Source organism: Xiphophorus hellerii, chromosome 23 (assembly GCF_003331165.1).
Source record: "Xiphophorus hellerii strain 12219 chromosome 23, Xiphophorus_hellerii-4.1, whole genome shotgun sequence".
Lineage (NCBI taxonomy): Eukaryota > Metazoa > Chordata > Actinopteri > Cyprinodontiformes > Poeciliidae > Xiphophorus > Xiphophorus hellerii.
This window is the reverse complement of record NC_045694.1, coordinates 31,854,114-31,976,009: the sequence shown is the minus strand read 5'-3', so window position 1 is coordinate 31,976,009 and position 121,896 is coordinate 31,854,114. Positions and strand designations below refer to the sequence as shown.

The window sequence follows — 121,896 nt, the reverse complement described above, 5'->3', positions numbered from 1 at the left end:
AAAAGAAATTGGCTTTTTGGCATGTGATTTTAATTGCACAATTAACACATAAATGTCCTCCTCTGCAAAATTGTCAAACCCAAAAGCTTCAGCTGCCCTTTATAATGTAAGTTCAGACACTGGTCTGATAGACATTTAAATCCTAAAGTAAAGGACTATACATTTTATCCACATCCCCAAACCCTTCTGCAGATTAGATTTTTTTTTTCTCTCCAAGTAATTTTTGCATTTTGTTTGGAGCTGTAACACAGAGCTTATTGTTTTATCGGACCATACACCAGGATTTTTAGGTGTAAATTCATTATTTTGTGTGTGTCAATGTGCTATTTACTCTGCTGTCCTTTTGTAATTTGTTTACATAAAGTTCTGAAAATCAATAAAATGAAATTGAAAAAAAGAAAATTAACAAAACTGCTGGTGAGTGATATGATTTTAGAACAGAATTGAATTACTACATACTGTATGTGGTACTTCGGCTTCGCATTGGATAAAATTATTCTGACAGTTAAGGACTGCAAAGAAGACTTATAAAATAACAATAATTAAACAAACTGTGTTTTGACATACGACTTTACTGTTAACAGAATTATCTGCCAGTGCAGTAAGAGGAATTTACTTAGAATTTTGTAAAAATAAAAACAAATACAAAATAGAAATAAAAATGGAGTAACACTTGCAGTTTTGTGCTCCTAGAAATGTCACATCATTGGTAAATGTTTAAAATTCTATCTTTCATAATGAAACTAAAAAACTACATTTTGATACACTTTTTCTTCTTATGGAGTTATTTGTTATAATGAGGATAAAAAAGGGCAGATATACTTCAAGCACACTGCAAATCTTATAAATGAATACAATTTTAAATTTGGAAGAAATCATTTTCAAAACTCAAAAAGTGGGAAGATAGCACTAATGGGATGAGCCTTTATTACAACTGTGGCTTGCTTTATTACCAGATATACTTAAAATTGGGACATATAAGTGGAAAGATCAATATGGAATATTTGAGAAAATGTCAAAAGTCTAAAAAGGTTTTAGTAGATAAAATCCTAAACATGATGTGTCAAAATAAAATTCTTAATTCACATCTGTTTAACAAATACAGAGACTCTTATTTGCAATGTGTCTTTAAGTAAAATAAACTGGTTTTCTTTTAAAAGAAGAAAACACAGAGGGAGATATTATACAGATAAAACTTAAAATTTAAAACATTTAATATTCTGTATTGAACCTTGGACTGCTGATTTGGAAAACTTCCGAAACACCTCAAAATATCTTTCGTCTTTCAACAATTATCCTATAAATAATAACATAGACTCTGGTGATTCCAAATTGATCATCTGACCATATTTATGAAAAGGAATATGTCCTCATGCCATGCCAAATTCTATACAAAAAATTGGCTACTGGATTTGACAAAGGAATTGGAATTAAAATTCTGGTATTTCCGGAAACTTGTTTGGAAAATGGAGAAACAAAATGATAAAGGGAGTCATAAAAATCAAAGACCTGAGTCCACCACCAGAAGACCAGATGGATGTAAGACACACAATGTTATAACTAACTATTTGTGTGCAGGTGGCCTGGGAGGTGTCTGAGAAACGGTTTGGTATCCACCAACCTGGACCAACTGGGCCTGAGTTCTCCCCTAGAATACCAACTTCTTAGCACTGTCGATAGAGATTATGATTTCAATCTAGTAGTTTTGGGTCACATCAACACACCTCACCAGGTTGATTGTCATGGATAAACGATTCTGTGTTTTTCCTCTATCTCTTTTAGATGCTTGTACACATGTGTGGTTAAGGAAATGACTTCATAAGAGAATGCCCTCCTTATGGCATAGCTTTGAAGAGGCCTAGAAAATGAATCAGAAACTGTTGTTTGGGGACATTTTCTGAGTTTTCCATAAGTAAGCATGGCGATGTACCAGAGCTGTAACAGTAAACTATTTCTCTGTTGTCCTAAAACAATGCTATCGCTTATTTGGGTTTAATAAACTAGACTGATGATTTTAACCCAGTTTTCATGTTTATTCAAGACGATTCCTCCCCAAAAAAGAGTCCAGGGCAACAAAAAGGAAAACTCTCCTGTTACAGGAACTAACATTCAGAAAAACCCAGCTCAGTCCCAGGAGTACTTTCTAAATGAAAAAAAAACAACAACAAAAAAATAATAAATAGCAGTCGTTTAGTGAATCATGAAAGGTAAAAAAGTGAATGGCAGTTGTGTTTCTCTACTAGTTTCTCTACTACTGGAAAAACTACTGTTTTTCATTCTTTCATTCTTCCTTAGTGTATAAATTTAAAATAAAAAAAAACAGCAGAGAAAGATTGCACATGTATATGTATAAAAGGGTAAATACCACATTTGATTAGTTTTCAAAATAATATAAAGTGACCTTTATCAGATGCTTGGATGGTGAAATAAATGTGAAAAGGTTAAAAGATAGCTGCTAGTAAATATTAAACTAGCACAGGTTTGGAATGCTAACCTAGAGCGATGCAGAGTTAGAGGTGACTACTTAAAATCTTGTAGGAACTCATTCCATTAGCTTGCTTTTTATTTCCACCGTACATTTTCTCTTGGAATGAGAGCCAGGTGGCTGAAACATGAAAACTGTCACTCTAAAATAAATACATACAAAAGTCACAGTGCTGATTGGTGTTTTCCTTCTTTTTAACGATGGTGTCAGTTTTTAGTACTACACATATAAAGTATCAGTCTACGTGTTAAAATAACCAGAATCACAATAAGCATCATTTGTCAGGTGGGTTTTTAAATCACTGCCTGGTTAAAGTGTTCGCCGCAAGGGGTCGCATGCGTTCCGCGAATAAGAGTGTCTGCTTGCCTCTCTGTGCTGCTGCTGTGTGGCTGGTTGAGAAATAATAACGTCAAGACTGCTGGGTGTAATTATAGAGCACAGCCTTGAGAGCAGCACATGAATGGCGAATGATTCACTGCATGCATATCACAACATTTGCATGCATTAACCCGGATCGCCCAGCATATCCTTGGGCTCACAAAGGCCCTGCCACCGTGTCAACAAGTGCTGAACTCACTCTGATCACACTCTGCTCCATTAGTAGTGTCAGGAGGAGGGCCTCAATTTGTCAGCTTATCACTTGATTTCTGTAAATGTTAACTTCAGCTTCAAGATGTCTATTTTTTATGCGTCTTAAGGGAAACATTCCGAGGTAAAGAGAGACAGAGAAGCAGTGAGTGAGAGGCTGGCCAAACGGACTCTGACAGGCAGGCCCAGAGACCAATCAGGAGAGAGCCTTCAGTGTAAATTCCAGCCGCGGGGACGCGGGGGGAGGCGCGATGCGGAGGAAAAAGCAAATAGTTGAGTGAACAGCATCAGTACAGAGTGAAGAGGACTACATAGAGGCAGCGAGGCATCATCAGCAGAGACCGAGTAAAAACAGTGTGATTCGGTTTTTCTGTCTGGGTCCATGGATGTGAAGAGGGCACACTCCTGTCTGCTCCGTGGATTACAGGCTGAGTGAGGATGCGCACAGCTTTGCTAGAAGCTTCAGGACGCCTATGAACAACCAGACAGTGGAGCTCCGAAATAACTGAGTTTATACAGCATTAGAACTTCTCCAAAAGACCCAAATGTCTCTTTTTTAAAGGGACTGCATATTCCAGACGCCTTCCTTATTTTTGGACTTTGACGCACTGTGGAGAGTTTTACTTGCTGGCTGAAGTGGCCGGAGAATGTTGAGATTTTTTGTCTTCATCAGAAGACAGTGAGATTAATGCTTTTTGCTGATGTATTTATTTCTTTTTTACCCAAGTGCACTTGCTTTTCCGGTCATGATTGTGGTTTTGATAGCGCTGTGTTTTACGGATGGAGCGCTCTCTCAGATCCGCTACTCTGTCCCGGAGGAGGCAGAGCATGGCACGCTGGTGGGGAACATCGCTGAAGACCTGGGGCTGGACCTTACCAAACTGGCCTCCCGGCGATTCCAGGTAGTGCCTAGTTCCAGAACGCCATATCTGGAAGTGAACCTCGAGAACGGCGTCCTGTTCGTTAACGAGAAAATCGATAGGGAGCAAATCTGCAAGCAGAGTGCCAGCTGCCAGCTCAACATGGAGGTGTTCTTGGAGAACCCACTGGAGCTGTTCAGAGTCGAAATTGAAGTGGTGGACATTAACGACAACCCACCGAGCTTCCCGGAGACAGACATCACGGTGGAAATCTCAGAGAGCGCAACCCCTGGCACCCGGTTCCCTTTGGAGAGTGCGTTCGACCCGGACGTGGGCTCCAACGCGTTGCGCACATATGATATCACAACCAACAATTACTTTTACCTGGACGTGCAGACCCAAACCGACGGAAATAAATTTGCAGAACTTGTCCTGGAGAAGCCTCTGGACAGGGAGCAGCAGGCAGCGCACAGGTACGTGCTCACTGCGGTGGACGGCGGACAGCCTCCTCGGACTGGCACCGCGCTGCTGGTAGTCAAAGTGTTGGACTCTAACGATAATGTGCCCGTGTTTGAGCAGCCCGTCTACACGGTGAGTCTCTCGGAGAACGTACCGGTGGGCACGCTGGTCATCCAGCTGAACGCCACCGACCTAGATGAGGGACTGAACGGGGAAATAGTTTACTCCTTCAGCAACCACATCTCCAGTCGCGTTAAGGAGCTGTTCGGCATAGACCCGCGGACCGGACGCATCGAAGTCCGTGGGGAGGTGGATTTCGAAGAGAGCAGCCTCTATCAGATCTTTGTCCAGGCTAAGGACCTCGGGCCAAACGCCGTGCCCGCGCATTGTAAAGTGTTGGTCAAAGTGGCGGACTTGAACGACAACGCACCGGAAATCACCTTCAGCACTGTCAAGGAGTCGGTGAGTGAAAAAGCCGCTCCCGGTACCGTCATTGCCCTGTTAAGTGTGACGGACCGTGACGCAGAGGAGAACGGACAGATCCACGTGGAAATCCTGGGTGATGTACCGTTCAAATTAAAGTCCTCTTTCAGGAATTACTTCACCATAGTGACTGATGGGCTCCTGAACCGGGAGCAGGCAGACTCCTACTCCGTGACCGTGGTGGCGCGGGATAAAGGAACTCCTTCGCTGGCTTCTAGTAAGTCCATCCGCGTCCAGGTGTCAGATGAAAACGACAATGCGCCCACTTTCACTCAATCCGTTTATGATGTGTATGTGACAGAGAACAACGTACCAGGAGCGTACATCCACGCTGTAACGGCCCTGGACCCTGATATAGGGCAGAACGCTCTCATTACTTACTCCATCTTAGAGTGTGACATTCAGGGCATGTCAGTTAAAACCTATGTGTCTATCAACGAGGAGACAGGATACCTTTACGCACTCAGGTCTTTTGATTATGAGCAGCTAAAAGATTTCACCTTTATGGTCAGGGCCAAGGACTCCGGTGCCCCTGAGCTTTCCTCTAATGCAACTGTCAAAGTCATAATTGTTGATCAGAATGATAATGCGCCCCTGGTACTTGCGCCCCTGGGGAAAAATGGGACTGCGAAGGAGCCCCTTCCTCGCTCCGCTGAGCCAGGCTACCTGGTGACTCGTGTTGTGGCCATGGATGCAGATGATGGTGAGAATGCCCGCCTGTCCTACAGCATTCAGAGGGGTAACGACAACGGGATGTTTAGGATGGACTGGAGGACTGGTGAACTCAGGACCGCAAGGCGGGTGTCAGCTAAGCGAGACCCCCACCAGCAGTATGACCTGGTGATTGAGGTGAGAGACCATGGCCAGCCTCCATTGTCCTCCAGTGCCAGCATACTGGTGATGCTGGTAGACAGCATGGCTGAAGGCCGGGGTGTGGGAGACAAAGTGGGCACCAGCAAGGCCAAAGATGGTGCTTTGGACCTCACCCTCATCCTAATCATTGCCCTCGGTTCTGTGTCCTTCATCTTCCTCCTTGTGATGATTGTGCTGGCCGTGCGCTGCCAGAAGGACAAAAAGCTCAACATTTATACCTGCCTAACTAGTGACTGCTGTCTTGGATGCAGCTCCTGCTGCTCACGGCAGGGTAGATCCCGCAAGAAAAAGCTCAGCAAGGCGGACATCATGCTTGTGCAAAGCACTGTCAATGTCAGCGGGCCTGGAACGGCTCAAGTCCCTGTGGAGGAGTCTGGGAGCTTCGGCTCCCACCATCAAAACCAGAACTATTGCTATCAGGTATGTCTGACTCCAGAGTCTGCCAAAACTGACCTCATGTTCCTAAAGCCGTGTAGTCCATCTAGGAGCACAGACACCGATCACAACCCGTGTGGTGCCATAGGGTCAGGGTACACAGACCAGCAGCCTGACATCATATCAAACGGCAGCATTTTATCAAACGAGGTAAGAGTCCCTCTCATTCCTATGACTGAATTTCCCCTTCCATTAAGAGAGCATTAACATGCTGAAAACCCGTTGCAGAAACTGGACTTCTTGTTTTCGGATGTGATTCTTTATATTAATCACATGCAGGAACCAGTAACTTGCTGGAGTTACAGTTTGTTGATAAGGCGTAATACAGCAGTACATCATAGGATGGTGTCTTCTGGCAGATTTTAGGGCAAGACAGAAAAACAGTGTTTGTCTGTTGCAGGGGAGGTCTGCACCGAACATTTAATGTGTGCTTGTTTTTTACTCCTCATCTTTAAAACTATATTGTCCGTGCATGGGGGCCTCTTACATACACAAAACATACAGCTCTGCAGAAAACTCTGAGGCCACTGCAAGCCGTCCCTAATCAGTACCTCTACACACCTGATCCCAGTAATGATGTGAAAGACTGAAAATCAGGGTTATTCCACCAAGCATTATTTTATGAACACTTCCAAAGTTAGAACGTTAGTGCTATGTGATATAAAAATGAATTTGAATGTGTTTGTGTTATTTCAGGTCTGAAAGTGCAGCATTTTTATTATTGTTAATTTGTCCTTTGTAGACAAAAAAGTTCATAATGTTTATTTGGAGTTTGGGAGAAATGTCTGTAAAATAAAACAAGTTCATTTTATTCAAACATAGAGCTATAAGTAAAATAAAATCAAAGAAACAACATAATTTTGCTATTGCCTCCTATGTTTTCAGCTGTATTTGCTCAGAGGCTGCTAACTGCATATAGAGCTGCGTGTGTGTGACACACATAACACACATGCTACTCTGCTACTTTGATGTAGAGTAGCATTTGCATTATGCTAATATATCGGAATGTTGTTGAGTGGCAGCCTTGTTCTACGCTGAAGCATAGAGTCCGAACCGTGCACACACTCCACATCATATGTAAGAGAAAAGCTCTAGTTTTTACTGCCCTGATCAGTGTGACACAGTGTGTGTTGTATTGTTGCTCCTTTTTTGCCTTTTTAAAACTTTTCTATATTTTTGGAGAGCTGGTTATTCCTATTTTTGATTGCTGCATTTTTCTTTAACTGTGTTACATGTAATGCTTGAGCAACAGACTGAACGCCATTCCTTCTTGTTTCAGACCAAACACCAGCGAACCGAACTCAGCTACCTGGTGGAGAGGCCGAGGCGTGTCAACAGGTAAATACAGAAAGGGCTTCCCGCTGCAGCCTGGTGCTGCTCAGGCCTTTTTCCACACCTGTTTCACCTACTAAATGCCTCATCATCATGAGACTGTACCAGAAAAGTCAGTGTTTAGATTTTGATTTGATGTTCTTTGATTTTAGCTCAGCATTCCAGGAGGCAGATCTGGTCAGCTCTAAAGACAGTGGCCACGGAGATAGCGAGCAAGGAGACAGTGACCACGATGCCACAAATCGAGGACATTCCTCTGGTAAGATCAGTGTGCCTCACCTTTTTCTTCAGCCATTTTATTTGAATGTTTTGTGCTGGAAGTTAAAGGAGCAAATGAGTTGCTCTCAGGTTTGAGTAAGACAGAGTAGGGTTTGCTGATTTGCATGTGGTTGCTATGCAGTGTGTCTCCAGAAGCAGACTGCTGCCTGCCCCTCCAGCCTGAAACTGAGCGAGGCTTGTCAAATTAAAACTTGTTTTAATTACATCTGCAATTATGTCAGAGTCAAAATCATCTGAGATGATTTACTGTTTCTGTCAGTCAGTGTTTAAGAATCAAGTTATGTTAATTCTTTTCTAAAGTCTTATAAAAGTTTCTTAGAAGAGCTTGGCTTTCAGCTATATGAATAGCACTTGTACTTATGTATTTTGTCACATGATGATAAAATGTGAGTGGGTACTCTGTTGTTTGTAAATATATAGTAGCTTGCTCCTGGTGAGCGCGCTCAGTTCGTCTTGTGACTACTTGACAAGATGTGACGGGCTTTTTAATGAGGCTGCGCTCACACCAAAGAACTGGGAAGCCGACCAAATAGGTTGTGCCTGTGGTGAACAAAACAGGCAATTCATTTGTTCATAAGATGAATTAATGAATTCCTTCATGCTGTTACTGTCCAAAAACAGTCCTTTGCCACTTTCCTTTTTTCGGCTCCCTTCCTTGACTGCTTGGCTTTTTTCTTTTTTCCGAAATGAACCTACCAGAGCTCATATAATACAGGCCCACTGAGTTTCATATGCCAGTGTCGTGTGTTTATTCAGAGCTGAGCTCTCGATAGTTGGACCTTCTGTGGACAGAGCTCCACAGCAGGGATCCTAGCAGTAGGCCTCAGTAAACAGAACTAAAATGTTATGCTAAGCTGGACAAATTTCCTCAAATAATATTATAGAATACAAGAGAAGGAATAGAACAGAAATCTCTCACTCATCACACTGAAGAAATTTAGGTGTACCTACAGCAAGGTGAAAGGCAAATAAAATTTTAATTTGAAGTGATGAAAGAAAACTGAAGTGTGTAATTACGGTTTAATGTGGTCAGCCCAATTAGTTTGTTCATTTACCAACTAGTTTTTATTTTGTTTGTTTACCTTGGTCATTATATTTATTGAATATTCTCATGGAACATTAGATCTTATGGAAATATGTAGAACAGAAAAAGTTAAAGGTCAAAAACTTCTTAAAAGCACGCACACACACATGCATGCGTGCACACACATGCTCACCCCTACAGACCGCACACGCACGCACGCATGCACACACACACACACCCCCACCCACACGCACACACACACACACACCCGCACACCCCCACACACACACAAAGAAAGAAAGAAAGAAAGTCAAAGTGCAATAAATCTTCTAAATTGAAGAAGATTAGACTATAGGGTTGTAAAATCCAAGAGGAAAAATAAACATGACATAACTGAACATTGAAATTCATATAATTTTTGTATTTTTGATCACTATCAGTCTTTTGATCAGACAGCTGCTCTTTGTCTCAGACAAGTGTATTAATGATAAATGTAGTGTATAAACTTTTACCTATCTATTGTTAGAGCAGGCTATGTCAGACTTCATGGCCCTTTAGCTTGAGTGTAATGTCAGTAAATGTGTATTTCTTCAACCATTAGTTTCTGCAGCAGATATAATTACAAAGCACCAGGACCTTTTTATTTATTAGAGAAACGGAGAGTTCACTGGCAGACCTTATTGTTCATTCTCTTCCACTTTCAGGAACAAGCATTTCATGTTGTACGCTGATGTCTTGGACTGTCAGGGAAGCAAAAAGGGCCCAGTGTTTTGCGTCAGAGCTGGCAGCTAGTGGAATCATTTTAAACAGGTTATTTTCTGTGGATTATGTCATATACATACATTGTACAAAATACTGTGCAAATATTATAACATAAAAAGTCTGTACAGTTGTCATAAATAGCATTCTCCAATCCAATAGCTGTGCATAAAAAACAAACTATTTAAAATTTAAATAAAAACATGCAGAAAAACAGATGTTAAAAACCAGCCGACTGACATTCTGACAGCATTAGACTGAAATGATTAAATACGTCTGAATTTGAATTTACATGTTTGTCTTGTTATTTGCAATTTGGTGCTATAAAAAACTGATCTGAACTAAATAGGTTTCCACAGAATACATATTGTTGTTGTCCATTATATGCCACGCTAACTGAATCTCTTTATCTTTTGGACATATGGATTCCTTTAGATTTTTACTCACTAAATAAAGAACTGAATCATTCTTGAGAAAAAAAATGAAACTCAAAGTCATACATTCTGGCAAATAGAACCTCCTCTTTGATTTGTTTGAAGTGGATATGGGGCTTGTTACCTTTATGAACATTTCATTTCTTCTGCAGTCTTTTTATTTTTTGTTGATGTGGCTTCTTTTATGCCTTTGGTCCTCTGACTGCGTGTTTTATGCGGTTAATATTTTTTGCTGCCTCAGGCAGTCTGTTGTGTTGCTCCCTAACCAATCATTACTCAGTTTTGTCTCACTGAAGAGGCAGTTAAGGAGTCCTAATGAGTCCAGAAGACACCTGTAACACACACAGAAACATCATGAACTTTGGTTTTGATGCCCCATAGCACTTTGGGTCACAGTGCTGCTGCTCAGATCAGAGCAGGTATTTTCTCAGGCTGCACCTTGCACAGTCACAGCACATTAAAATCATGGTATCAATGAGGTGATATTCTACAACTTGTGCTATTACTGACCGCAAAGACTGGATATGGCTAGAGTCCAGCCACATAATTTCCGTAAAAAAGTTCATAGTAATCTACTTTTGATCATACAGGTTAATCTTTTTCTGTACATTCCACATAATAATTTGGAACTTTGTCACTGGCAAGAATAGAGAAGTAGAGGAACATGTAACATAATGCATACAAAACAGAAAATATCCAGTGGAGATATTTATTGACCAGAAACAGGCATTTGATGCTATAGATTATAAATTGCTAATATATAAAATGGAAAGTGAGAGAGGTAACATATATATTTGGTAAAAGTTATCTTGATAGTAGAAAACAATATGTACAAACACGTCAACCTAAATATTAATGTTTTATATTATTCTTGTGGTGTTCCAAGACTCAGTGCTGGGTCCCAGTTTATTTATTTTGTATATTAACGATAGATGTAGCATGACAAATATATTGAAATTTGTTGTATTTGCAGATGATACAACTATTTTGTGTTCTGTAAATATGCAATATAAAACAGTTTTTGAAGGTTGTTATAAAGGAAATTGATAGACTTAAATTTTAGTTTGATAGTACTAAATTATCTTTAAATCTTGCCATCTTAGTAACCAAACTTATCTTTAAGAAGAAGTGCTGCAAACCACTCTTAAAAGTATGTGTATATCAGTTTGCAAAATAATTTTGCAAGCTTAGATGATGAAATAAAGCAAAGTCTAAAAATTGCACAATTCCTGATTCCTGAAATGTTATTTCTAAGCTATGTGTATATGTGTAGTAAACTCCTATCTACAGGTGATGGAGTATATATATCTATATATATATCTATATCTATATATATCTATATATATTTGGACACACCTTCTAATTCAATGGGTTTTCTTTATTTTCATGACTATTTATAAGGCAAGAAATCCCACTTATTAACCTGACAGGGCACACCTATGAAGTGAAAACCATTTCAGGTGACTACCTCTTGAAGCTCATCAAGAAAATGCAGAGTGTGTGCAAAGCAGTAATCACAGCAAAAGGTTGCTACTTTGAAGAAACTAGAATATAAGGGGTATTTTCAGTTGTTTTACACTTTTTTGTTTAGTGCATATTTCCACATGTGTTATTCATAGTTTTGATGCCTTCAGTGTGAATCTACAATGTCAATAGTCATGAAAATAAAGGAAACTCATTGAATTAAAAGGTGTGTCCAAACTTTTGGTCTGTACTGTATATATATATATATATAATTTTAACCACACTTGTTAAGCCCAGTGGTTGGGGCTCCGAAGTGGTCCAATAACCTTTTTGTACTAAAAGATGTTAAGTTGAGAGGAAATGTAAAATATTGCTGGGTAATTATGTTACTGGAAGACATTGCCAACAATAGTTAAACACACAACCATGGCTTTAAAAATAACAAAAAAAATACTATTAAAATAAATATGCAATTTTTCTACTGCTGTTAAATCCAAATTAAGTAATCGGCCAGTTGATCTTTAAGACAGGATGTAATGTTGATCACATTCAGAGCCAAACCAAGGCATAAATGAACTTAGCAGCTGCTTAAGGCCCACAGGCCCTTAGGGGCCCAATAAATGCTAACATTTTAACCAACTGCAGATATAGAATTTGAACATTTGTTTTTTGAGAATGTCAGTGCTATAAAACATAATAGTTTCAGCATAGATAAATTAAAAGATTTGAAATTGCTTAACATTTAAATTAAAGACTTTAAGGAGCTGGTGAATGCCCTGTGGTGGACTGGCAGCCTGTTCAGCGTGACCCCGCCTCTCACCTGTTGACCACTGGAGGTAAGAACCAGCAACCCTGCTGACCCCACTAGGGATAAGAGTTTAAGATAATAGATGGGTAGAAGGATGGATTTAGCTGGCATGTTTACTAGGTGCAAAGAACAATCTTCATAGTTAGATTGCTTTGTAACCATAGCTAAAATCTGATACTATGAGTTGTTTTTAATCTATGTGTTTGAGCTTGTTTTTTTTACATATATATCTCAGCAAATTACAATGATAACTGATTGCTTTTAAACTCAGCCAATTAAATCAGAGCCCCTTTCCCAGATTTCACCAAGTCTATAGTGAAACATTATAGTGGTGCTGATGTTCTTAGCAAGAATAGGGCCCCTAAGTCAAATTCTGCTCAAGGTTCATACAAGCTTGTCTGGCGCAGCATGATGAGCTAGACCCGCTGCACTGTGCATCTCTCTGCTGGAAACAGAGGGACAAATGCGGAGATTTAATTTATGTCACGCTAATAGGGACCAAGCTGTTCCATTTTGTGTCTATTGAGTTTATAATCAGGGCCACAGAGACTGTTTTTTTGGATAGTCTGGGCATTAGGGGATGAATTTCTCTGGTGGCTGCGCGCAGCAACTCTGCCTGACTGGAGCCATAGTTGATGTGGTGCAGTTTGATGCATTGTGGCACAGCAAAAAACAAAAACAGAAAACAGCGTGCTGACTGTGAGAACTACAGCTCCGCCATCGGCTGAATCCCTGTTCCACTAATGCACTGTCCCACCGAGGAACACACACATACATTTTATCAGCTCAGTGGCTGGGCCAGCATTTGTGAAATGTAAACACACACACCACACATAATTCTTTGTTCACAAAGATGTGAACAAAGTATGCACAATCTGCACCTCTGAAAGCACGACTTTTGCTTTTATATTTATAAGAGCAAGCAGTTTAGTGGCTTTTAAACTTGGCTCCTTTCTTACTGAAGCATTTTCCAGAGGAACATGATTCCTTACATGTGGTTGATATAAATGCAGCTAAAGCTTCTCTAAAAGAACATATGCCAAATCATCTTGTTTGAGTGAAAGATGGAGCTTGCGCTCCGTGACAAGGTGAACTGGAGAAATGCAGCGGCAGCGCTCTAGGCGGCCAACACTCAGAGGCTTCAGGGATGTGATTGGTGCGCTCCCGGCTGTGTGCTCTGTTCAATGCATCAACTATAAACCCGTCTTTAAATAGTGATTCTGCTCTGTTGGAGAAATGCTCAGCGCAGGAGCGCAAACTGACGCATGCAGTTTGGGGTCACCGGTATATACAAAAATATTTTAAACAATTTAATAAAAAAAATAAATAAAAACAAGCAAGGCTTAGTCCGGTGAGGGGGCAAGTCAAGCCTGGGGCCTGCCAGGCTTATAATACACTCGGAGAAACGCTGTAGTTGAGATCTACAATCTGTTTTCTGAGAGGGACCTGGTAAGATTGCAGATCTTAACAGATATCAACATTTACATGTACATCTCTGGAAAAAATTAAGAGACCACTTAAAATGATCATTTTCTCTGATTTTACTTTTTATAGATATATGTTTGAGTAAAATGAACATTGTTCTTTTTTTCTATGAACTACTGACAACATGTCTCCGAAGTACCAAGCAAAAATTTTGTATTTATTTGCATAAAATGAGAAATGGTTAAAATAATGAAAAAGAAGCAGCGCATTCAGACCTCAAAGAAAACAAGTTCATATTAATTTCAACAATACTAATGTTTTTCACTCAGGAAGAATTCAGGAATCAATATTTGGTGGAATAACCATGAGGACATATATATATATATACAGTACAGACCAAAGGTTTGGACACACCTTTTAATTCAATGAGTTTCCTTTATTTTCATGACTATTGACATTGTAGATTCACACTGAAGGCATCAAAACTATGAATAACACATGTGGAAATATGCACTAAACAAAAAAGTGTAAAGCAACTGAAAATAGCCCTTATATTCTAGTTTCTTCAAAGTAGCAACCTTTTGCTGTGATTACTGCTTTGCACACACTCTGCATTTTCTTGATGAGCTTCAAGAGGTAGTCACCTGAAATGGTTTTCACTTCATAGGTGTGCCCTGTCAGGTTAATAAGTGGGATTTCTTGCCTTATAAATAGTCATGAAAATAAAGAAAACCCATTGAATTAGAAGGTGTGTCCAAACTTTTGGTCTGTACTGTATGTATATATATATATATATATATATATATATATATATATATATATATATATATATATATATATATATATATATGTGTGTGTGTGTGTGTGTGTGTGTGTTGGCGTGGGCGTGTATGGGGGTGTGCGTGTGTGTGTGTGTGCGTGTGCAGAGGCATATTTTTTAATTCCCATGATTCAATATGATCCACGGTGTAAGTAGAATACTAATTAACAGTATACACACACCTGTTTTGTGATTTGAGGTGAATTCAAGACATAAACCTAAATGGAGTTAATGCATTTAGTTACAAGTTATTTAGTCATTAATATTCCGTGTTCTTTATTGATTGATGTCAGACTAATTTCATGTACTTGTCTATAAAAATCCCTTATAAATGAAGCACTCATCTGCTGACACTGCTGGTTTTTGAAAATGACGCCTGGGCTGAGTTCATTCCTTACATAAATCTCACCTCATTTACTGCTCTTCCCACCTTAAGACGCCCCCCAGGGACCTGCTTCCCCTCCTGCAACATGTTTTAAAGAACATTTTATTAATATAGCCAGTGTGACATACTTGGAGTAGATTGAGTTGCGGTCCTTATCCACTTTTCAATCCCTCCTCTAGCCTCTCTGCTTCTTTCTCTCCCTGCTGCATGATGAATTCCTTATTATGCCTGTGGTTCATATTATCACTGCAGTAACAGCTCAGTGATCAGTAATTTATTTTTCAGACCTCTGCATAGCAATTACCAAATGAAGGTTATTATCAGAACTCTGTGTTTGCCCTGTGTGAGTTCCTTGCAGAATACCAAGCTGAGATGAGGTGTTCTGACACTGGAAAGGAACCCGTTTCCCCCGTACCTCTCAAAACCCTCTCCTTTAAGGGTAGTTTAGTGTGGGTGTTTGGGCAGCAGATTGTAGCTGTACAGTATAGCTGCATTGCTTTGTTGCTCCTTGCTGGCTGACAGTGTTTTAGAGAGAAGTTGAGGGAACATCTAGTCTTGCTAAAACTAGCAAGACTTGGTCTGGCTTTGTGGCTTGATTTCTTTCTCAGTGTGTCTCAGATCTTGCTCAGTCCATGTACCACTGACTCTCCTGATTCCTTTCTGAAATGGAAATCAATCTTAATGTAACATTTCTCTGTTAATCTTTTTTTGCTTACATTTTTGAATGCAGCCCGTCTGTTGGCTGCCATGTATGCAATGTATCTGCCATGTATGGAGGTGTGTTTGATGGTGACATGGTACTGTATTTATGCCATGTGGGTTAATATTTAATATGAAACCCTCTCGTTAGGAGACAGGAAACTTTTCCAAGCTGTTAGCGACAGCAAGCCAAATTAATCCGCTTTGTAACAAAGCAAATTCCCCCATTGCTGACCCCTACAGACACACACACACTCGCACATGCACGCCCACCCCCACCCGCACACACACACACCATACATACACACACATTGGTTACTAAGATGGCAACAGTCTTACAGTCTTAGACTAATCACAGTCTGTATTCAAAGGGATTAGAGGCAGATAGCCCTAGCTGGACAGTGCAGATTTTAGCCCTTAGACACACATACACAACAAGAGGATTAAGGTTTTAAAAAACATGCATTTGCTGAATAGAGCCCTTACAACCATAAAAAAAAACAAAAACATATGGAGCTGAGAAAAAATAATGGGTTGAAAGCTTACATTGGGGCGGAGTAGCTGCACTGTACTCTAATGTTTCTGCTAACTGCGTTCTTCTTTTGTTCCTGACAAAAGGTAATTTTCACCAAGAATTCAGGGAGTAAAAAGCCTCACATATAATTACTTGACATGAAAGAGCCAAAATCAGGTTTCCAGTTCTCCCTATACCCAGCTTTTCACACAGCACAAAAGGCTTGAAGAATGGGTGAGAAGGCCCAGTGGCCGGGCAGGTTGGTAATCCAACACTGCTTGGTTTCTCGTTGAATTTAAAGGTTGAAGAGAGGGAGGTTTTCTTCAATAATGCCTGGAGCATCAGCTAACCTGAGGATAACCTGAGGTGATAGTTGAGTTCTGCTCGCTATACAAAGTCCCAGCAAAACCTAGATAATACCAGAAGTGATAGCGCTATAATCTGCAATCTGCAATCATGTCTGCTCTTATAGTTGCCTCACTTTGTTTTTAAAGAATCCAATCTTGGTTAGAATTACGTTACAATCGTTTGAGTTACTTTAAATGACCAGGGACCTCATGTGTCTACTAATGGTGCCTTTAAACAATTTATTAATATTATTTTTATTATAATTATCTTCTTCTTATTATTATTAGTAGCAAAGTTGGAAACAAAATTCAAGCAGGGGCCATTGGCTTGGTTATCTGGACATAAGATGATTTAAGTAACTAAAGCAAAATTTAGCTCCAAGATATAAAGCAAACTTCGTTTGGATAAAGATGAAGGTGATGTAACTTCAATCTGTGCAGCACCACAAGATAGGATAGATGAATGGATGAATGGATCGGTAGGTTGTTTCATTAGAACATTAGTTTGGGAAACAGTAATATGAAAATTCAGTCCTCAGGTAAATTTAAATTCTGACAGCCAGTTTATCTGAAATTAGGCCCGTAGGCTCCTGTTAATTCCAAACTCAATGTCAGGCAATGTAAAGCTTTTTTTTCGATGCTGACAATCCTTTTGGATAAAAAAAAAAAACTGTTCTGTATCTCACTAACATATTGCTTTAATTTAATGTTTATAAAGGTTAAGTTTTTAAAGTTTTTTTTCTTCCAACACAAAGAATTTGCACTGCTGTGCTGAACTAAATGGACGCTCCTTATGTGGCTGTTATGCATAAAACCACTGCATTGGTCTGTTAAGTGAAATGTCTAGAAAGACTCAAATGACAATCTAAAAAGATGAACATAGAATTTTATATGTGGGATATTTTACCACAATCAATGGCTTGTTCTCCGTGTCTGCATATCAGCTGAGTTTTTTCTAATCATTGTGTGGGAAGTTTTGACCGTAACTTTTCTGAGATACAAACCTCTGACATGAGGAATCAAGCACAGCAAAAGAGATCAATTATGGTTACACATAGTATGCCTGTGTTTCATCTCTCTATTATATCCTAGTCTTATGTAACTTTACACTCTTTTGTCCTCCTTTCCGTGCTTCAATCTGCAGGTGCTGATCTGTTTTCTAACTGCACAGAAGAGTGCAAGGCCCTGGGGCACTCTGATCGCTGCTGGATGCCCAGCTTTGTGCCCTCTGATGGGCGCCAGGGTCTAGACTACCGCAGCAACCTCCATGTTCCCGGCATGGACTCAGTCCCAGATACAGAGGTATTTGAAAGCCAGGAGCAAATGACAGATAGGTCATTCTCCACATTTGGTAAAGCGACGCCTGTCCGTCACCAACACCTTCTCCATCCCCTAAATCACCACCACTTTCTCCAAAACCATCAACTCAGCCCCCACCAAGGCTCACTAGAGCGGGAAATGTTGGAAGTATTTCTGCCTAGCTCCAGAGCTCCTTATTATGCAGCTTATTTAAGTAAGTATTCTGTTTTAAAAAAGAGCCATTCTCTGATCTTACAATCAAAGGAAAAAGCTCAAATTGAGTTTTAGACTGATTATAGAAATTCATTTCAGATCTGCACCCTGTCCTCTGAGTGTTCAGCTAACTCTTGCTTTTTTCTCAAGCATTTGCTCTACGTTTGACTGTGATGACCAACTATTTATGTTCTTTGTAATGCAATCATGCAAATGATTGCTGCTGAGTGTGTAGATGCACACTCACTGTTGAAAATGTCTGTTTTTTTGCGATATAAAAATAATTTCCAACATTTCCCCTCTTTAATGTGACTGGTCTCACTTGCAGTTCAAATAAAAAACAATTAAATCTTTTAGAAGAGAAAATTAAGAAAAGGATCTGCAGCAATTTGCTTGAAAAATTGTGCAGTTTCATAATCCAATGCAGTATTTCAACACTACTTGATACCACTTTAGCATTCAGTCTTCTTGGGTTTATATGAGCCAGAAATTATAGAAAATCTCACAGAACAGCAGTAAAGGTCAGCTATACAAGTAGGATTTTCTTGACAGTTAATAATTTGCATTCTTTGCCAAATACTTGGTTTGCAAAGAGGTCAGAAAGGATCACAGAAAATCCCCAGAATTACATTTAGTTCAACCTGTAATTATTCATACCCTCAGTAAATGTATTTAACCACAAAGTTTATTTCTGCTTGGAAATGAGGCGATTCATGAGAGATATCATTTTAGAAAATTTATTATTTCCTTTACATTAAAACATGTACAATATTATTTATAGCCCTTCTTAACAATGAATGGAAAAATATTTTTCGGCATTAGTTCAGTTCAACTGCATACATATAATTTGTATGCAGTTTTTGTGTTTTCTCTCAGGACCCCCTGTTGTTAGGTTGTTTTCTAGTTTTGATTCCAGTTTTCTTACTATTTTGGTTAAATCTGCCTTATTCCTGTCTCTTTTATTTCAGTTCCTTCTTAGTGATTCTAGTTAGGTTTTTTCATGTGTCAAGTCCTTTTTCAGTTATTCTAGTTTGAATACTCTGTGTTCCTCAGTCTTTATTAGATCAGTCTGGATTCTGTCTGTTTCTGTTCAGTTCTTTTTACTATTTATTTTTATGTCTATTTCCTTTTCTCTAGTATATCATGTTTCTTTAGTCTAGTTATTCTTTAGTTCTTTAGTTAACAAATTTTTTCTTTAAAATTAATTTTTAATTTTTGTGAGGTGACCTCATGTATCCTGAAAGTACCTTTTAAATAAAATATATGTTAACTATTACTATAAATACTTATTCTGATAAAAGCAAAGAACCTTTCCATGGTTATTGCTTCACGTGGCGACAGCCTTTTGGGTATTTATATTAATTTACATCTGTAGTATGGGTGGCGACAGGGCGGACCAGCAGCTGCGCTCTACTTCCGCCAAATTGGGATTTATAAAGGAAAGGTGCGCAGGTATGTGCATGCGCACGGCTTTATACATCAGAAGTTTTTTGTACGCGGCACTTTTCTAAATTTGTCCATACGCCAAGTGTTAGTGTGAAAACTGCGCACTCCTTTATACATGAGGCCCAGGCCCTTTGTTCAGCTCACAGCCTCCCTTGTATTTAAACTTCTCTTTCTCACTCAGTATTTGCCAGATCCTTTTGTTTACTCCAATCACTTACTTGTGCTGCCCCGCTGCCCCGTTTTCTCCTCGTGTCCCCCTTACTGGTTTTCCTTCCATGGATTTTTGATTTTTGTGTTTTTTCGTGGCTCCCTTTGATTTTTGTAAGTTTGTTTTTCCATATTCCTTATTAAATCTTCACTAGCCGCCTCCGTCACTTGTATTTGGGTCCTAAAACAGCCATCTACACATCGGGACATTTTCCCTACTATTTTGCTAGTGTGAAAAACACTATGGGTGTTCTAGTGTGAAAAACAACACAGCACATCACCAAAAGAATCCCATTCTAACAGGGAAACAGTTGGTGACAGCAGCATCTTAATCTGGACTTAATTTTCTTCAGATTGAAAAAGCTTCTTATAGATAACATTAGGTGAACAGAACTATCAAAGTTCTAAGAGCCCCAAACCTTCAGGTGAAGATGAAGATTGGTTTTATTTTTCAGGATCTCAATGAGTTGAAACATACATTTAAATTAACAAAAGAATAAGTGTAAAAAGAAAATAAAAATATAAATGAGACTTTGTTCAGAAAGAATAGCTAAGATGTACTGTAGGATGCAGATCAATTCCTATTGAAGAAGACTGAATGCTGAAATAGAATCAAAAGGTGGTTAGAAAAGCATGAGTTTAAGGGTAATCAAACTTATGGTACTTGTTATTGTATTTGTATTTTTACAATGTATCTATCTAAACCTACTCAAGTGTCTTCCAGTCAGAAGTCTCCCTAGCAATAGCCTCCTGCAGTCTGGCAAATGTCCAGGTCTGGATGGTCTCCCCTCATAATTTTTCACATAATTCTCAAACTTACTCTGTGTTCAGCTTGGTTCCACCCTTACAGATTGCTCTAAACAGAGATTCCCCTCTCAGTCATTTTACAAAGCCTGTATCACTCTTATTCTAAAAAGGGGAAAGATCCAATGGAATGCACCTCATACAGATTTATTACTTTCCTGAACACAGGAATATCAAAATTTTAGCCAAAATTCTTAGTGTTTTGGTATTTTTGCCATCACTCATGTTAAGTCCTGACTGGGTGACTATTGAATTACACAGTGACAACAATATATCCTTTCCGGCTGTGCTCTGCTCTCTACTTTCATTCTCTTTATCTAACTCCATTTTAAATCCTGTAGTGAAACATTCACTGAACATATGGGGCCAGTTTAGCAAATACTTTAAACTCCATGATTTTTCCTTAGTTAAGTCCGATTGCACTTAACTGTGTCTTTAAACCATCTGTTCAAGATGGGATGTTTCTCGGTTTGGACAGGAGGGGCTTACTCATTTGAAGGACTTTTTCAAAGAGAAAAAATTAGCATCATTTAAACAACTTAGCAATAAATTCGGTTTACCACTTTTTAAAATTTTATTTTATTTTTTTAGATATTTGCAAACCAAAACCTTTATTCAATCCCATCTTTCAGACTCATTTTCTTTGCCAGAGTATACACGTTGGAAAACATCTGAACCATCATATTATTAAAGGACTGATTTAGTGGCTTTACAATAAAGTGTTAAATATGACAGAGATCTCCTCACCTAAAGGGAAAACTTCATGGGAAGACTACAACATGACTATACTAGATGAGACATGGACCTCTACACTTAATCTTATTAATACAACATCTCTGTGTGTGCAGCATTGTCTCATTCAGTTCAAAGTGCTACATAGAGCCCACTTCTCCAAAGCAAGCTGTCTCATATCTATCTAGAAATCACCTCATACTGTGAAAATGCAAAACTGCTGAAGCCACATGGGTTCATATACTGTATACTGGTCCTGCCCCAGTCTTGACCGGTTCTGGACAGATGTTTTTCATACTCTGTCCAGGTTCCTCAGAGTGGCAGTAACACCTGGAACTCTCTTGGCCCTCTTTGGCTTCAGTGGTGAGGATTTGCCTTTACCAGCCTCTAAGACACAGGCGTTGTTTTGCTCTTCGTTAGCAAGGCCCGCAATGCTGACCAGATGGAAGGGTGCTGCTCCTCCTGGCTATATGACCTTATGTCATGTTTGAAATGAGATGTTCTCTTCAGCATAACTGGAAAATTGGTCTTTCTTGACAAATTTGAAAATATTCAGTAATATTTCATATGAATTAATTTTTACTAAAACATGCTCTGTTCTTGTCAGGGGTAGGGATGCAGTGTGTAAAGGGCAGTGACCTGGGTAGAAGTGAATGGGATTATTTTGTAGGGAATTTTTTTCTGTATTATTTTACTATTTTTGCTCGGGTTGTATAAATAGACCATATGTCTGATTCCTTTGTAACCACAGGCTCTCACCTTTATGTATAAAAGAAAAAACTTCAATAAAAAGACAGTGATTAATAAAAAATGTCTATCTGACATATGTGTTTACTTTTCAGTGGGATTGTAAAGTTGAACATAAATTAAAGATTAAAATGCTATATCAAGATACATTTTTATGTAATATATATTTTATGAAATATCTGCAGCATGCACAAACTGTGCTCATAAGCAAACTTGATACTGAGGAGGATGTTAACAATTAAAAAGCTTTGTCTGATTATGAAAAATAGCTTCTGCAGTTTAAAAGCTCTTGTAATTTCAAGAAAATATACATTTTTAATCAGGGAAGAAAAAAGCAGCAGGCAGTGAGCTGAACATCTTATTCAGAGGACGTAATTGTATTGGAGCTGAGGATTAAAAAAACAACTTTATATAATTAAATAATCGAGAACAAAATGTAGAGAGAGAGAAAGAGCGAGTAAGAGAAGGCTAAGAAGTGAGCTTGTCTAAACGCAATTCAATGACCGTGAAGAGATACATTCTCAATCACTGCAATTTGGTGATAATACTTAATAATAATTTTGTCAAGCAGCGTCTGAAGAGGGCTTCTTCTCTCATCAGCCAAACAACTCGATGGAATTATCATCCAGTCAGAACCCTGCTGCTTCCTGAGAACCATCATCTAACAGCAAAGCATGCTGCTAGGAACAGCGGGCAAACATTTCTCTTTATCTTATTCTTCTATTCTCCCTTTGTGCTGGATTAAAACAGACTGCTCTTTTTTCCTGTTTCAGTTTTTATTACAGATTACAGCTGAAGGGCTCAAAGGGTTTTTTGGACTCTAAAATGCTTTCATAACATTCATTTTGTAGCTTACTTAACACTTTATATTAGTGTTATAATTTACCAGTGAAAACATCTAAATAAAACAACATTCAACAGATGAAAAACTAGCCTCTTTGGCTAACTCTGGCATATTATGTGATGCACATTGTGTCTTTTGAACTAAACAACAACCATTTCTAAAGACTGTAGAGATGTTAACTGGCAGCTTGAGCTTTCCTGAGAGTTCCTGGTTTTATTTACCAGATGAAGGACATTGATTGACCACTTTTACACTAACATAACTTCACAGCCACACAAAATGTTACAGAAATGATAAAAGAAAGTACACCCTATGACTCATTAGTGTGTAGAACTGCTTTCAGCAGTTTCAGCAGCAGCAATCATTGTCTGACTTGGTTAGCCTTTTCATTGTTAGGGAGAAATTCTGGCCCACTCTTGTTTCTACAACAAGCCTTATAGGTTGGATGACTTGGCTAAGCTTTAGTTGCCGTACTCCACGTGTACCTTGTTATTTGGAGAAGTTCCTCCCACACTGTGATTGGTTTGGCATGGGATGCTTGTGCTAACATTCTGCACTTAGTGCTTGCCAACTTTGTGAGCCATCCGTCCCCTGTTGTTGTAGAAAGAAGGGACGGCTCTGAACAAGTTTCTTTTTGACAGTCCCCAACATTTACCCTGGTGACTGTGGACTGTACAGTTTGAAACATGTCAGTTATCAGGTAACAGACCTGAGTCTGTTAGGACTTGGGCTGTAACGATTCCTTGAATGATTCAAGTACCTGAGTGTTAAAATTCCTTGAGGCAAATTATTTGCCTGGAAACTTTGTTAAATTATGTTTTATTATTTAGCGCACTGTGTTCTGGCTGGGTAATTGATTATGTTGTGCGACGCTCTCATTTCTGCCTCTGAGTTATTGCTAAGTGCTAGCAGCAAGAGATCCAAGTTTTAAGTTAATTGAATAATTATAATGTCCCAGTTTTTACCATTTTTCGGGAGATCAATATGCATGCTTGGAGTACGACAGCCTTTCTCCTCCCAGAGCTGCTGCCTGCTGACCGGTTCAAAGCAAACGTCGAGGAAGAGCATGGCGAGTGTATTTATTCAGGCGAGCGGATAGACTGAACACAGCGGGCTGCTGTTCTGTAGTTATTGTTTAGTGTAAATGTAGCTTTATGGGTGAACTGGAAAATACATTCATCACCATCCCTGTCACAACACATGGGTGGTTGAGTTTACTGTGGCGGTACAGCTGTCGGTTGTATTTTTATGCATGATGGAGCCAAGTCCCGTGGCTAACATGGACCAAAAAGCTATAAATGTCTGGGCAAAGTGAGAGTTCATCTATTAAATTGACTGAAGGTGAATACATTAACCAAAAACTGGTTTATAGACATTTTGTCTATGTGAGTCTCCTGCTTTATCATTAAATTAAATATCATTTCATATTTTTGTATAATTTTGTCCAGGTTAACTTAAAAATTGAGCTATTATTGTTAATAATAGGTTAATTTTCTATACTACAGAAAAGTAATTGTTTAGGGATGTGCAAATATGAAATATTGGGCTGATGTTGATATCCAATACTGCTATTATTTACCAATATTCTACTTTATCAATTTTTTTATTCAATTACTCAATTAATTATAAGAATAATTAAAGAATAAAAGAAGATACTCGATTTCTAAAATAATCATTCACAACAGCCGTAGTTAAGACAGATGGGTTCTTGTCTCTCTAAAGGAGCTTTTCCTCTATCCTGCCTCTAACCAGTGTGGTCTCTCTCCGCCTCAGCCAGATTTGCTTTTCGTTAGCAAAGCCGAAGTCGCTCAGCCCGGCTGTACTCAGACTTTAGTACCTACTTCAGGGGAAGTACTAGCAGGACCGATCAGCATACATCACTGAAGCTAATTTATTGACAGCTGACCGCATTCATTGATTGGCTTGTGATTTACATCACAACTCCAAAACAAACGTTCAGAATTTAACTTTAAATGTGGACCGCGGACATGCCCTCTGCTATCAGAGAGCTGTATGGAGGAGTTTAATTATGAGACTAATGGGGAGCAGCGGCAGGAACAGATGCGGTAACTTTTGCAGCAGAATGACCGTGAATTAGCATCGCTGCTAGCAGCTCGCTTCTCTGAAATACGGACAATACTGAAGAAGAGAGAAACAGTGCAGCTGGGGTCAGCTTTCTGATAGAGCTGCTCTTTTGAATCCACAATGTGAAACACCGGAACTACATAATATTAACTTGTGATGTGTATTTTAGTTTTCATTTGGTTTAAAAATAATAATAATAAAGTTTATGCATGGCTGTTGGTTTACATCTTTTGACTGCATTGCCTAAATCCAAAAGGTTGTAATTATGTTCATATGCATAGCAAAATAATCAACCGATCTGAGTCTTTATCATTATGTTTGAGCCAGCAATGAATTTCTATAAGACAAAATTAAATATCTGGGCTTACTTTAGTCCATTAGAACCAGAACCTCAATGTTCTCCAATAGTGGAGAGTCAGCAGGCTCAAATTGTGGTAGTGGCAGCTATAGCGGCACTTCCGGTGACTGCTGCCATAAGATACCACAACCTACCAGTGAACTGCCACAACCTAGCACATGCTGCAGGTCGTGGCAACCGTGACCTGCCACAGCTTAATAACAGCAGCTTCTAGCTTCTGTGACGTATGCCATGGCTTTTGTGTCAAACGGAATATGAATTATTTTATTTTGAACAAAAAAAATGAGAAAGAAATACATATATCCGTCACTGATTCTGTGACATATACTGCAGCTTCTGTGTTAGGTTGAATATGAATGATAAAAAAAACAACAAACAACAACAAAAAAAGTGGATGTGACATAGCCTATTACGGAGCCCCCAAGAGAACATGGAGAAAATTTTTCTTTTGCGTTTCCTCGCAAAAGTATTGCATTTCTTCTTAATAAGTGTTGCGTTCCCTTGTGAATGTGCGCCAAACTTACGATGGTAGAGGGTCACCTGGGTTAAACTCGGGGAATCTCATCTGTCTGACGCGTGTTTCAATCAGCTCAAGGCCACTTCTTTGTTCGGTCAATTATCAGTTTATTCTATTCTAGACTGCCATGCTTCAAACTTTGTAAGGACTGAGACACAGACTGGTCTGGCCAAACAATGCACAAGTGCCAACGATCAACGGCCCCACAACATGGTCAACAGAAATTACGACCTGCACCCAGTGCCAGGTTGTGGCAGGTCACTGGCAGGTCGTGGCAGCCATGGCAGCTGTCACCAGAAGTGATGCTATAGCTGCCAGTGCCACAATTTGAGCTCGGCCCTGCTGCAATACTGAGTGTTGCTGCAAACATCAGCAGAGAGTTGACCACAGCTGCTGCTCTCACGTCCCGCCCACAATAGCGAGGAACAGAGCGTGTAATGGAGAAGCTGACTACCTGGGGTAGAACCGAACTGCACATTAACCGGTTAGTGCGTAAATTATCAGTGGAAAAGCGCCGTAAAGCACTGTTTCTCAGACTTTTTCAGTATTTGTTAACCTATTTAACAAACACTTAAAACTGCCCTGCAACAGCACATCTCACAACCTGAAATTAAAATATCAATCTCTTAATGTACTAACTATTGTTTTCTTCGTTCATCCTAGTGACATCAAACACATGGAAATAAAAAAACCCCTGTTTTTTACTACCAAGTGTTGTGTGCATTAATAACATTTGGAGCTATTTGTAATAACTGATGTCCTAAGGAACGCTACAGCAAGTCTTTTCTGCCCGAGGCTATCAGACTTTATAATACATACATAGTATCTAGAACTGTGCGTTTTAAATTTTCAATATATATCTAGCAATATATTGAGCAATCTGTGTGTGTCCTTAAGACTATCGCTGCTCATTGTTATTTATTGTTGTATGCTTATTATTATTACTTTATTTATTTCTTATTTATTTACTTATTTGAATTTATATTGTGCGCTTTGTCTGGACAAACAAAATTCAGAATAAAATTCAGAATAAAATAATTATAGACTTGAGTTGCTTTGGCAGATACAAAAATCATCTTCTGTACAGTTAAATATAAAAATTATAAATTTTTTTTGAAGATGCATTCAAAAGAATCACATTGCTCGTGAACGTCACATCAACACTCTCAGCAACAGATATGGCTTGGCTTCCTCTGATCATATAATTAATCCTGTCGTTTTCTTTCCACCGATATCTTCAGTTTTTCTTTTGAGTGACCTGGTTTTAAGTCGTTTATCCATTATTATTTCTAAACATAATCCTCTGGGAAGCTAGCTATTTGCATCACAGATGAGCTCACATCACTGTAAAAAAGAACCAGTTATTTTCATGCAGTACCATATTGACTATTAGAAGGCGCCTTCGGACCAACCAGTGCTCTGGGTGCCACTGTGTGAGAAAGACTGCTCTAAGGTTATTGTTGACCTGATTGTCGGTTTTCTCATCCTGGCATTTGTAAGCACACTCTTGTATTTTCCGGAGCAGCAAACTGCTTAAATTCCTTCTGTTAAACAGATTTGTTTTTACTGGTAGTGAGTCATCAGGTGCATTTGACTAGCAGTGCCTGGTTTCTTTGCCTGGTCATTGCCTTCCTATGTAACTTTGCTTGATTCTAATCTGATCTTCACAGCTCAGTCTGGGTGTTCTCTCATTGCCTTTGATCCCTCTGGTAGATTTTCTATCAGGTCAATCAGCGAACAGAAGGAGAGGTTGTGAACTATGACGTTGATTTTCTTTGCTGTTTTAGAATTGTAGTCTGTAGTTCAGAAAAAGTGAATGAAGCCGTTCAGTCCGCTTCCAAATATTGAATTAACATTAACAGCCACTTCGTTCAATTCAACACTTCTCTCTTCACAGTTGAAGGTTCATTGTTTACAGTGCAGTAAGCTTTTTAGTGTTGTACTGACGCATTGCATATGCCATGAGAAAACGTTTAGCTATTGGGTAAAATGTAAAACCTCAACACAGTCCACGACTCCAAGAAGCTGTAATTTCTGAATAACCAAGGGTCAATGCTTAGCACAAGGGGCTGGTTTTTACTAGGCTGCAGATTTCTATTTCTCTTCTTGAATTTTGTGGAGGCTACAAAAAATGAATTACAAGAGTGTAATTCATTTTTTCATCACTCATTACGAAGATGTAACTAGGTTTCCTATCACTGCAGATGCTTAGTGCAGCATCTGCAGTGATGAAGGCCTGCAGATGCCCCCATCAATGCAGGCCCCTCTGCAGCTCTGGTGAAGACAACCAAACTGTTGTCTTCACCAGACAACAGCTCTGGACAACACCTTTGTGGTGGTGAAGACAAAGCTGAGCCAAAAGGTGAAGCTCTGAATTTATCAGTTGTTATCTATGTTCCTACCCTCATCTATGGCCAGGCTAGGAGCTTTGGGTAGTGACCGAAAGAACAAGATGAGGAAATGAGTTTCCTCTTCAGGGTGTCTGGGCTCTTTCTTCAAAACTTGGTCATCTGGGAGGGACTCAGAGTAGACCTTCTGCTTCTCCACATCAAGAGGAACTGGTTGAGGTGACTTGGGCATCTGGTTAGGACGCCTACCTGGTGAGGTGTTCTGGGCATGTCCAACTGGGAGGAGACCCAGAGGAAGACCAAGGATATGCTGAAGGGACTATGCTTCTTGGCTAGCCTGGGAACGCCTTGGGAGGCCCCTGGAGAAGTTGGTCCAAGTGCTTGGGGAGAGAGAAGTCACGGATCTGGGTCTTCCTGCTTAGGCTGCTGTCTGTGCGAAATGACCCTGGATAAGCAGAAGATAATTATATCACAATCTCTCCATCTTGGCTTAGTTTTAGTAGAATCTGTCATGTGTTTTTGAGAGAGGGATGTGCTTTCTTTTAGCATGACTATGTATAATAAATGGGTTAGATATACTGTAGATCAAAGACAATTTTACTAAAGCATATCCCTGGACAGCTAGCCTGGCAGAGACAATCAGACATACAAGATAAACATTCTAAAGTATTCCAGCCCCTCCTGTGCTAGTTCCTGCTAGAGTCTACAGCTCCATTCTGGTAACAAATTTCACATTATTGTCATTTCCTTTCTCCTCCCTTGTGGTAGTCTGCTTTTATATGATGCCTGCTGCACTTGCTACCTGTCGCTGTGGCTCTAGTTACCATAGATCTGCTTATTATGTACTTGTGATGTACCTCTCCAAGTTAAGAGGTTCCACCATTGGTACGTTTCCCACGGGCATCACCGCTCACTTCTCTCTCAAACTGCATTAGCATTGCTCACATGATAATGAGTGAAGGGTTGACTGTGCAGAGTGGGAGCGAGCGGCTGGCAGGAAAAAAAACAGTTAGGGAGATAATAGATTTGGAAGGGATGGGGTTCGGGGGCTGATTTGGTATGGAGCAGGATAAAGAGAAGCTACTAAGAGTCTGAAACCCTAATCTGTTTAAGTCAGCCAATGACACAGACGTAGTCTTTTGTCTTTTTAGGCCTGAGTTTGGAAAGAAGTTGGGGTGGGGTAATGAGGAAATTGGATGGGGTGATAGATCACAGGTGGGGAACAGATAAGTGACAGCAATAAGTGTTTAGGTTCTTTGCTGTTGGGCTCAGTGTCCTGTGACTATTGTTCTCTCTTAAACAAAGCACAATTTTCAATAGTTCATTCTTCCAATGCCACTATTGTCTACTGTGGCTCTCCCATATAATCTGTGCTGTTCCACAGGAGTAATGTCAGGATTGTGACACTTCCCACCCCTGTTTGTGTGTGTGATAAACCTCTAATTCTGTGAGAATGAGGCCATTTAAATGCTGTTTTGTTTTCTTTGCCCCATCATCTCACCCCTTTGCATACTCCCTCTGAATGTGTGCACACCCCTCAACCCCCACGCACACACACACTTTCTTGAATATTCATGTCTCACCAGGCCTTTTGTTTTTCTGTCTATACAGCGAGGAAGAGGGTTTGCTAGCTCCTTCCGTGTGGACATACCAGAGACTGCATGACTTTGCACAATCTCTCCCTGACAACTGGCTATAAAAATGCATCAAGACTGAACGCATTTTGTCCTCCCCTGCTCTTCTCCTTTGTTACCCAGTGAAAAGGAAGCTTACATTTGCCTGCGACTGCACACAGGGTGAGGAACAAAAAGTTTAATATTTGCTCTCTTCTGGAGCTGCTTTCCCAGGTTTTGGAAGCTTCCAGAATCTTGGTATTTAGTGCCAGTCGGACATGGAGGAGGAGGAAGAAGAGAAGGAAGTGAAATGGGTGCAGGGACACTAATAAATGTATAGCCTTACTGGGTGGACTTATTTTCTCAGCCGGACTGAGAAATCTCCTAAAAAAACTAAACACAACAAAAAAACCATGAAAATCACAGAAGACTTGCAGTGATGTAGAGGAAAACTGGATTTTTATTCTTCAAGCTGTGTGCCTGTTTACAGCACTGATGTATACGTTGATGTGGAAAATCACACCAGATGAGGACTTCATATAAACAACGTAAATGACAGCCAATGAGAGAAACAGCCCTTTAGGCGTGCTCACACAGTGAAGCACCAAACTGTACAGGAAAATCGTTGTGCATTTCTAAATGCAATACCACTGTTTGAGATTTTCTATTCTGTTGTGTGGTCAGGTGTCTCTGGTACAATCTACTTTTAACTTGGTAAGAAAAGATGTGTGCAGGATATTGGATTTTCTGTTATTTTTATTTCACTTCTTTTACATTTATTTGATATTTGATTTTGATTTTCCTATGGCTTACATATTTCTGATTCTGAGCCATTGGGCACTTTCTATCATGTCTGAGAAGTGTTTATTGTACTCTTTTAAAAACTTTGAAGCTTAATATAAAACTATATAAATTGATCTATATCTACTTGTTCTGAAGGCGTGCTGTTTGTTGCTGAGTTTTTCTTTTCAGAGGTGTGACTCTAGTTTAAGTGCCCATGTAGAAAACTTATTTTCTTCCACTGGACACATAAGACACATTCCAGCCTTAGCAGATGGAAAATTTAGGTTCTCATTTTATATTTTTTCCCACTTTGAATAATGATAAAGATCATTTCTATAAATAAAAAGAGTTAATAATTTAGACTGAAATTTGTGGTAATTTTGTGTCACAGTAACCAACACTTTAAGGATGAGTTCCTAAACGAATGAAATGATCAGATGCAACGTGTTGTACACAATGCTGTTGAAATCTGGCATACATATTTGTTTCTCACACATTACGAACACCAGTAAGCCAACAATAAATGGAACATAATGAAAAGTTATGTCTTGTCTTTTTTTATAACAAAGTTTTAAAAACGGATGTTATTCTTTTTACACTTTGCTGCATAACAAATTCTTTTTTTCTGGTTTTTAAAATAGGTCATGCACTCTTGTGTTAGAGGGGCTGCTGGCCTCTAGAGCTAGTAGTCAGTTGTATTTTGTTTATCATTATGAGTAAAATATTTGATTTTGTTACATATTCTCATTGAATAATTGATTGATTGATTTGTATTGTTTATTTAGTATTCTACGGTATTCACAGCTATACAGCACATATCATTCATAGCTTGATGAATGATGATGCCAAAATGTTTTCTCTGCATTTCTTTGGCTTCTGTTTAACGTGAGCATGAAAAAGCCAAAAAATAATAACAATAAAAATAAAACAAATTAAAATGAAATACTTTTATAAACATGAGCCAAGGTAAAGGTTTATTTCCATATGTAGAAACTTTCTTCTAGATGTGTGCATTTAAATAATTTATTATTGTAGGAGTTTTTAAATCATAAATGAATCTGCCTGGTTTTCTGATAGAAAACCTTTTTAACTATTCTAAATGATAAACTGATCTGGATTAGATGTTTTTATTTATCTGGAAAGACGTGTTCCTGCGGTGAGCAAACAAAAAAATTATTTAAGTTTAATATTAAAATATTTGTTCTCTTAAGTGTAGCTTGTATTTTACATACTCCATGTTACTCAGATGTCATCATGCATTCACTTCTTATTAAGATCAGTGCAGCCAGATGAACAGAGTGGCAGGTTTTCTAAATGACAGCTTCGTCCTGCAGCAGTTGTTCTTCAACACATGATGCAGGAGCAGACTTATTTGGTTATTTGGGAGAGGCTCTGAATGTCATTAACCTTATAAACTTGACTGATCATAAAATGGATATAGCTTCGTTACTTCCCCAAACACCTGATAAGATAGTACCATAATGTTGAGGAAGTGAAATTAACCAGTCAAGAGAAAAGTGTTTATCTTCCTGTGTGTCCTCTGCTGTGGTGACCTGACACACATTCTGTAATCCGCTCTTTTCTTTTTATGTCGATGAGATTTTATCTGTCTGAAGTCGATGTTTCAGTTATAATCCTAAATAGATTATAGCTTTTACAAACTGTTTCACCAAAACTGAGGCAGAATTCAGAAATACACACACACATCCTTGTACTTCTGAGAACTTTTATTGACTTCCATTCATTTTAGTGACTGCATTTATGCCTAACCCAGACATTTTCCCTAAACTATCGCTATTATATTCCTAGCCTAACCTTAACCTAAACTCAATTCACACCACAGTCCTAAACTTAAACCCTAGCAGCTAAACACTTGCAAGCTTTGGGGCTCGCAGTCGGTCCCTACAATGTAGCATGTGTTAGGAAAATGGTTCTTACACTGTATTAAATACAAGGCACATGTACACACAAATACACACAATAATCCTCTCTCCTGGTACATGGTTGAAAATCTTTAATCATTTTTAAGCTATTTTAGATACAAAACTGAAAGGTTACATTTAACAGGCAGGAATGCTAAATACCAACAAGATAATTTCTTAATCTTCATAATTTCTTCAATGTAGATTTAGAATGAAACTCAGAATTTATATAGAGGTCTACAAATAACATGAGGTGGTGGTGCAAAGAGGAGTGCTGGTTCTTTTGTTGCTGTGTAATGAGGGCAGAGCTATCAAAGCTGCACCATTTAGATTGAGGACAAATGTTACACCAAGAGCAAGTGTAGTTTAATCATATCTATTTTCCGTTAAATTGAAGTTATTGTGTTTGACCTCCATTCAATACTAATCTCACACAAACCAAAAACTTTCATTTCCATGTGCATTTATGCACCCAAGCTCCTAATGGGAAAAACCATTAGAGTATAATGAAAGATAAATTAAAAAGGAAAAAAAGACACTTGTAATTCCCCCAGTGAGTATGTTGGGAAAGAGGCAGATGCTGAAATAAAGAATGTCTTTGCTGTTTCTATTTTCAGTGAGTTGCAGATTGAGAAATGAGGAAGTAATTGTGATAGCAACTTTCAAAGTCATTCACTTTCCAAAGGCAGAGAGGATTATAACAGCAGGCTAAACTTTTTCATGCTAATCCACTCTTCTTCTTCTTTTTTTTTTTTTTTTTTTTTTTTACAGATGACTGGACACATAAGCCAGTGAAGGGGTCAGTAAATGATGTGCTTTGTAGTACTAGAAGTTTATGATGTTTTATATGAAGACTTACCTGTCAAGTTTTGGACTTGAGAATAGGGGAAATAGTTATCCGCCGCTGCTTTCATCAGAGTGGGGAGGGAGGAGGCTGGGGTTGTAGGTCTGAAGAAAACTACAGTAAGAGACTTGACAGGTATGTAGAAGGTTGGACATGTGAGGTGAGCAAAGGCAGATATCTGACAAATCACTGATACAACAAGCAGATTTATGCAGTAAAACAGTTCAGCAAACAGTTCCATAGTTGAGCTCCTCATATTTTTATATCGAATAAACATAAACAAGGCTGGGGCTAAACTAAAGGCTAAGCTTGCCAATAACCAGAGGTGTTTTAAATCATCTCTTCCTGCCATGATCTTTGGGAACGTCAGTTCACTTCCCAATAAGACGGACGAGTTGTTCATGTTGGAGAATCAGCTGACTTATTGTGAGTGTTCATCCTGATGAAGACATGGCTAACTGACAACATGCGGGACGCTATTGTTGCTCTGCGCGGATTTACAACAGTCAGAGCCGATGGGGATGCAAAGATGTGGAAAAAGCTGAGGTGGTAGTTTGATCATCTACCTTAAGAACTGTTGGTATAACCCCAGCCATGTCAAACAGTTTGTGTTCTGGGTGGATGGGATCAGTGGCAATACAACTGGCCTTCTTTTGCAGTCTGCCATTATATATTAGGTCCAGGTACGGTAAATGACTCCAAACGATCCACTGGACAGATGTCATCCCCCGGGGAAAGTCCTTTTTGTCCTGGACTGTGCAGTTGCCGTACCACACAGTCATACTGAAGAGGATGCTCTCTGTCACGGCTTTATAGAAATTTTTATCCATGCACTCCACCACCTCCCCTTGAGTCATAATAGGTGGGTGCACTGTCCTTTTGGACCTCCTGTAGTCCAGTATGACCTGTTTGGTCATAGTGAACATCAGCAGTACAACCTTGGATCTCTGACCCCAAAGCATACCCAGCACAAAAAACATTTTCTTCCACAAATGCAACTTTTTAAAAATATATATATACAGTTCAGACCAAAAGTTTGGTCTGAACTTTTGGTCATTGAAATTCAATGAGAAGGTGTGTCCAAACTTTTGGTCTGTACTGTATTTGCAAGGTTATAGGAGAAGCACTTCTGAACATGTAAAAAAATAATTAAATCAATGTCAGTAATGTCCAGGTGTCTCACATGTTTTCACATTTACTGCATCTTCTCAATGTAGACCATCACTTCCAATTTATTACAATTCTGACAGTAAATGCACAGATATTGTTGGTAATGTAATGTGAGACAGCAGAGGTGTCATTTAGCACAGCGTTAGCTTGTGCTAAATGACAAATGATGTTTATGCCAATAATGCAGAACACGCAATACATTGTTTTGCACATACAGTACATCGCCATCATCTACAGAATTGTGATGAACAGCAGGAACAGAACCTTCCTTCAGTCCAAGTCTTCTGGTAAATCCTGCCGTGTTGGTAGTTTTCAGAGGACTCTGTCATGAAGTGGTGGTGGAAGATGGTGAGGGAAACGCAGCAGACCCAGGATGAGACGAGTAAGATGGTTTTAATAATGAATATCCTGAAATACACAGTCCAATAATGTCCAGAATACCGGGCAGCACGGCTGTGCGGAAGCCAGGGCTCGACGCCGGTAGCAACCAGTTACACAAAGGATGAGACGACGGACTGAGGAACATCAGACGACAGAGACTAGACGCCAAATGAGACGAGGACCAACAAAGACACAGGTGACACTAAATACACAGGAGGTAATCAGGGAACGAGACACACTTGGGAACTAATCAAGGGGAGACAGGACAACACGGAGACTCAGAGACACAGGAACTCAAAACAAACACACAGAGAAACTCAAATCATGACGGACTCCTTCCTAAACTGATCTGTGCAAATTGCAACTTATATTCCATGGACATTGCAAGCAAAATAAAGTAACGCATCTCTGTTCTCCATTCGTAGGAGTAGATGCATGGACACATGCAGCCGATAACAAAACATTTTCTTTTTCCAGCAGCTATTATGCAGCACAGGGACGCCTGCAGGATACTATTGGAGTGGACGCACAATATTATCACTGCACCTGACCCACAAGAGCACTACCACATCTCTTAACACATCATCACGTATGTATTGCACAAAACAGAACAAACCTAAACCACATAAACACAGGCCATATGCACCTAATGTGCATGGTCAATTTTTACCAAATGTACAATTTCTTATATAAGTAAAGGCCATTTACTATTTCGTCCTGCAGATCAGGGTAGAACGTCTTCTCCATCTAGGTCCAGCCCTCAGAGTCAGAAAACTCTTCTCCTCTAAACCAGATCTCAACTTCTTGATTTCTTCCTGCTTCCACAAAGATTCTTTGTTACTGTTTCAATCCTCATCTTGACACCATCTTTTGGCCGCCAGTGAAACATCTTCTTGTTGTGGAATAATCAAAATTTCTTTGGTTCCCATTTGATGAAAACAGCTTCAGAAATCCTTGGCAACAGTTCAATTCAGTGACATTTCCTCTAAGAAGGAAAGAAAAAAATAGATCACCTAGCTTCAGGAAACTTTAGCTGTGATGCTCATAGGCTCAATAGACACAGTCTTTTATAAGCTCTAAGTTAATTATTTTTGCAGCAGAGAATGCTGTCTGGCATCTGTAGCCTTTGTGCTGCAGGCGCTGCAACCCTGCAGGCCGTCTGTGATGCATGAACGTCCCAGACTGCAGAGCCAGAGGTAAATTTAGAGAAAGGAGCCAAATTCTCTCCTCTCTGTAACTGAATTACAGTTACACTCTGTTTTTTCCTGAAGAAAGACTGAAGAACATCCAGTAGATGGATTTTAGTTGGGAAGAAACACTGAAGGACCCTCAATGCTCCTACTGTTAAATACATCAGCTTATTGAGTTTATAATTTGTGGAATGTAGATTGTAATGCATGGAAATTAAAAAATAAGTTGTTTTTCACTACAAGTGTTGTGTGACATGACATCATTTTAGGGTTATTTGTAATTTAGAAGCACAATAAAAGAAAAAAATAGGCGAGAATGGCTTTTGACAGAAACAAAAATACTCTTCTGCGTCATTAAATCTAAAACTTATATGTTTATGTATGTATTTCAAACATGATAACAGTATAAAATGACACACATGAACAAGGAATGCAAAAAGACAAATACTTTTTTGTACCACAAAAATTTTAACATACTCGAAAAGGAGTAGGAAGAAGTAAGAAACTTATGAACTCATACAATACTTTCAGACGGACCCTCATTAGATCAAATTAAAAAATAAAATATAAACATAGGTTAATTAATTCATATTAATTACATGTGTCTAAATATACACATCCGTACATCCATACCCACCCACACTCAAATGCGTTAGCCTCAATTTACAAATACACATTAGTGCTAACTCTCACCCATATTTCTCAGGTAGCAGTTTATTTGATTCCTTTAACATAATTTGAGCAATTTTAAATTCCACCAGATCTTCAAATTTAATCTATCCAAAAACAAATATTTTTTAACTAAATAAAAATAATATCTGTTGATGTGTGAGCAGAGCATTATATAAAAAAACGAACATTTCTCACAAACTGAGACTTGTTCAAGGCATTAAGCCTTGAACAAGGAGCTTGGCTTCCTCCTATTATATAAGTAATCCTGATGTTGTTTTCTTTTGAGCAACCTAGTTTTAAACCACTTATCCATTATTATTTTTCACCACAATCCTTTGGTAAGCTAACTGTCCAAAAAAAAACCTGTTGCTTACAGGCAGTACCTTATGGACCATTAGGGGGCGCCTGCAGACACCAGTTTGAGAAAGACAGCCATAATCAATGCATATAAATTTGTTGGTATTGCTTAATCTCTGCTCGCCACTATCTCTAAAACTGTGGGTATGTTTTAGACATCCACAGTTGTGTCTGGCAAGTTTTCTGTCAGGCTTAACAGAAATATGAAACCAGTTGTTAACTATTAAACATCTCTGCCAGTAGCATTTCACTAGAGATTCAACAGAGCAGATGGTTTGAATAAAGTAGTGCATCTTTGTAGCTGTTCTTTATTTAGTTTTCTTATTAAAAGTTAATGAAGCAGCCTACATTCTAAAGTCATGTCAGATGCCATATGAAAAAGGCATACAGTGTAGTTATGGTGCCTCCAAAAACATGAAATTCACTAACTGACTATCTGTGTTAATAAAAATTCAGCAATGTAAAATCAGAGTCAATAGCACAGTTGAAACCAAAAGTTTACATACATCAACTATAAAGACAAATACATCTATTTGATCACTGTCTGAAATTAAATCTCATATAATTTACATGGAAATTGATCTCTTGTGTTAGGTGAATTAGAATAACAAGAATATTTTTATTTGTCATAATAATGAGAGAAAGAATATGTCAGAAATGTATTTATTAATGTGTTGAAAATCAGAAGTTCACGTACATTTTCTCGGTATTTGGTTGAATTGCCTTTGAAATATTTGACTTGACTCAATGTTTTGGGTTTCCTTCCACAAGCTTCTCACAATAGTTTGCTGGATTTCTGGTCCATTCCTCATATCTACTCCCAAATTCGCAATAGGATTGAAGTCAGGACTTTGTGATGGTCACAACAAATGGTAAATGGTAAATGGCTTTGTACTTGCATAGCACCTTATCAAGTCCAGAGGACCTCACCCTACACTACACTCATTCACCCATTCACATGCTGATGCTGGTATCTTACTGGATAGTAGCCACAGCTGCCCTGGGGCAGTTTGACAATAGCAAAGCTGTCATACACCAGCACCACCTGGCCCTCTGACCCCACAAGCAGGCAAGGTGGGTGAAGTATCTTGTCCAAGGTTGCAGCGACATAGCCAGGTGGAGCGGGGATCGAATCAGCAATTTGCCTATTACAAGGCAAACTCCTACCACCACCAACTCCGTCACCATCACCCAAACAAAACATTGACTTTGTTGTCCACAAGTCATTTTGTAACAACTTTAAATGTATGCTGAGGGCTATTGTCCATTTGGAAGATCCATTTGCAACTGAGGTTTTACTCACTGGCTGATGTCTTTAGTTGCTTCAATATTTCCACAAAATGTTCTTTCTTCATGATGCTATCTATTTAATGAAGTGTACTGGTTCCCCCTGGAGCAAAATAGCCCTACAACATGATGCTGTACAGATGTAATGATGGTGATTATGGTCAAACAGTTCCACTACTTTCATCAGAATACTGGATATGTCCTCAAAATATAGATCTTTGTCAATGTGTGCAATCTGGCTTTTTCATGTTTCTTGTAGAAACATGAATGACTTCCTCCTCTCTGAGAGTCCTTTCAGCCTACATCAATACAAGACATGTTTTACTGTGGATAATGACCTTCTTAACAGTTTCAGCCAGCATAATCAATGAAGTTTTTTTCATGCTGAAACACACTGTATGTTTCAATGGGATTGATTTTCTTTTAGAAAATGTGCTCTATTACTATGGCTTTGCAATGAAACATTTCCAACTGGACAACATAGGCCTGTTCAGAAACATTTGATCTTACCTGACCAGTGATCTCACCTATATGTTTCAACTGTTTTAGGACTTTGAGCAGTTGATAAATGATAATGTTAATAAAAAACAAAATAAAAAATAATTTAGAAAACAAAGAAAACCTTGTATGACAAGCAGAAGACAGAAAACAAAAAGTATTAAAATGGATAATGTTCCTTTTTTAAGCCCATGAAGCAAATATCACAATTTTACAATGCTATAAACCAATATCCATCCATCTATCATCATCCTGAAATGTTACAATACTACTGCATTATTCTGTTCTTGAACAATGCTGAAAGATAACTGTCAGAACTGCTTTCCTAACACCGGCTCTAATCCATGCTCAAGCTTTTAAAAACAGTTGGCTTTTTTTTAAAGGAGGCTTAGAAAAAGTGCAAAAATGGAATAGCTTCAAGTAGTGAAATGAAATATGGTAAGAATATGAATGCAGACAATGGTCTTACCCATCACCTATATGTCTTTATTGATTCAGGGGCAGACACTGAATTAATGCCCTGTGAACTCGCCAAGTCTCCTGGCATCCAACTCTTACCCACCTCTAAGTATCTTGAAGTTTTGGCAATTATTGGCCACATATTTCACCAGGCCACCCATGAAACAGGTCATATAAAGTTCAGTGTTTCAGGGAATAACCATGAACTTATTTTCTTCCTGATCATAAATCTAAATGGGCCCCCTGTCATTTTGGAAGCCAATTGGCTGAAAAGACACAATCCCTACATTGATTGGGTTAATAGTGAGGTGATGGGATGGTCACCAACTTGCTATTCCTCTTGCCTCTTAGCATCTTTGGTCCCCTGTTCTGTCCCTACCAGTGGTCAGGAGACCTATCCTGACTTATCCAAGGTACCCGCTGTTTATCATAACCTACGGGAGGTGTTTAACAAGCATCGAGCCCCTTCACTTCCACCTCATCAGCCCTATGATTGTGCCATCCATCTGGTTCCTGGTACTTTTTCTCCCAGGGGTTGTCTGTTCCCTTTTTCTGGCCCAGAACCTCTGGCCCAGAGGACAAGGGATTATATAAGTGATGGACTCAAGGAAGGTACCATCCGCCATTCTTCCTCCCCAGTGGGAGCAGGCTTCTTCTTTGTGGGCAAAAAGATGGTTCCTTAAGACCCTGTATTGACTACAGAGAGATGAATGGAATTATAGTCAAAAATTGTTACCCACTTGCCCTAATCAACACTGTCTTTGACCTGATCCAGGGATCCACAGTTTTTACCAAGCTCGATCTTAGAAATGCCTACCATCTGGTCTGTATCAAGGTGGGGGATGAGTGGAAGATGGCGTTTTACACTCCAACAGGTCATTACGAATACCTCGTAAAGCCTTTGGACCTGACCAATGCTTCAGCGGTGTTCCAGGCACTCGTCAATGATGTCCTCAGGGACATGGTTAGATGTTTTGCTTGTGTTTACCTGGATGACATTTTGATTTTCTCTAAGGATCTCATGGCCCAGCAAGCTCATGTTTGTTCCGTCATTTTCTGTTTGCTGCAGAACAACCTGTTTATTTCTGCAGAGAAGTGTGAGTTTCACAAACCTTATACTTCAGTCTTGGCTTTCATCATCTCTAACAAGGTCTCCATGGACCTCAGCAAGACGGATGCTGTCAAGAACTGGCCCCTCCCACAAGACCGTAGACAACTATAAAGATTTCTAGGATTTCCAAACTTTCATTGCCGGATCATCCAAAAAATCAGGTCTGTGGCCTCTCCACTTCATGGCCTTACCTCATCCAAGTACCAGTTCATTTGGGGTAAGACTGATAAGTCCTTTGACTGCCTCAAGAGGGCATTCACCTCAGCTCCTGTCCTCCACTCACCATACCCTTCCCACGAATTCATCATAGACATTGATGCTTCTGATTCAGCAGTGGGAGCCATACTCAGTCAGAGGTGCACTGATGGAAAGACACACCCATGTGCTTTCTTTTCCAGGAAGTTGTCTTCTGCAGAGAGTAACTATAATGTTAGTGACTGTGAACTGTGGCGGATAAACTGGCACTCGAGAAGTGGAGGCACTGGCTGGAGGGAGCTAAGGAACCTTTCATGGTTTGGACTGATCATAAAAATCTGCAGTACCTCAAGTCAGTAAGAAGACTCAACCCCAGGCAACCCAAAGAACACAAAGTGTGACACACTTTCCAGGCTTCATGAAACTACACAGGAGATGCAGGAGGCAAGGCAGGTGGACTATGTGCTTCCCAGATTGGTACAGCTAGCAGTTACCGAACTTGAGCTGGAGCAGAAAATAAGCGAGGCCCATCAGCAAAACCCCATCCCAGAGAGTTGTCCAAAAGATCAACTATTTGTCGCTGATCATCTCATACCAGAGGAACTCTCATTTTGTCACGAATCTTGACTTTTTTGTCATCCTGGAGTCACTAAGACCCTATCGGTGATCAAAAGTTGTTTCTGGTGGGGAACTATGCTTCAAGATGTCACAGAGTTCATCAGAGCTTGCCAAGTTTGCAGTCAGTTTAAACCGTCCCATCAGAGAACCGCAAGCTAGCTCCGCATTATCAACCCAGTGGTTGTTTGGCTCTGCCTCCCTAGAACCATCAAAGTCTGTCCCACCTTTCATGTGTCCCAAATCACATGGGACATATGAAAGGTGTCCCATATTGGGGTTGTGTCATCCATTACCTGGTGGACTGGGAGAGATGCGGACCAGAGGAGAGCTCCTGGGTGCCAGCCTTTATAAGGGACTTTCTTCATTGTAATCCTGACCAGCCAGGTGGTCCTTCTGTTGTCGGACAATGAGGTGGGGATACTGTCATGATTCATGTTCTGTGTCATGTCCATGCTGTGTTTAGCCGTTCATTCAGCTCACCTGTCATGCCTGATTGCTTACCTGTCTCACCTGGGTCCCGCTCAACTTAAACACCGCTTAGTCTCTGCCTCCTTTCCAGATTATCGACCGTCTTGAACCAATAGAAATCCAGCGTTTTCTTCCAAGTCTTCAGCATATTAACAACCTTTTCTGTCCACGGATTTATCCCTCCTGACAGTCTGGTTACTTGCAGCAAAGAAGAGTATTCTTTGCTGTCAGTGTTATTTCAAACATATTTCTTTTTTTATTTGCAACAATATTTAACTTTGCTATCATCAATACATTTAAAAATGCAAAATGGGATTAAAACATGAACAACTCCCTGAGAATTGTTTTTTATTTTTCATCCCCCCCTGCAATGGCACTGTGCACCTTCCACACTTTGGGAGCCACTGGTTTAGATGTTGAGGGGGAATTAGCTCAAATGGTAGAGCGTTCGCTGTGCAAAGGCCAAAGCTGACATATGACTGATCTTTGCATTTCCCAAAATGGATCTTGCAGTGGGGCAGAACCAAGAACTGGTCAGCAGCATCCCCTCCATTCTGCTTAACAAATGCTGAGGTTTTGGCCAGGTCCTCCCTGCCACAGCACTTTAATACTTACCTACTGACATCCTCAGTTGGCCGCATGAGGAGTCGACTCTGAGGGGTTTTATGGAACAAGGCATACGGATACATAATGTGACAGGGAAAAAGCATAAACATAGTGATACGTATAAATATTGTATAAATTAATAACACAATCATTACACTGAATTTCTGTTACTTTTATTCACTCAGCATTCAAAGAACTTACAAATGAGAAACATTCACTATTCACTGCTACGCTGAAGCAATGCCACGTAACAGTATTCATTATCAAATATTGTAAAATCTTATCATTTTTAGCTCTGTTATGCTGCCCGCACTGTCTTGACAGCAGAACACACTCAAAACAACGCATTGTTATAGATATAAAATCCACTGTTTTTGATATTAAAAAACGCAGCAATTTTATTAACCACAAAAAATAACACATATAGGTGTCATCTTGTTACAATACTAAGTGTAATTATTTTTTTCGTCTTTCATATTGGCAAAGGGTAGACAAAATCAACAAGATAGATCCATTTTTGTAAAATGGAACCAGGTAAATGTTACACAACAACCTTTTTTCCTCTTTTTTTATTCCAGCTTTCAGTCGAACCTCTACACAAAACTAAAATTCTTGGTTTTAATTCTTGGTCTGACACACTTAGCTGTTGAAAAGGAAAATATATGTAAACTCACCAATTGCCAAAGGACTCCAGAAAGTTATTGATGAAACAATGCTAACACTTTGTCGTTAACAGAGTTTAGAAAGGATCCAGAAGGTGGAACATGATTGGTCACTGGCTCCGGATGTGATTGGCCCACTGGGACATTGGAGTGTGTACTTTAGTCTAAGATTTACTTTATTTTATAGTAAAGGGCTTACTTTAGTCTAAGATTAGTATGCTTCAGGCGAAAGTGAGAGTTAGCAGGATTGATAACAGGATCCAAATAACCTAGCTTTGATCATTACTTGATAGCCAAAGAGTTTGTACAGCATACTTCCAATCATTTAAACAAGCCAGAAGAATGAGGAGTATAAAAATATGGAAATGTTTTTTACATTGTTTTATTAAAAAGCTCAACATCAGAATGTGTCTTTGACCTGTCTCAGCCCTAACAAGATGTGCTTGGTAAAATATCCTACATCCTGAACCAGAGGGGCTGATCAAGCTCAGAGAGAACCCAAAATGCCAGTGTTTGCGTATCGGCTCTTGTCAATCATTTTTTGATGCACTTGGATTTCAAATGAATAAAAGGACCAACACCAACTTTGAAATGTATTCTGCACCGAAAGATTTAGGGTGACATACACTATCGAGCAGTAAATTCAATACCTGGAAAATCATGAGGGGTATCATGTTTTACAATCTATTTTGAGCAGTCAGTGTAGACCAGACTATTATTCATTCTCCTTTAAAAATCAGCTCCTTTTGTTGTCTTTGGTAGTGTGGGTGAGTGGACTAAGGTGCTGGATTTAGGGTCCAGTCTCTGTGGAGGCATTGGTTCTACTTCCACCACCAGAGTGAGGTCTTTTACCAATCGGTTTCTTTCTGAAGAATTCAAAAAATCAAGAAGCAAAGGTGTAACTCTTGATATTGGGAACTGGGGTGTTCAACTGTTTTTCTGTGCTAGAAAGTGAGTTTTTATCTTTTGAATGAACATTGACTGTGTTCAATTAAACCACTTTTCTGGGGATATGTAAACACATAAGACTAGAAATTATGTGGACATTTTTAATAATAAATGGAACATTTATGTAGTGTCCATATATTTTCATAATTGTACACAAACTTTATTCTTTCAAAGCTATTATTATTCAATGTTAGCCACTCCATTAAAAACCCTTTTGATTGTTCAGTAACACCAATGTCAGCCAAATCCCATCAGATTCTTATCAACTACTTTTTGCATATGTAAATTTTATGAGTGCAAACTACTAACCACAAGGCCCCTCACAAAGCTTAGATTGATTTGCTTCAGAGGAGACTATTATGGAAAGAACAATTGACATGTCAGTTCCTGAGGAGCGCTTCATCCATCACTGTCCAACGGCCTTATTAGTTCTTCACTACAAAGAAATTCCTAATTCACCCCTGAGGTTATTAAGCTCCTGCTAACACCTCTCTTTTATGGAAATTTCTATCAATGCCCTCTTTATTAATTTCTCTCATTCATGCAGGAGATAAATGCAGCGAATCCACATAAATTGATGCAAACACAGAAACATACCTGATTAGAACAACTTTCACAACATCTCTAATAATCGTGCGAACTGATGGAAACATTTAATCAACAGCTTGCTCAGCTGCGCATTACTTGTACATTGTAGAGCGAAAAAGAATACAAAACACTTTGTGTGTGAGAGAGCTTTTCCATTTGTTCTCACAAACACATTCATGAAAATAAAAGGTGGATGATGGACAGCTGAGCTCCTCTCCATCAACAAACCTTCTGTCAACTGCAAAATGCAACTGTTAAAACAAGGTGTGTCCACTAATTAGCATTACAGGTGTCTACAATCTTGTAATCAGTCAGTGGGCCTATAGATGAGGCTACAGGTAGACGCTGTGCTGTTTGTTGACATGATGTGTGCCACACTCAACATGGACCAGAGGAAGCGAAGGAAAGAGTTGTCTCAGGAGATTAGTAAGAAAACTATAGACAAGCATGGTAAAGGTAAAGGTTATAAGACCATCTCCAAGCAGCTTGATGTTCCTCTGACTACATTTGCACATATTCAAAAATTTAAGATCCATAGCACTGTAGCCAACCTCCCTGGATGTGGCTGCAAGAGGAAAATTGATGACGAAACAAAGAGACAGATAAGGTCATGGGTCTTGCAACAGGATGATAACCTAAAACACACAGCTAAAAACAATCAAGAATGGCTAAGAGTAGTGAATGTTAGATGAAGCCTCATGAGGCATTGAACCACTTGAGCCAACTGGTTCGAGAAAGGGTTCATTTCTTGAAGCTTCATGTGCACACGAAACCACCTACTGGCCAGGTGTATAATCACAGTCAGCTGTATCTTAACACATGTGATGCATTGAATTTTTGTCTATTATGGCTCTTGGGAATGACTTCACAAAAGGTGTAGGATGAAATCATTTGTCTACATAAATTATGTATACACATATGTGTATAATAAAATATTGTTTGAATGTATTCTCTGTGTGTAATTATTCCCAAAATAGTAGTGTCATGTGATATGGCATGTTGTGTAATAATGTTTTGCTGTGACTCTAGAAAAATGGCCTGGGCTTAATCAGGCAGAGGACAGTGAAAGTGCTTGTGGAACTAGGGAGGGGGTAGTGAATAGGCTAATGCTTGTGTAACTTGGATGATTTCATGCATTTTTATTAAGAAACAACAATTTCTCCACAGTTTTTGGTTTCAAACGATTTCTCTTTTTTGACACTACTTCTCCAGCCTTTGAAAAGACACGCTCACATGGCACAGATGATGCCGGGGTGCATAAATAAGTGCAAGTTTGTACAGATTGGGGTACAGTGACCGATGATTAGCCCAGTACTCCAGGGGGTTCTCCAGCCTGCTTATGTTTGCCTCTGACAGGTAGCGCTGGACCTCTAAGGTGGCATCTGCTGACACATTTTGAGTCCTCTTTGCCTCCATGACACTAGTGTCCAATCTTTGCCAAAGTCTGCTACCTAAATGGAAACCACAAGTCATGTTAGTAAGTGTTGTAATAGGAATAAGTAATCTCAAAATGTAATATAAAAGATTACCTCCAGTGAATTCTTGAGAGGTGGAAGCCTGGGGAATCTCGTGAGTGTTCTCTTCTGTGTTCCGTCGGATGACGGTGGCACACTCTGAAGTCAAGCGCTTCACTGCTTCAGCAGCTTTTGTGTTGCTGAAAAATGCTATAAGTTTAAATCGTGGGTCCAGGAGTGTAGCCAGCGACAAGATGCTCATTGACTGGAGCATGTGCAGCTTCTCCCTGAGCTGTCTGATGAGCTGCTCTCCTATTTCCACTGCTACTGCAGGTGCCGACTTGGTGTCTTCCTCCTGAAGGGCTTTCTCTATCATCTTCAGGAGGGGGATAACTTTTGATGCCGACACGTGTTCTTCTGCAGAGAGCTCCGTGGTGGCGTCATAGAAAGAAGAGAGTAAAGAAAGGCACGCTACAACAATGTCAAACTCACTGGCAGTGAAAAAGGGAATGTCAGTGTGTAATCCAGCCAATGCCGCTCCTACTGGCTCCCTCAACTCCACCAGACGTTGCAGCATCAAGTAGGTGCTGTTCCATCTTGTTTCCACCTCCTGCATCAGCTTGGTTGCTTGCATGCCCAGCTGAAGCTGCACTTGTGTAAGCTTCTCCTTTAAAGATACAGAAGAGTAGGCCATTAAGTCACTGCAGTAGGAGTACAGACAAACTATTAACATTATATATTGGAATAAAAGAAAAGAGCATACCTTAGCAGTGGTGCTGCTTCTAAAGTAGCCAACCAGCTTCCTTGCTTTGGCCCGGAGGCCAGAGAGCACAGGGTGCTGGTCAAGCGCCCTCTTCACAACAAGATTGAGGGTGTGAGCAACACAAATGTGGTGGCGAAGCTTCAGCTCTCTCACGCATGCCACCATATTAGGAGCACCATCGGTGACCATGCATGTCACCTTGCCTGAGATTCCCCATTCCTCCATCAGGGAGGCTTTCACACAAGCAATATGTTCAGCAGTGTGAGACTGGGGGAATGCCTGCACTCCCAACAACACCGAGCTCAGCTTTTCGTTCTCCTCCAAAGTGGCATGTCACTGCCAGGTAGGCATCCATGTTGATGGATGTCCACATATCTGATGTAAGGCTAACAGCAGCCACCTTCTCTACTTTAGCCTTAGCGTGCTCCTTAGCAGACTCATATTTGGCCTCCACCATGGCCTTCAGAGCCTAAAGGAAGAAATATATATATATATTGCTGAATTGTGACACATACAATAATGTAGTCACTCGTTTCATGTATGGACCCACACATTCCTGCCTTGTAGGGAGAACATAATTGGGATCCAGCTTAGACACAAATGTCCTGAATCCAACGTCATCCACAATAGTGAAAGGCTGGGTATCCTTCACTATCATGGAGACTAGAGCTTCATCCAGCTCTTGTTTTCTGGTGGCTGGTTAAAAGGGAATAAATACAGTGTCTGTTACCTGTCTTTATTTGCACAACAAGCAAACATCAGCATGCAAAAATTGTGATAGTGTGTTTGTAATATAGTAATGAAATACCTTGGCTGGGTGAAGCTCCAGTTTCCTCCCTATTCTCATGCAAGGCACGGTAGTGCCTTAGCATGGATGAGGTGTTATTATTGTACCCCAACTCCTTGGAGCACAATAAACACCTCACCTTTACAGAAAATAAGAAACAGTGAAAAATACAGTTCCTCATAAGCAAACCTAATGCATCTGCAAATGTTCAGTTCACCTTACCTTGTTAGGGCTTATCAAATCGAAATGTTCCCACATAGGGGAAATCCTCCTCTTTCTCGCCGGCTCCATCCTACTCCTATCCTGTCCTCGCGCTCCTAAATCTCCTATCTATCTATCTTTCTCCTAAACTCTCCAAACACCAAACTAACTGTCTCAAACTAAATAACCACTATCCAAACTCTGCTATCCAAACTATCAAAACTCTATCCACTCTCTCAACTGACCGCAACTCGCCTACAACAACCCACATTTTGAATGGAGCCTGTGGGGTTTCTAAAGCTGTCAAACCCCGAGCCAAAATCTGAGCCACTTCCCGAAGCAGTCACGTGGTACAGCCGGGCAGCGAGGCTTCGGACGTCATCGTTTTCGGCTCCTCCCCTAAATGAAGCAAGCTTCCATACGCGCTTTATGGAAACGCCCCCTCCATTACTCGACACACGCCTCGAAGCCTCGGCACATCACGTAACATCACTAGCTAAGAGGAAAATATTGGACTACTCTGAAGTGGCCTTCTATGAGCCCTGATCTGAATCCTATTCAGCATCTTTGCAAGGAGCTGAAACATGCCATCTGGAAAAAACTTCGAACCTGAGACAACTGAAGCAGTTTGCTCATGAGGAGTGGGCCAAAATACCTGCTGAGAGGTGCAGAAGTCTCATGGACAGTTATAGGAACCATTTGATTGCAGTGATTGACTCAATGGTTGTGCAACAAAATATTAAGTTAAAGGTACCATCACTTTTCCTTTGTCTTTTCCTTTTTCATTAGTTTATTTTTTAAAATAATTCTGTTGAATAATTTTTTTCCCATCATACACTGATTTAAGGATAAAAACGTATGTCTGATGTTGCAGTTAGAAGTACCGTTTCTGGATTTTATGTTCTACCATGCACCTTTTATAATAGTGTGATGGACCGAGCAGTCAAAGGAAAGTCAAGCACAGGTTTAAATTAAAAAAGAATTGTTTTTTATTCAACCCAAAACAGAAACTTGGGTAAATAATGAAAAGGTGACAAAGTTGTGCCCATAAGAGGCCAAAGTAACAAACTTCAACTCAGACTAACTCAAACAAACAGCCCTACCTAAATGAGACAAAGAGGAAACTTAAATACTGGCTGATCAGGCCACATAAAAGACATGAAGGAAGAACACACAAAAACCTAACTGTAGCTAACATAGGAACATCCCATCCCCCCCTCTTGATGATGAGTAGTGGTATAAACCAATTTGCAGTCTCAGCAGGCTTGTTCCACCCCTTCTCCACCTCTTTGTTCCCCTGAAGGACTGGAGTCTGGCACTGAGGTAACTCAAAAAACAAAGGTTCAATCAAGCAAAACATAACTGTAAACTAAAACGTGTGCACTTATTCTAGAATACAGTGTTATAATGTATTGCCTTCTAAACAAACTAGCCATTCTCTAAATTAAATCCTAGACTTAAAGAAACCCAAACATAAGTGTGGTGAGACTGACTAAACTATTGTGTGTGGTGTGATTGAATGTTGCCACATTTGTGTGGCTGCAACTGCAGCCATCACAATGGACAGGTACAAAAATTATTAGATTTTCTTTCATTAAAGAAAAATTATACGATCATTCTTTTTAAAACCTTGTTTTCATTGGCTTTGGTTTGTTTTCTTTCCTTTGTAGAAACAAAAGACATAAATCAAGACAGTTTCAATTATGTAGCAAAATGTTTTTACATCAGGCTACAGTTTAGCTACTCTAAGCTGTAGTTGGCGATATGTTGTTTGCTGCTGAGCATGGTTATTTATGTGGCTAAAAAAACATTACTTTTACATCAACTTCTAAGTTATGTGAAACTTCTGTTAAAATTGTTTGGAGGCACAGAATCAGTCCAGTACCGGTCCACATTCTCAGGGGAGAGACTCACCTGGTACAAATGAAATGTTTAGTTATCGGAGTTACGCTTGAGACAAATTAATTTAATCAAAGTATATCATGAATATGTGTGTATGTATTCCATCTTAAACAGGGGTACACTGATTGGGTCCTGGGGCTTTAAAAGATCAGGCTTTCAAAAAGTAAGGCAGACAAGACCTGCCTGGCCAAAAGTGATGCATTATGATGGTAAATAATAGTTGTTAACAAAAACACTACATTTGCATGTTTTAAAGCCAACAGAAAAAAACATGTATATATAAGATTTTTACAGTGTGTAATGCCTTCATTGTATTAGTGTGAAACACTAACCAGGTTAAGTAAAAGTTGGTTATTACTGTTTAAGGTGAAAAGGCCTACAATGAATTGTATTTAAGGAAATGTTATGGTGTGTAGGAGAATGGGGTTGTATATGACTTAGGGGTTTACAAAATCTTTAAAGCAATATTTAAAGGTTGTTGAAGGTGGGCACTTGTTTCTCTGCTCCCTCCCTACCCACTGTGTGCCTGCCTTTTGCTCTATGTCCTGTTCTGTCTTTTTTGGAGTCTGTATTTTATAACAATTAATTTGATTTATAAAGCCCTTCTTATCTCCAGTTGAAATCTCAAAGGACTCATTTACACGCTGATAATGAAGCTACAGGATTGTAGCTACAGCCTCCCTGGGGCAAGCTGACAGAAACAAGGCTGCAAATTTTGCACCATCGATGCTTCTGACCAACACAACAGGCAAGGTGGGTGAAGTGTCTTGCCCAAGAACACAAATGACAAGAGCGGAAGTGTCCTCTGAATTGCAAATTATGGATCTGGTCAGCTGGTCTCTCAATTCAATTGATCAATTTTTCTCAACGAGAAGACTGGCAAAGGAGAGCCCTCTTGCCCTGACCACACATATGATGGCTACATTATGGATTCCTGGGGGAAGTGGAAGATAATGTGCCTGTCCATATTGTCAGTCAAAGACATGTATGTAATTGGATTTTTTAAAAAGGTTTTATTGGCTCTAGTGGCCTTTATTTGAAAGTGATCAGATAGGAAAGTGAGAGAGGAGGAAGACATGCGGCAATAGTCAACAGGCCAGGACTTGAACCTGTGACAGTCACGTCGAGCATTAAGGCATCCATACTTGGGTTGTGCTTTACCTCTCGGTGCCACTAAAACAATCCTTTTAATTGGATTTTTGATAATAGGATTTCTGCTGCACCCTCAGGCTCCTGTCTTCCCATGTTTCTGTTTGTCTTTCTTTGGACTTGCTGTACTCAAATGAAATTTTGTTGTGCATCTGTACAATGACAATAAAAGTCATTATGTTTTCTTCTCTTCTGTCCAAGTTCCAGAGAGGTGAAATATAACAGCTTTGCCTGTTTGGTTCCTTATCACAACCAATACCAAAAGATTCTGCTAAGAGAACCTTGAACCCAATTTTGAAAGAGTTAAAACCATTTTGATGATTTTTCCAAGGAATTTGACAGTCATTTTGAAGAGTAGGATGTAACTGAAAGTTAGAGAGTTTTAAAGTGAAGACATGACAGTGGACCAGCTGGTCAGCAGTTATCTACAAAACCAAACTAATTCCAATAGCAGTTAGTACATGAAGAAATGTTAATCCAAACCATTCCACTTCATAAATCAAATTTTGAGAAAACATGAGGTTGCCAAAATTTCTCCTTCAATCTATTGTTTGCATCTATTTAGAAGGATAAACCAAATCTTATGTTTCTCCTTGGAGGTTGTTATTCCCGCTTGAGACTTCATGTTAAAAGTGCAAGGAGTAAAGTACATATGGCATGAAACGTAAAACCTTCAGTCTTATGTTTATCACTGAATTTGTTAATGTATAAAATTATATCTTCAAGACATGTTGGATAGTTTTCATAAATGTAATCTAAGAAGCCTAAGGAACAAATATTAACTATGTATTCATTGCTTGTAATTTGAATTAAGATCAATATTTTAGTGTAAAATTGTTTGATTGCATTAAAATCCCACAAACCTTGCTGGTCTGCCAGACCCACGAACATTAACCAAATGATAAAAACATAAAGGCGTTGACTCAGAAGGTGAAAAAAAGGCTGCCACTGTTTGTTGTTACCATGAAAGAAAGGAAGCTCAGGGTTATGATTTCAGCACATGGTCTTTCTGCATTGAGTTTGCATTTTTCTCACATGCATGCATGAGTTCTACCTGTCCTTGTGATTGATTAGCGACCTGGCCAGGATGTTCCCCTTTGACCTCTGGAAATAGGCATCCACCTTCCTGTGAACATGCATCAGGTAGATGGTTAAGAAAACTCTCTTTCAGACTGCCTGCATGTTTCAACTGCCAACCCTCACTTTGCAATCATAGGATGTTGTTTAGTGCACACACATGACCTCGTTACCATGAAAACTGTGACATAAGCTGCGGGGGGGAGGGAGGGACTCACTAAAAGTAATCACTTCTAATACCTGAGTGATGTTTTTCCTTCTTTCACTTCCAGAACTTTTATCACTGTATTAAACACACCAATAACCTATCTTCATTCAAAACAAGTAGCTTTTCAAAGATTCATAAATAGTTGTTTGAAATCTGTGTTGATCCTATCTGGCATCAGAACACAAATGTGCATCATCTTTTGCAGCATGTTGCATCAGGGCACTTTAACACACACCAAAGCAGGCAGAGAGAAAAGTTGGGCATTGCTGCTTGTCACAAACACGTCGCATGGCCCTGGGAGTCCTTCATCCCTTGGGTTGGGGTTACCTAGACCTGATCGTCATCACACCTGATGCTTGAAACTGCTGCCACTCCCTCAGAGCCTGTTTTCTATTCTCAGACTGTAGTGTTTGACTCAGATGTCAGAGCCAGAAGGAAATCTTGTAGGGATTCTTGAAACAAGATAAGACTTTACTGAGACCAACTAAACAGAAATGAATTAATGCACTTACAGTAAAAAGAAAGCACACAATTTCTCTGGATAAACATTTTATTACACCTGTGTTTAAGAGGGCGTATTATGCAAATTCATATTTTGGAGGTTTTTGTACTCCCAGTTAGGTTTCTACTGATTCTAACAACAACCCAATGGCTTAAAAAAAAAAAAAAACAGTTGGATTTTAGAAAAATTTCATGTTTTTTGGTGTATAGAAAACAAGCCATTTCAAAAACCTGTGGAATGCAACGTTATAAATCAGCAGGCACTGCCCCTCACCTACCAACCCCAGCAAAGTCAAGCCCATCACCCAGCAACTCAAGCTCAGCTGGTTTTCCCGCTGTCTGCTCTGTACAATGGCCCCTGGAAAAGACATGTTTTGTTATTGACTTATGCTATCCAGAAACCACTTGCAGTCTTCTCTTGTTGGTTGTGCAGGAGGCTCTACTTCTGCTTTTCAAAGATGTACAATTGTATAATTGCATTTCTGTTTGCAGCCAATTTCATGTGTGGGTGTAAACATTGAGTTGGGTGGTGTGACCAGCAGCAACTTATATGGATTTAAAGTGACAAGAGGCTCTAAAACAGCTCATTCTTAAAAGAGCTCAAAATAGGCACAACTGAACAGACTAAAATCTCATATTGTAAGAATAATTTAGTGAAAAAACATGTAATGAACATGTTTCCATAGTTGATAGACCTATCCTTTTTGAAGAAGCACAACAGGTCTTCTTTAATGACTGAAAACCCCACAATGTTTACTGAAATAAACTGAAACTGACAAAAGTAGTAATACAAAAATTTTATTGAAAATGTATCAATGAAAATTAGACATTGCTTTTGCACTGTGGTTCAACATGATTGTTTAAAAAACAAAACAGGCCTTGACACTGAAACTATTAACATAGCGGGCTTTGTAGGCTATTCACATGTTTTTGTTTTTGTTTTGATCAATAAATTGCATACAACATGTGTTGCCCTCAACATGTGTTGCTACATTTTATTTCTCTTTTGGCCTGTGAAAATGTTAAAATGCTAACAAAATCACTTGTACAGCAAGTGGCGACTTTTATAGTTCCTGTAAAATAAATGTAAATGAACATTTTTATACGATTTTATTCCTCAAATTGACCAGAGTCTTAAATTTATTTTTAAAATAGTGGTACTAAGACAGATAGACAAGCCATTCAAGTAGGGCTGGAGACCCACAGTATTAAATTATTATCTGGTGGCCTTTGTTAAGGCTGTAAATGAACAGCCTTAAAAAAGGCTGTTCATTTACATTACTTTGTAATAATCCCATCCCCCAGCATTGATGATAGGACTTATGGCTCTTAGAAGGGAACAGAATCTCATTTTACTTCTAAGAGCCATTAAAAATATCAATTTCTGAACATTTACATTTTAAAGGCATAAAATGACTTAAAAATGTAAATGTTCAGAAATTGAAAATGTAATGTCTTAGAAGGGAACCGAATCCCATCCCCCAGCATTGACATGATGGGGGATGGGATTATTACAAAGTAATGTAAATGAACAGCCTTTGTTAACACCCCCAGGTTTCTCAGCAGGTTTGGGACAGTTCTTGGGAAGAAACTTTAAGAAATATTTTCTCGAAAATGTAGTTTTCTGAGTGGAAACATTCAAATGGCCATATCTTCTTCATTTCTTTTATGATTTCCATGTGTTTGACATCAGTGGAAAGTGTAGAATCCACACTTTCAGTATGTGTAGATAACTGGAAATGCCCCTCAGGAGTCTTGGTTATTTGTTGACCAGATGCATATTATTCAAAAGCTTAATGTCCACAGGAATATTGCCAACTTCCCTGACCACAGGAGGAAATTTGATGACAAACTATAGAATGATAATACAAATGGTAAGCAAAAAGCCCCCAAAAATTAAAGATTAACTCTAAAGACAAGGTACATCAATGTCAGATTGCACCATCCATCATCGTTTAAGACAAAGAGGACTTTATGAAAGACGAACAAGGAGGAAAGCAAAATGTAAAAAGCAAGACTGAATTTTGCCACAGTGCATAGTTATGAGCCACAAAGCTATCTGAATGTCCTTTGGAGAGATGAGACAAAATTGGAGCTTTTTCCAACAAACGAACACTGGTCTTATTGTGAAACATGGAAGAGGCAAAGCTATTCTCTGGGGGTACTTTGCTGCATGATTCAAGGCCCCCTGTGCCAGATGCAGTCTGGCACCTGCAGGGTACGACAAAATCTCAAGACTATCAGAGAAATGTGCTACCTAGTGTAAGAAAGCTTGGTTTCTGTCGCTGGTCAGGGGTCTTCCAACAGGATAACCAGGCCTGTTTTATTAGTTTGTTTTTTAAAATGATTCTGTGAACCACAATTCAAAAGCAATTTTAATGGTTTATTTTAAGCTATTTTTATTGCTTTAGTCATTTTCAAGATTTTTCAGTGAACATTGTGGGCTGTTTGGTCACTTCCAGAGGGGTACCAACAATTATGTACAGATGTTTATTATCAGGAACTAATATATTTTATCTTATAAGGACTTTGAGTGAAATAGTCTTAGCTTTTCGGTTTTTAAGCTGATCTAAGCTAAAGAAACAACCTGCCAGCTGGGACATCTGAAGCCAGACTTTGAGGCTGTACCAAGTGTCAGGTGAAGTCCCTCTTTGATGCTTGTGTCCTCTTGCTGAAAACCACGTGACTGACAACAAACGATGCTTCGCATTACTTGGGACACGTGACTGCTTCATTTTGCGTCTCGGTTTTCAAAATAAAAGCGCGATGAGCCGTGCTACTTCCTGGGTTTCTGTAGGTAATTTGGTCGCATCAGATCATCTGATGAGAGTATTTGTCTTCACCAGTGGTCAAAATAAAAGGAACATTGACAAACTTATTGAATAAGTATTGATGATGGCACTCATCAAAATGTAATGTTTGTTACTGGTTTTCTCAATTGTTGATTATGGTGTTTTTTCTGACTTTATATTTTTGTGTTTTGATGAAGTGCTACACAAAAAAACTCGGTAGATCGACTGAAATGGAGCCAGCAAGAGGAAAATCTCTGGCATCAACTTTGAGATGATTGCTCACAATAAGATTCTCCTTAGATAAAAATAATTAACCCCTCCACCTCCCAAATTCTCACCTTCTGGAAATTTCCACAATTATTTGTAGTTTGATCAGCAAAGATATATCAGTCTTGCACAGCAGAAACAGACTTAAAGCTACTGCAAGAGTAAAATTCTGTGTGTAGCTAAATACAAAGGATCAGAGCCAACTAGAAATCTAAGAAAAAGAACTTAGAAAAAGTTTAGGTTTTCAGGAAGCGAGTCAAAACAAAGAATACTGTCAACAAGTACTGCACTCCCAAGACACTAAAACATCAAATAATTTTATTGTCAAATCAGTCTATGGCCTAAAAGAAAACACAACACAACTACTGGCAGTCAACCACGATTAGTTTGGCTATAAATCATTTTAATGACGGGAAAATATGACAGTTAAATAGGATGTAACTGACTCTCATGTTACTAAATGTGAGTTTGACAAAAACTTTGTGACAATAATTCATTTACTAATTTTTTGAAGTATGATCAATCTGAGAGACGAGGTTGTTGTAGTTTCAGCAGCAGATGTCACTAATGAGGAATGAATGAACCACAGAGTAATGAACCTTTGGGCAAAGCAAAGGGCTGGGAAGCTTCAGTGCTTCATGAGGCTTCATTTGCCCATCTCAGCAGCTTTAGATGTTTCAGCACAATGGAGTGAGAGTCTGGTATGAAGTGAATCGTCTCCCAGCACAAGCAGTAATTCTGTCCTACTATTCACATCATTGGTTCTGGTTACCGAGGTTTTCAAGCATTTGCTTATGGAAAATTTCCATAACCACATCATGTCAATAGAGTTGAGGTTCAGACATTTGACTGTCAATGTCAGCATCAGGGTCAGCCTATGAAGCCCAAAACTATGTTGAATTAGAAATAAATAATAATCCTAAAATACATTTGTCTGAAGAACAAACTGAAACCCAATATGTTCTTCAGGCAAATGTATTTGACACAGCAACAACCTTAAAATGCCACAGCTGAGTGCACAGCTCTATACATTGATGGTATGGGGCAGAAAGGGCCATTTGAAATTAACTGTACATGTTTGTTTTAAATGACAAAAATTCAACAGTTAGAGACGATCAATTCCACCTATTTTGAAAAAGTAGAAAAAAAAACACATTACATTTGAACATTTACAGGTGTAAAAAAAATCCTCCCCTCCACCTCCCTCTGGCAATTCTGGTGTAAAATGTCACATTGTGGATTCCTTTTACAACAACTGTACGCAACCTTCTTCTGCTGGTTCAACTAACATGTGAGGAGTGCAAATTGTGAGCAGTCCTTTCAAATATAACATACTGGCCGGAGACTTCAGTTTTTCTATGATATTCTTGACCTTTCAGCTACACACAGAGACCTTTTCTAACTGTAAAGCCTCTCTGCAGAGTACAAGAGCTGGATGAAGTGAAAACATCACAGGACATTGAATCACAAATAGTCCTTGGAGACTGTTCTTTGTTTAAATCACAAAGCCTGTAGAGTGTGTTCAGTATGAAGGAACACACATCTCGAAATCTGTCATTACGAGAAATCAGCTGCGGTATATGTAATTGAATTTAATTATTGGTAAACTTTGTGAAAAAATGCCTCTATATATATTATTGGAACAATTCAGTTGAATTCAAATTCAGCAATACTTTATTAATCATAAAGGGAAATTAAATAATTTTGTAATTCATGTTTATTCAGTATTATTCCAAGAGGTACTACAGATGGTGATGGCTGTAGGCAGGATAACACAGAAATGCTGGTACTGCTCTGAAAACTTCAGTCAAAAACTCACCAGTGAGGCCTGTGAATGCCTGGCTGCTCATGTTGAAGCAGCTTTTGGCTGACTTAGTGACACATATGAACCACCCACACAGAAGGTTTGGGTCTAATGCAAATGTGTGCATATTCTGTAGGACATGCTGTCTAAACCCATTGGTTCTGTCCTGCTTTGTGGGAGCTTAGCTCAACATATAACCTACCTAGCAGCTGATTGTACATCTGTTGCACTTAGTTACATCACATTTTGTGTGTTTATGTCAGAAAAGCAGCACTGAGCATTGCTTTTACAGTTTAAACAAGTGTCTAGCTTTCTGTGAAAATGTTTTGTTTGGAACATTTAGTCTAATCCACTGGACTGAACAGCACATGCATTAGTAAAATACATGTTTACATTTATAAGATTATCATTTATGCATTTAATAATACTCTGATCCACAGAGAGAAAAACAAACAGCCAAACTACCATGTGTTTGTAAAGTGAAATTAACAAACTTACAGAATAACCAAAAAGGAACAAACCATCAGTGAATGAATGAATGAATAAATGAATGAGTGAATTAATTGCAGAATTAAATTCACAATCTGGGGGTAACAAGATTTTTTGGAATGAGTTGCAGGCATCAAATCCAAATAAATGAATATTTGTAAAAAAAAAAAGTTTATATATAAATATACTGTAGATAGTATAGTATCTATTTGAACATGAAATATCTTGTCAGTGCAAGTCCACAAATGTTCTGGAAGTTTCCCACACAGCTTTACTGCACATGCGCTCTGCTGAGCTGAAGCATTCACACCTGTAACAAAAATATTCAAGTCCAGTTTACTCAAAATAACTTAGTCTTATACTTCTCTGAGGCCAAACATGTATGGAGAGCTATTTCAGCCAAAATTAAATAAATAAATAAATAAATAGGAAAATAAATAAAAAAAAGTAATTGGCTTCTTTATTCCTATTTATATTTATTCATTTATACACTTATTTTATTTATCCATGCATTTATTTCTGACTATCCTTTTTTCATTTCCTTATTTTCCTTCATTTATTTATTTTTCCCTTTTCCTTATTCATTTGCCCTTTTTTAATTTTCCATTTTCCTTATTTGTTTCTGTTTCATTATGATAATGAGGAGGGGCGGCACAGTGAGGGACTGCACAGTGGCGCAGTTGGTAGCACTGTTGCCTTGCAGCAAGAAGGTCCTGGGTTCAATTCCCGACCGGAGTTTGCATGTTCTCCCTGTGCATACGTGGGTTCTCTCCGGGTACTCCGGCTTCCTCCCACAGTCCAAAAGCATGACTGTCAGGTTAATGGGCTCTTTGCACCTCAGCTTCCGCGGGGAAAAGCGGCTCAATCGTTTCCGATCTATTGAAAAAGGCACTTTACACTGGGTGTTTGCAGGGCTTGTCCAAGGTAACAATTAATGATGTACATCGATCCGAAGCCCTGACAAATAAACTGGAGAAAGGTTTTAAGATGTTCGCTTCATTATACACAGATACGAAGATGAGTTTTACTTTCTTTAAACTTTGTGGCTAACATTAGCTTTAGCTTATGCTAGACATTTTTCTTGTAAAAATGTGCTATTTAAGTATCTAAACATTTTTCACCATTCATTAACGGACAATGTTTTTACCTTGTTTTCAAGTATATTACGTGCGTTTATTGTCGTTAGTGTCAGAGACCAAGTAACGGGGGATTTTACGGTTCAGGCTTCTGAAGCCTGAGGAACAACAAGCCCATAGCTTAACAGTAGAGCAGCTCTGGTGTCAGAGTTCTAGTTCAGCTGACAGTTCAGGTTCAGAGTTGTTGCTTTTAGAAAAATATAACCATGTTCCTTAAGGTCTCTGTGTTACTTCGCTTTATTAGTTTTGCATGCTTCTTGTGAAGCAGGATGGTGTTTACAGCGGTTTGTACAGGCGGATCAGTTGCTCGGCTGTCTGGCTCTGGTCTGCTCTCTCGTTCCCGTAAACTTGCTCTTTCAGGCTGAATACAGAAGTGATTCCATGGAAATAACACAGGAGGCTCCTTTACCTTCTTCTTTAGGCTGAAGAAGCTGATCCAGAGTGAAGTGACGGCTGTAAACTTTGCTGTGCGGCGTTAGCGTTAACTGGTAGCGACAAATATTTACAAGCCATCGTCTTCTTAATTCAGGACCGCTTGGAAATCCATGAAAACTTAAAAGCCCATTATATTAGGAAGACAGCAATGTTCATAGTATTGTTTTATTTGCGTCTGAAATAAGACTTTGTCTTTTCTAGCTGTCATGGTAACTCAAAGCAGAAAAAAGAGAGCCGCATTTGCGCATGCGGTTGTGACGTCAGCGCGGCAGGTGCAAAGAGCCCATTGGTCTATCTAAATTCTCCCTAGGGGTGAGTGTGTGTGTGTGAATGGTTGTTTGTCCTGTATGTCTCTGTGTTGCCCTGCGACAGACTGGAGACCTGTCCAGGGTGAACCCCGCCTCTCGCCCGGAACGTAGCTGGAGATAGGCACCGGCAACCCTCCCGACCCCATTAGGGGACAAAGGGTGAACAGAAAATGGATGGATGGATGGATGGAGGAGGGGCGGTGATATCAGGCTACAACTTCTCCAAATTGGTTGGTTAGCATCACACTGTATTTTGCTTCAAGAGGATGGCAACCTACTACCAGCTTATCAGTGAGCTGGAACTTGGCAACTTTATTAGAAAATAATGTTATAACTCCTGACTTTATTATTTTTCGTGTTTCAGTTAGTGGCTCTCATGGCTCAGAGGTTCACCATCGGGTTTTCTATAGATTTTACGAAGCGGCTGCTGAAGTTGGCTTCCGATTGAAGCTTCCTTACAAAAACACAACAAAGGTTTCATAGTAGTCATATTTAATGAATTAGAATGAGTTCCAAAGAGGCTTGTATGTTAGATTAAAAGTACATTTTGAAAGTAACATTTAAGCAGGTAATAAACATATTTTTCACTCCTGATGTAATATTCTAATCTGAAATGCCATGTTTTCATTAACTGTAACCAAGAAATCATCATTAAAATAAATAAAAGCTTTAAAATATATGTGTAATTAATCTATTATGGGTTTATTTGTGAGCTGACTGTGAATCTCTGAGTCCATGAGAGTCGCCAACTGAAACACGTTCTGTCTGAAGTCCACACGAAAAATAATCACTGATAAGCTGGTAGTAGGTCGCCATCCTCTTGAAGCAAAATACAGTGTGATGCTAACCAACCAATTTGGAGAAGTTGAAGCCTGAAGACTCCGCCCCTCCTCATTATCATAATAAAGCAGAAACAAATAAGGAAAATGGAAAATTAAAAAAGGGCAAATGAATAAGAAAAAGGAAAAAAGGAATAAACAAACGAAAATAAGGAAATTAAAAAAGGACAGGCAGAAATAAATGTGGGAATAAATAAATAAATAAATGTAAATGGGAATAAAGAAGTCAATTACTTATGTATTTATTTCCCTATTTATTTATTTAGTTTTGGCTGAAATAGCTTTCCACAGGGCAGGGGGATTTAAAATCCTGTATTTAATGTTATCTTGGTAATTTTCTTAGTTTCCTGTTGTCAAGCTGATACTGTACTGTCTTTCCCACTTCACCACGAAGTAGAGGACCGGCAGCAAGGTTCAACACCTTTCTTCCATTAACACACTGAAGACAATTCTCTTTGTCCACAGGTTTACTAATGCAGAAAGTGTGAAACTGAAATAAATACAACAAAAAATACGATTACAACATGCACCATTTTGTTACAGTAAAATATAGTGAATAAGCTAAACATAAGTAGATAATAAACATACATACAGACGATAACACGAAAGACGAAGGATGGAGGCAGATGGACGTGGATAATGATCAGACGTCAAGCACCATGTAAACATCCACCGATTTTTTACTTCCTGTGACGTCACTTGCTATTTACAAAATCTCCTGTTGGGGGTGCTAAAACTACACTTACAACAACACTAATACCACTCTAACAGCACACTCCCCGCCTGGCATAGATAAATGCCACTATCAACATTGAATAAGAAACACTTCTAAAACAATTTAGTCCTACGGTGGTGATAACAGAAGAATGAGCTCCGTCACTGGCCTCAGAAATACTTTAGTTCCATCCTGCCTTGACACCTTGACCTCTGCTTTGCGGACCTTGTTGTCTTGACTGGGGAGAACTTGAGTAATTATTCCCAGGGGCCATTCATTCCTCTTGAGTTGCTGGTCCCGTAGAAGCACAATGCTCCCAGTCTCCAGATTCGTCTGATTGTCGTGCCACTTCCTTCTTGGCTGCAATGTTGACAGATACTGTCTTCTCCATTTGCTCCAGAAAGTTTGGGCCAGATGTTGGACTTGGCGCCATTGCTGCTTACAGAGGTCCTTAACATTAGGGTCTGCAGGTGGAACTGATGGAACACCCGTCTTTTGAGTTAAGAGGGTAGCTGGGGTGAGTATAACTGGGTCACTTGGATCAGTAGACACTGGTAGGAGAGGCCTTGAATTTATAATCGCTACCACTTCTGCCATCAGTGTAGTAAGCACCTCATGTGTCAAACTTGATGTCCCAACTTGCAGAAACATTGAATCCAGGATTCTTCTGGCTATGCCAATTAACCTTTCCCACGAGCCACCCATATGAGATGCATGTGGGGGGTTAAAGACCCATGAGCAGCCTCTGTCTGCCAAATACTTCTCAACAGATTTGGAGTCAATATTAGATGGGATCTTTAGGTCTGCTGATGCACTCACAAAATTTGTGCCTCTGTCCGATCGGATCTGTTTCACAGGACCTCGAATGGCCAAAAATCTCCTGAGGGCATTGATAAAGCAGGAGGTGTCTAAAGACTCGATAACCTCAATGTGAACTGCTCTAACAGCCATGCAAGTGAATATCACAGCCCATCTTTTACTATGGGCGAGACCACCCCTTGTACGCCTTGCAACAACATTCCATGGGCCAAACACATCCAATCCAATGTAAGTAAATGGAGGGTCCATGGAGAGACGATCTGCTGGCAAGTCGGCCATCTTTTGTTGTGGAGGGACACCACGGAGCTTTCGACATGTGACACAATGATAAATGACATTGCCAACCAGTCTCTTCAAACCAATAATCCAGATACCTGCTGCACGAATTGCACCTTCGGTGTAGTGACGGCCTTGGTGCAGGGTTTGTTCATGGTAATATCGGACCAACAGTGTGGCAATATGGGTCTTACCAGGAATGATCTTAGGGTGCTTTTCTTCCAGAGAAATTTCTCCATGTCTCATCCGACCACCTACTCTTAGGATGTTGTGTTCATCAATAAAGGGATCCAGGGCCTTAAGAGGACTTCTTCGTGAGATCACTTGACCGTTTTTGAGACAGGCCAATTCTTCAGCATATGCCTCTTCCTGGACAGTCCGAATAATGACATCCTCTGATAGATTGAGCTGGTCAGGTGTGCCTGCTTTCTGACATAAGTGCCACCTTTTACACTGTCTGTTTTCTGTGACCGTATGAAAGCTGATTGCAACATGAAGAAGAGTAGCAATGGCACGTCTCAAAGCTTGCCAGGTAGAGAACTTAGAAAAGCGATGGGAACCAAGCAATGTAAGAGAAGCCTGTGTTTTCAGAGTGGAGATTTGGGGACGGACTTCAACATCCACGTTTGGCTCCACAAGCTCAAAGGAACCTTGTTCTAAAGATTCTTGTCTAGGCTCAGTAAGAAAACTAGGCCCTCTAAGCCAACAGGTATTTGAGAGAAAGGCAGCTGGTACAGATCTTGTTGCACAGTCTGCCGGATTTTCTACTGTTGACACATACTTCCACTGCTTGGGATGGGAGGATCTTCTTATGCGCACAACACGGTTGCTAACATATACATAAAAACGCCTTGTTTCGTTATTTATGTATCCGAGCACCACCTTACTATCAGTGTAGAAGGTTGTTGCATCCACATACACGTCAAGTTCAGATGATATGAAGTCTGCCAGCTCTACAGCCAGTACAGCTGCACAAAGCTCAAGTCTGGGAACTGTGTGTTCAGGTCTGGGTGCCAGTTTTGCCTTCCCCATGACAAAGCCAGTTTGTATATTTCCTGCCTCATTCACCACCTTGAGATAGGCAACTGCTGCTATAGCCTTGGTTGATGCGTCCGAAAAAACACACAGTTCTCTTGTCTTTGCTGTTGAAAGGGAAACTTCGGTATAGGGTCTTGGAATCTTCAAGCTACTTAGATCTTGCAGTGAATCTCGCCAAATCATCCATTGTTCCTCCATCATGTCAGGAAGGCGAGAATCCCAGTCTACTCTTTGCTGTGTCAGTTCTCTCAGAATGTACTTCCCTTGGATGGTCACAGGAGCCACGAATCCTAAAGGGTCGTACACACTGTTTACCACAGACAAGACGCCTCGACGTGTAAAGGGTTTCTCTACTTGATCGATTTTGAATACAAATGCGTCAGACTCCAAGTTCCAGTTCAGTCCCAAGCTCCGTTGTTCAGGAAGAACGTCTGAGCTTAGGTCCAAATCCTTCAAGTCGTTTGCACGGTCTTCAGCAGGAAAAGCTTCCATAACTTCTTTGTTGTTAGAAGCAATTTTGTGGAGCCTCAAGTTAGAGTTTGCTAGAACATCCTGTGTGTTCTTCAGCAAACTGACTGCTCCTTTTACAGTAGAAAAGGACTTAAGTGCATCGTCCACATAGAAGTCACGGTTGACAAAGTCTTTCACTCCAGGGTCATGATGTGGTTCCCCTTCCATCGCAGCTTGCCTAAGGCAGTAAATAGCGACTGCTGGACTGGGGCTGTTTCCAAACACATGCACTGTCATGCGGTACTCGATGACTTCCTGTGTAGGGTCGTTGTCCCTGAACCAAAAAAACCGTAAGAAGTTACGATCCTCTTCCCTCACAAGGAAGGAATGAAACATTTGTTTGATGTCTGCAGTTATGGCAATGGCTTCTTTGCGAAATCTCATCAGAACACCAAGGAGTAGATTGTTGAGGTCTGGTCCTTTCAAGAGAACATCATTTAAAGACACCCCCTGATGCTGTGCCCTTGAATCAAACACAACACGAATGTTGCCAGGCTTCTTTGGGTGATACACCCCAAAAATAGGAAGGTACCACCGTTCCTGGTTTAGTTTGAGAAGTGGAGCTACTTCAGCATGTCCATTTTCAAATATTTTTTCCATAAAGGAGAAGAAGTGTTGGCTCATCTCCGGTTTCCTCTCTAGGTTGTGTTTGAGAGAGTGAAATCGCCTAATAGTCTGCTGTCTATTATCAGGGAGGTGCTGTCTTGGCTGTCTGAATGGTAGAGGAGCAACCCAGCTATTACTAGCATCCTTTTTTACTCCTTGTTTCATTATTGCCATGAAGGCAAGATCTTCAAAGGATGAAGCTTGTTTATTATCTTCACTGGTAAGTTGGAACACTGTGCGACCTAGCTCAAAATCTTCTACCTCATTGACATCCTTTGATCTTTTGGGACTGTATCTCTCTTTAACATGTAGAACACTTGGACAGGGCTCAAAAATGGTTGTACGAGCCTGTTCGAGAATGTTGGTGAAATATGTGTTCACGCTGAGTGGCTTATGAACACGCCCAAGGCAGACTTTGCCCACAATCACCCATCCTAAAGCAAGTTTCTGAGCATAGGGAGCTTCTGGTGGGCCATTGATGCATTTGTGAACCTTATGAAGCCTGATGATGTCACGTCCAAGTAGGAGCATAATAGGAACATCTGGTTCGAGTTCTGGGATGAGGTGAACGATTGGTTTGAGATGTTCATGATAAAGAGCAGCACTCGGTGTTGGAATTTCTGCTCTGTTGTCTGGTATCTCGTTACACTCCAGCAGACTTGGTAGTAGCTGCACTGTTTTACCATCCATTGACTCTATACAGAAGTCTGAAGCTACTCTTCCCATATTTTCAGACATTCCAGAGCAAGTCTTTAGTGAGTACGAAGCAGCCGGGCCTTGAACACCAAACGTGTCGAAGAAACTCGAGTGTGCCAGAGACCTGTTACTCTGCTCATCTATGATAACATAAGCCTTTATGGCTTTGTCACTTTCTCCTTTAGGATAGACTCTGGCCAGGCATATCTTGGAGCAGTTCTTGACTGCACGGTCTTCTCCACAGACTGAAGTGCACTGGCTAGTAACTTCTGAAGTTTGAATGGGTTCTGGCTCCCCGCCGTGCTTGGGTGGTTGGGTGTCTTTAACCCATGGTGCCTGACCCGGGTGTAGTGCTGAAGAGTGTCTGTCACTGGTGCATTCAGTGCACTTAACAATAGTTTGGCAGTCTCTGGCAGTGTGTGCTGAGGAGTTGCAACACTTAAAACAGATGCCATTTTCTTTGAGAAAAGTTTTCCTTTCTTCTAAAGGTTTTTCCCGAAATGTACGACATTTCTGTAATGTGTGGGGCTTGTTATGTATTGGACATCTCCTATCTGGATCCTCCATGTTCTTTTTGTATCTGTTGTCTGAGCACGCAGCAGCTGATACTTCTGTTTTGTGAACTGAGATTTCCCTTGTTCTGTTTTTCCATGGAGGTCTTTGTATGTTAACTTTAACTTCATCTTGACAAACAAAGTTGAAGCTAGGATCATTCCTTATTTGTGCTTGATTGTAGATGAATGAGACAAAGACTGAGAATGGGGGGAACGGTACACAATGTAATTGTTTATAAGAAGATCCATGAGAGAGCCATTTTTCTTGTATACTATAAGGTAATTTTTGTGCTACTGCATGTACACCTCTGGGAGTATCAAGATAAGAAAGACCAGGCAGATCTCCCTCAGCCTTAGCTGCATCTAATTCCATCAGTAAATCACTGAGGTCCTGAAGTTTGGTGTGATCCTTGTTTCCAATTTTTGGAAAACGATCAAGTCTCTCAAACAATGCTTTCTCAATAGCTTCAGATGCACCATAAGACACATCTAATCTGTTCCAGATCATGTTTAACCCTCTAGCTGGCTGGTTTATATGGATAGATCTTATGCGTTTTGCATGCTCAGTTGATTCACTTCCCAGCCATTTGACAAGCAGGTCCATTTCTTCATCACATGTTAGGTTTAAGTCTCTTATGGCATTCTGGAATGAACGTCGCCAGGCCCTGTAGTTCTCCGGTCTGTCGTTAAACTGTAAAAGACCTGTTGTAACAAGTTCTCTTCGTGCTAGAAATCTGACGAAGTCTGTCATCTGTGAACCAGTTGAGTGAGCAGGCTGCTGGAAGTTGCCACGTTGGGATGTGGGACGAGCTTCCATTGCATTGTTCGTGTCACATGGTTGCTGATTTACAGTGGGACTGTGTGCAGGCATTACAGAATCTTGATCATTTTCTGTTATAGTTCTGTACTGGTGCTCCATCTGTTGCGATGAGGTGGCGTTGACATCCATTGTGATAAATGGGTTAAGGTTTTTTTGCTGTGTTTTAAACACATTAGCAACAGCAGTGCAATCATCTCTTGGTGGAGTGAGATGTGGCATGTACAACGTATTGCGTGAAGGTTGTTCTAGAGGTAGCCGTTGTGACTGTAAACACGGCGCATCGTGTGATTCCACATGTATGTCTGCTGAAAGTTTAGCCTGGTTCTCCACATACTCTTTTGTGCGCTCTGAAGAGTCAACTACTGATGAGATGAAAGGAAGCCTAGAGCTGTGTTTTCCTTCACTTGCTCCCACCACTGCTTCTAAAGCTTCTGCCTTTGCTATGGCTGCAGCAGTCTCCTTTTCTATAGTCAACATTTCCATTGAAGCTTCTAGACGAGCTTTTTCCATTTTTAACTTCATTTCTTTTTCTGCAAATACTAAACGTGCCTTTGCCGCTTCAGCGTTAGCCCTGGCTTTTGCAGCTGCAGCGCTAGTTGCTGTTCCACTGGAACGAGTGGATGACATTGATGCATAAGACCTTGTCTTTAATGACGCTGACTTTGTCTCCATATTGCAGGTCGGTAGAAGCTGTATTGTGTGATGACAGTTGCTGTAGTGACACTCACTGGATTACCTCGTGTATAACGTGCCGTCTTTTCACTGTACTGTCTTTCCCACTTCACCACGAAGTAGAGGACCGGCAGCAAGGTTCAACACCTTTCTTCCATTAACACACTGAAGACAATTCTCTTTGTCCACAGGTTTACTAATGCAGAAAGTGTGAAACTGAAATAAATACAACAAAAAATACGATTACAACATGCACCATTTTGTTACAGTAAAATATAGTGAATAAGCTAAACATAAGTAGATAATAAACAGTATACATACAGACGATAACACGAAAGACGAAGGATGGAGGCAGATGGACGTGGATAATGATCAGACGTCAAGCACCATGTAAACATCCACCGATTTTTTACTTCCTGTGACGTCACTTGCTATTTACAAAATCTCCTGTTGGGGGTGCTAAAACTACACTTACAACAACACTAATACCACTCTAACAGCACAGATACATTTGTCATGATTCATGGTTGTCTGTGCTTTGGCTTTTTATTTATGTCTGTTTTCTGATAATTTCTTAGCTTTTAATTTTTTTCATTTGTTTTTTTTTGTTTCAGTTAATTCCTATGTGTTCTTTATTATGGTTAGGTCAAGTATTTTCTTTATTCACGCCTTTGTGTTTAGCTTCTTATTCTTTTTTATGGCAGTAGAGGACTTTAGTTTGATAGTAATCTGACAAGAAGGGGGCAGAGAGAAGTGGGAAAGACAAGGCTACAGAGGATGGGATTCGAACTCGAGACAGCTCCTTCATCCCTAGTTCTATAGCCTCAATGTACAGGGTGCCCACTCTAGGCACTGTGCCATGCGTTGCCCCTGCTTCTGTGTTCTGATTGTATATTTTAGTTTTTTCTCTGGTGTTATGCTTGTTCCTCTTTGTGCTTAGTTTAGCAGCCATTGTATTTTCAGTCAGAGGTAGGGTAGTTACCACAGTCCTCCCCTGTCACAGCTGTTGAACATTCCCCTGATTAGACGTAACTGTTTTCCATGTCATTGAGAACATCTCTTTAAACTCTGTGGTTTCCATAGTTCACTCGTTCTTTCCATTGGTTCTTGTCTGGTTCCACATCCTGCTGTCTCTGAGCCTAGACCAATAAGAGTTTGTCATGGTTTCATTATTAAAGCTATGCTTCTGTGTTTGGGACTTGCTTCAAACTCACAAGGAACTCACAATGAACTAAGGCAATTTCTGAAAACTTAGTTTAAATCAGTGCTTCTCAATTCCAGTCCTCAGGCCCCCCTGCTCTGCATGTTTTAGATGTGCCTCTATTCCAGAACAGCTGATTCAAATGATTGCATGACCATCAAGTGCTGCAGAAACCTGTTGATCACCCATAGATTCAATCCAGGTGTGTAGCAGAAGGGAAACACCTAAAACATGCAGGGCAGGGGGGCCTGAGGACCGGAATTGAGAAACGCTGGTTTAAATAAACCTTAAGATAAATTTTGGTGTTGCAAGAATTTTCTACAAGGCAGTTGGAATCTAAAGATATGTTAAAGGTGTGAGAACAGACTGGCTAAAACACACATTTCACATCCAGTCTGTGCTGTGATGTCTCTGCTCCCAAGACAACACTCATGAACTGACTCAGTGCCTTAAAGCAACATCATCACTGCAGTTCTGTTTCACACCAATACCCATTTTGTGCTTCACATGCACACACACAGTAATAAAATATTTAATCTATGTATGTTACACAGACAAAACCAATTCTATACTATGCTGCAACAAAGACAGGAGAGCAGCCACTGTCCTTATTACTCGCAAACTGTTACTATGCTCCTCCTCCCTGCATTATTGCCATAGTTTTGGGAAGCTGTTTAACCCACAAGCAGAACCAAACCAAGGTCACAGGATAAAGGTAAAGATTTTATTACTGAATGTACAAGGAAGGGAAATGTGCGATTCAGGAGATTTGAACGGGAGCTGTATTAGAAACTTCGAGAAGAAAGAGTGTTGGATATGAAAGGTCCTCAGGTAAGTTCTTAAATGTAGGTCTGGGTGATCAATCTTACAATTTGCTGATGAAGTAGGAGCTTTGGGAGGAGACTTTGGGTTCTGCTGCTAGATTGGATTTATTGTTCGATGAGGTGAGCATGGATCAGACACCGGGGAGGTAATCCAGGAATTAACCACAAAGTAGTAAAATTTTGGAGATCAGGCAGGCAGGTGGGTACGAAGACATAAACAGCTTAGAGCTAATGCTGAGGACATCCACAGAACAAGTTACTGACAGAGTAACAGGAGCAAGTCAGACCACTTGGATCAAACCCAATGGGTTTTCATAATTTCAATCTTTTATTGTTAAAACTTAAATGATGAAACTGAACCACATCTATCCTCAGACAATAACATAAAACACATACAAAATAAATTCAATAAAAATAAAAGGAAAACATCACTCCAATGCACATAGTAAATTTTCTCAGTTTTTGTCAGATACAGATTTAACGGCTCATCGGTCTGTGTGACAAAACGCATGAAATGCATGTTATCTGTGGGACATTTTCATTCTCACTGAAACCAGAGTCAGAGCCACAGTTTAACTCCAAATAGACCAGCTTTGATTATTTTAATGTGATCAAGGTGTGTAGACATTTACACATGTATAAGTAGCTGTACAAAGGTGTGCCGCGTAATTGTGGAATGCTTTGGAACTGATTGAGAACATCGCCAATAGAAGTATTCAAAGGAAGCATGTAGAGGCCACATAGATCTACTGGAACATGTTGATAGTTTATTATCCTTCAGATTGCCAGAAGGAGCTGTGCATTACCAGTGCCGGTCTGTGACTATGACTATCTGCTACCAATCAACAGGGCCGACCCAAGCCTCTGTGGCCACTAGGGGACCCCCAAGAGAAATTTATTTTTTTCTTTTTGCCTATATAAACAATGATTTCTATATGATGAAATCTGTATTATTGTAAAAGAAAATCACAACTTTGCAATGAAATTGTGTGTTTTTGTTCATAAAATCACACAGAGATCATTATTTTAAAAAACTCAGCCCCCTAATGGTCCTGGAGCCCTAAACAGCTACTTACTTTGCTTATGCATTGGGCCGGCCCTGCCCATCAATCCGATAGAAAAAGCTATATAGATACGCTATGGTAGGAAAATCTGACACAGTAGCACAGATTGTTAAAACATCAGTGCAGCCGGAGCTGCTGACAGGTCAATTCTTCAACTGAGCTTTGTGAATGCGCCTTTATGAAAAGAAAGCATCTCCATATATGAACAAAAGTGCCTAATAAATACAGTGACACGTTGGTTGGTTAAACACACAATTCCTCTATTTAGAATAAACTTCCACATTCCCCACTCACTGCAAAGGACTCTGGCAAGGTATTTCCTTTCCCTGATTAGCACTGTCTCACTACTTGTTAGCAGTATCTTAGGACAAATGTTGTTGACAAAGTTCACAGATTTTGAAGTTGCAAATGAAAGTATATAAGCCTTCAGCCATTGGAAACAGAGGGACTTATAGTAGATCTTTCATGAGAAAGCATTACCATGTTGTCTGCCATTTTGACCAAGATTTGTCATTTTTATGTTTTTTTTTTATGAAAGAAAATCTTTGTGACACCAACAAGGAAAATGCAAGGAAATGGCCATGAATGAACTCTCCTGCTTAAGGCTTCTGTTGTTTACCACCAGGCTGCTCAGCTCCTCTCTCCCACATTAACCTCGGGGTCTAGCTAACGAGCTTCTGCAGCTTTGGCCTCCACCATCATTAAGGGAACACTAACCACAGCGGGACGGCACCGAAGACTGATAATCAGCTCTGCCTGCCTACCTACTGCCATGCATACAGACAGCTTATACACACACACACACACGCCGTCTCACACACTCAGACATGGAATTTTTTCCAGTTTTTTTCACTTAAGACAGTGTCCAAAGGTAAAAAGCATCTTTGCTGAAGCAGTCTGCTCAAGCACAGTTTTTACATGCCCAGCAGAGCTTGTGATTTGGTAGGCTACCTGCTTAATGCTGTTGTGTTCCATACTGTTATACTCGTAATGAAGCCAGAACATTTCACAGCCAACAACCTTTTTTTACCTTCAGCTCAAGCAGCTAACTTTTTATGTCCTCCTCTTGTTGAGTCTATAGCTTTGATAGCCACACCCATCAACATCTACAACAGCATTTGATGTACTGCTGCAATTAAAAGGGACTTCCGTATTTTCACTAGATTCCTGCTAACAACGCTCTTGAGATAAGCTAAGCTATATTGGCTGACCATTAACACTGTGTACTATGTTAATCCTTCGAGCCTTTTTAACAGACAGAATCAAACTAAGTGGCCTTGGAGATGTTAAAAATGAGCCTGGTGCTCCTAATGGCATATACTTCAGAGGTAATGTGTTTGGTAGTTAAGTCAGCGACAGTGACTTATTCCCCCTCTGTCTTCAATGAGCTAAGGCATCTTTCCACATAGCAAATGGACCATCTGGACTGCCTTTTATAGCTCCCAAGCAATACAGTCTGACTTTCATATTGTAGGGCTTATATATTTCTAAATGCAGAGAAAGGAAATTGCTCATTAGGACTGGCTGACACAAATTAAGTAAGAGGATATAAGCAGACATAATGGGCAGATTGTAATGAATCTTGGATTTCAAAAAGATAGAAAACCTATGGCCAGGAAGGTTCAGGAGGACAAGCAATGAAGTTTGCCAGAGCGTTGTATCACCCTGTCTAGAGAAATCACACAGAAGTTAGATGTCATATAAATTCTGACAGCCTAGTTGTAAAATATAGTTTTTGGGTAGTTTGGGTCTCTCTTTTTTTTAATATTTCTCTTGGCATTTCTTAGTACTGCAGAGAGATATGTGTTCTCCTGCTGCCTGGTTCCAGTTTTGTGCCATCTAAAATTAGTATTTGTATTAATTATCTTAAATTAGCTGTCAGAGTGGTTAATTAGCATTAATAATGTTGTGTGACAAAAGCGTTTAATGGTAGCTGAAAAATGAGACAAAACAGTGCATATTTATCATGTTCCAAATGAAATAATTACACTAATTAATAAAGCTTTGTGGTAAAAACTCATTTAGGATAGATAAAGGGGAAGGCATGAGGTTGGGGCTACTATCTAAAATATCTTGCATGTTGGACTGAAAAGATGTCTAATTAGTAATGTTGTTAATTCAAACTTGGATGTAGAGAGGTAGGAACCATCCTGTGACCAACTGCTGTGTAAATGGGGACCATGGAGATGATGCACAACTCTTGAGGTATGGAAGACCCTGTTCCAGTACTCACACTGTATCCTATGCCCCTCTCTGAAATGTGAACTCAAAGTAAACATAAAGGTTTGAGTGTGCCAGACACAAGCATTCAAATATTTGCGTTGTAACTTTGACATCCAAATTTGCAGACCAGCCCGTTTAGGCATTTATGCTGCTAAAAAGTACAAATACAACATCCATCCATCCACCCATCCATCCATTCATTCTCTTCTGCTTCTCTGGGGTCTGGTTGGGGTAGTAGCAGCCTAAGATGGGAAGCCCAGACTTCCCTCTCCCCAGCTACTTGTTGGCTGGGGAGAGGGCTCCTCTGGGGGGACCCACAGGGGTTCCCAGGCCAGCCAAGAAACATAGTCCCTCCAGCGTGTCCTGGGTCTTGCCCCAGGCATCCTCCTGGTGGAATGTGCCCGGAACACCTCACCAGGGAGGCGTCCAGGAGGCATCCTAACTAGATGCCAGAGCCACCTCAACTGGCTCCTGTGGACGTGAAGTAGCAGTGGCTTTACTTTGAGCCATTCCTCCCAACTGTCCTCCTCCAGGTCTCACTGTCCTCCTCCAGGTCTCACTGTTTGCTGAAGTCCCCCAGCAAAACAAGGGAGTCTCCAGGACCCCTTCCAAGGACTCCAAAAAGGATGGGTTATCTGAACTGTTGTTCGGTGCGTAAACACAGTCAGAACTCATCCTCCCACTCGTAAGCAGAGGGAGGCTACCCTCTCATTCACAGGGGTAAACCCCAAAGTACAGGCACCAAGATGGGGGGCAACAAGTATGCCAACTCCTGCCTGGTTGCAGAAGCAGAACTTATTTTAATAAACTGAATTACATTGAATTACTGCAGTAATTCAGAGTAGATTAATTATGATAGCAACCAAACACTGAGGAGAGCAGAGCTAAAAGTTAAAATGATCAAGATGCCATTTTGGCAGGACACTTACAGGCAAGATGGCAGAAGTCCAAAGGAAGTAAGTTCCCTGTGATGGCCAAGTCCATGGCCACACTCCTATGTCGGTAACTCTTTTTATGCACAATTTATTTTTTCATACAAACACAACAACACTTTAGTTTCAATAAAAACATTTATTAGTTGATTTGGATACATTTGTTCTATTTGTTAGCGTGAACATTTAGTGAGCATATGTATTTATATCAACTTAAAGTTAATTTTGTTTGCTTAAGATTAACTCTGTTTGTTTTCCTGCCGGTACTTACCTGCCTTGAAGTTGCCAGACAAAAGATGGGGGAATGAGGCTCAGCAGGCTTAAATGCTGATTGGACTGCACCACTAGTTCCTGCTGGCAGGGGGAATTGGTAGTTTCTTTGTTTAGATAAGTTTTGTATTTAAGTAAATAGTAGTATTTAAAGTTTAATATTTTTGATTTTCATTTTTCGGTCTTTAGTTTAACCAAACTTAGCTGTACTGTTATTTGTTTTGTGTTATTTGTAATTGTATTCTGTTTAGTTACCCTATTGTGTCTTAATTGATCAGTCAGTATATAAACCCCTGTGTGTCATTTCTTTGTGAGGTCAGTTATGTTTGTGCAGCCAGCTTGTTTACATTTTTTGCCTGAGTTCAGATTTGTTTCTTTGACCTCTTTTATGAGCTTAGTTTATCTTCTGTCAATTATAATCTTTGGGTTAAAATAAACAAACCCTATTTTTCTAATATGTCCTGTGACTCCTCCTGTTTTTAACTCGGTCCATCACATTCCCTATGACTCATGAGACTTGATGTCCCAACAATCTGAAACTCACAAAAACCTGGTTACACAAAAGTAAAACAAATTAAAACATATGCACAAGTTTAAAACAAATTACAAAACAGTTTAAAAGCCATGACACTGATAGAATCCCATTGCATATTTTTAAGAACCACCCAAAAATGACAAATGACTGTCAGTATGTCTGTGTTAGTGAAAGTGCTATTGATAACCCACATTCTACTGGTAGTGTTAACATGTTAGTTGTTCTATGTACAAGTGATAGCCCTCATGCTAACATTAGCCTTATAGCTAAAATAAGACTTTTAATTTATTGTTTCATATATTAGTCACATTGCGCATAATGAAGAAGTATTTATATACTTCTTCAGTATATAAATATACTACCCTCACTAGTATTGGATATCATATGCTAGTGATGCCCAATACTTCTGAAACATTTTCGCTAACCTCAACAATATTGCTAATTTTCAGCATCAGAACACTGGATTCCAACTTACACACACACTTTGGCAGGCCCCTTTTTAAATTTCTTAAAAAAAACAAACAAATTATATGGAAGTACAACATAGAGAAGGATATCGCTGCCTATGTTAAAAAGGAGTTTGACAAGAAATACAATCCGACATGGCACTGCAACGTTGGCAGGAACTTTGGCAGTTATGTGACACACGAAACTAAAATTATATATATTGTTAAGAAAAATGATTATTTTTTGGTGTTTAATACAGCTAATATACGACATGTGTAAAGGTATAGCCAACACTCTTATTTGGAACAGTTTTCTGTTGAGCATTTGGGAATTCAGCTGAATAAGCAGGCCGAAGCAGCGCCCTTTGCCTCCCCCACACACAAAGCAATAAAATTTACATTCCAATGGGAGAGGGGACTTCGGAGGTGTCTGTGAAATCTCATCTTAGGACGTTTGGCGTCAGGGATCTGCCTGTATCAGACGGAGATGAGCACGGAGTGGTCCGCCCTTTTACTTAGACAAAAAGCAGACACCTTTGCCATAATGAGGGGAGTTTCCAAGTTTCTCTCAGTGCTAAGGGAGTTTCCAATAGGTCAAAGAACGGAACGCCTTGACTGCATAAATTAAATAGGGAAACACCTATTTGGTATAAAATTACGTACACGGAGCACGCAGAGAGAGAGCTGCCGCTATTTTTTGCCTTTTTGTATTTGTTTTGTGTTTGTCTGTCTTCCCCCTTGTGTGTCTTTATTTTTTATGAGAAAATGCATATCTCTGTTCCTCTGCAGCTTTGTTGTTCATTGCTTTGTATGAGATTAAACTCTGTGATCTGTGACGTCAACACGCTTTGTTGTTGTTTCGTTTTAGCAGCACGCCGTCGCTGCACGTTGCCCATGGAGAACGTCATTCGCCAAGGACTCGGAAGAGAAAAGAGGAAAAAAGAGCCAAACGTTTTATCCAAAGCTAGCATTAAACTACTTCTCTTTTTTAATAATTGGGGGCTTCGTCCGGTTCTGGAATCTTGGCGGGTGGCGGTCTCTCCCCGATCGATCTGTCCGGCTAGTGCGGTAAGACGTTTTTTAATTACTCTTTTGTTGTGTGCAGCCACGCGGAGTTTCGAAGCTGCAGGAGTATATAGATTGTCTCTAAAAGAGTCTGTTTAGTAATTTGACAGGAAAAATACACGTTACAGGGAATCGTGGCGGATTCAGATGGACGGAGTTTACGTTGCCTCTATCATAAAAATGCTGGGTTTCTTACTTATTTTTCTTTTCCCTGGGAATTCGTTACTGGGTCCCTAAAAAAGCAATTTGGGAATTGTGTATCAATTTGGTAGTTTGGGCTTGAATTGGCCCGGAGATTTGACTCAGCTCCAGCGGATTTATATTGGCCTACATCGGTTAAATCTTGAAAAGTATGTTAAATTAATTTTTCTCTGGTCAAACATTGAAAAGGGGTTGAATCGCTCTTGAAATAGGACTTATATTGGACTCGAGCTGAATCGCTCTATTGGACTTATATTGGGTTTCGCGTTGTATCGCTCAGAAGACTAATTTTGCAAGTTGGAAAATGGATGCATTTTTGAAGCCGGCATTTTATTTTTATTTCCCCCGTTTGTCTCTTACGTTTGTGTGTAACTGTGTATGTGTGTGTCTGTGCGTGTGTATGCGTTAATTGCTTTGTGTGGAACGCTGTGTTTGAAAAGCGCTGTTTGTGTGAATTTGAGTTGCTTTTTACGGAGCCCTCTAGGGGACATGGGGAATTTTTTTTCTTTTGCGTTACCTCGCAAAACTTTTGCGTTCCCTCGCAAAACCTTTTGCGTTACCTCGCAAAACTTTTGCGTTCCCTCGCAAAACCTTTTGCGTTACCTCGCAATACTGTACTGGTCAGTTATGCAGCATAATTCAATACTGCAAGCCTTTCTTACGGTGGGCGCCGTACTTTATGCTTTAATATAAGGTTATGTGAGGTTTTTCCATGAATGTTAGTATCTTTTTGTGAAATATCTGAAGTTTTATATCTTTCTTTAGGATAGAAAGGCGCCACAAACCTACGATATAAACAGAAACTTTCCGTAAGTAGGAAAGAAATAAAAACACATTATAATTTGGACTATTTCTGAGTTATTATCGCGGGTAATAAATCATCTGACAGTTTTGATTGTGTCTCTGTTGTGTTCGTAGTCTGAATGGTTTAAAGAGCTGCTTTCAGTGCCGCTCCATCTTAGCCTTAACAGACATAAACATGCAGTAATAAATCGATTTTCAATCTGTTTTTTGCACCAAACAGTTTTTACTATTAACAAGTTTTTATTATTAAAAACACGACAAACTAATGATGGTACAGGGCCGCACTAGGGTAACTCGGGGAATCGCATCTGTCCATGTATCAATCAACTCCAAACCACTTCTTTCTTTGTTCTGTCACAATTATCGATTTATTCCATTTTGATGATCATGCTCCAAACTTTGCAAGGACTGACCGCCCCCGCTCACCGCTTCCTAATACACACAAAGCCAGTATCCTTCCCATTCATACCTGGTGACGTCACTCCCTCCTCGACACACCTAAGTGTCAAATCCGCTGCTCCTGTCATATCAATAATTACTTATTTCATTCATATGGCTCTTACAGAGCCTCAGTGAAAAGTTGTTTATTATTATTAACTGTTTGGTGCAAAACACTGATTGAAAATCGATTTTTTTTTTTTTTGCATGTTTATGTCTGTTAAGGCTAAGATGGAGCGGCACTGAAAGCAGCTCTTTAAACCATTCAGACTACGAACACAACAGAGACACAATCAAAACTGTCAGATGATTTATTACCCCGCGATAATAACTCAGAAATAGTCCAAATTATAATGTGTTTTTATTTCTTTCCTACTTACGGAAAGTTTCTGTTTATATCGTAGGTTTGTGGCGCCTTTCTATCCTAAAGAAAGATATAAAACTTCAGATATTTCACAAAAAGATACTAACATTCATGGAAAAACCTCACATAACCTTATATTAAAGCAGAAAATACGGCGCCCACCGTAAGAAAGGCTTGCAGTATTGAATTATGCTGCATAACTGACCAGTACAGTATTGCGAGGTAACGCAAAAGTTTTGCGAGGGAACGCAAAAGGTTTTGCGAGGGAACGCAAAAGTATTGCGAGGTAACGCAAAAGAAAAAAAATTCCCCATGTCCCCTAGGGGGCTCCGTAGCTTTTGCTGCGTTTTATTGTAAAGTTATTATGGACACTGAGTTGCGACACGTGCTATACGCTATTTTATGGTCGGGGTTCGTAGAACAGTCTTAACGGGGAAAGTAGAACGATGGCGAAACGTGGTCTTTTAGTTTTAAAAATAAATAAATAAATAAAAATAAGAGTTAAGTAAATAAAACTGGTACCAGGAAACAAAATTATTGGTTGTGGTTTGATTTTAACATAACTTTGACATGTCTCTGTTAAACGTGCACGGGATTTAAAAAATTAATGAAGATTGGAGTTTAAAATTAATTAAAGTGACACATGAAAATATGTTAATACAACATTGGACAATTTCTGAAGCTTCAGTAAATTTGATATAAATTTCAGTAAATTTGATATAAATTACAGTAAAATTTGATAAAAATTACAGCGAAACTTTGATAAAATAATGACTGACTGAAACTTTGACGGACTACAAACCTGGCCAGATGTGTTGTGTTTTGTGTTTTTTGTAATGTGCTTTGTGTTTTTGTATTGTGTTGCAATTCATGTTGGTGTGAAAGAGTGTGTGATTGGAGATAACATACCATTTGGTATTTTATGTCATATAAATACTGAATTTTTCTTAGTGCTGTTTCATGGTGCAAAATTTCCAGTTTTTAGAACATCCTCTGTGTAAATTGGACTAAATTATTAAAAGTAAGCAATAACAGCAGTGAGTGTGACCTGCAGTGTAAAGATTGGAAGGTGATTAAAGGATAGAATCTTGATAAAATAAAACATCTGAACAAATTGAAAATAAATTATGGGTTCTAAGGTTAAATAAATAAATGAATAAATAAATAAATAAAGAAAGAATAAGCCAAGACAATTAGGTCACAGAGGATTGTAGAAATGCTGTCTTGGCAAATTAATAGATAAATACATAAATAAAGTGAATAAATAAATAGCTAAATACATGACTGATTAGGTAGAGAAATAAATAAAATAAAAACTGTGTATAGAATTATGCACTAAAATAGTAGATAAAAATGTTGATAGAATGAAATACAATTAGCTACAATGGGACTTTTAAAATGGGTAGAGGATACAGACAAAAACGAAGCTTTTTAGAGAAACAGGCTCTAACTGTAAGAGGAATTGCTCAGATAACAACAAACTGAAATATGCAACTGACTCTAGATATTTTCACAATCAGTCTTTTTAAAACTGACCAAAACTTTAAGATAGATAAAATATTATTAAATCTACAGGACTTATTAAGACTGAATAAAATAGAAGTAACTCTCTTGTTAAATAGAAATTGATTAAATATAGAAAAGTTTGCTAAAATTTACAAGATTTGTTGTTAAAGGATAACATTACGTTTGAAATAACTTATGGGTTAATGAAAGAGGATCTGGTGGAACTTAAGACCTCAAAAGGGGGAACTGTTAAGAAAAATGATTATTTTTTGGTGTTTAATACAGCTAATATACGACATGTGTAAAGGTATAGCCAACACTCTTATTTGGAACAGTTTTCTGTTGAGCATTTGGGAATTCAGCTGAATAAGCAGGCCGAAGCAGGGCCCTTTGCCTCCCCCACACACAACGCAATAAAATTTACATTCCAATGGGAGAGGGGACTTCGGAGGTGTCTGTGAAATCTCATCTTAGGACGTTTGGCGTCAGGGATCTGCCCGTATCAGACGGAGATGAGCACGGAGTGGTCCGCCCTTTTACTTAGACAAAAAGCAGACACCTTTGCCATAATGAGGGGAGTTTCCAAGTTTCTCTCAGTGCTAAGGGAGTTTCCAATAGGTCAAAGAACGGAACGCCTTGACTGCATAAATTAAATAGGGAAACACCTATTTGGTATAAAATTACGTACACGGAGCACGCAGAGAGAGAGCGGCCGCTATTTTTTGCCTTTTTGTATTTGTTTTGTGTTTGTCTGTCTTCCCCCTTGTGTGTCTTTATTTTTTATGAGAAAATGCATATCTCTGTTCCTCTGCAGCTTTGTTGTTCATTGCTTTGTATGAGATTAAACTCTGTGATCTGTGACGTCAACACGCTTTGTTGTTGTTTCGTTTTAGCAGCACGCCGTCGCTGCACGTTGCCCACGGAGAACGTCATTCGCCAAGGACTCGGAAGAGAAAAGAGGAAAAAAGAGCCAAACGTTTTATCCAAAGCTAGCATTAAACTACTTCTCTTTTTTAATAATATATATATATATATACAGTATATATATATACAGTATATATATATATATATATATATATATATATACAGTATATATGTGTGTGGGCATGTGTGTGTGTGTGTTATTAATTATTAATATTCCAACTGAAAGTTGGATTTCTCTCCAAGTTTCAGTGTGACATTATTCTGCAACCAAAAATTTTCAAGCTTTAAGCATGTTTACCAAAAGTGCCAACAACTGTACAGGGTGCTTTATCTGTCTGCAGATCGAGTCAGTGTTTGTTTTTCTTTTGCTTTGTGGATTGAATTGATAAGTAAGTAAGGGATGGGAGAATATGTAAAGCACCCTGTTTAACTACTGCACACAATGTGGTATTTTTGAATCAGATCAGAATAATAGGCTTACAAGCTTTAAGTCCATGTCAAATAGATTTAGGTCTACACCCTTTGGGGCAGCTGATGCTTTAACAAACAGTCCCAACTCATCTAATTCCGGATTGCATAAGCTTTTTATAGCACAGCTAAATTAAAAATAATTTTCTGTTACCCACTCCGTGTAAACACCTTTCTGCATTGTGATATCAGTACACAATGCAAAAATGTTAAATGTTCAACTGATATTTTGAAAAAGTAATGGAGTGATCACTTTAAACCCAAATCTTTGTATAGCTTTGGACTTTGTCAAACAATTTGCTAGTACATCCCTCCCATTTCCCTCTACTCCAAAGCAAGTTTTTCAAGAGTGCAGCCAAAAATGTTCCATTTGCTGTTGAACGTAATGACATTATTGATGTATTTTTTTAGAGTGCCTTAAGGGGACAGTATTATGTAAAATTGGCTATTTTGAGATTCACATCATCTTATAATGGTAATCTCTCCTCAAAAACATACCTGGAGTATTGCCTTTACTCTTCACGCATGTTTGAGAAATCCTTGAGTCTGCCATGGCAATCATGCAAAACGCATGGTTGGACCTTCGAGAAGCAGCTTTTCCTCGGGATTGCATTTTCCAAGCTTCTGTCTCAAAGCAGTGCTTTACCACGACTCCCACTCAGCTCCTTCAGACTAGCCATCAGCAATTAATAAACACCTGGTGGAACTGCACATATTCTGAGCTCGTTACACAAGTAATTTCTCAGCTGGTAGAAGCATTGTTAAAAGGTTAATAAAGGAACAATGTTTTGATGACGTCTTGAAGGTGGAGTTTCAGAAAGAGCAGGAGTTTTTAAAGAGAAGCCCAATTTCAAGGCCTTAAATTTAACTTTATTAAATTAAATTTCTTTTGAGTTATTTAGTTATTTATATACATACGCATAGTATTTTTATAACAATTGAAAGTAAGACAGTTTCTTAATTGCGTTATAAAATGACACTGTGTATCTGGAAAATGCATAATACAGCCCCTTTAACAAACAAGTGTGCCAACAACTCCAATAAACTATATAAGTTTGGTCAGAATACATGCAGAGAAGCTACAAAGACTGTTTCGGTATCCTAACATTCACACACACACCAATACACCCAGAGAATCCCAGACACATCTACATACATAGAAACACACAGCTGAAGGCTTCGTATGTGTTAGTGAATATTCAGCAGAGGGCTTAAAGGACCAGAACCTATTTGCAAGGTAAATACAGTCTCATTACATGGAGAAGCATGAAAAGAAAAGTCTCTGCTGCACATAACATGAAAAGACTATTGTTCTGCGAATACATGAAGATGTTCTTTCTTTCCATTGTGAAAATAATAATGCGTAGACCCCTTGTTCTGTGAGCCTTTCATTTCAACAAAAGACTGTGTGTGATTCTCTGTCTTATTTATCTGAGCCTAGCACCCACTGTGGTGAAGAAGAAGGAGAGAAAACCATCACTGGTTGAAATATCAGCCGCAGCTTTGAACTGATCAGGTGTAAGGAATCTTTAGGATTTTGATTTTTTTCTCTTGCAATGAGCTTTTCTCACAGAATCTTTCCAATAAGTGAGACAAATTCAGACAGCAGATAAATACATTGAATATAATAATGATGGGATGTCAATATTATTTTAATATTTTGTTATCACTGCTCAGGTAATTACTTACAAATTTCAGTTGGTTTCTGTTTCTGTGTCACAAATGCTTGATCTGCCTTTACAAAATGTGTCATTAATAACAAGCAGTCACCTTTTGCCAGTTCAGAAAGTTGAGCTTAAAAAAATGTGTTGTCACAAGTTTTCTCTCTTTTGTAGTGTTTTGGATCCGTGTACAACATGTCTAATCAAAATATTCTTGGACTATCTGGCATGCAGAAATGAAAGCCAAAAAAACAACAACCGTGAAACCTCCTGAAATGTTGTATCCTATAGGATTTATGCAATGCTTATGATGATACCAGAATCTAATTCTGATAGGATATTGAGTTGTTTTTCAGTTAGTGGTTGTCTGTTTGATTGCTCTTGCTATTCCTAATTTGTAATTCAGTTTGTGAATTGGGCTTATGAATAGAATAGAATAGAATTCAACTTTATTGTCATTGCACTGTCACAAGTACAAGCAACGAGATGTAGTTTGCATCTATCCAGAAGTGCTCTACGAGATATAAATATTTATTTACAGATGTACAAGACTATGTATGTATGGACTATAAGGGGTTATAGCAAAGAGATATACTGTAGATATTGTGTATAAATATAAATATGGGAGCTATATGCACAGATTATACAGAATATACAAGAATGTTAGGGAATGGATTATAGATAAATAATGGCAGATAAAATTTACAGGTTGTATGTGTATGTGAAGAAAACAGTCCGTGATGTGTGTGTGTGAGGATAGTCCATGTGTTATTGTTGTATGAGAGGATAGGGGAGTACAGTCCTTATAGTTTATGTTTTATGTCAGGAGGCGTTCAAAAGCGTGACAGCTGTGGGAAAGAAGCTGTTCCGGTGCCTGGTGGTTCTGGTCCGTAGGCTTCTGTAACGCCTCCCAGAGGGCAGGAGGGAAAAGAGTGTGTGTGCTGGGTGAGTGGAGTCCTTTGTGATTTTCCCGGCCCTTTTCAAACACCGCTTCCTGTAGATGTCCTTGATGGCAGGGAGCGGTGCCCCGGCGATATACTCGGCAGTTTTCACCACCCTCTGCAGCGCCTGCCGGTAGGAGACAGAGCAGTTCCCGTACCAAGCTGTAATACAGTTGGTGAGGATGCTCTCAATGGTGCAGCGGTAGAAGTTCGTGAGGATCTCTGAGGACAGGTGGTTCTTCCTCAGGGTCCTCATGAAGAAGAGGCGCTGATGCGCCTTCTTAATGAGTTTGGAGCAACTGGTCGTCCAAGTCAGGTCCTCGGAGATGTGGACTCCCAGGAACTTAAAGGTGTCCACACGCTCCACCACTGTCCCCTTAATGTGGATGGGTGGATGTGGGTCAGCGTTCCTCCTGAAGTCCACGATAAGCTCCTTGGTCTTCTCGGTGTTCAGCTGCAGGATGTTTTTGTCGCACCACTCAGCCAGACGGTCTACCTCCTCCCTGTAAGCGGCCTCGTCATTATCTCTGATGAGGCCGATCACCGTGGTGTCGTCTGCAAACTTGATGATGGCGTTAGAGCCATGGACAGGTCTGCAGTCGTAGGTGAAGAGGGAGTAGAGGAAGGGACTCATCACACAGCCTTGTGGCACTCCGGTGTTTATGATGATGGTGGATGAGAAGTGGTTGTCCAGCCGGACATGTTGAGGTCGACTAGTCAGGAAGTCGAGCAACCAGTTACACATGAGTGAACTGATGCCGAGGTCTGTGAGTTTGGTAATGAGTTGTGATGGGATGACAGTGTTGAATGCTGAACTAAAATCTAACAGCAGTCTGGCGCAAGTGTTCTTACTGTCCAGGTGAGAAAGGACAGAGTGCAGCGCTATAGAGACTGCATCCTCTGTGCTCCTGTTCTGCCTGTATGCAAATTGGTGGGGGTCTAGTGTGGGGGGGAGACAGGATCTGAGGTGTGCTAGGACCAGCCGCTCCAAGCACTTGGTAATGATGGGGGTAAGGGCTACCGGGCGGTAGTCATTGAGTCTGGTTGGGTTGGGATTCTTGGGGATTGGGACGATGGAGGTAGACTTGAAGCAGGTCGGTACCACAGCGCGGGCCAGGGACAGGTTGAAGATGTCCGTCAGCACTCCTGCCAGCTCCCCAGAGCACGTTCTGAGGACACGTCCAGGTATGCCATCATGACCCGCAGCCTTGTGGGATTTAATCCTGCTCAGAGCCGCTCCTATGTCAGTGGGGAGGAAAGTCAATGGCTGTTGGCCTGGGGTGGTAGCTGCTTTGGTTGCAGTTGTGGTATTCCCTCTCTCAAAATGAGCATAGAAGTTGTTAAGTTCGTTGAGACATCAGTAGAAGCGGGGGTGGTATTGGGGTTCTTGTAGTCTGTGAGAATCTGAAGGCCTTGCCACATACGTCGGGGGTTGGCGTTAGAAAAATGATCCTCCACCTTCCTTTTGTAGTGGTGTTTGGCCTTCTTGATTCCCTTCTTCAGCTCAGCCCTGGCTGCACTGTAAGTCTGTGCATCCCCTGACCTGAAGGCGATGTTGAGGGCCTTCAGCAAGAGACGAACGTCTCGGTTCATAAAGGGTTTCTGGTTGGGGTACATGGTAATGCGTTTGCAGGTGGTGACACGTTCTATGGTGGTGGAAATATGGTTCAGTATAGATGAGGCGTACTGATCCAAGTCTGTATGGTGGAAAATAGTCCAATCTGTATTCCTGAACCGGTCCTGGAGCACAGCGTCTGAGCCCTCTGGTCACACCTTTACTGTCCTCACGGTAGGTTTCACACGTTGGATGAGTGGTAAGTACCGAGGTGTGAGGAACAGGGAGAGATGGTCTGATTGTTCGATGTTCGGGAGGGGTCACATTGTAGGCTCCAGCCAGATTGGAGTAGACATGGTCCAGGGTCTTGTCTCCTCTGGTGTGGCAGGAGACATGTTGGTGGAATCTGGGAAGAACTGTCTTCAAGTTGGAGTGATTGAAATCACCCACAACAATAAAAGCAGCCTCCAGGTATTTGGTTTGGTGTTTGCTAATAGCCGCATAGAGTTCTTTCATGGCTAGCTTGGCATTAGCATCCGGGGGGGTGTAAACGGCAGTGAGGATGATGGAGGTGAATTCCCTTGGGAGGTAATAAGGTCTGCATTTGACCATTAAAAACTCCACATTCTGTGAGCAGTGACTCTCTGTAGTAGCAGAGTCTGTGCACCAAGCTTTGTTAATATAAATGCACAAACCTCCGCCTCTGGTCTTGCCGGAGTCATCTGCTGTCCTGTTGGCTCGGTGTGTGTGGCGTCCACTTAGCTGGATAGCATTGTCCGGGCAGCTGTTGTTTAGCCATGTTTCGGTGAAAAACATGATATTTGAGTCCATAATCCGTCTGTCACTCGTGATGGACACAGTGTTGTATAGTAACGAAGTAAAAATACTTCACTACTTTACTTAAGTATATTTTGGAGTACTTCATACTTTCCTCGAGTATGAAAATTTTTGATGACTTTCACTTCACTATATTTCCGAACTTAATTGCGTACTTTTACTCCGATACATTTTCAATGTGTGGTTTAGTTACTCGTTACAAAAAAGCGAGAGAGAGAAACGCAAGTGTTTTGATCCCACCTACTGATTAGCAAGTAGCAAGTAGGCTACCGAACAAAGTCCGTAGCCTACTTGCCTGGGCTTGTTCATCACCACCAATAGGATACACCTGTTTCGCTTCTCCCATTAAACACAAAGCAAGTCTCGCAATCAGCAGCAGCCACATGGAGGAGGAGACGGAGACCACAACAACTGCAACTACGTTGGACACGGCTCCAGGGGAACCACCAGCTGGTGATGAGAGCCCATGGCCTTATTTAAACACAATATACTCTTTCGTGGGTGTTAAAGATTCGTCGTAGCGCATGCAGTGTATGTTATTCCTGCCGGAAGATGTGGAAATTCTATCTTACAAAAACTCCCCGTCCAACTTGAAGAAACACATCGAGGTAACGTCTTATGAAATGGTTATAATCCTCCTGTTTCAGTAACTATAGCTTGGTCACTAGGCACTACTGTATTGTGAAACGTTGACCATAAATGAACTTTGTTTGGCATTGTTTCAGTTCCACACGTGGTGTATTTAGCTTAGGCCTAATGTTGACTGTAGCAGGCTACCTAGACTCCTCTGTTCAAGGGGGGACAGAAGCCATAGCGATAGCAATTTAGACTAAATTTAACGAATATAGGAAAGGCATGCTAGTTCAAAACCAGGTTTACAGATGCCAATAAGCTGCATTTCCCTCCCAATTCTTTTTTTCTTTTGCATAATGACCAGTTGTGTGCACCACCTACTGACTGTAGGATTGACTGATTCACAGATTTGTGAAGTAGAGTAATCGTAACAGCTCTTTTTCTTCATGTTGGCCGCATTTTCTGTACTATTTATTTTTCTCATTTTCAGCACTGACCTTACTTGAAGGGAAAACTTAAGGCTTACAAAAACTTTGTATTTTCTGTCCTGGAGGGTATACTAAGTAGCTGGTTCAGTTGTAAAGCAGGTTAAGTTAACCTTGTGCTATAGGTAAAGCACCTAATTTTCTTAACTAAATGATGCCTGCAGGTATATCTATTAGCAGGTTTAATTTTGCCTGCACTTGGTTGTGTACATTATTTTAAGTGTATTTGACAAGTTTACCAAAATATAAAAAATGTCATTCAAACTGCATTTGCCTTGTTTTACTTTTTACTTGTACTTTTCATTACATGACTTGAGTACATCCATTTTTACAGTAATTTCCATACTTAAGTACAAGAAGTTTCAGATACTTTAAGACTTTAACTCAAGTAACATTTCAGTCAGTGACTTGGACTTTTACCAAAGTCATATTTTGGAGAGGTACTTATACTTTTACTTGACTCTGAGATTTCAGTACTTTATACAACACTGGATGGACAGTCGTAACTCATCCATTTTATTAGCCAGAGAACGGACATTGGCGAGGAAAATGCTGGGTAAAGGGATCCGGTGTGGTGTTAGCTTTAGCCTAGCTCGCACCCCTCCACGCTTACCCCGCCTTTGTTTACGTTCTTGTCGCGGCCTGCGTACACTTCCACCCGGCTGGGAGAAGTGAGCAGCCTCCGGTGTTCTGGAGATCTCTGGGATGAGTCGGAGATCGGCGATCATAGAGTCAAAATTGTAGCTCCAAAGGTCCAGAAGTTCGTGTCTGCTGTAGCGCAGCAACGCTGTGCAATTCTGAAAAAAAAGTCCAGTCATGAATAGATAAAAAACCACTAAAGAGCATATTCTGGAGAGACGCTGAGCCTCGCGTTGTTCACGCGCCGCCATCTTGGTCAAAGGTAACCAGTGATTCTTGAGAAGAGGGACAAAATGGGTTTAAATTTTCCCCAATTGTTTTTTTATATTATTCCTCAAGCTTATGTATACAAATATGACAAATAATGTTTTGAAACTGTAATGATGCTAAGGGGCAGGTTCCCAGTTGCAACATTTTTTTGAAAATTACATTTTTAATGGCCCTGACCCAGAACTTTGTCAACACCATCTGACAGAAATGAATGTAAAATTATTTTAATGACCTTATTAGTGATCTTTTTACTCAGTTTTACAGACAAATGCTTCTCAAGAAACAAAATAAATATTTAAAACAAAAAACAACATAAGGTCTATCTGACGGAGTTGAAGCAGAACTGAAGGTGGTGACAAACTAGTGAGTAAAAAGAAATACTTGATGCATGTGAAGTAATGCCATTTATGTAAAATACATTAAAATGAATTAACTGCACACTTAGGTGAGATTTGTCAACACTTTCACTGAAAGAGTCACACTGTCAGTTAAAAACTCTAATGGTGTTGACAAAATGCCAAACTACCTCAATTTATACGATGTTATTCTGAAGGAGGCCATATTGTAGCTCATCAGGTCCATGAAATCTTTACAGTATACCAAAACTAAGCATTTATTTCACAAAATGTAATCAAAGTTTTGTAAATTGTCAGTTACGGTGTTGACACATCATGGTTGTGATGAGCAACTTAAGAATAAAATGGAAGAAAAAACTCAGAATAACATAAGCTAACTAGAGCTGCTTAGCCTTCTTAGCAAACGAAGAGAAAGGAAGAGGTCATGGGGTTCTCTTCCCAATAATGCCTGATTTTTTTTTTTACATTCTTTTATGTCTGACAGTGTTGACAAAAACTTGGGACAAATTTCAATTGTGTTGGAAAATATAGAAAAATAATTTTTAATTCAATTTATTGATACTTTTATAATTCTTTATTTGAATGCTTATACTTAATTATGCATAATATATTAAGATAATATATTATTGTCATAATATATTATCTTAGTATTCCTTTAATTGTTTTAAACTATTATAATGTATTGTGTTCTACTCCAGGACAAGGGATTTTACAGACACCCTCTGCCTACTACAATGTTTAAAATAAAAAATATTCAGCAAACACCAGGAAAACATACATTATTGTGCTCACATGGCCCTTAGTTTAGTCAGATATTTGAAAAAATTATATTTTGTGTATATTTTATTCAAATTTTGTGCTTTATCCATGGGACCTGTTTTGTCCCTCTTTTCAAGAATCACTGGTAGCCTGGCCATAGTCTTCCTCTGCTATTCCACTCTATTCAAATCTCACTTCCAGCAGTGAGGAATACATTTTGGACATAAACCTAACAACTGAGGATGTTCTATAGTGACGCTAACAGATGATAAGTGGCTGGTGGAGATTTATGTCATGTCTCACAAAGTGCAGTTTAGAATAGACTGAAGCATAAGCATTCAAAACTGCAGCATTCTTTATGCCTCTGCAGGTGATAATCATATTTATACATAAGGACCTTTCAAAGAAAAAACTGCTACTTAAACCTCAAATCAAAGTCATAACATTTCATCAGCTTTTTTTCACCATCACATTCCCCCAATGATCACCAGGCTCACCCCACAGTCCAAAAACATGACTGTCAGGTTAATTGGTTTCTCTAAACTCTCCTTTGGTGTGGGTGTGTGAGTGTGTGTTGCCCTGTAATGGACTGGCGACCTGTCCAGGACGTAACCCCGCCTCTGGTCGATTGGCTGCTGAAGATTGGCACCAGCCCCCCTCATGATCCCTCTGGGTATAGGCATGGAAGATAATGGATGGATGGATGTGAATGTGTCATGGGCAGAACCTTGTATACAAACATTGAGGTGCAGCTGTGATTTATAAAGAGGAGATAGCTGTCTGATGTGTAAGCACATGGTTTTATAAATCTGGATTTTTTTATGCTGTACACCATTTTCAGCCTCTGCGTGCAAATAGACTTTTCATACATCCTATGATATATCCTATCTGGAGTCTCAATTGATAAATTAGACTCCAGATATATTCTCATGGGGAAATTTTTACTTTTTTTATTTATTTAATAATTTTTCAAAACTTAATTTGGCTTTCCAAAGCCATTTGTGATGCAGTTTTTTTTTCTTTTTTTGAGAAATTATATTGTTTTGTTTAATCTGATCTTTTTATCTTTGCCTATAAAAATTATCATCTTGAAAACATTCTGCTATGATACACATCATTTTATGTTAGGCGGAATACTTTCTGATTATTCCATAAGCATAGTTGAGATGAACATGCACAGATATGTTGTTTTGCAAGTCAGTTAATGGTTGATGAAAATGACTCCTGACAGACTGCAATATGCACCAACATGCTGACAGACAGACACACAGACAGACAGACAGACAGGCAGGCAGGCAGGCAGGCAGGCAGGCAGGCAGGCAGGCAGGCAGGCAGGCAGGCAGGCAGGCAGGCTTATTGGCTGACAGACAAACAGAAGTACTGCAGAACAGATGCTGGCCGATCTTTTCTTGTCCCTAGGGCAATGGACAGATTGGTCACCATGGTTACAGGATTAAGTCAGCATAAGACCATCAGAGCTATAAGAGGATGCATATGTATTTACAAAATGATGCTATGATTATGATGTGTGTGTATTTATCAGACAGCTTCACAGTAACATTTAGCCGTGGTCAATATGGCAGGAGATGATAGTGAGAATTGACCTGAGGAAAGTTAGAGATTAGTAGGTCAGGGGAAAATATTCTAGATTAGTAATGAAATTCTACTCATCCTCCAAAATATAAAAACACACTGATGGGAAAGAAATAATTTCTCTTATGCTGGGCAGACCCAGTGTTCTTTATATGAGGATTTAAAGCCTCTTTCTCACATATTTTGCAACAATATTAAGCTTGGCAGCATGGTACTGTGTTTTAACTAAGCAAAGATAAATTCAGTAAGGAATCTTGTCTGCCTATTCTAAGGATCCATATCTGTATTTTAGGAGAAGTGTAGAGAGAGCTGATGGGCCTGTCTGGTACGGTCATGTCATCTAAGTGTGAACACATCAAAAATGATCATGATTGTTTTCATAAAACGAAAAGCATTACATGAAACCCTGAGCCTGATCTTCATGTGACAGTAATACAACTCTTCAGTTTGGCTGAATTGTGCAGCATGCAATGGAATGGAGAGAGTATGGAGTATGGGTACCAGACTATTTAGACACAAATGGGTCTGCTTGTCAGACCCACTTACTCTTTGCGAGTGAGCTTAATTCTATATAAAGTAATGCTCACTCAGAAACAAAAAGTACTTTGTAAGCAATTACTTCATAAATGTGAGCCATAAGTACATTTTGTTGGTATTTTAGTAAGCTTAACTACTTTTTGTAAGTCAGGTAGCCATTGGATTCTACAGTGAACCTCTACAGATGAGCATTCTCAAAATAGGAGATATAAATCTGATATAAATCAGAATCAAAATGCAGTCAGCGTAGCGTAGGTTTTGTTCTGTGGTGTGATTGAGTGCGATGATGGTTCTGTTCCAAACATTTTTGCAGCAGTGGATGTGGTGTTGAACTGGAGTCACAGAGATCTCTTTTTCATCTGAGGGAAATAGTGGTGGTTGATACCCCAGGGAAACTTCAAAGGGAGAAAAACCAGAAGCTGCAGAGACGAGAGAATTATGAGCATATTCGACCCAGGGGAGGTACTGACTCCAATCTGATGGATTGGTGAAAGTGAAACATCTGAGGTTGGATTCGAGTTCTTAGTTCATGCGTTCTGATTATCCATTTAACTGGGGGTGATAACTGGATGGGAGGGTGACCTTAGCTTCTAAAGTTGAACAGAAATGTTTCCAGCTGGAAGGTGAATTGTTGACCACGGTCGGAGAGGATTTCTTGAGGAAAACCATGTAAATGAAATACATGTTTATCCAGGAGTAGTGCAGTCTGGAAGGCTGTAGAAAGTTTTCTGAGTGGAATGAGATTACATGATTTAGAAAAATGGCCAACATTGGTTAGGATGGTGGTCATACCTTTTAAAACTGGGAGTCCAGTGACAAAGTTGATGGAAATATGTGACCAGGCGTGCTTAGGAATGGATAGAGGCTATAGGAAACCAGATGGAGGTTGATGGGATGGTTTGTTTCTTGCACAGACGGGACAGGCGAGGATGATTCTTTGACATCTCTGTGGATAAATGGCCACCAGAACGGTTGATGAGAGTGATGGTGCGACTGCTACCTGGGTGAGCTGAGAATTTATCATAGTGGATCCAATGCATTAGACGGGTTCAGATGGAGGTGGGGAAGTAGACCTTGTTATGAGGGACGAAGTCAGAAGCAGGTTCAGATTGCTGGGCTTGGTGGATGAGATCTTCAATTTCCCAGTGACGCAGGCTACTAAACAACTGGGTGGAAGAATGGTGGCGGGAAATGTTTGAGAGTCATCAGGAGAATAAAATAGAGAGTGCATCAGGTTTGATGTTTCTAGACACGGGATGATAGGAAATGGTCAAGTTAAACCGGGAGAAGAACAATGACCAGCTGTATTGACAGGGTTTGAGTCTTTTGGATGATTGGAGTTAAGCGAGGTTCCTATGATCAGTCCAGAAAAGCATGGAATGTTCTGGGCCCTCCAACCAGTCCTGCCACTCCTCCAAAGCAAGCTTAAAACACTAGAATTACCAGGGTTTTCGACCTCCCCCCTGAAGTCCCGAAAGAGGGTCAAAAGACCTGAGTCCAAACTGATGATTCTGATGGCTCAAATTAGCATCCCTTCTTCAATTGTAAATGTGGCCATTGACCATCAGGCCAGAAAGATAGGAGTGGAAAATCATGCAAACCTGCTTATAGGATGCTAGCTAAAATCCTTCAGGTCAGTCGACCCGTCTCTGGGCTCCAAAGGTAGAAATGTTAAATGACCCTTCTCTGGTAATTCTAGAAAGCAGTTCTTGGTCGCCCATATCATAGTTGCGTTCAGCCGGGGATAATCTGCAGGAGAAAAAAGAACATGGATGGGTTTTATTATCAGAGTCAGACGACAGCTCCTACTACTGTTTAAGAAGCGTTGACTTCAACAATGAACTGTTTACTGAGGTCAGGTTGAATGAGCACCGGCGCGTTAGAAAAGAGTGATTTTAGCTGACTGAAAACGGTGTCGGCTTCGAGTGTCCAAATGAATGGTATCTTGATAGAGGTAAAAGCTGTGAGTGGTAGTGCGGGTTGACTGTAGTTTCAGGTGAATTGACAGTAGAAATTGACAAATCCAAGGAACCTTTGGAGCTGTTTGCGTGTTTCAGGAACGGGCCTGTCCAAAACAGATCAAGGCTGTTTTGGACAAAATGTCATCTAAATAAAAAAACACAAAAATGTTCAAAAAGCCTTGAAAAAAAAACGCAGGAGCATTGGATAAACCAAAAGGCATGATTAGATACTCAAAGTGTCCTAAGGGTGTCTTGAATGCTGTCTTCCATTCGTCCCCCTGGCGGATGCGGAGCAGGTGATATGTGTTCCTGAGGTCGAGCTTGGTGAAGACTGTGGCGCCGTGAACGGGTTCTAAAGCTGAGGAAAGAAGTGGCAGAGGGTATTTGTTTTTGACAGTAATTTGATTCAAACCTATGTAATCACTGCATGGCCTTAATGAGCCATCTTTCTTCCTAATAAATAAAGAATCCAGCACCAAGGGAAGATGAAGAAGGGTGAATTATGCCTGCAGAAAGACAGTCTTATGTATTTTTCCATAGTTTCATGTTCTGGACGGGAGAAGTTATATAAACGGCTGGTGGGAGAAGGTCTATTGCACAGTCATATGGGCGATTAGGTGGAAGAGACAGAGCTTTTGATTTACTGAATAATGTTGTGATAATCCTCTGGAATGAGCGAGAGATCAGGTGGGTCTGCTTCTTGTTCAACTGCTGGAGATGGACCTGGTGGAACTGCTGAGCAGAGACAGGTGGAATAACAATTAAGTGACCAGGATTCAATATGCATTTCTTTCCAGTTAACATTGGATTTATGTTTTTGTAACCCATCAAAGCCTAAAATTATGGATGAGTTTGCTGTAGGAAATATGAAAAAAGAAATTTGTTCACTGCGATTACCGGAAATAACCAACTGCAAAGGCTTAGTCTTGTGTGTGATCTGGGGTAATGCTTTGCCGTCCAAGGCGGAGACACAGAGAGGCACGGTGAGTGGCACTGTTTTTATGGACATGTATTGAATAAAAGTGGAGCCAATGAGGTTCTGTTCGCAACCAGAATCAATCATAATGTTCAGAGCAAGAGAATCACTATTGTGGAACAGTGTAGCAGTTAGCAATAGGCAAGATTTCTTTTCACATAGATGATCCGCCAGTCTCCTTGCATCTACTGGCTTTTGGTTGAACTGGACAGATGGAAATGAAATGACCTGGGGATCCACAATAGAAACACAGTTGGGAGGTCATTCTGCTCTGCCTGTCCTCAATCTGACAGATGTGGTGTTTTATTTCTTTCCTTGGTTCTATCATGTATCCTGCTATCTAGCCGAATAGTTAAACTAATTAATACTTCCAGTATTGCGGGTTCATCCAAAAGTTGCTGGTTCATCTTTTAAAGGTTCATTGAGTGCGTGAAAATACGCACTCTTTAAAGCAGATGCATTCCAGCCTGAAACTGCCACTTTAATTCTAAACTCTATGGCAAAATCTGCCACCGATCTCTGCCGATTGTCCATAATACATAGGAATTGGATGTTTTGTCGGGTTCATGGTTAAAAATCTGCTTAAACTCCTTCAAAAATGATCAAAAGTGCAACTGAAATTAGGGAGTAGGGAATCTTGCTTCTGCCCAATCTAAAGTTCTGCCAGAAATTACATATGCAGTCTTAGCGCCATCATGAGAGAAGCTTCTCGGGGGAATGATTGAATATTAGAGGGCATTGAAGAAGAAAACCACCACATTGATTAATATCACCTGAGAACTTTTCTGGAGTAGGTGGATGGATATCTGAAGACATGGAGTGGACCAGTGGCTCTGGAGTGGAAGCGGGAGCTGAAGCTGGAGTGGAGATCTGTTGGAGGGATATTTGTAAAATAAAATAGTCAGTTCTTCAAGACATTGGTTTGTTTTGGTTTGGTGGTCAGACAGGGCTCATAAAGCAGAATCATAGGATTGGATTAGTGAGTGCTGTTCTGCCATAGTCCTCCTGAGGGAGTCTGTGGGGTCTGACTGTTGGCCTGAGTATTCTGTTATGGATATGTTGGGTTCATGTCTTTTGACCCACATACAGAACACAAACAGGAGACTTGGAAATCAGATAAATAAAATTTATTTTGAACAAAGAAGAAAATGTGAGATATGTGGTTCTTATCCTGTGGGTGGGAAGCCAGGGTCGCCAGAACACTGAGGGTAGTTGGAGAGAAAAGGTGAGTTGATGGAAAACTGAACAGATTGATTTCTGAGAAATGGAATGACCCTACTTGGTTAGGAGATGAATTTCCGCTGCGGATTTGGTCTCTTTGCAGGGAGTTCTTGAGATGATGCGGGTTCCAGTGATTGGTCTTGACGGAGTGTTTTTTGAAGGTGGATGGAAGAGGAAGAAAAGAAACTGTTCTTGTAGTGGGAAGTTCTGGTCCGGATGGACCGTGGTTTTCTGCCTGAGGGGAGGAGCTTAAGTGGGCTGTGTCCAGGGTGAGAAAGGTCAGCCGCAATCTGACCTACACAATGGAGGAGTACAGGTCTTGTAAAAGTTGAAGGTAGGAGCTGATCACCTTCTCAGCAGTGCGCACAATGTGCTGTGATCTATATAAATAAAGAAATATTTATAATTTATATTGTGTTAAAATATATGAAACACTTGCTACAAGTTGTGAAACAATCAGAGCCAAGAAGGCATTTTTCTCACATGTCTGAAACAAAATTAAACAACTATTTCATAACTGCACACAAATTATTCACTCAATCATTATTCAAAGCTGTCATTTATTAGTGTGCATGGATGGCTGACCAGTTGTAAGATTATAATCACACTTTCAAATTGTTTCTCTGTCAGAGAATCACACAAATGCAGCAACACACACATGTTAATGTACTCCTGTGGTGTCATAGATCAATAATGTTTAAAGCAGTGCTGTGCAGCCACAGGAGGTTGAAGTGAGTGCTCTGAGAGTGTGCTATAAAATGCCACTGGCCTAATTAAGGATTACTCTGGATGAAGTACTTTGGTTTAAAAAGGCAGAGAAATTGGCCCCATGAGGTCTCTCTGACAAAGTGGTTTCATACTGGATATCTAGTTGACTTAAAAAAAAAAGAAAAAGAAATAAATGCAACTAATATCACATGGTTAACACACAACAGTTGACAGTAGAAACTTCATCTTCTAAATGAAGCTTTTAGAAGCTTCATTGTATATTTCATCATTTGCAAATCAATTCCCATAACAATTGCACTTTATTTTATCCTGAAGAAGACTAAACAAGCATAACTATGGAACCCAACTCAAACACGAGTTTCAGTGAAAATGTAACTATGTATCTGATTGCAGTCATATTTCCCACCTGACAGCAAAGTTTCCAGTGAGCTTTTAGAGCATGGAGTTGTTCTACAGTGAAAATGGATTCGTTGATCCAGAAACTGACATTTCATGCAGAGATATGAAGATGTAGGTATTTGATGCTGTTGATAAAGCTGTCAGGTTGTATGTTGTATGAAATACTAAATGGAGTTTTCCCAACTGTTTTTAGTTTTAGGTGGTGTCTCTCAGTATGACCTTTCTGCTGACAGTGGTGGTGGGGTTGGCCTTCCCAAGTGTGAGTAAATCAGTCATGTCCAGATTAAACTACCAGGCAGTCAGATACCAAAGCAAACTTTAAGACACCATAATTAGTTCTAGTAATGTAAGGAAGCCATTAGTAAAATTTCCTTATTGTTCACCATCTCCTGGTCTCTTCTTTCAGTAACAGAAAATCCGTATGAGTAATATCTTGAAGCTCCAAGCTCTTTTCTGAACTTTGGTTATCTATAAAATAGTACAGTGCTCCCTTCAGACTATTGTATCCAACAAGCCTTGGTGGAACAGAATGCACTATGGGAACTGTTTGTCCCTCTGGACAGTCTGCTCACGCACATAAATCCCACACAGCTGTACCAACTGCATATTGTTTCTTTGCTAGATTTTTCATGAAACTGTGATTCTCAAACTTAGTATTATAAGTATCCCCTCAGCAAATTCTATGCTCTGTATGTACCACAAAAACTGCAATGGCATAAAAAACATCAGTATAAGCTCACATGACAAGAAGTCGTCTCATCTGACTGGATGGAAAAGTGCAATTGTGTGTGTTTTTTTAAAGCTTCATTGGCTCTAGTGGCCTTTATTTGATAGGGAATTAACAGGAAAGTGGGTATTGAAAGAAGGGGGAAGACATGCGGCAAAGTTCACCAGGCTGGGAATTTAACCTGCAACAGTCACGTCAAGGATTAAGGCCTCCATTTGTGGGTTGTGCGTAACCCCTGTGCCACCACAGCACCCCCAACTGTGTGTGCTTTCAGTGTCATAAAGTCTCTTTAAAAAATCTTGTCATGGCAAAGGAACCTGTGTCATGTGCACATAGCAGGTTGATCTTTAGTCACTACTGTTACATTTCCAAGACAGTGTAGGATCACAATATCAGAACACATGACTGAATGTAGCCTAAATAAGAGCTTAAAATTAAAATGAATAAAGATAAATTGAAAGCAGGAGGAAAATGTGGGAGAAATATTTCTTCTATTTCATCAGGTATGAATGCGAAACGTAAAACATCAAGCAGGAGAGAACAGCAGCAACTGTTTTAACTGTTGTGTGAATCATACTTGTGTTTGCGCTGCACAATGTTGCCATTGATGCCATAACAAATAGAAAGAATACAACCAGGTGACAAGCAAAGGGCCTATTCCTTACAGGATTATATGATGGCTTATGCTAGCTAGAGGTAATGATGAGTGAATGTGGGAGGTTTATTTTTAACCAAAGTATAACATGAGTTATACTCTCCCTAAATTAGGGACAACCTGTCAAAATAATAATTCTTGAGGTGGGAATAACTGGCCACAATATTTCCGGTCCATCAACAGGTGCTCTTTTTCTACGAACTGAAAAGACTGAAAACAGTCAGGGAAAAAAATACAGACCAAGGTGGCAGTAATGCACCAATTTTGGTGTTTGCCAACTGCCAGAAAACATCAAAGAAGAAGAAGAAGAAGACATACATTTGGAACAGAACCATTCAAGGCCACTCTCTTTGGCTGCCCGATTTTTGAAAACAGGGAAATTTTTTATAACAGGATGACAGAGACATTCAAGGAGAAGGATTGGAGGTAAGGATTGGAGATATTCAAAGAGAAGTCAGCCAGACAAATCTTTGAAATAATTAAAACAGTTACCATTATAAATATATTTTTCTATTTTTTGATATTATATTGTTAGAAGCTTTAATTAGTTATGATGAAAATGAAAATATACGTAGTTTCTATATTGGATTTTGGATGTGTACATCCGACTCTGGTGGAGTCTGCGTCACCAGACGTGAACCTCACCGCACCATCCACATCACTTCTGTTAGTTCTGTTGAACAGTTGTATGGAGCTTTGTAGGGGAGAACTGCCACTTCTTTTCCTATTCAGTTTTCTTTTGTTTATTTAGTTAAAGAAATAAGTTTGTGTCATTGGGTTTGTTTATTTTTCGTAAGATTAAATGGGTTCAAAGTTAATAGTTTCCTTTTGTTTGTTGTTTTAACATAAAATTCATACTAAAGACACTCTTCAGCTCACCTGGTGATGATTTGTAATTTCACATGATTTTCTTTACAATAAATTACTGGATAAAATTTAATTGATTGTCTCTTGTGGCTGCTTGAGGTCTGATGAGGTTGAATATATCATGTTCAAAATCCAATTAAAACTAGAAAGTGTGCGTTTCCTATGAAAATGCAAGTGTGAATGCTGAATGCTCAATGCTGAATGCTTTTGGTAAGAATGGCAAAAACGTTTGAAGTCAACTGCTGAAGACTTGCAGAAAGGCAAGAAATAGTCTATGCAGTGTAAAAAACCCAGGTAAAAGCCAAAATTAGCCAAAAAGCTAAAACTAGCTAAAATACTAATGATAGCATCTAGGATACCACTAGCATGCTGGGTTAGAGTAATACATTCTATGCAATGTAAAGAAAAAAAAAAAACTCATGTAAAACTTAAAATTTGAGAAGGACAGAAACGTTCCCCTATTGCTTCTGATAAAAACGGTGGGTGATTGAAATCCATACCTTTTATGGTTCCTGAGATATCGACATTTGTTTGGAGGGTCGTTTAGCTATAACACAGCTAAACGATGCCTGACTATAAAAAATATGTCACATGCAGTACAAAAAAAGCAACGTCAAAAGCTCAAATTATTCCAGCATAAAAGCTGTTAAACTGCCCAACTTCAAAATGGCCACTGCCTTGTTTCCTCCTGAAACTGGATGATTGATTGCCATTAATAGGCAGGACCTAAAACATCCACTGTGAAACACAACGGACATTTTATATTGTAATTCACAATTCTGTCATAGGATGGAACAGTTTCTCCCATGGGGTGAAAAATTCATAAAAAGCTGAATATTATAAAAAGTATGAAGGTTATGAATACCAAGAGATATAGCCGGCATTAGGAGAGCAAGCTGAATAGTATAAAAGTTGAATGGTGAAAATGGCACAAAGTATACAGGAGAAGTGTGAATGCCTGCAATCACACTAAAAATTCAAAAATACTTTACTGATCCCAAAGGAAAATCAAATGTTTAAAATGTTGTTGTAACTCATTAATTCAGATTCTTCAAAGAGTTGTTGTAGTTAGTGATGGTTGTTGGCAGGAAAGATCTCTTGTCTGTATTACAGTGAAAATTCTCAATGAATGGGCCTGGATCCAAATTTCTTTTACAGACATGACAGAAAGCTTTAAAGATAGCCCAGTAATCCCAGTAGTCACATAGGGCATTGCAAGACCAAAATATGTGACTGGTGGTGGCTGGTGATTGATGGCACCAATGGCAGTTATCATCCACATTATTGTATGTAAATGTTGAAGACAGACAGCTTCAGGTTCTGTTCTTCCTCTTAGATTAGATCAGATAATAATCAGATAAAATATATTTTCACTCAAGCTTTCAGGGATGACATGTTCTCAGATGAATATAAGTCACAGTGCTATAAAAATTTAACTCGAAGGAATTTAAAATCATACATGTTACTTCATTATTGATAGTTCAATAATGAAGTAAAATAATTTATCTATGGCTGGTATATAAATTGTTCAATTAATGGTAAATTATTATATTGAAATATAATTAATTTAATTAATGTTTTTCATCATTTTTAACAATATTAACTTGAGCTACAGCTCATTGTTTTTTAAAAATGATTTATCCTTGCAATAGGTTCTGCTTCCTCTACCCTTAATCTTGCTGTCGATAGCAGAGACAAAATGTTTTACTGAACATTTATAGACTTCAGTTCTCCAAGTCACTACCATATTATCCTTGCCGTGGGGTCCTTAAAGATTCTGACTTATTGTCTCTGGTCAGCCTTGCTATTTTACTTGCCACAGTAACAGCTTTTTTCTCTGGGGACCAATCAGCCAGACTCTTGGTCCATAAACGAATCGGTACTTTCCAGGATGCCTTAACTGACCCACTGCAATTGCTGCTTGACCTGTGTCACAGTGAAGACAAGAAAATAGACATCACTGCAGAAAAGAGCTGCAGTTTGTTGACTGAGCTAGCATGAAGTGAGTTCAGATGCCAGATGTCAGGAGGAGGAAAATAGAAGCAAAATTGGTTGTGATGTTTTAACCTTCTTTTATCCAGGTTTGAGTCAGGTTTGTACTTTTCCAAAGCAGGCAGCAGCTCCATATTGATTAGTGGTTGTACAAAAGGGTTCTTATGCGGCTCTATCTGCAGGATTTATTCTGAGAGGGATGAGCTGGCGCCTGTCTCCAACCATCAATGAACAAGAACATGGCGAGGTCTACAAGTCATCAATCACAGTGTAATGCAGAGAAACACACACATTCAACACATTCAAGCCTAATCACAGTTTAGAGAAATAAGTTAACCTAAAATCTATCTTTTGTAGAACTTGCACGAGGACCTTCTGACTGGCTATGACAAGACGTGGTCCAAAGCTGATGGGTTGCAGCTGAGGCACATGACCAGGTGATAGGATGATGCAGGTGAGGTTGAAGAGTCATCCAGTTTGAATTGGATGGTAGCCACAGCTACCATGGGGAAGTATAACAGAAGCAAGGCTGTCATGCACCGGTGCCATCAGGACCTCTGACCCCCATCAACATGTATTAAAACTGAAAGACAAAAATGTGTTTAAAACAAGTTTTAAAAGTGTACGATACAGGGCCATCTTTAGTATGTAACAGCAAATCGTTCCATAATTTGGGAGTGCCAATGCTAAAAGCTCTGTCTCCTCTGAGTTTCAGTTTTGATCTTCAGTACTTCCAGGAGCAGTTCATCAGCTGACCTCAGGCAGCAAGCTGGAGAGGTACGATGGGACAAGTCCATGCAAACTTTTAAAAACAAATAAAAGAATGTTAAAATGAACTCTAAAATTCACAGGCAGCCAATGTAGGGGCAATGTGCTTCCTTTTCCCAAGTCTGCTCACAAAATGTAAATTTAAAGACAATAAATGTGGTTTCCCTAATACAACCACCTGTTTGGAAGCAGAAGCAACTTTTATTATAACTTCAGCGAAGACTTCATGGACTGCTCTCCATCTCAGTGCATTTAGCTCCAACCAGAGCCAATACCTGCAAATTTCAACATTACTGTTTCCTCATACTGGCTACCTACGTTGAGGTGCAGGTAGCGCTAGCATCACTCTTTTCTGGTTTGAAGTTTAAAAAAAAAAAAGATTCATAGAAAAAAAACAACATTTTTTTTGCAGGCTGAAGTTTTTTTTGCTTCAGCCTGCAAAAAACCTGAAGAGTACTATAATATTATTATTGCACTAATTTATTGTGCTACAGACATTAGCTTGTTTGGGTGAAAGTGCCCACATAAGTGTTGCACATTTTCCAATATTGCATACATCTTTATGTTGGTTTTCACCACTTTGCCTAGCAACAACACTAGAGGAGCACAGCAATTGTCTCGCTGCATAATAGGGACATTTAGGTTGCATTTGTATTCAGTTTGTATTGTCTAACTCCTCAGTCTAAAGCATATATGATGTGTGGCCCACACTATGTTGTGGAATCAAAATTTTGTTGCTTAGCATAATAGTTTGGAGGGCGAGCTAAGTCTTAAGAGACAACATTGGTATTTGTGTATGAAATTGAGCTAGTCTGCCATGCTTATCATTTCAAAGTTCTAACATTATTTTTTAACTCTGAGTTAAAAAATAAGAGTTAAAAAATACAAATATTTTCTGTCTTAGGGTTCAGTGACACAGAACAGCTGACATGACAAAAGACTGGACAAGACTGAAGAAGCTGAATCACAGAACTTAGTTGCACTAATGTGAGGACGACAACTTCTAACCCAGGCTACAATACCTAACACCAGCTGCAATAGAAGGAAAGTCTTATTCTTGGTGTCACACATATATACTGTACATGTGGGTACACACACACACGCACACAGAGGAAGTGGACCATTAAAACCAACTGAATGTCAGCTGGGAAAATGGAAACTGAAGGCCTCTCACAGGGTTCATCTATGCACAACCACAGTGACAGTGATGCAAAAGATGTCCCTGTGTTCCTTTAAAAAACACAAAAAAGTAAACACACTACATCTGAAAGAATAAAATATGCACACATCATTAAGCACAAACCCCATGTGTACTGTCTAATTAACTGTCCCTGTGTATGAATGTGTCTGCATGTATCAGGGAACAGTAAGCGTCAAGTTGAATGTGTGTTACAGCAATTTGTAAGACTTAACTCACCTTCTTTGCCAATGTAAGTGAATAGCATTACTTTTATAAACTGTGACGCCCCTCCTGTAATATAAAAAACACACATGGAATATAGCATCTCTGCCTTACTTACATTTTTTAGTGTTGCCTACATGCTAAAATAAACTGTTTTTGCAGAATTAGTGAAACAGCAGGCCAGATCAGCTTTAGACATAGAACATATCAAAACGTTTATATTCCACGCATGGAAGCTTAATTTAACACAGGTATAAGCTCAATAGCAATGGCAGTAGGTATGTTAAGCTGCTTTTAATCATAAAAGAGTCTAATGAAAAGAAACAGCATGGAGACGTCCACAGGCTCTGAGAAAACAAGAAGAGGTAGATGAATAGAAAAAAGAAGACTTGTCACAGAGAAACATTCAGTAGAAAGAAGAGAAAAAACTTCAGCCTGTATGTGTATCACTAATAGAGGTGTGCCATATTATCTTGTGTACATACACGAGATAATATGGCAATATCGGTGGAGGTTTTGGGGTGGGTGGGAGGTTCAGCACATACCTGGACTGGGCCCAGGTGGGAGGCAGAATAGAACTTCAGGGATCCAAGCCTCTATCACATTTGAGGAGACCTAGAGAAGGCGGGCCCTCTCCTTTTAATATCCAGATTATGTGGGGTTTGTATAGGCTGTCCAGTCAAGATTGAGTCATGGTTGCTAAAAACTTTACAAGGACTACTGATTTTAGTAATGTAGTCGGTGTAAAATATTGAATGAAATGTTGTCCTGCATGACTGGCTTTATTTTCACTCTTTCAATCAATTAATCTAATTTTATTTGTATAGCACATTTCAGCAGCAAGGCATTTCAAATTGCTTTACATCATAAACACATAAACACAAAGTCATGCAACATAGAATCAACAATCAAAACATGACATTAAGTCAAGTTCCATCATTAAATTTGTAATTGATTACGTTTCAAATACAATCCTAAACAGGTGGGTTCTTAGTCAAGATTTAAAGGAAGTCAGTGTTTCAGTGGTTTTACAGTTTTCTGAAAGTTTGTTCCAGATCTGTGGTACATAGAAGCTGAATGCTGCTTCTCTATGTTTGGTTCTGATTCAGGTCTTCAGAGCAGACCAGAGCCAGAAGACCTGAAGAGTCTGGAAGGCTGATACAACAGCAGATCTTTAATGTATTGTGGTGCTAAGCCTTTCAGTGATTTATAAACTAACAACAGTATTTTAAAGTCTATTCTCTGAGTTACAGGGAGCCAGTGTAGGGACTTTAAAACTGGTGTTATGTGCTCTATCCTCCTGGTTTTAGTGAGAACGTGAGCAGCAGCATTCTGGATCAGCTGCAGCTGTTTGATTGATTTGTTGGACAGACCTGTGAAGACGCTGTTGCAGTAATCAATGAGACTAAAGATAAACACATGGATGAGTTTTAGTTATAATAACTGAAGCTGTACATTGACTCTAGATCTATATCTAGATCTATAACTCTAGATCGTTCCTCTTTAGGTCCAAAAATAATAACTTCAGTTTTGTTTCTTTCAGCTGGAGAAAGTTTTGGCACATCCACACATTTATCTGCTCTAAGCATCTGTTCAGTGATTGGATGGGTTCAGAGTCACCTGGTGACATCGTAATGTAGAGCTGAGTGTCATACGCATAGTTATGGTAGCTAATCTTACATTTAACTTTATGACACTCAAATTTACAAGTGCATCACCAATATTATCTCCAAGTATATTTTCGGTAAAACTCGTCACCAACCGTCCACCATCATCATAATCAGTCACTTGTCAACAGATTGTAAACTAGTTGAAGCAGTTTTACAGACTAAGTTAACATGAGCAGCTCTACATGTTAATAAAAGTGTCGATCCACTTTTATTTGCATAAAAGGTGACAAAGCTGAAAGAAAAAAAGAGAGCAAGGAAGAGGTAAGTTACAAAAACTGGACATCATTTTGTTTGTCTCTGGAGATGAACCTGACTTGTTGGCAGCGATTCAAGTCCGCCAAAACTGCCAGCACAGCCAGGGAGTCAAGTTAATTACTGATAGCAATTCTAGCAATGGTAATTCACAATGTGTGAGTTAGTTGTAAACTGCTGGTGACTGTAAATTCCAGTAGCTTATGTCCTCTTTCTTCTCCCTTGGCATTATAGCCGTGATGTCAGGGACTGAAGTCCGAGTTATAGTTGCACTTATGAAGTTTGCGTTTAGTGTGTGCAAACCCAGAGAGCTGTATGGTGTTTATAGTTAAGGCTTATATTGGTTGGAACCACCTGCAAGAACATCTTCCAAATCGTCCACTTTTGTGAACGGTGTTGATCAGCGCCGAGCTACAAAGGTCCAGAGGTGCATGAGGCTGGGTCAAACTGGGTACGCAGTGGGGTCGGCGTGCCCTGGTTCAATGCATCAACTATAAACCTAGCTTCAGTAGTTGCTAGCTGCTCCAGCCTCTGAGTTGAAATAGATAAAATGGGTGTCGAAATGATCCATTCGCTATCTGCTATCGCAAAAGTGGTGCTTGATGACAAATAGGAATCAGGTGACCTCAGGGCTCCAAAAAGGAAGATCCACCCATAACAGCTGTTCTTTGCTCACATCAGTCCGTTCATGTCATGAACTCCAGTATCCTCTGATCGTCAGTCTTTCCTCACTTTATGTGCAATAAGTGCTCCCTGTCTTTTCTCTGTCCCATCCAAGTTACTTCTCCCATCAGTCTGTAACACTGACTCTTTTCCGAATCTGCTGTTAGCACTCCAGGTGTTCCTGGAGCAAATGGCATTCTTCTTTCTAGACATTGCCAGCTCATTACTGCATTTGTGTCTAGACAGGTTGCAACATGAACTTGTCTCTGTCAGTAATATGTGCGTGTCACCCTGCACTGGCACATGGAATATAATGGTTGCTTTTCAAAATAGAAAGATAAACTCTGGTTGTGTTTTGACCATGTTGATCTGTTTATTAAAAGTGTTTATGGATGCTCAATTTTCATCTACATTTAGAGATAGAGATGGTCATTGTTCAAATCAGTTCAATTCAATTCAGTTTTATTTATTTATTGTAGTACTGATTCATAACTCAAGGAACATTGCAAAAGAAAAGAAAGAAGTAAATTCAGGCCGATCATAGAGAGAGAGATTCAAAGTGAAACACATTCTGACTGATCTTATCTGGTGTTGTTCAAATGATTTTTGATCACTGTGTTGACTATGGAACTAGTGTATTTTACTTGTGCAACAATAATTTGATTTGGTTATCAACAACCATTAATAAGAGCCAAGTGTAACTGTTAATAGAGTTTGTAATTTTAATCAAAATTAACATGTTGGAGGTCCACCAGGATTTTATAGTTAAACTGCTCTCAAGCTGTCAATTATTTTATGAATACCAGCCTGGTGAGGTGTGGAATTGTTCAACAACAGACTGAACAAGTTCACACACTAGCATCCTCAAACAGAAAGCAGTACACACATACACAAAGAAAACGCAAACAAGTTCTTATTTCTACAACAGAATTTATTAACTAATCTCTTCAACTTCCAGTTGAAATACTTGTGAATAAACTCCTTAACTCAGCCAGTAATATTCATGTAAGATATAAAGTAAAAGTGAAAAAGATGAATGAGAAAAATGTATAAATCATGACATAATTATAGTAAAAGTGTCAGGATCTGTGTTTTCTGTGTTCATTTAGAGTGTTTTGTGTCCTTGAGTCTCTTCGTTGTCCTGTCCTCCCCTTGATTGTTCCCAGGTGTGTCTCGTTCTGTGATTACCCTCCCGTGTATTTAACTCCACCTGTGTTCCTTGTTCCTCGTCGGGTCCTCGTCAATGTTAGCTTCTGTGACGTCAGTGTTTCCTTGTGCCTGCTGTTCATAGTTTTGCCTGGTTTTCTTCATTAAATCACCATATTCATCATACCTGGGTCCGCTGCATCTGCCTCACCAACTCAACACACCGCACTTTTGTGACAAAAAGAAGAATACTTAATTAAAATGAATGAAATAAAACTGCAGTCATATCACAGTTAAGCTTGGATATGGATCTGTCAGAATCAGTGTGTTTTATGGAATTGAGAATGTGGAGAAATTAGCCCTAAAACAAAAAAGAACAGTTGATATTAGGTCAAACCAGTTGACAATGTTAACCAGCTGGGAAAATAAAATATTAGGAGACAATGTATTTCTAATATTCTGTTAACCAGCTATCACAGTGACAGGTAGAAGGAAGTCAAGTGCTACTACTATGGCAGCAAAAGACATACATTCACAAGTTGGTGGATGAATGGAAGGCGCCATTATGTCTCACATGAACTATTGCTCAGTGAACACAGCAAAGCCAATAGTGGCTGTGGCTACAAGTACCTTCTCTTAACTCCAAGAGCTAATCATCAAATTTTGTAATATTGAAAGCCATGAGTTCAACTTGCTCTGGTGCCTGATAAGGCAAAGCAAAACACAATGAAATGAAAAATAAAATAAAGATCCTTAACTAATTATCTCTGCCCAGACACTGCCTCTTGATTGCCCTTTTACACTGAATCTACATCATGTCATCACACTGCAATGACAAAATCCACTGACTGTGACCCCAGTAATTACATACAATAGAAACAATGAAATTAAAAGATTGCACTTAAAATATGAGCTTTTTCCTGGTCTACAAGGACCTTAACTGCGCACTGGAGTGTGAATGAGAGTAACTCTGCAATATCTGTAAAAATCCTGTCTGATTATCTGCATGGTTTCTCCCTGCAACTCAATAAATTGCAGGGAATAAGTTCAAGCTTACTTTGATACACAGACATGGATTAATTAGTAATTATCTGCATGCAGCAGCATTTTTCAACTTACTTGGGTTGTTTGGAAGAAAACATTTTTCCTTTCGGCTCTGGCTAGTTGCTGAACATGACAAGGTCGTTCAGCTCAGCAAGCAGCAGGTCTTCCTTCGTTAATCAGATCAGAAGGTGCAACCAGCATTAGCATTCAGTGTGATGTCCCATAGCATGGAATCAGCTCCAGTCTGAACTCAAGATGTCAGATCTTATTTCATTGGAATTTTTTCGAGTGGGTTTTTAAAACATCCAACGTGATTCTATCAATCAGGTCGGCCCCTGAGTCAGGTCCACCTTTGGGAATCCCTCCTCATCATGCCGTGGTCTGATCGCTGGGATTTATATTTTAACATTCTCGTTTATTTTCAGTTCTGTATTAACTTAAACTCTGTCATAGTTAGTATCTTATTATGACAAACATAAATAATTTAATGATTTTCTGTTTGCTTTATAAGTCGGTAGAAATAGTACAAGAACACATTAAAACCTTCAGAATTACCAATAAGCTTAATGCGAAGGTTTTTTGAGTACAGCAAGAGGCCGGAGATTTCTGAAATAGTTCCATGCAAGCACAGGGAGAACGTGCACAGTCCAAATGGATAGGTCCCCTCAAGGTTTGGACACACAACCTTCTCTAACTGTTGCAGCTGTACCAGCCCTAATCCTAGATTCACAAATAAGATAAGATAAGATAAATCTTTATTGTCATTGTCACAAGGACAACGAAATTTAAAAGGTGCCATCAGTCAGTGCATATGCTTAAAAACAAAAAATAACTGTCTCACAATTCACACACAATGTAAGAATTAACAAATAACTGGTAAAAAAAAAACAAAAAAAAAACTAATAAATAAGAACAGCCACATTCTCACATACATCATTTATGATGATTAATGGTTGTTTTTGATTGCATTTAGTTTTGTTTCTCATTAGAGCTAACTTATAATTTCTAGAAGGCCCAGTGGTCCCAACAAGCACACCTGCCTACACATTGACACAAAACACACCTGTCACCATTAAGTGCTCACAGAGAATATGTTGTAAGTTGCACAGAATTAAACAAAGTAACATGACTTGTGTTTCTGACATGTTGTTAATATTAACTGATAAAAATATTTGATAAGAGTGTCGCTTGCTTATAAAATCTAACTGCTAACTGGAGAACACTGAAGAACTCTAAACAGAAATATTTTCTGTATCCAATGTTTTCTTGTTTGTCGTTATGAGAAAGATGGACGACTTGGTGTTGTGAATAATAATCTTACTCTATTTAGATGTAACCTCCTGAGTTCTCAAGAATAAATATATAGTTGTTGTTTTGGAAAATAACAAATTTAATGTATGGGAATTAATGTCATAAAATAGGATATAATCATTTCTAAGTCTTCTACTTTATAAAGTGTCATTAGTGGTGGGTCAGATATTATCAAGTTAACCAGGTTCTTGAGGTGTAATGTTAAATAAATAGAACCCATCTATGAGCTCCCTTTAGCCTGAGGAGGACTAGAGTGCATAGTGAGAAGGCAATTCATTCATCTGATCCAGGGACATACCTAAAAGCTGGAGAACACTGATCCTCAAGCCCTAGATTTGCCCAAACCTTTTGTCCATGATGCCATATATGTGGTGCACATCGCTGCAAAAACAATATGCTGATAATGAAAGATGGTTGTAGTTGTATCTGCTCTGAATTATTTCTCTTCTTGTAGAACTGGATGTTTGTAAATCACTAAAAATCTCAGTCAGTTCTTTGGTCCCAAATCCAGAGTATTTATTCCTCCTGAGACCCAAACTTTTGCTTACTTTGCATTTTTTTTTATTCTACATGTTATATGGGATTAGTTGGAGGTTATAAGTTTAATAACAAAACCCTGTCATGGTACAGGAAGTAATTTTTGAAAAAAAATAAACAAAAAAGGACGTCCCCATATGAGGACAGTAGGTTTATCTTTGCATCTACAAAAATTCTTTGCAATTTGTTATTCCAAGGTCCCAATTAGCCAGATTTCAGCTTTCCACAATTAACAACTCTCTAAAAAAGCAATGCCTACATATGAGGACACTGGGACGAGGGCATATGTCAGGGGACTTTCATGGCTCCCCAAAGATCTAAGTAGCGGAAAATCACACAGCCTTTCCCGGGGTAGCCCTGTCCTCTGCAATGCATTAGATTTTTCAGGTCCGCCATCCCCGGGAGCATTTGCAAACAGAGACATGTGGGATCTATTTGACCCAAGATCCTTTCCTTGACTGTGGAGGGTGTGCATTCTCTCCCTCTGCATCATGAGCATCTTTGTTCAGGACATTGTGCTTGTTGAGGAATACTGGAGCTACCACCATATGAAACTTGAGAAATATCATGATCGCCTTTTATGGGGTGCCATTTTCCAAGTTGTGTTGGCAATACAGCAGTCAAATATCAATAAGAGCAAGATCAGTGAAATGCCTAAGTGTGCATTGTCCACATCTAGACTGGACACTCATTCAGTTGTAGCTTATTCTTTCTGACAGGTTAACCCACCCATCTTGGTGGTGGACTTATGGTGGTGGACTTATACCTTTGTCCATTGCCAAAAGACACATTGGAAGGTGTCTTTAGACTGGTAAGATTTGATTTGATTACAATACACTGTTGTACCAGATAGCAAAGTTTCAAACAAATGTTTCAAACAGGAATTAACTTTGTTTGGGAGATCAGTGTACCAAGTACTTTGGTAGGCTTCAATTTCCAGCACAATTCATTCCAATGTAAAAAAAAAAAAAGTAATGTAAAAACAAAGATCTTTATTCCAACTGGATTGTGTGGTATACACTGTTGGGATGGGCAGGTACCAGTGAATGGGATCATTTACTTATCTATTGAGAGACATTCTAGTGGAGCCTGAAGATGGCAGTCATTGAGTACAAAATTCATTCAATATTTTACTTTCCACAACTTGTCAGTTTGTCTTGTATGTCTCTTCAATATGTCTAGGCAGAATCTGTTCAGGTTCTCCATGTTTAAGTGCTTCCCTGGATTTGGGTTTCTGGAATGCTTACTAGATAATTATTTGGTTGGAGAATTTACCACTTGCAACAATTATTTATGCTTGTAAACTGTTTAAAATTATCCCAGATTTATCTAACAAAAATGTGTGATCAAATACCATTTATAATAAACATTTACATTTGTAAAAACTTGTAAATATTTTCAGGTTTATCCAATGTCATGGCACAATTAATAGGGAAATATAGTCCCAATGTCCCCAAATAAGTACTTCACCTTTACTGACATTGAACTTTTCTGCAATTGCAAAAATGTGTCAAATTTGCATGCCTTATGAAACTAAAGACAAGACTGTACACTAGTTTCAAGTGTGAAATATGATTTGACTTTTAATAGTTGCCATTTTCTGCAAGAGTTGTTGTAGAATCTTTTCAGTGGGATCACCACCATCTTGTTTTCACTAAAATGCATGTTATATTGTTATAGTACCACTAGAGGATGCTGGTAGTGTCTACTAATGAGGCCAATGGGTCCGACTTTAAAAAAGGTGAAGTATCATGGTCTGAGGACACATGGCCTCAGAAGCTGTACATGAAGATGTTTTTATTTCAGCGTCTGTTAGATAAGATAAGATTTATTTGTCATTGTCATCAACAACGAGATTGAGATTTGCTCGACTCGAGTTAAAATGCAGGTTATGTGTATATACATAATATACAATATGCATATACATACATACATAAAAAAGATAAAGAAATAAATAGTACAAAATGAGAAATAAATAGACATCAGAAGATGGTTGCAGCGCCTGGAGGTGTCGCAACAGAATTTACATTTTTTAACAAAGTGGTGTCAAGAGCAGAAGTTCTTATGCCTTTGAATTTAGTGCCATGATTGCCATTGGGTAAAAACTGTTTTTTAGGCGATTTGTCCTGGTTTTTATTGCTCTGTATCTCTTGCCTGATGGCAGCAGCTGGAAGAGACCATGGCCAGGGTGTGAAGAGTCATTTAAAATGTCCAAAACTTTCTTGTGGAGCCTGGAAGTGTATTCTGTTCCATAGTGGGGAGGGGGCAGCCTATGGTTCTCTCTGCTGCCCTAACAACCCTCTGGAGAGCCTTCTTGTCCACGGATGTGCTACTGCCGTACCAGACACACAGACCGTACGTGAGCACACTCTCTGTGGAGCAGTGATAGAAGGCCTGCAGCAGGTCTGAGGGGAGACGGTTCTTCTTGAGTATTCTCAGAAAGTACAGTCTCTGCTGTGCCTTCTTCAACAGCTCCTTGGTGTTGGTGCTCCAGGTTAGCTTGTCCTCCAACTCCATGCCCAGAACCCTGAACACTGGGACCCTCTCCACACAGGTCCCACTGATGGTGAGAGGCTGGATGTCCGTTTTGTTCTTCCTGAAGTCGATCACCAGCTCCTTTGTTTTGGAGGTGTTGAGGAGCAGGTTATTGACTTTGCACCACTCTGACAGCCGCTTCACCTCATCCCTGTACTCCAGCTCCCCCTTCCCGCCTGAGATGAGACCAACAACAGTCGTGTCATCTGCAAACTTTATGATCTTGTTGCTGAGGTGGTTGGAGACACAGTCATGAGTGTAGAGGGTGTAGAGAAGTGGGCTGAGCACGCAACCCTGTGGCGATCCGGTGTTCAGGCTCACAGCAGTGGAGGTGTGGGGGCCCAGTCTGACCCTCTGGGAGCGACCTGTTAGGAAGTCCAGGATCCAACTGCAGGTGGCTGATGGGAGCCCAAGGTTTGCTAGCTTGGACACCAGACGTTGGGGAAGTATAGTATTAAATGCTGAGCTGAAGTCCACGAAGTTCAAGTATATATACAAAATGACAAAAGAACGGCTTTGTGAAGAAAAGTAACATTTTTAAATGGCAGAGTTAATTATTTTAAAATATAGAAAATAGAAAAAATATTGGTAATTATAAGTGACCTAAAAGAGGAAATGTTTAGTCAAACATCAGACATTGAGGAAAACAGTGGTCTTAGGTCTGTTTAAGTAGCGTACGTATCTGATATAATCTAGTTTCAGACATGATGATTTGCAGCTGATTGTGGAAGCCACTCTGGCCAAGTGACAAAGAGCTTTTCTATATTATTCTTTTAATTATTCACATTGATTCCCCCCAGCAGCAGTTGCCTTGTTTCGTTCCTGACTGTAATGCATTTGTGTCTGCTGCATTGATGAATGTGTCGTAATTTTAATCTATGCAAGGCAACATCCATCTGACTAATGCAGGACTCTGAGATAAATCACTACAGTCCTGCCCTGAGAGCTACCAGCCATCTCTCTCTCCCTTTCTCTGGCACTGTCAGTACTTGGTCTATTGAGTACATTCTTCTTTATCCACTTTGCTTTCCTTCATTTTCTACAAGGCTTCACTCAAGCTTTGACCCTTCTCATTTGATTTGGTGTGTTGTAGCTCTCCCCTGTGTGATGTTTTTCCTGTTCAATTGAATTGTGTGTTAAAAGAATAAAATATTTTCCAGGAGAACGACATCCTGATTCTAGTAGTGTTTTTGGTGCCTTCTGTAGTCTTACATCTTGGCCAAACGTTTCTAAAAACTGTAAGAATTCTTTAAAGCAAAAACTGCAGTTAACTCCCCGATCACAAAGTTTCCTCCACATATTAATGCCTTGTATGTGTCAGAACAGTGTGCTCCTCTCACAAGCCTGGTTTGGCTTTTCCAGTGTATGCTCCCCATGTAGCTGTTAGATGTTCGCTGCTTCTCCTGTGCCTGGCACGTAGAGCAACAGATGATAAAGATACTCACTTCTATAGTCATCAGGGGAATGTGCAATGTTTGAATAAAAGTTTCTTTGTGCAGCATCATCCAAACAAAACTCTTTAAAGTAAAAGTGCCTTCCAATGCAATTCCACTCGAATAAATTCTCATTTACAGCTCAGTCTGGGGTTTCTCCCCTTGCCTTGGATTGTCTCCAGTACATTTTTTAACCGGATCAATCTACGCACAAAAGGAGAGGTTGTGAACTGTTCTGTGCTGATTTAGAATTGTAGTCTGCTTGTAGTTTTAACAATGGCAGCAGAGGAAGTGAAGGAAGCTGTTCAGTCAGTGTTGGTCACGCTTACAAATATTGAATATAAACATCTGCCTTATTCAGATCAGCAGGACAAAGAGAAGTGAAGTACGCTGGCTGCCAGCTGTAAATTATTTCATTAGCCTAATTTTAAATAGTTTAAATAGTTAGAATAACGTATTCTTGCCTGCATTCGGAAGTCGACATGCGAACTAGAGTGGCTGCTGACAGAATGTGAAATCGACTGATAATCCAACAGTTGTGTCTGAATTCAGGGACTGCATCCTTCTAAGGCCGAATTTGTAGACCGCTTATGTCATAGCCTGTCCTCCAACTTCGGCCAACATGTGCGCACTTCTTTCCCCCAGATTTGAAGGATGGGTCTGGTGTATCCTTCAGGTCCCACCATATCCCATAATTCATTGCGGGTCTAAACTGGGTGTTCAGGCGAAGCGGCAATGGCTGTGAAGAGCGGCAAATTATTTAGCAACATTTAGAGACACAAAATGACTTTTTACAATGTTTTGTGGTCAGAGTGTAGCTGTGTTGATCTCAAATATCTGCTCAGCTCATCAATAAATCACCTAATTTCATTATTGCTCCAACATTTTCAGATGCATTAACAGCCAGCTCTGCTCACCAGCTGCCAGCTGGTTGGCGCTCCAGGTTTGGGTTACTGGGAGAGAACGCCTGACTCCTGGCATATTGTTTTAAAAATTCCCTCTAGCTTTCCCCAATGAGTTGAGGTTAAACACTGATATTATTTAGTCAGTCTAGCAGCTTGGTTTGCCAAAGTATTTAATTTCTTTCTGAGCAAATCAGTTTTTGACTGAGCAAAAAGTTTGAAAAGGTTAACGTTCAAACTTTTATGTTTGAACGTTCAAACATAATAGCTTTATGTTGAACAGTATTATATTTGAAAATGAATAATTTGTTTATATTTATTCCTTGTGGAAATGTGCTATACATGTTTGAACATTTTAGCATCCTTCGAAGTACCTGGTCTATGTAGGGCGGTCCTTCAAAGGCCGCAAAAATTGACGACAGGAAGAGAGAAGCTGTGATTTCAGACAGGTCTAGAATCCAGCTAGCTATCTTGCCTCCACCCCTGTGTAACTTATGTTGCCTAGCAACTGATACAGCGTTAAGCACAGATTGGCGCAAAGGGAAAAAAATGGAGCATAGGTATTTTTTATAATCAGGGAATGACTTTATTGCTGGGTTTTAGACACATGACCAGGATGACGCATGAAATTCAGATAGTGGTCCGGAAGTAGATTTCTCCGATTCAAAACAGATCAAAATGGATCACAACGAGTAGCTAACATCTTAAAAAGGCTGGAACAGATGAGGCATTTTGAAAAAATACGCATCTAGGATATGATCCGCATTATCTTGGTATAAAAGACTTCTCTTCTAATATTGAGGATTTACCCGGTGTCGAGGCGATCCACATACTGTAACTATCTGCAGCTGTAGAGTTCATATTATAAGACCCAGAAGAAAGTTTTCAAAAGCCTGGAAACGTAGAATTATTTTGTTCAAGTTGGGTCAAGCATTTGGGATCAAAAGAAGCATTAAATGACTGTCAACTTGTTTCTGGGTGAGTAGTGAGTTGTGCTATTTTAAGTAATTAGTCTATGATAACAATGCTATTGCTAAGAACAAACTAACCCATGTTATTTCTATAAGCTAGGGTCTCCTGGTAAATAATTTAGTTAGCTTCTGTAAACCCAACTTCATGCTGGAGTTGTATGTTAATGTTGAGTCGTTGTAGGATGCTGGATTCAGGTCCAGTTTAGGTCAACCATTCACTGCGATCTACAGAAACCCCCGTGTTCGTGGCCAGACATAAAATATCTGAAAATACAATTTAAGTGACGCCATTGTTACCTGTTAGAAAGTGGAACTACAAACTCTGGCATTGTTAGTTTCACCTCCTGTTTTTAGCCGTAGATTGTTGATCCACTATTCTTCTCTTTTTTCGGCAAGTTTTTAAAAATGAACTCACTTGTGACCAATTACCTTCGAAACACGAAAATAACGCTTATCTTTCTCTCTGTTGGAACAACCATACACAACTCAGACTTTAGGCATTTTGATGCTGCATCCACAGAAGTAAACGGGCTGCATTTAATTCTTGCCCTCCATCTGCATTGGGTGACGTCGATCTGAAACCCAGCAATAGCATAATGTAAAGCTCAAAAAAGTTGATTATACATGATACTTCCCCTTTAAGGCAGACAAGGTTTGTAGACAATCACACATGTACATTAATAGCTGCACAACGGTGTGCGTAATTATTATTAAGCGATGTCAGCTTTGGCCCTGCTGGAGGACAATAAAATGATTCAGAGTGAGCGTGTTTAGAGATCAGTCTGGTCTGCTGGCGCATGATGACAGGTTTGTCAGCCACTTCAGATTGCCATGGACCTTCATGCTGGAGCTCTGCACAGACCTGCCTATACTTTACCAGTTGAAGTTTTCCCAGTGCTGGGATCCCTTGCATTGGATCACTTTAGTGGGAAATGGATAACAAGTTGGGATGTTGCTCATATACACAAGGTCCATCCATTCTGCAGCTGAACAGGAAGAAAGGTGCAGTTGGCAGCAATGAGCGGACTTCCTAACATGATCAGAGCCATCGACTCCATTGATATTAATGTAAGAACACAATCTGGAAATGAGTGTGTCTTTATGAATAGAAACCATTTCCATTCTTTAAATGCACAACTTATATTTGATGCGGAAATGTGCCTAACAAATAGTGACATGTTGGCCTGGTTCAACATGATTCCTTCATGCTGTGTAATAATTGATCTCCTGCTCAGCACCTAGTGGGAGTTTTTACAATTTTGATGATCAAGCCAAGATCATCAAAATCACAAAATGTAAAGGCTCAAAATATTTGAGTCTTTACATTAAATTATATAAAATATCTAAAATGATATATATATATATATATATATATACAGTATATTTGTCACTATGGTGTAATTTCTTTGTACCTCTGTAATCATTTTTAGAGCACATGCAAGCATTTCTTTCATTGTGGGGTGGTAATATAATGGTTGATGTTCCTGTTTCAGTCTGTAATCCTCATTTACCTGTGTTAGAATAATTATCTAAGTTCATTTACTTGTGAGTTTATTTGAAAGGTTATGTTTTCATATTATTATTTGATGTTACTTGACTTCTTTTCTTCTGTGAAATACTATTAACCATTTGTAGGATGTTTGCCTGAAGGCTAGAGACTTTGCACATTCCTGTGGTATCAGCTTCCATCTGTAACTGATTAGTTGTGGTCAGCCATGCCCTTTTAAGGGCATGCCCACAGAAGGTTCTAGGACACCCTGTAGAAAAAGGTCATTGGTCAAATTCTTTGTGTGACTATGTGAGAAGGCCCAACCTCCTTCCTTGTATTTTCTAATAAAGCCAAATGCAGAGAAAGATCTGGCAGAGTTGATCCCAGACAGTGTTTTACAGCGATTCGTCGCGTCTCGGATCTTCCCTCCTATTCTGCAGAAAAGACAATCACGACTGGTCTGAATCCTTGCTAGATAGGAATTAAATAAACCTATCATTTGGGGGCTCGTCCGGGATTCCCGATATACCCGCCGCTGACGGAAGGAGTAAGACGCGCTGAAAACTGCCGGCAGTCAGGTTCTTTAACCTGAAAGTCCCGGGGGGCAATTTCCTCGCTGGGCCAGTGTTTTAGGTCAACCTCCTTCTGCCAACGGTGGATTGACGGGACTCAAAACCGAGACAGAGCAGGATTCAACCAAGTAAGTAAATGGGATTGTACGGGCGGTTTTCAAGTCCCCCGTTTGACGTCAAGTGAAAAAAAAAAAAAAAAAAAAAAAAAAAGGGAAAGTATAAAAAACACACGTAGGGAAAGGCAATAAATGTGATACCTTAAGAAAACAGTGGGAAAAAGCACGTGGTCGGCTTGTTGGATGATTGTCAAGAATTCTCCACTCAAATCATTTATTGAATTAAGTTAAAGCGAGAATTACCGCGACAATAACTTGGCCGCCACCTCAATTTTCCTATTCCCGGTTCTGTTGGTTCTGTGTTGGTTGTTGTAAGGAACGGGAAGAACACACTGTAAAATATGGGTTTTTCACACGGGAAGGAGAAAAGTCTTAAAGGGGATGAGAAGTTAATGTGTCAGATGGAGCCAGGAAACTTAATGTACCTGACTAAATGGAAAAAGAAGTACGGTGCAGATGGCATGTTGAAAGTAAAGAAAAAACGTGGTGTTTTGGTTTTAAAATAAGGGTTAAGTAAAAAACTGGTACCAGAAAACGGGAAGTTATTGGTTGTTGTTAGATTCTAACATAAGTTTGAGATGTCTCTTTTTAAATGTGCACGGGTTTTTAAAACAGGTTCCTGAAGACGAGTTAAAAAATTAATTAAATTAAAACATGAAAAATGTTAATAAAACATTGGAAAATTCCTGAAGCTTCAGTAAAATTTGATAAAATAATGAGGACAGACTGAAAATTGGTGACTGATGAAATTTTGACTGACTACAAATCTGACCAGATGTTTTGTGTTTTTGTAATGTGCTTTGTGTTTTGTATTGTGTTGCAATTCATGTTGGTGTGAAAGAGTGTGTGATTGGAGATAAAATACCACTTGGTATTTTATGTCATATAAATACAGAGTTTTTTTAGTTTAATTCGTGGTGCAAAATTTCCAGTTTTTACAAACATCCTCTGTGTTAAATTGGACTAAATTATTAAAATTAGGCAATAACAGCAGTAAGTGTGACCTGCAGTGTAAAGATTGGAAGGTTATTGAAAGATAGAATCCTGATAAAATAAATCATCTGAACAAATTGAAAATAAATTATGGGTTCTATGGTTAAATAAATAAATAAAGAAAGAAAGAAAGAATAAGCCAAGAAAATTAGGTCACAGAGGATTGTAGAAATGATGTATTGGCAAATTAATAGATAAATACATAAATGATTAGGTAGAGAAATAAATAAAATAAAAAACTGTGTATAGAATTATGCACTAAAATAGTAGATAAAAATGTTGATAGAATGAAATACAATTAGCTACAATGGGACTTTTAAAATGGGTAGAGGATACTGACAAAAACGAAGCTTTTTAGAGAAACAGGCTCTAACTCTAAGAGGAATTGCTCAGATAACAACTAACTGTAGCATGCAACCGATTTTAGATAGTTTCACAATCAGTCTTTTTAAAACTGACCAAAACTTTAGCATAGATAAAATATCATTAAATCTACAGGACTTACTGATAATTAGACAGAATAAATTAGAAGTAACTCTCTTGTTAAATAGAAATTGATTAAATATAGAAAAGTTTGCTAAAATTGACAAGATTTGTTGTTGAAGGATAACATTAAGTTTGAAATAACTTATTGGTTAATGAAAAAAGATCATATGGAACTATTGTAGAGAATCAATGTTAAACTGTAATAAGAGATGATTAAACAGTGCCTACAGAAAGAAGAGAGGGCTGCAAATAAAATAAGAAAATAAAGAAAAATAAATAAATAGAACAAAACAGGAAAAAGCGACAAGTATGTTTATTTAGACATGAGAATAATTAAGCCCAAGGAGGAGTTGCAACCCCCACTTACAGAAGTTCAGCACGGGAGAACAAGCAGCTGTAAGGCAAATCATTTTCTCTCCCATCATTTAAAGTACCTCCTGACAAAATATCAGAATATAAGTTACAATTTTAGTAGTGGAACGACAAAAGGTACCCCAAAAAGGTTTTTAAGTTCAAAATTTAAAATTAGAAGAAACTAAAACATATCTGATGATTCAAGTGCCAAAGCCTAATAAAGCAGTAAGAATTGGGAGTTCCTCCTGCAAATCCTTATCGGCTCTCTTTCCTGCCATAAAGTCAGTCCCTCTGAGAGGTGAGGGAGGGGTTTTATGGTAGGCTTAAAGATTTGTTTTGTGATCTGACAATAGAGATTGCTCAGACTAGTGTAGTGACTGTAAAACATAAATTGTGACATCTAAAAAAAAAATACAAAGGTTTCAATTAAACTTTTTTCCTAAGGAACATAGAGATTGGCTGTTTAAATCTTGGGGTTTTGTTTGGCATTGTAGATTATAGGAAGTTGTAGAGAGTGATTATCATCACATAAGGCAGGATTTTGATGTAGTTTAGTTTCCTAAAATTCAGAGAAACATTTTCTTTTTAGAGTAGATAGTTTAAGCAAGCAAATACATAGTGAGCAATTAAATAATGTGGAAAATGTTAAAAGTAAGTTTTTAGCATCAAAACACTGAGTCTGTGACAGCTGTCCTGACTGTCACACACAGACACTATTGGTAATGGTTTTCTGTTTTCCCTTCATATTACTTTATATATTGATTAGTGAGTAGTTTAGATTTTTATCTTTAAATTTGTTTTCATTAGTCTGACTCTTTAGTTGGCTATTTGTTGTGCACCCATTTAGTTAACTTTATGTGTCAGTTCTTTGTATATTTTGTTAAATATAACAAATTAATTTCTTTCTTTTGAGTTGCCAGTTTCCTCTGGACCTGTTGCTGAAAATCGTACAGATGAGCTCCAGCTGATTGGTGTCCATATATGGGTGTCAAACTTCCTTAGCGGGCCATTCCATTTGTTCACCAGGGGAGGGGGAAATTTGGTCTTTAGTTTAATTTCTTTCATTTGTAGATTTAGTAATATTCTGACCAGTATTTGCTAGGTTTTTTGTGTGTTTAATTACACCCTAGTGTGTGTTAATGGTCTGATCAGCCACTATTTAAGTTCCCCTCATGTCTTGTTTGTGAGGTCAGTTTGTGCTTGAGTTTGTTCTGTTACCACCTGAGTTGTACCTTGTTATGTTGACCTCAGTTTGGGCCCAATTTATCAGTTTTGGATTTTCTTTGTTAATAAATTAAGACTATATTTTGAATTTTCTTCAACGTCTCTCTGGCTGGTTTATGCAAAACCTTCACAGAGTCTTAATTGGTAAACATGCTTTGTCAAACGCTAGTAAAAATTTTTGAGAAGTTTGTAAAATGAATTATTTGAAAATCATAAGAGTAAAATGAAATAATGAGCTTTACCACTGTAATGTGAAGTATTTTGGGAAAATAGTACTCTAGAAGGTTTAACACATGCTAAAATGACTTATTCTGTTTGTTTTGAAAAATTTACCTTTTAGACAAAGGCAGCATTGCATATCGGTGGGATTTCTCAGCTAACATGATAACCCTGTTTCATCAACATTTTTATTTGAAGTAGTGGTAGTTGTGCTGCATTAGCAGATAATGCATCACAAGGGGGAGAATATGTTATGGGTTTATTTTTATATTACTTAATTAGATTACTGAAACACTTATATTACTTAAACAAATTTTTGAAGAACATGTCTGATCTGTGCTACACATAAAAGTGAAAGGAAAGATATGGTCTGGTGAAATATGTGCTTATTTTAAATGGATTTGAGTTGTTCTCCATTAAAAGATGTTCGGACAATGGGCTAAAATATTTTGAAACCACTAGACAAATTTATAGTGATAATGAAGCATATTTTGGTTAATTAACTTGGGAAAATAATTATAGAAATTAAAATATTATTGTGTTAGCCATTTTCAGAGCATTAATTTAATGGAGCAAGAATGTTTTAAGAAATGTTTTGAAGAATCTGTTATTGATTAAGTTATCACTAATCAGGAAAAGTCCTCAGGTGGGTCTGAGATGTGGGATTATAATGATTTTTCTAAACTTGATTTTTGTTTTGATTTACATCCATTTAAAATGATTTTGAATAAAACTTTAAATTCGACGACAAGTACAAGACCTAGAAAAATTGGTATATTTTGAAAATGTCTGGATTTGTTACATTATAATTTCTCCAGGTTTGACTCTTTTGAATTTTGTTTAAGGAACGCATGTTGAATGTTTTAGACAAACAACCAGTAAGATCTAGTTTGTACTATAAAAGTAATTGAAACTGGACTGTTTAATTTACACTGATATTCATAGTTATGATGATAAATGTAAGCTATACAACTACAGTACATCTTTAAGCTTTTGTTATTGTTTTGTTTTGTTCAGTCTTATATTACAAGATTAGTTTCAAATGAAGATCTGCATTTGTTGAACATTCTGGCAAAACATTACTTTGGACACATGTCTTTTGAAGCAAGTGATTACAGGATTTTGGTGTTTTCCATCTGTTGGAAGTGTAGTATATAATAATAGAAACGTAGATTGAATGGATCACATCCACCATTTAATGAGCAGAACTGGACAAAGTAGGAGATAAGGCTTCACGTGATGAGTTGCTCATGGGTTTTGCACACGGATGGCCCTGGAGTTCCGAGCTCAGGGTAGGACTCTGGACTCTGTAAAAACAAGCTGTTGTCATGCGAGGCGGGGTGGGGCTGCTTGGAGAAGCGGTTTCACACTTATTTCGAAGATAACAGCCACAGAGCCACGAGCATTGGAGGATTCACTCGAAGACACAGTGAATTGAAGATGTTTGTGATGATTACACAAATGAATGATGCCCTTGGACAAATCTGATCTCTGTTTTGTCGTTTCAGTTTGGTTTCCTGGTGCCCTGCGGATGTGGTCTCATTCAAA

General features: G+C 39.3%; 3 protein-coding genes and 2 long non-coding RNA genes across 8 annotated transcripts; 3 read left to right on the top strand and 2 right to left on the bottom strand.

The window, feature by feature from the left end:
• The first annotated feature begins 2,157 nt into the window (after window positions 1–2,157).
• Window positions 2,158–34,053, top strand: pcdh10b (protocadherin 10b). 4 transcript variants are annotated; one of them, XM_032554778.1, is made up of 5 exons: window positions 2,163–6,333; window positions 7,463–7,521; window positions 7,668–7,774; window positions 17,618–17,775; window positions 33,163–34,053. In XM_032554778.1, exons 1-5 carry the CDS (start codon window positions 3,775–3,777, stop codon window positions 33,184–33,186), a joined length of 2,907 nt encoding a protein of 968 aa, XP_032410669.1. In that variant the 5' UTR covers window positions 2,163–3,774; the 3' UTR covers window positions 33,187–34,053. The 4 variants fall into 4 exon arrangements, 3 of the variants coding, with proteins under 3 accessions (XP_032410669.1, XP_032410670.1, XP_032410668.1); XM_032554779.1 differs by lacking the exon at window positions 33,163–34,053 and adding an exon at window positions 29,685–31,013 and having other exon boundaries at window positions 2,165–6,168; XM_032554777.1 differs by lacking the exon at window positions 33,163–34,053 and adding an exon at window positions 29,685–31,013 and having other exon boundaries at window positions 2,166–6,333.
• Window positions 34,054–34,549: 496 nt separating this feature from the next.
• On the top strand, window positions 34,550–44,872 carry LOC116714302 (uncharacterized). The gene is made up of 2 exons (XR_004338036.1): window positions 34,550–35,375; window positions 35,510–44,872. It is a non-coding gene; the product is annotated as an uncharacterized LOC116714302 (long non-coding RNA).
• Window positions 44,873–45,645: 773 nt separating this feature from the next.
• Window positions 45,646–46,903, bottom strand: LOC116714917 (zinc finger BED domain-containing protein 4-like). The gene is made up of 3 exons (XM_032555717.1): window positions 46,663–46,903; window positions 45,975–46,566; window positions 45,646–45,896 (listed from the first exon to the last, which is right to left on the bottom strand). The coding sequence occupies exons 1-3, from the start codon at window positions 46,885–46,887 to the stop codon at window positions 45,646–45,648; spliced, it is 1,068 nt and encodes a 355-aa protein (XP_032411608.1). The 5' UTR covers window positions 46,888–46,903.
• A 14,023-nt stretch (window positions 46,904–60,926) lies between these two features.
• On the bottom strand, window positions 60,927–67,765 carry LOC116714916 (uncharacterized). Its single transcript, XM_032555716.1, has 5 exons — window positions 67,585–67,765; window positions 65,285–67,479; window positions 63,994–64,189; window positions 61,150–62,736; window positions 60,927–61,047 (listed from the first exon to the last, which is right to left on the bottom strand). The coding sequence occupies exons 2-4, from the start codon at window positions 67,261–67,263 to the stop codon at window positions 61,402–61,404; spliced, it is 3,510 nt and encodes a 1,169-aa protein (XP_032411607.1). The 5' UTR covers window positions 67,264–67,479; window positions 67,585–67,765; the 3' UTR covers window positions 60,927–61,047; window positions 61,150–61,401.
• Window positions 67,766–98,675: 30,910 nt separating this feature from the next.
• On the top strand, window positions 98,676–118,785 carry LOC116713914 (uncharacterized). Its single transcript, XR_004337946.1, has 4 exons — window positions 98,676–99,180; window positions 107,344–107,346; window positions 118,671–118,681; window positions 118,773–118,785. It is a non-coding gene; the product is annotated as an uncharacterized LOC116713914 (long non-coding RNA).
• The last annotated feature ends 3,111 nt before the right edge of the window (window positions 118,786–121,896 follow it).

Excerpts from the sequence above, each read along its gene's own strand:
- pcdh10b (XM_032554777.1), top strand. The coding sequence starts at position 3,775 with ATGTATTTATTTCTTTTTTACCCAAGTGCACTTGCTTTTCCGGTCATG. Across the intron at positions 7,522-7,667 it reads AGGCCGAGGCGTGTCAACAG|CTCAGCATTCCAGGAGGCAG; the intron begins GTAAATACAGAA and ends CTTTGATTTTAG. Across the intron at positions 17,776-29,684 it reads ACTCAGTCCCAGATACAGAG|CGAGGAAGAGGGTTTGCTAG; the intron begins GTATTTGAAAGC and ends CTGTCTATACAG.
- LOC116714917 (XM_032555717.1), bottom strand. The coding sequence starts at position 46,887 with ATGGAGGAATGGGGAATCTCAGGCAAGGTGACATGCATGGTCACCGAT. Across the intron at positions 46,567-46,662 it reads GAAGCAGCACCACTGCTAAG|GAGAAGCTTACACAAGTGCA; the intron begins GTATGCTCTTTT and ends GTATCTTTAAAG. Across the intron at positions 45,897-45,974 it reads CTCTCAAGAATTCACTGGAG|GTAGCAGACTTTGGCAAAGA; the intron begins GTAATCTTTTAT and ends GTTTCCATTTAG.
- LOC116714916 (XM_032555716.1), bottom strand. The coding sequence starts at position 67,263 with ATGGAGACAAAGTCAGCGTCATTAAAGACAAGGTCTTATGCATCAATG. Across the intron at positions 64,190-65,284 it reads GTTCAAGGCCCGGCTGCTTC|GGACAACGACCCTACACAGG; the intron begins GTACTCACTAAA and ends TTTTTGGTTCAG. Across the intron at positions 62,737-63,993 it reads CACTTAAGTCCTTTTCTACT|GAAGAGGCATATGCTGAAGA; the intron begins GTAAAAGGAGCA and ends CGGACTGTCCAG.